General features: G+C 43.5%; 8 protein-coding genes across 25 annotated transcripts in view; 7 read left to right on the top strand and 1 right to left on the bottom strand.

The window, feature by feature from the left end:
* The first annotated feature begins 12181 nt into the window (after window positions 1-12181).
* On the top strand, window positions 12182-25447 carry LOC124014360 (differentially expressed in FDCP 6-like). 4 transcript variants are annotated; one of them, XM_046329255.1, is made up of 13 exons: window positions 12182-12341; window positions 12428-12615; window positions 13775-13918; window positions 14806-14994; window positions 15729-15917; window positions 16053-16199; window positions 22475-22583; window positions 22771-22982; window positions 23078-23185; window positions 23329-23495; window positions 23766-23967; window positions 24262-24352; window positions 24498-25447. In XM_046329255.1, exons 2-13 carry the CDS (start codon window positions 12505-12507, stop codon window positions 24695-24697), a joined length of 1869 nt encoding a protein of 622 aa, XP_046185211.1. In that variant the 5' UTR covers window positions 12182-12341; window positions 12428-12504; the 3' UTR covers window positions 24698-25447. The 4 variants fall into 4 exon arrangements, with proteins under 4 accessions (XP_046185211.1, XP_046185210.1, XP_046185212.1 ...); XM_046329254.1 differs by having other exon boundaries at window positions 15687-15917; XM_046329256.1 differs by lacking the exon at window positions 12428-12615 and having other exon boundaries at window positions 12191-12341; window positions 15687-15917.
* A 265-nt stretch (window positions 25448-25712) lies between these two features.
* On the top strand, window positions 25713-28027 carry mcat (malonyl CoA:ACP acyltransferase (mitochondrial)). Its single transcript, XM_046329074.1, has 5 exons — window positions 25713-26357; window positions 26592-26679; window positions 26775-26992; window positions 27206-27343; window positions 27599-28027. The coding sequence occupies exons 1-5, from the start codon at window positions 25866-25868 to the stop codon at window positions 27869-27871; spliced, it is 1209 nt and encodes a 402-aa protein (XP_046185030.1). The 5' UTR covers window positions 25713-25865; the 3' UTR covers window positions 27872-28027.
* A 4820-nt stretch (window positions 28028-32847) lies between these two features.
* LOC124014052 (polyglutamylase complex subunit TTLL1) lies at window positions 32848-41264 on the top strand. Of its 4 annotated transcripts, XM_046328733.1 has the most exons (11): window positions 32946-32960; window positions 33068-33147; window positions 33625-33758; window positions 33983-34191; window positions 34450-34630; window positions 34993-35130; window positions 35427-35535; window positions 35686-35829; window positions 35991-36077; window positions 37360-37523; window positions 39500-41264. In XM_046328733.1, the coding sequence occupies exons 3-11, from the start codon at window positions 33646-33648 to the stop codon at window positions 39630-39632; spliced, it is 1278 nt and encodes a 425-aa protein (XP_046184689.1). In that variant the 5' UTR covers window positions 32946-32960; window positions 33068-33147; window positions 33625-33645; the 3' UTR covers window positions 39633-41264. The 4 variants fall into 4 exon arrangements, 3 of the variants coding, with proteins under 3 accessions (XP_046184688.1, XP_046184687.1, XP_046184689.1); XR_006834956.1 differs by having other exon boundaries at window positions 32848-33147; window positions 33617-33758; window positions 37389-37523; window positions 39500-39638; XM_046328732.1 differs by having other exon boundaries at window positions 32848-33147; window positions 33621-33758.
* A 169-nt stretch (window positions 41265-41433) lies between these two features.
* On the top strand, window positions 41434-79032 carry LOC124014277 (protein kinase C and casein kinase substrate in neurons protein 2-like). Of its 5 annotated transcripts, XR_006834998.1 has the most exons (13): window positions 41434-41573; window positions 57307-57397; window positions 57581-57737; window positions 57890-58125; window positions 62783-62938; window positions 63366-63541; window positions 63923-64043; window positions 67612-67656; window positions 69702-69826; window positions 74183-74341; window positions 75735-75924; window positions 76299-77859; window positions 77910-79032. XR_006834998.1 is itself a non-coding variant. In XM_046329096.1 (12 exons), the coding sequence occupies exons 2-12, from the start codon at window positions 57341-57343 to the stop codon at window positions 76410-76412; spliced, it is 1536 nt and encodes a 511-aa protein (XP_046185052.1). In that variant the 5' UTR covers window positions 41434-41573; window positions 57307-57340; the 3' UTR covers window positions 76413-79032. The 5 variants fall into 5 exon arrangements, 4 of the variants coding, with proteins under 4 accessions (XP_046185052.1, XP_046185053.1, XP_046185054.1 ...); XM_046329096.1 differs by having other exon boundaries at window positions 76299-79032; XM_046329097.1 differs by lacking the exon at window positions 67612-67656 and having other exon boundaries at window positions 76299-79032.
* Window positions 79033-79206: 174 nt separating this feature from the next.
* Window positions 79207-93472, top strand: LOC124014109 (ADP-ribosylation factor GTPase-activating protein 3-like). Its single transcript, XM_046328822.1, has 16 exons — window positions 79207-79372; window positions 80226-80344; window positions 80530-80602; window positions 80879-81010; window positions 81188-81268; window positions 82839-82956; window positions 83051-83107; window positions 83260-83306; window positions 83511-83662; window positions 83791-83922; window positions 84668-84805; window positions 85010-85162; window positions 85333-85456; window positions 87940-88027; window positions 92072-92196; window positions 92571-93472. The coding sequence occupies exons 1-16, from the start codon at window positions 79304-79306 to the stop codon at window positions 92586-92588; spliced, it is 1626 nt and encodes a 541-aa protein (XP_046184778.1). The 5' UTR covers window positions 79207-79303; the 3' UTR covers window positions 92589-93472.
* Window positions 93473-97177: 3705 nt separating this feature from the next.
* LOC124014305 (inhibitor of nuclear factor kappa-B kinase-interacting protein-like) lies at window positions 97178-102564 on the top strand. Its single transcript, XM_046329139.1, has 4 exons — window positions 97178-97838; window positions 98009-98126; window positions 100025-100246; window positions 100611-102564. The coding sequence occupies exons 1-4, from the start codon at window positions 97627-97629 to the stop codon at window positions 101229-101231; spliced, it is 1173 nt and encodes a 390-aa protein (XP_046185095.1). The 5' UTR covers window positions 97178-97626; the 3' UTR covers window positions 101232-102564.
* Window positions 102565-105986: 3422 nt separating this feature from the next.
* Window positions 105987-109293, bottom strand: LOC124014304 (cytoskeleton-associated protein 4-like). Its single transcript, XM_046329137.1, has 2 exons — window positions 108811-109293; window positions 105987-107487 (listed from the first exon to the last, which is right to left on the bottom strand). The coding sequence occupies exons 1-2, from the start codon at window positions 109117-109119 to the stop codon at window positions 106261-106263; spliced, it is 1536 nt and encodes a 511-aa protein (XP_046185093.1). The 5' UTR covers window positions 109120-109293; the 3' UTR covers window positions 105987-106260.
* The window catches only part of LOC124014303 (UHRF1-binding protein 1-like), a 61714-nt gene continuing 46655 nt past the window's right edge, over window positions 109122-124180 (top strand). The window contains exon 1 of one of the 8 annotated variants that reach the window (XM_046329134.1): window positions 109122-109255. Coding sequence is in view for 5 of the 8 variants with exons in the window: in XM_046329135.1 (XP_046185091.1) it covers window positions 111541-111635 (95 nt within the window). In the remaining 3 variants the exon portion in view is untranslated. Of the gene's footprint in view, window positions 109256-111404; window positions 111898-124180 lie in introns of those variants that run through there. The other 7 variants (XM_046329135.1, XR_006835002.1, XR_006835001.1 and 4 more) reach the window with 7 other exon arrangements.

The following is a 124180-nucleotide window of genomic DNA, read 5'->3' as shown; positions in this document are numbered from 1 at the left end:
AGAGGAGGATGGCACTAGCGGGAGTTCACCAGTAAGGCTGGCATACTTTTACTCTTGCCTTTGTACTCTATACCTCTTTATACTATGCAGAGCCTTTGGAAAGTATTCAGACCCTTTGACTTTTTCCATATTTTGTTAGAAATATGCTAAAACAGGTTTATAATTTTTTGATAATTTATTAAAAATTACAAATTCAATATCACATTTACATAAGTATTCAGACCCTTTACTCAGTACTTTGTTGAAGCACCTTTGGCAGAAATTACAGCCTTGAGTCTTCTTGGATATGACGCTATAAGCTTGGCACACCTGTATTTGGGGAATTTCTCCCATTCTTCTCTGCAGATCCTCTCAAGCTGTCAGGTTGGATGGGGAGCTATTTTTAGGTCTCTCAGAGTGACCATTGGGTTCTTGGTCACCTCCCTGACCAAGGCCCTTCTCCCCCGATTGGTCAGATTTGCTGGGTTCAGGACCTTATATAGTCAGGTGTGTGCCTTTCCAAGTCTTGTCCAATTAATTGAATTTACCACAGGTGGACTCCAATCAAGTTGTAGAAACATCTCAAGGATGATCAATGGAAACAGGATGCACCTTAACTCAATTTTGAGTCTCATAGCAAAAGGTCTTAATACTTATGTAAATATGGTATTTCTGTTTTTATATTTGAATAAATTTGCTAACATTTCTAAAAACCTGTTTTCACTTTGTCATTAATGGGTATTGCGTGCAGATTGCTGACCATTTTTATTTACTTAATCCATGTTAGAATAAGGCTGTAACATAACTAAATGTGAAAAAATTCAAGGGGTCTGAATACTTTCTGAAGGCACTGTATATAACTCAGTTCCAAAGTTCTGTGAGTGTGTGTCAGTCACCAGATGTCAACCCAATTGAACATTTATGGGAGATTCTGGAGCACCACCTGAAACAGTGTTTTCCACCACCATCAACAAAACACCAAATTATAGAATATCTCGTAGAAGAATGGTGTCACATTCTTCCAATATTTCCATACACTTGTAGAATATATGCCAAAGCACATTGAAGGTGTCCTGGCAGCATGTGGTGGCCCAACGCCTCTTACGACTCCCCATCCCGGATCCGCGATTGTGACTACGGCTCAAGCTCATTACCATAACGCACAATGCGAAAAAATATTCCTAAAAATATTTAACCTCCACACATTAACAAGTCCAATAGCTCAAATGAAAGATAAACATCTTGTTAATCTACCCAGCAAGTCAGATTTCTAAAATGTTTTACGGCGAAAACATAGCACATATTTATATTAGATCACCACCGAGACAAAAGGCACGCGGCGGCCATTTTGTCCCAGAAAAAAATCTAATTTAAAAGTAGGATTAAAAAAGAAATAATTCACTAACCTTTTGAAAATCTTCATCAGATGACAGTAATATTACATGTTACACAGTACATTTAATTTTTTTTCAATAATATGCCATTTATATCCATAAATTTCGGTTTACAATGACGACATTTCAAAAAATGCTTCTCAAATGTCCGGAGAAATGATGATAGCTCCGACAGATAACGTCAGATAACAAGCAATAAACATGACTAAATATACATGTTCTACACATATTTACAAAGATACACTTCTTAATGCAACCGCTGTATTACATTTATTTTTAACGTTACAGACATCGTTCACTGGGCTATACTATGAGTCAGCGCTCAGATATTAGCACTATGTCTCCTCTACGTTTGGAGTCCACAGAAACCCCAAATAACCACATAAATATTCCCTTACCTTTGATGTTCTTCCATCAGAAGACGTAGGAGTCATACTTACCCAATACATCGTTTGGTTTCACATTGTGTGTCCCTGTATTAGCATATGCTAACAGCTTCAGTTGAAATGCGTCAAAAATGACTTCTGGTCCAGCACTCTTGCGCATCAAAACTTCCAATTTACATATTATATGTCGATTAAACTGGTCAAACCATGTTTTATGATGTTTTTAGCATGTAGAACAAAGAGCAACGCTAACAGACAATCCGGCTTCAAATGCTGCATCATGGAAAAAGACGTTCTCCAAATCGGCCGCGCGCAAAAGAGTGCATGATTTTCAGAGGGACACGAGCAATTTCGCCCGCCAAACGTGCAGGGCTCGTGGGATTCTCACAATGAACGTGCCACTTGAAAGCTGACATCGCGCTGAAGACATAGAAACTGTTCCTGGATCGGTAGCTGCCTGGGAAGGGTGGGGGCCATGACGTCAAAGTTGACCCAACTTTTCTCTTCACAAGAGAGAGTTTGGGAGAAAGGCTGCCCTGAGAGTTCTGCTTTACATACAGACATAATTTAAACGGTTTTAGAAACTTTAGAGTGTTTTCTATTCAATAATAATTTTTATATGCATATATTAGCAATTTTGGGAAAAAATATTTTCAGTTTACTATGGGTACGCACTTTCTCCAACAGGGGCAGTATAGAGGGGGAGTCTTAAAAACACTTTATCTGGGTGTTTCCTTTATTTTGGCAGTTAGCTGTATATCACCCTCTAGTGGAAAACGTAGTTACCAGGTGAAAGCTAATTCTTAGTGGGCATCGAGCATTGCTTTCCCCTGGGTCATATTCATCAGTGCACACTTTATCAAAGCGTTTTGCAAACGAAAAGAAAAACAAGCATTTTTTTATTGGACAAATTGAATGAATACACCTAGTGAATATATATATATGTTTTACATGAAACATTAACTTAATACGTTAATTCTCCTAAACTGCTGCATAAAAAGAAAATCTGACATTAATTTGTCAAAAGCAGGATCCCTCCTAGCCATGACCGGGGTCCAGGGTTTACTTACACCTGTTTAGTTCTTTAGAAATCATTGCAGTCAGATGAAGGAAAGTTGATAAGGAGAGTGTCATGTTTTGTCATTTATTATCATGTCTTGTCCCTGTGCTTCCCATTCTATTCGTTTTCCTCTGCTGGTCTTATTAGGTTCTTTCCCTCTTTCTATCCCTCTCTCTCCCCCTCCCTCTCTCACTCTCTCGCTCTCTCTTCTCTCTATCGTTCCGTTCCTGCTCCCAGCTGTTCCTATTCCCCTAATCATCATTTAGTCTTCCCACACCTGTTCCCGATCCTTTTCCCTGATTAGAGTCCCTATTTCTCTTCTTGTTTTCCGTTTCTGCCCTGTCGGTTCCTTGTCTAGAATTCACCGTGCTGTGTTTGTGTATCGCCCTGTCGTGTCGTGTTTCCCTCAGATGCTGCGTGGTGAGCAGGTGTCTGAGTCTGTTTGGTTCAAGTGCCTTCCCGAGGCAACCTGCTGTTCACCTGCTGTTCAAGATCGAGTCTCCAGTCGGTCCTCGTCATTTCGAGTGAAAGTTGTGTTTTTTTATTGTATTTTTCGTTACTGGATTAAAGACTCTGTTCTCGCCAAGTCGCTTTTGGGTCCTCTTTCACCTGCATGACAGAGAGACATTCCTTATAGGCGTAAACGTCTTCCGACTATTAAGGAAAAACTCCTCTACAGACAAATCAGTTGAATGGCAGTTGATTTCCATAAGCGGGCACGTTTTTTTCATGGGTCCTCCTATGTGTGCACGCATCATTTTGTTATGGGTGTTATAGTAAAGACGATAGGCAGCTCTTTAGTTTCAAGTTTGGGGAAGCTACAATTTATCCTACCATTTCTACCGATCTGCATGCCAGTTATGATCATTCTTTACATGGGCATTTTCGTGGAACAATTTCCAGCCGGAACAGCAGTTTTTTGTAGAGCGTTTTATCGGGTTATATGGAATGATCAGATCATGATATTTCACACCGAGGCTTGGTGATTATCGAGGCCGGGAGTGTTGGAAATCTATTTCAAATACTGAGGAACTGTCATTCGAAATGGATGTTAAAGAAACAGACTTGGTTGACTTACTGTGTGAGGTCAAGAAAAAATGACTGCGAAGCTCAGATTATTAGTGGTGAACGTGGTGACATATAACAATCACGAAATCTGACATTGCAAAATAGACACTTTCCTACTTTTGCATGGAGCAGCCAGGTACGTCGACTTCTGTGCGTGCTCAGGCGCACGCTCCCTCGACTGTATCAGGACGTGGCTCATTGCTCACGGAGCACTCAAAACAAAAGGCAATTAACAAAGATTTGACAACTTGTAATTGGTATGAAATTAACCAAAACTTGTTTCTCAATAGTGTAGGAGGTTGGACTCAACACTGCAAACATAATGAGAAAGGTAAATGACTATAGTTAATACATGCATTAACAGAAATGAATGTAAATGACACAGGATTAACGGTACATTTACATGGCCTACTGGTGTCGGGTCTCTGGCTATCATTAAATGTGAATACTTATTCTATCAAATCAATTCTTATTATTACGTGATTAAACTAATCATGTAAATGTAATTAACTAGGAAGTTGGGGAATCACAGAATCTTCAGATTAGTTATAATTTTCCAAATATAACTAAATTGGTCTTTTAATGAATTATTCTTTCCAAACGTCGTAAATTGTTGGTTCTGACCAGACCCAGCCTGAACTATGAATCATCCATACACCAATTGGCTTAATCATTTATTTACTAACTAAATAATCACAGAAATGCATAACAAACAAACAGTACATTGGTTACTAACAATGATAGGGAAGATCCCACAGTGGGCTAAACTGATATGACAGCTTGGTATACAAAGAAAAGGGGGTGTGGACTGATAAAGAAGCGGGAAAGACAAAATGAATCACTACACAGTGGATAATTATATTCATTGAAATGATCATTCTTTGCACATGATCGTTCACTCATTCGGGAATAATTGCAGTCAACATATTTACGCCCATATGTCGTTGTTGTCTTCTCTGTTGGAATTGTCGGTCCGTCTGCTGGAGATTCATCAGAGTCTCTGGTTACTTCCCCAGAAGTGGTTGACGCTCCATCCGCAGCTCCTGATAGCGTCTGTTGTAATGGATACGTCAGGCGTCCATTATTCTTAGAGTAGATGTTTTGGCGGTTTTCGCATCCTAGGTTTACATAATTTCTAGCTGCAGTCTAGTAATTAGGATCTAAGATTTGCTCTTATTCTGTAGGTATCGATAGTCTCAGAGTTGAACCATTTCCAGCCGTGTAGCCAATGCTCCAAGTGGTATGGTTAGGAATTCAACAACCATTGCAACCTTAGCATACACATGGGTTTGCGTGGTCTGACGTGAATTGGGTCACAGGGCTCTAAATGTAGAAAAGGGGTTGGTTTATCATTTCCAACCAATGCCTATTCACTTGTGTGGGGCCACTGAGTGAGCATATTTGACTTATGAAAATAATTCTGTCATTTTAAATGTTAACATCATTTCACATATACTTTCATCTTTACTCATGAACTTTATACAATAAGATGCAAACCTCATAACTGAGGCACTTGTATCAACAGAGTTAGGGTAATGTGGCTGTATTGTCTTCCATGAGGTCACAAACATGAAACAAAACGGACCAGGTCGAAGCTGGCTTCTCCACCGACCATTTATACATTCTCCAAAATAGGAATATTGTTCAGTTCCCAAATTCTGGGATGGAGTAGTATTGGACCGGAGGATCCCTTTGTCTTACAGTGAAACTCTCCCTCCATACTGCATGGCCAGGGATAGTCTCTTTACAGAATTTATGAAGTGGGAGATTGTAAGGTTGTAAAACTGCCCCCCTGTTCACATCTCTGCTAGCCAATTCACTGAAAGGGCTAGCTTTATGACATTGGTAAGATATGTAATGGGGACTTGATAAAAAATAAGCAATTGAAGAACAATTCCCACAATGAAACAACGAATGCACAAGAATTAGCGAGAAACAGCTGAGTGCATTCTGGAGAGCTGAGTGCATTCATTCCAGAGAGACAAGCTATATCTGCGCCACACATCCAGTGATTGACTTGGACTAAAATAGATGCCGGGACTCATTTTTGGTGCCGGGGTATATCAGGACAAACATAGAAATAGAAAAACCAGACACACAACATAGAATGCCCACCCAGCTCATGTCCTGACCAACACTAAAACAAGGAAAATGGTGATACTGTCACGATGGTCAGACTGTGACAGTATCAAGCAGAAATGGGCTTGAAAAATAAAAATACATTTGGTGCCCATCAATATTACAAACTTACAGTATAATATTTATGCTTATAAAAACTCAGCAAAAAAAGAAACTGCCCTTTTTCAGGACCCTGTCTTTCAAAGATAATTCATAAAAATCTAAATAACTTCACAGATCTTAAATGTAAAGGGTTTAAACACGGTTTCCCATGATTGTTCAATGAATCATAAACAATTAATGAACATGCACCTGTGGAACGGTCCTTAAGACAATAACAGTGTCATGACGTTGGCCTGGGGGTAGGTTTATGACAGTCATAAATACCTCTTCCCCCCTGTTTCCTCTCTCTACCCTACTGATGTGACATTTGAAAACTCCTTGGTTAACATAGAGATTCTGGGAACATCAGGAGGTGGGGGGGAAATGAACTATATTCTGGTAATCCGACCAATTGAACATATGCGGTGGATGTGAACATATGCGGTGGATATTCATCATAATGAATATGATGTCAGTTCGGTTGTCATCTGAGACATTCTCATCAATGATAAGTTGACATAAACTCTACAGTGGAAAGTCTGCACATTGTAGTTATCGGATTCACATGGAATTGTTGTTCAATTTAAATGTTTGAATATAAAATTATTGGTGAAGAGATCAAATTAAATTTTAGCTTCCAAATGAGAGATTTGGGTTTTCATAAGGTTAGGGCTCTGCTCAATCAGTGGCCCGCCCCTGTTAAGGGACATGGGTTATACAACTTTTCAAACACGCCCTCCTCTCCCTTCCTATATAAAGCCTTGACGACAATATAACCTCCTGTTCCAAGTACGTGAGGTCTGCAGCCTCTGCGTTAAAAGGACTAACATGTCAACTACAGAACTAAGCCAACCTCAGTGTGAGCTTTGGTTGCGAATGGTATGAACTTTGAACTCTTACTCACTACAGAAGTGATACCTCCTAGCCGTTGAGTGAGCAACAGCAGCTGCAAACACAGGCTAGGAAAGAACAGACAGAGTATTCTGTCTACCACACAATGATGTTACTACAACGTATCCAATTGACTAACAGACATTCTTCAAAGGACAAAGGACTCGGTTTGGCAACACGGCCTTCCATCTTCCACCAACCTACTGAAGTGCACCTCAGAGTAAATATTTATTGCATTTTCCTTTTCCAAATGGGAGCTAATTAAGAATGCATAAGATACTGTATTTAAAATAGCACAGCTGCTCCCTTTTGTTCCTCAGTCTTCCCGCTCTTTCACTCAGACCCAGACCCTTTTCTTTTGTGTAAGAAGCTGTCATATCTGTTCCGCCTGCTAGGGACGTTTTCCTTTATGACATACTTTGTAATCAAGGTATAATTCATTCTGTGTATATGTAATTCTGTGTGATTAGTTAGGTATTTAGTAAATAAATAATTAAATCCAATTTTGTATTGCTGATTCAACTTGTTAACCAGGGTTCGGGAAGATGACCAAGAATTTACAACTTTCAGATGAGACTGAATTAAGGTGACAATTAATATTGACTGCTATTGATGTAAAATATTACTAGGTCTTTAAGAGTTTATTCGGAAGATAACAGCTCTATAAATATTATTTTGTGGTGCCCCGACTCTCTAGTTAATTACATTTACATGATTAGCTCAATCAGGGAAAATTAATTATGGATAAAAGATTTTATAGAATAGCATGTCATATCACTTAATCCGGCATAGCCAAAGACACGACAGTAGGCAATTAAGATCACAGTTATGAAAACTTAGGGCACTAAAGAGGCCTTTCTACTGACTCTGAAAAACACCAAAATGAAGATGCCCAGGGTCCCTGCTCATCTGCGTGAACGCTCCTTAGGCATGCTGCAAGGAGCCATGAGGACTGCAGATGTGGGCAATAAATTGCAATGTCCGCACTGTGAGACACCTAAGACAGCGCTACAGGGAGACAGGACAGACAGCTGATCGTCCTCGCTGTGGCAGACCACGTGTAACAACACCTGCACAGGAACGGTACATCCGAACATCACAGCTGCAGGACAGGTATAGGATGGCAACAACAACTGCCCAAGTTACACCAGGAACGCACAATCCCTTCAACAGTGGTCAGACTGTCCACAATAGGCTGAGAGAAGCTGGACTGAGGGCTTGTAGGCCCATTGAAAGGCAGGTCCTCACCAGACATCACCTGCAACAACGTCGCATATGGGCACAAACCCACCGTTGCTGGACCAAACAGGACTGGCAAAAAGTGCTCTTCACTGACGAGTCACGGTTTTGTCTCACCAGACAAAACCGTGATGGTCGGATTTGCGTTTATTGTCGAAGGAATGAGTGTTACACCGAGGCCTGTACTCTGGAGAGGGATCGATTTGGAGGTGGAGGGTCCGTCATGGTCTGGGGCGGTGTGTCACAGCATCTTCGGACTGAGCTTGTTGTCATTGCAGGCAATCTCAATGTTGTGCGTTACAGGGAACATATCCTCCTCCCTCATGTGGTACCCTTCCTGCAGGCTCATCCTGACATGACCCTCCAGCATGACAATGCCACCAGCCATACTGCTTGTTCTGTGCGTGATTTCCTGCAAGACAGGAATGTCAGTTTTCTGCCATTGCCAGCAAAGAGCCCGGATCTCAATCCCATCAAGCACGTCTGGGACCTGTTGGATCGGAGGGTGAGGGCTAGGGCCATTTCCCCCAGAAATGTTCGGGAACTTGCAGGTGCCTTGGTGGAAGAGTGGGGTAACATCTCACAGCAAGAACTGGCCAATCTGGTGCAGTCCATGAGGAGCAGATGCACTGCAGTACTTACACCAGCTGGTGGCCACACCAGATACTGACTGTGATTTTTTTTTTCACCTTCATTTAACCAGGTAGGCAAGTTGAGAACAAGTTCTCATTTACAATTGCGACCTGGTCAAGATAAAGCAAAGCAGTTCGACACATACAACGACACAGAGTTACACGTGGAGTAAAACAAACATACAGTCAATAATACAGTATAAACAAGTCTATATACGATGTGAGCAAATGAGGTGAGATACGGGAGGTAAAGGCAAAAAAAGGCCATGGTGGCAAAGTAAATACAATATAGCAAGTAAAACACTGGAATGGTAGATTTGCAATGGAAGAAAGTGCAAAGTAGAAATAAAAATAATGGGGTGCAAAGGAGCAAAATAAATAAATAAATTAAATACTGTAGGGAAAGAGGTAGTTGTTTGGGCTAACTTATAGGTGGACTATGTACAGGTGCAGTAATCTGTGAGCTGCTCTGACAGTTGGTGCTTAAAGCTAGTGAGGGAGATAAGTGTTTCCAGTTTCAGAGATTTTTGTAGTTCGTTCCAGTCATTGGCAGCAGAGAACTGGAAGGAGAGGCGGCCAAAGAAATAATTGGTTTTGGGGGTAACTGGAGAGATATACCTGCTGGAGCGTGTGCTACAGGTGGGAGATGCTATGGTGACCAGCGAGCTGAGATAAGGGGGGACTTTACCTAGCAGGGTCTTGTAGATGACATGGAGCCAGTGGGTTTGGCGACAAGTATGAAGCGAGGGCCAGCCAACGAGAGCGTACAGGTCGCAATGGTGGGTAGTATATGGGGCTTTGGTGACAAAACTGATTGCACTGTGATAGACTGCATCCTATTTGTTGAGTAGGGTATTGGAGGCTATTTTGTAAATGACATCGCCAAAATTTTGACTCCCCCCCTTCATTCAGGGACACATTATTCAATTTCTATTAGTCACATGTCTGTGGAACTTGTTCAGTTTATGTCTCAGTTGTTGAATCTTGTTATGTTCATACAAATATTTACACATGTTAAGTTTGCTGAAAATATACGCAGTTGACAGTGAGAAGACATTTCTTTTGTTGCTGAGTTTATATTTTGTTAACTAATAGCAAAGAAAAGTTTTGGAATTGGCCTAATCAAGACCAAATTAAGTCTGTGTGACACGATACCCTTTGGATTTATAATTTTAGAATGTCAGTGTACTAGCTAGTACACAGTGCAGGTTTTAATCATGACCAGAGGGACCACCTAAATGCCAAATGATCCTAGGTAGATTTAAAACAACATAATTCTGCAAACTCATCCATGTTGAGGGAGCGTGCCCTCCTTGACTCAACACAGAGAATTCCGAGGTCATCAACCATTGTTGTCCTAAGGTGGGTTTTAATCAAAAGAAATCTTACAGTCGAAATCGCTCATGGAAGACCTCGTTATAAGGTTCTAGAAACACAACAAAGTCAAGGAGAGTAGAAGGTCTGTCCCGAACACTTTTCTCTCTCCTATTTAAGTAACTTTAACAGATTGATAATGGCAATTGTTCGTTTTGAGTTCAAGTACGGAAATCTAACTGAGTTAGTGGATTTGAAATAGCTGAATGTTAACTTGCTGAACACAGACAGCTGTAGCCTAATAGTTATCCCACATTAGCTAAACATTCGTATACTGTAACTCACTGTATATGGGTGAATTACGAGCACAGATGTAAACATAATGTTAGGCTAAATTGGGACCGATCTCTCTTATCTGATTATCTGTTAATGGAGCCAAAGGTTTAACTTTAACTTACACAGCGACTCAACTTTTGTAAAAGTTGTTCAGGAAACCAAAACCCGATGCTAAACCTTAAAATTTACTTAAAATATGATGCTTTCGCCAATCGCGAAAAGAGCTCATGGAGCCGCTGAACATCAAAATAAATGCTCCTTTCAACAAGAGGTGAAAGGAGATGTCAATCAGCATCAAACTGCCAGTAGCGAATAAAATTTTGGGGTGACACCCAGGGTGGCCAATCAGATGTCAGGGGTGTCCAGTGCCACTACGGACACCCCTCTGGCTGCTCCCCTGTCCACAGCTATTACATTTTTTTTAAGGAGAAAAAAAAGAAGAAGGTAATGATCCTCATTCTCCCTGGTGAAATATTTCGAATGGTTTTATTTAGACAGGTATTTTGGTGGAAGCTCAATTTACTTTAGGGGAATTCAGCATCCTAACAGTGACTGTGCACCCGCTAACCCTCCTTTCCATTTCGCAAGAGATCTGTATATAATGACGAGACGCTCCTGTCTCCGCCCTACCAATGGTAGTCTTTGTCCCAACGCGGGGAAGGCAGCCGATTATTATGTCTGCACATTATGCCCATAAAAACGCATTGTCTTACTCTCGCTTCACCCTCTTTGCTATCTTTGCGGAGAAAGCATTCGAGCGAGTGAAACAGTACCCCTCTATGTGTAGCCCATGTATCTGACGATGGCTGGACATAACTAGTATGGCATGTCAATCTCGTAAGGTCCAGACAGCATCAGATACATGGTCTACACATACTGAGAGCTGGCGCTTTTTCGCTCGCGCGGATGCTTTACCTGAGATCGATGCGTATTTCTGTCTGCGTGCGTCGCGGTCAAATAAACTATCAATATTTAAATATTTTATTTGGACTGGCAAGGTGTACGGTAGAGCGGGCCCGCTCATAATTTCCGGTCTACAGTCATCCGCTTACTTTTAAAGGAAACAACTTGTGAGTTTGTGGACGTGTGAGAGTGTGACTCAAACCCAGAGTGGCTGCTGGGGGATGTAAGCAGTTGCAAATGAGAACCTGTTCTCAACTAGCCTACCTGGTTAAATAAAGGTGAAATAAATATTTTTAAAAGCTGGGTGGCCGACTTGCGTCTTTCTTTTTCCCAACGCAGTTAAGCCAAAACCACGCCCAGTTATTCTGAATAACAGGTGTTCTACAAAACCTTGAGCGCTCTCGAAGTCCGGAAGTGAATATCACAAAGCGCGAAATTTCAGTCACTGATTAATAACATTTACCCTTGTATTTCAAGATGGAAAAATATAATAACATGGGGGATGGACCAAACTATTCATTAACATCCCTTAACGCTCAAAGACAGATTCAATGGCTGTAGCATTGCTTGTTCGACTAAATGATTAGCTAATACATATTTGAGAAATTATGAATTGTAAGCATATGATTTTACCTGATAATAGACTACTGATGATAATATAACTTCAAACAACACTAGCTTGCCTGTGGGAGCGTAGTAGAACGCCTCTCTGAATAACGGGGCGTGGTTTTGTCTTAACTGCGTTGGGAAAAAGGCATATCGCTTATGTTTATTGATGACATCAACCAAGAGCTGGGGTTAATTTACCACCACCCACTTGAAAGAGAGGGGTCAATAATTTACAAGGATGCCAGAGTTTTCCAAAGTATTTCCAAGTTTTAACTTCGAGTGACCTAAAACATAATTATAGGTTTATAAGGTAGGTAGTATTTTACTTTGGTTACATAATTTTTCCTCTCTTCTCCACCCCTTTTCTTAACGTGTCCTGTTCGCCTTCTCGTTAAGTGCTTCCACTTCAGTTTGCAATACTGATATCACTGTGCTGTGCACAACTCCGCTCGCTTCGGAATGTAGACGCAAATATGTCTGTCTCCACAATGGAACTACAATCCGAACTGCTCAAGTCCATCTGGTACGCGTTCACATCGCTGGACATGGAGAAATGCGGCAAAGTATCGAAGTCCCAGCTGAAGGTTAGATTTGAAGTGTAATATTTCCAAGTGCTGAGCTTTATAATCAGGAAATGGGTGTTGAATTGCTTCTGTGCCTCTGGCGCCAGCATGTTACTCATAGCCTACAGTTCACATAATAATATACACATAATCGTTTGTTTAGATAGCCTAAAAAGTACATTGTTAGCCTCTTACAAGTTATTATATTAGCCTATATACATTATTCAGCTTGAATCTAGGGATATATACTATTTATAAAGTTAACAGTCCACCAGTAAAAATAATAATTAGCATGGATTATGCAGGAATACTGCTCAGTATGAGAAACATGCAGATGAAAACATTCTCACTCACAACAATTTGGATACATTGGTGACTTTAACACATGGATACACCCTCATGAGTGTGTATCCATGAAACGCTCTCAGCCTACACACAGAAATGGGAGCATTAAAGTCAGCCGATAATCACCTATGCCCTCTTTTCAAAGTCCAGGACTGGCCCTCTCCCTTTACTGCAGTCAACTTGTACACATGACAACATATCCGAGTTTACTGTACAACAGAAACAGACGGTGCTGTGTGTTCAGTCATCTCCCCCTTCACACAGTCCCTGGCCTGTCGAGTTCAAACAAGTTGTGTTCTCCCTTTGGTGAGAATCCCAGGAAAGAGCAGGAAGGTGTTCAGACATGCTCACACCGAGGGGGCTGTGTGTGTGTGTCAGTCAGTCAGAGGCCTGTAATGTTGTTGACACTGCTTGCTTTGGTTTTTCTTATTGACTGCTTTGTTTTTTCACATGTTTTGAGATGATTAGAAGTTGTGAACTCATTCAGTAACCACTTACATACTGTATACAAATATAGGAATCGCAGATGTAATATTGTCAGTAACATTATACATTTAAAGGGTCATTTTGGGAGATTCTCAGTTGGCCAAAAGTCCATCCTCTCCTCGAATCCTCCGCCCTCTATCCTTGGTGACCCGGAAATCACTAAGTTGTAGAGTGCTCGAGGATCACTTAGTTGTGTCAATTAGTTTAAAACAGAGGAGTGTTCTCGCTTTTTCAAAAGGAGGAGAGGAGAGGACAACTGAGGACAGAGGAGTTGTGTGAACCAATTGAGAATCTCCCTTTGACACAGGCATTTTCTTCATTTCTCTGTGTGTGTGCGTACATGTCGCAGGTTCTCTCACATAACCTGTACACGGTGTTGAATATCCCTCACGACCCCGTAGCACTGGAGGAGCACTTCCAAGACGATGACGATGGACCGGTGTCAAAACATGGCTACATGCAACCCTACCTCAACAAATACATACTGGCCAAGGTAAACTACCTCAACAAATACATACTGGCCAAGGTAAACTACCTCAACAAATACATACTGGCCAAGGTAAACTACCTCAACAAATACATACTGGCCAAGGTAAACTACCTCGACAAATACATACTGGCCAAGGTAAACTACCTCAACAAATACATACTGGCCAAGGTAAACTACCTCAACAAATACATACTGGCCAAGGTAAACTACCTCAACAAATACATACTGGCCAAGGTAAACTACCTCAACAAATACATACTGGCCGAGGTAAACTACCTCAACAAATACATAAACTACCTCAACAAATAACTGGGTAAACTACCTCAACAAATACATACTGGCCGAGGTAAACTACCTCAACAAATACATACTGGCCAAGGTAAACTACCTCAACAAATACATACTGGCCAAGGTAAACTACCTCAACAAATACATACTGGCCAAGGTAAACTACTGGCCAAGGTAAACTCAACAAATACATACTGGCCAAGGTACTGGCCAAGGTAAACTACCTCAACAAATACATACTGGCCAAGGTAAACTACCTCAACAAATACGTACTGGCCAAGGTAAACTACCTCAACAAATACATACTGGCCAAGGTAACCATCCCATCATACTCAATTGAGGATTTTCACATTGAGATGAGTGAATTCCATTCCATTCAGGAGATGAATTGCACTTGATCTTGATTTTAGTTCACCCAAAATTACATATTGGTTTCCTTAACCTGTGAGCAAAACCAAAACATGCATTGCTGTCTTACCTTGTCCATAGACTGCTTACAGGGTATTGAAACCAATATGGCATTTGTGTGAACTATCCGTTTAACATCTAAAACTCTTTACCAGTACTAATGAACAAATTAAACCCTGGTGTGCTGCACCCAGGTCAAAGAGGGTGCATATGACAAGGAGACGTTTGACGACCTGTGCTGGATGATGACCATGAAGAAAAACTACAGACTTACCAGTGGCCAGGGGGGGCTGCTGTGCTCCCTGAGAGACTGCTTCAAACTTTTCTGTCTCTTCAACCTGCTGTCAGAGGACCACTACCCACTCATCATGATTCCACAGGAGGTGAGGGGGGTGGGGGCAGGGAGAGACTGACCTCCATTGGCACATTTAAATATAAAGCCAGATAGTATCTTTCAGAGAGAAAAGAGATGTACAGGTAGGGAGGAAATAGTTCATCTGAAAAAGAGGGAGAGAGCGGTGGGAAAGGGGAGAGCTGAAGAGGGAGGGAGAATAGAGGGTTAATAGACACACATACAGTACTGTATATAAACAGTAAGAGAATAGGTGTAGTTATGCAGTCCAGTGGTCATTTTGACTACACTGTGTGCTTTGATGCTTGCAATATACAAACGGTATGTTTATCGATTAGCCCCTTGCTCAGTGGAGGCTGATGCACCATCCTCCGGTGCATTGCTAAAATATCTCTACTCTAGGTCCTTACTTCCTGTTCTCCTCCCCCTAAGCAGGAGGTCAGAGTAGAATAAACCAATATGAGGGAGGTTTGGTTTCCTGTTGATAACATCTGCATGCTTTATGAAGATGTGTTGCAACTTGCTGACCACAGCATTATCCCTTTACTAGATCACTTTCTGAGTATGGGTCTCAGCAAATTCACCCATAGAAGGATAAAGATCTTTTCTGACTTGTATACACACACACACACACACACACACACACACACACACACACACACACAACACACACACACACACACACACACACACACACACACACACACACACACACACACGCAGGTGGAGTACCTAATGAAGAAAATTTCCACTGCGATGAACCAGGAGTGGGACGGCAAGCCCCTGGAGGACCTGCTATCCCAAAATGCCTCTGTCCAGGAGGAGGGCATGTCGGTGTGGGTGTTCCTGGATCACATGGGTGCCGGGAGGCTGCTGAGGGTCAGCAATGCGGGTGCCTTCAGTCTGGCTCTGGACCAGGTCTTCTTTGAGATGTACCACAACGTCCTCAAGAGGGTGAGTTGGTGGGGCTGTGTGTGTGGGCTGTTTTTATGTGTGTGTAGATGTGTTTGCGCTGAATGAAATTCACATTACAGGGACAATGATCGATCCCTCTCTCTCTCTGTCTGTCTGTCTCTCTCTCTCTCGCAGGGTTACATGTGGAAAAAGGGACATGTGCGCAGGAACTGGATGGAGCGTTGGTTTGTACTCAGGCCATCCTTCATGGCCTACTACGCCAGCGAGGACCTGAAAGACAAGAAGGGAGAGATTCCATTGGACCAGTATTGTGTTGTGGAGGTAATCTTGTTATTCTGGTTTATCTTTCAATCCACAAAACCGATAGAAAAAATCTTGGCTAGGGTAATTCAATTTGTTTGTTAATGGCTGAGTGAATTGCTACTGTGTACCTGAGACTGAGAAGTACACTATATATACAAAAGTATGTGGACGTAAAAGTAAATTGAGCACACAGCCATGCAATTTCCATAGACAAACATATTGGCAATGGAATGGCCTTACTGAAGTGCTCAGTGACATTCAACTTGGCACAAGTCAGTTTGTCATATTTTTGCCCTGCTAGAGCTACCCCGGTCAACTGTAAGTGCTGTTATTGTGAAGTGGAAACGTCTAGGAGCAGCAAAAGCCCAGCTGGAAAAAGTTCACAGAACGGGACCGCCAGCTGCAAAAAATCCTCTGTCCTCAGTTGCAACACTCACTACCGAGTTCTAAACTGCCTCTGGAAGCAACGTCAGCACAAGAACTGTTCGTCAGGAGCTTCATGAAATGGGTTTCCATGCCCGGGCAGCCGCACACAAGCCTAAGATCACCATGCTCAATGTCAAGCATCTGCTGGAGTGGTGTAAAGCTCGCTGCAATTGGACTATGGAGCAGTGGAAACGTGTTCTCTGGAGTGATTAATTATACTTTACCATCTGGCAGTCCGACAGACATATGGGTTTGGCAGATGCTAGGAGAGCGCTACCTACCCAAATGCATAGTGCCCACTGTAAAGTTTGGTGGAGGAGGAATAATGGTCTGGGGCTGTTTTTCACGGTTTGGCCAAGGCCCTTTAGTTCCAGTGAAGGGAAATCTTAACGCTACAGTATACAATGACATTCTAGATGATTCTGTGCTTCAAAATTTGTGGCAAGAGTTTGGGGAAGGCCCTTCTCATGTTTCAGCATGACAATGCCGCCGTGCACAAAGCCAGGTCCATACAGAAATGGTTTGTCAAAATCAATGTGGAAGAACTTAACTGGCCTATACAGAGCCCTGATTCCAACCCCATCGAACCCCTTTGTGATTAATTGGGATGCAGACTCCGAGCCAGACCTAATCGCCCAACATCAGTGCCCACCTGACAAATGCTCTTGTGGCTGAATGGAAGCAAGTCCCTGCAGCAATGTTCCAACATCTAGTGGAAATCCTTCCCAAAAGAGTGAAGGCTGTTATAGTAGCAAATGGGGGACCAACTCCATGTTAATGCCCATGATTTTGGAATGAGATGTTCGACGAGCAGATGTCCACATACTTCTGGTCATCTTTTGTATTTTTTAAATTTAACTTTTTATTTCTACAGGGTGGGTCACCATTTTGATCAGGGTCTAATTTGAAAGGAATCCCTGTGAACATTAACATAAAATAAATATCAATACAAGAAATAAAACAGGATTAATCAAAACAAACACAACTCTCACATCACCTCCCTTAAACTCCATCTAAACTGTCCAGTGGAGAGCAGTGAGTGTAATTTCAAGGTGACCTGAAGGCTATTCCATGAGCTGGACCTCCAGAAGCAGTCGGTCCAGAGAGCGGGTCTGAAAATGGCTGGATCTTCAGTTAATACGTGAGCTGATGTAGTTGGGGGTCCCTGAAGAACCGCTTTATGTACAAAAAGTAGCCAGTGCTGGACCCTTCTGGTAGTTAGACTCCCAGCCAATGGGACTATACAACATTTGGCGATGTGTACGGAACATTGTCCCCGGTGATAAGACGAAGTGCTGAATGCTAGTTTGAATCTAACGTTTTTAAAGCAGAGGCTGCCACATGCATGTAGATTACATCACCATAATCAGGTCCTGGGAGAAGTGTTCCTTGAACAGTCTTCCTTCTACTTTTCAAAGTGAGGCTGGTTTCTTTTATATAAAAATCAATCCTATCTTAATTCTCAACTTTCGTGTCAGTTTGTCAATGTGTGTTTTTTTTAAAGACAGCTTATCAATCCAAACACCCAAGTACTTATAATGGAGGTCTTGTTCAATTTGGGCTCCCTTCAATCAAATCAGAGTTTATTTGTCACGTGTGCCGAATTCAACAGGTGTAGACCTTACAGTGAAATGCTTGCTTACAGGCTCTAGCCAATAGTGCAAAAAAAGGTATTAGGTGAACAATAGGTAGGTAAAGAAATAAAACAACAGTAAAAAGACAGGCTACATACAGACACTGGTTAGTCAGGCTTGAGGTAGTATGTACATGTAGTTATGGTTAAAGTGACTGCATATATGATAAACAGAGAGTAGCAGCAGTGTAAAAACAGGTTGGGGGGGGGCTCACAATGCAATTACCTATTCAGGGGTCTTATGGCTTCGATAAAAACTGTTGAAGCCTTTTTGTCCTAGACTTGGCACTCAGGTACCGCTTGCCATGTGGTAATAGAGAGAACAGTCTACGACTGGGGTGGCTGGGGTCTTTGACAATTTTTAGTTTCCTGATGGGGAATAGGCTTTGTCGTGCCCTCTTCACGACTGTCTTGGTGTGTTTGGACCATTCTAGTTTATTGTTGATGTGGACACCAAGGAACTTGAAGCTCTCAACCTGCTCCACTACAGCCCTGTAGATGAGAATGGGGGTGTGCTCGGTCCTCTTTTTCCTGTAGTCAATGTGCAAATATGTAGGTCCTCAAAGTTAATATTACGAAACCTGGAGACCAACATAACCAAGTTTTTTTATTTTTTTATTAGCATTTAGCACTAGTTTTAAGATCAGTAAGCAATTTTTGAATGGAGTCAAAACCATGCTAAAGGTTATGAATGGCCTGCTGTTAAGATGGGAACAGGAGTAAATCACTATCATCCGCATAGAGATGAATGTTACAGGTTTTAACGGATAGACCAATATTATGTATAGAAATAGTGAAGAGAACAGGGCCAAAAATCGACCCCTGCGGCAAACCGTTCATAATATTGAGGAAGCTAGATTTGATAACGTCAGTACAAGTTGTGTCCTCACCATTTAGATGGTTATTGAACCAACTGCAAGATGCCTGATCTAACATATTTCACACAACCTTTGTACAAGTAAGAAATGGTCAGCAAATACTTTTGACGGGTCAATAAATAAGGCAGCACAATGATTCTTGTGGTGTAAACAATATAGCACATCATCTAGACAAGTGTAGCTGCTGAAACAGCACTATGTCTGTTAATCTGTCTGCATATTTCAAGACATGGCATATGGGGGTGTAGTTAGATACCCAAAGGGCTGGATGATTCTCTTGTCATCACTCATCTTGAAAAAAGGTATACCATACTGAACAAAAATATCCACCTGACTGGTGTGGCATATCAAGAAGCTGATTAAACAGTATGATTATTACACAGGTGTACCTTGTGCTGAGGACAATAAAAGGCCACTCTAAAATGTGCAGTTTTGTCACACCGCACAATGCCACAGATGTCTCAAGTTAAGGGAGCATGCAATTGGCATGCTGACTGCAGGAATGTCCACTAGAGCTGTTGCTAGATAATGTAATGCTTATTTCTCTACCATAAGCTGCCTCCAACGTTTTAGAGAATTTGGCAATACGTCCAACCGGCCTCACAACCGCAGACTACATGTAACCACGCCAGCCCAGGACCTCCACATCCAGGGACCTTGACCTGCGGAATCGTCTGAGACCAGCCACCCAGACACTTGATGAAACTGTGGGATTACACAACTGAAGAATTTCTGCACAAACTATCAGAAACGGTCTCTGGGATGCTCATCTGTGTGCTCGTCATCCTTACCAGGGTCTTGACCTGACTGTAGTTCAGGGTTCTAGGCACTGAAGTTGGTTACAAGGCCAGCATCCCGGAGTCTCCTCTTCACTGTTGATGTTGAGACTGGTGTTTTGCGGGTACTGTTTATTGAAGCTGCCAGTTGCAGACTTGTGAGGCATCTGTTTCTCAAACTAGACACACTACTGTACTTGTCTCCTTGCTCAGTTGTGCACCGGGCCTCCCACTCCTCTTTCTATTCTGATTAGGACTATAAATTCTAACTAGCATAAATTGGGCATTATCACCAAGGGCCACATGTAGGACTAGACGTTTAAATTGCTTAGGGACAGCGGTAGTGAGAGATACAGAAACATTTAAGTTGTCCTTTGTAAATATGGTGACATCTCCACCTCTGTCAGATCCAAAACATTATAACCAGCTAGAGATGCATCAGTATCCGGCACAGTCTTATTTAGCCAAGTGTCCCTCAACCCCTCCCATCTATCTCTGAACACCATCCAGTTTTGATTTCTATTTGCCATATATCTTTCAACTGTGCTATGTTTCACAAAAGTTCTGAACCTTTCTATTCTCATAGTTTCTACAGATCGTAAATTCAAATCACCCAGCAGTGCTATTTGCAGAGTTAGCTCCAAGTAAATGTTGCAATTCTTCAGTCATTCCTGAACTGGTGACCAAAAACAAGCCACATATGGACAGTACCAAAATAAATGATCTAATGATTGCGCTGGGATGGTTTTATCCCCTATATATGTGTGTGTACATGTTATTTATTTATATATATAATTGGTTGCAAGAATTTTGTATAATTTAAATGGAACAATTTTACGTGTGGTATCAGATGTGGTATCAGTTCATAAACCATGTGCCATGGAGTTGGTGTATTAAATCTCTTCCCATCTACAGTGGGGCAAAAAAGTATTTAGTCAGTCACCAATTGTGCAAGTTCTCCCACTTAAAAAGATGAGAGGCCTGTAATTTTCATCATAGGTACACTTCAACTATGACAGACAAAATGAGAAGGAAAAAAATCCAGAAAATCCTTGCAAATTATGGTGGAAAATAAGTATTTGGTCAATAACAAAAGTTTCTCTACTTTGTTATATACCCTTTGTTGGCAAATGTTTTCTGTAAGTTTTCACACACTGTTGCAGGTATTTTGGCCCATTCCTCCATGCAGATCTCCTCTAGAGCAGTGATGTTTTGGGGCTGTTGCTGGGCAACACGGACTTTCAACTCCCTCCAAAGATTTTCTATGGGGTTGAGATCTGGAGACTGGCAAGGCCACTCCAGGACCTTAATTCTTCTTACGAAGCCACTCCTTCGTTGCCCGGGCGGTGTGTTTGGGATCATTGTCACGTTTCATCTTCAATACCCTTGCTGATGGTAGGCTTTGTTACTTTGGTCCCAGCTCTCTGCAGGTCATTCACACGAACCACACGGTCCCCCCGTGTGGTTCTGGGATTTTTGCTCACCATTCTTGTGATCATTTTGACCCCACGGAGATCTTACGTGGAGCCCCAGATCAAGGGAGATTATCAGTGGTCTTGTATGTCTTCCATTTCCTAATAATTGCTCTCACAGTTGATTTCTTCAAACCAAGCTGCTTACCTATTGCAGATTCAGTCTTCCCAGCCTGGTGCAGGTCTACAATTTTGTTTCTGGTGTCCTTTGACAGCTCTTTGGTCTTGGCCATAGTGGAGTTTGGAGTGTGACTGTTTGAGGTTGTGGACAGGTGTCTTTTATACTGATAACAAGTTCAAACAGGTGCCATTTAATACAGGTAACGAGTGGAGGACAGAGGAGTCTCTAAAAGAAGAAGTTACAGGTCTGTGAGAGCCAGAAATCTTGCTTGTTTGTAGGTGACCAAATACTTATTTTCCACCATAATTTGCAAATAAATTCATTTAAAAAATCCTACAGTATGATTTTCTGGATTTTATTTTCTCATTTTTTCTGAATTACAGGCCTCATCTTTTCAAGTGGGAGAACTTGCACAATTTGATGGCTGACTAAATACTTTTTTGCCCCACTGTATATGGCACAGCTGTCCATTTTTGGTCCTTAAATGAAACTGGTATACTTTTTTTATTTATCATAATTTTCTTTAACCACTTTTGGTCTTTTAATGCAGGGCTGACCATGGTCTTTACTCTTTCCCTCTTCCATTTTTGCAGTTTCAGATATTACCAGAATGTCCACATTAGTTTGAGAGGTCAGAGTTCAAGATCAAACTTCTGGCATTTACATGAATCAGTCCAACACCACAGCTGCAGGATTTCATATCAGACTCTAATATCAGCACATATGCTCAGTTGGTAACCCCTGATTTGAAAATACCATAGGGTTACCTTGAATTGGTATAGATACAAGCTTGTCTAGAAATGTACCATCGGGCCTATATTTTGAACTAGGATGTGGATTACAACAAGAGTCAATGAGGGTTACCTATTGCGAGCCTGATGCTAATACTGATCATTTATGGTCGGGATTAGTTGAGCGGAACTTGGGGTCTTGATAAGTCAATGACACCCTGGTAGTCAACCACCAGTTGTCCTCTCTTTGTCTTAGGCTATTCCAGACAGGGATGGGAAGCGTTGTCTCTTTTGTGTGAAGACCACCAGCAAGACCTATGAGATGAGTGCCGCTGACCAGAGACAGAAGGTGGAATGGACCCAAGGTGAGGGGATGTGAACAAGTGTAACGCCCTGCCTGAGACACAAGCCTAATTGTCGTCCTCGGACCAAGAGGATATCCTGTTAACATAATGGTTAAAACATTTGGGAGAACCCTAGGTTGAAAAGCACTAGGGAAGGAACATCACTTTTTTTTATTCTCCTGTGTGTGTCTGTCCTCTCTCTCCCCAGCCTTGCAGACTGCCATCCGTCTCCAGGGTGAGCGCAAGTCCTCCCTCCACCAGGAACTAAAGCTGAAGAGGCAGGTCCAGCGCGAGCAGAGTCTACGGGAGCGCAGCCTGAGCGCCAGCAGCAGCCGCGGCAACCAATCAGAAGAGCTTACCATTCAAGACCTGGAGAAGGAAAAGGAACGGCAAGGACGGGAGATAGAGAGTATTATTCAGGTGAGCAGGAGGGAGAGCGAGTGAGACATTAAAGAGGAGAGATAGGAAAGCGGGGGTAATGCATACAGTACCTAACATGTATTTGTGTCCCACAGCACCAGCGAGAGGTGGAGGCACGGCGCAGGGAGGAGGAGGAGAAAGAGAGGGAGCAACAGAAGGAGGTCCAGAGAGAGTTGGAGAGACAGCTAGAGGAGGCAGAGAAGGTGAGCTCATGTACTGAAAAATGAGGTTAATTAGTGCACCTGTGTAGGTTCCCCAGATAAATGATTAGTGTGTGTGAGAGAGAATGCAGCCGGTGTACATCTATACGTATGTGCCTGATTGCCTGCCTGCGTGTGTTCCCCAGTTGCGGGAGAGCATGCAGGCTGAGATGGCAGAGAAGGAAAAGGAGGCCGAGCAGCAGAGGAAGCGGATCCAGGAGCTGGAGCTGACCCAGCAGAAACTGGAGGCTGCTCTCAACACAGAGATACAGGCCCACATGGAGGAGGAGAGAGTCAGGCTGGAGCTAGAAGGGTAACACGCCTACACAAACGTATCTCAACACGGAGATACAGGCCCACATGGAGGAGAAAGTCAGGCACACACATACCATTTTACACACACACACATGGACACACACACACATGGCTGCAAGACTAAAGACACAGATCAGATCACCAAACGTCCCGGTCTATTGCAGTAGAATTGTCTTCTGTGTCCTTAGGAGAGGATGAGGGATCTATCTATCCTTGTCTCCCTTTCTACTGTCTCTCTACCGTTGTCCTCCTTCCTCTCCTTTACCAGGGTACTGCAGGCAGAGGAGGAGAAGAGCAGGCAGTGTCTGCTCCTCCAGGAGCAGCAGGAGGCATCCCGCCACTTCAGCCCCAGGGAGGAGGCCCCAAACAGAGCTAAGGAAGAGCGGCCGGCCCCCTCTGCCCTTCACTACGCCTCCCAGGAGCTCCAGAGCCTCCGAGAGACCCGAGAGAGGAGTCACCAACACCTAGAGGTGAGGGAGAGGAGATGAGAGGTAGAGGAGAAGAGGTGGCAGGAGGTGAGGGGAGAGCAGGATAAGGCTATTGTTCAGGATCTTTTTAGGTGGGTATCTTGCTCCTGTGGACTTTAGGTAGACATCATTTCCACAGTGAAAAAGCTTTATATAATTATTTGCAGGTGGAATTGTTGCATAGGGCACCTATAAGTCAATAACAGCTTGTAAATGATATATGGTAAAACAAAGTGCAACTGACATCAGATTTAACTGTGTTCTCATGTCCTTGTTTCCTTCTCTCTGGGTCTGTAGGAAGTTCAGGAGAAGCTTCGTAAAGCTAGCAACCATGTCCGACACTGGAACGTTCAGCTCAACCGCCTAATGAAACCCATCGCACCTGGGGGTAATGCTCTGCCATGTCTCTCTCTCTCTGTTGTAATAAATCAAGAAAATACTACAATAAGAAATCAGATTTGATGGACAGTCAATAAAATATAAAAAATAAAATAAAATATACTAAATATGGTATGCCACATCTTTTGCTACAGACAAGTTATCATCGTTGCCAGTGAAAATCACCTGCTCGAAACAGGAGGGGGCGTTAGCCAGCAGTGAGTTTATCGCTAAACTCCAACCAAGAGCCAATCAAGAAACTCAGCAAATACTTGAGAGCCAATCGGCTACAGAAGAGAAAGGACTACAGGAACAGGTGGAGGCTTTCACCCTGTCAGAGCCTGGGGGATCGTGATGTGTCATGGGTAAATTGTATCAATCAATGGTTGGGTGCCACTTTGTCGACTGTGCAGTCGGGCATCAGATTTCTACATCAATTGAGGTGCTTAGCTGATGTGTTAAATACCAATCCAGGCTTTGAAGATCTGGAATGTAGTCGGGGAGGAACCTGACCTTTACCAATGGTAGTGCTGACTAGGAGATGAGTAGGATCTGTAAAAAAATACATTTTAAGGGAATTTGTCTTCCTTTATAAAGTGCTTTGATCGAGGAGATACTACCTGTGCAATAAGAATGCACTTTTTTTTGTTTCTTCCTTCACAAATAATCTGCCGTTCTGTACGAACATGTCCCATGAGGACTATGATTCTTGGCAGGTGGACCCAGTAGCCTATACACTACTTCAAGAACTGAGAAACACCTCATTAACCAACTGACTGTTCAGATTTCCATCTTGCTAGGGGACAACAGTCATTGTAAATGATACAATACAGAGAATAAACGACAGGTTTGAATTTCTGTACAAAAGAAGTGTGCGTACTAGTATGTAGTGTGTGAACAACGTGATTGCTCTCTTCTCTATTTGATACAAGGCAGTCTAACAAACCCATGTATGCCATTTTTTTGTCAGGAAAGGAAAACTGAAATGCAATCTATTTGAAGTAACGTCTTAAATCTGTGGCTCACATATGCCTAATATATTGACATATATTTCAAATGCATATGTAATATGTACTAGTATTTCAAATAAATATATCCAAATACATGTCTTAATAATGTCCATATTTCACATATAGTATTATACAGTATATCGAGGTTGATGTTTTTTCGAAGTTGAACTTGAACAGAAGTTGAACATGTTTGTGTAGGTAAGTAGGCCTACCAAGCAATGAAAAAATATTCAAACAATCACGTGCAATATTTCTAACTAAAGATCGCTATTTCAATGTGAGTATTTTTGGCGTGTTGTGATGTATTTGTGTGATATCTTGTGAATCTGCAACGCGCCCAAACACTGACCGTCGTTCTACGTCATTTGAAAGCGACTTTTCTCTCCGAAACAATATGGCTGCGCCCTGCGTCGATTGATAGTCTCAGGGACTGTATAATATGAGTACCGTAAACTTATAACTTACGAACCGCTTCAGTGGACACCAAATTTAGGGATTGCATGTGGCAATATTATGCACATTAAGGTTGTCGTCCTGCGAAAAGGTGTATCAGTCAACATGAGAGGCGCTACTCTCCTCAATATGAGGACATCTTCAATAACGGAGCTTAGGTCATTTCCCTTCTTGTGCAGGAAAGTGTCAAACAACTCCCATCAGCATGGCTCACAGAACGGGGCACAAACATCACCTGAGACCAAAGACCAACTCATTGAGAATGAGCCCACGGAGGAAGAGCAACGGAGACCCAAAAGAAAACCGAGCGAGAGTTCTGTGCTTCTCTTCCCCGGGCAGGGGAGTCAGTTCGTGGGTATGGGTCGCGGGCTTCTGAAATACAGAAACGTCAAGGACATGTTTGCCGTCGCGCAGAAGATACTGGGCTACGACTTGCTGTCTATGTGCCTAGATGGACCAGAGGAGGAATTGATGAAGACAGTCCACTGTCAGCCCGCCGTGTTTGTCACATCACTGGCGGCTGTGGAGAGGCTGAACCACGAAAACCCAGCGGTAAGCCACATAGTAGTTGCCATGTCTGTAGCTGCTTATGCGCCGATGCTGTGTGAGTTGCATCTTATTTAAATAGTTACAAGTGTGCATTTCATGGCAAAGTATACATTAAATATGTTTAACTATACAGCCTAAGACACCCTGATGTTTTATACTAATGATATTTTATTTCTCCACAAACAAAACTCATCGCACATCTTGTCATCCATCATATGCGACCTCATCCATCTCAAGGCCATTGAGAATTGTGTGGCTGCTGCAGGATTTAGTGTGGGAGAGTTTGCAGCCCTGGTGTTTTCTGGTGCCATGGATTTCGCAGAAGGTGAACCTCAACAGTCTATACAATGCTGTGCTATACTTAATTATGAACGGATGGTAAACAATTCTAAGTCGCCATAGTTTTCTTTCATCCTACAGCCCTGTATGCGGTGAAGGTGCGAGCAGAGGCCATGCAGAAAGCGTCAGAGCTGATCCCTAGTGGCATGCTGTCGGTAATGGGACGGCCCCAGGCTAAGTACAAATATGCCTGTTTGCAAGCCAGAGAGCACTGCCTTAGCCTGGGCATCAAGGAGCCCGTCTGCAGCGTGGCCAACTACCTTTTCCCCGACGGGAGAGTAATCGCTGGCCACAAAGAGGTAGTGGATGGATGGGGAGTCATTATTCTTTGAAGTTGGGTCACTCTCTTGGGCCACAACATCCTGGATTTCCGTACCTCACATTTATTTGAGATCAGAGTCAAGCAGGCACTAGGCCTACTTGTCAGATATACCTAAATGGGTTAGGGGAAGGAGCGAGGGGTGGAATTGGGAATGAGTAACAGACACTTCCTCCTGTCCTCCCTCCCTCAGGCACTGGACTTCCTACAACAGAACTCGAGGAAACTTCACTTCCTGCGTGCGCGGCCGCTCCCGGTGAGTGGGGCCTTCCACACAGCATTGATGGAATCTGCCAGCGAGCCCCTGAGAGATGTCCTCAGACAGGTGGAGGTACCGAACTTCATCAATCAGTCAATAATATATTTTCAATTTCCAGTTGGTCAATGTACTGTGCAGCCAGGATGTAACAAAACACAGCATACGTGAAGTATAGAATTTCTCCAGTCCTGTTGGTTGAAGTATGGTGGAGTTTACAAAATTTGATTCCTAACATGGGCCACAGACAGATTGTCAATTGTATAAGTTTGTTTAAAAACATTTACAGTTTCCTTTACCAAACCAGTCTCTCTGCCCATCCCAACTTAGGTACGTCGGCCCGAGATCAACGTGTACTCCAACGTGGACGCCAAGCGCTACATGCATGAGGGCCACGTGCGCAGGCAGCTGGCCAAGCAGCTGGTGTCACCAGTGAAGTGGGAGCAGACCCTCCACGAGGTGTTCGAGAGGACCCAGGGTCAGAGCTTCCCCCACACCTACGAGGTGGGCCCCGGGAAGCAGCTGGGGGCCACGCTGCAGAAGTGCAACATGAAGGCCTACAAGAGCTACACACACGTGGACGTCACCACCCACGATGACTGAGAGGATTATGGTCTGAGGAGTAAGACCGGACACATGGATTTGTGGAGAGACTCGTATCAATACAGTACAGTCTACATACTGTACAGTATACACCCATTGACAATCACCCATGTCGTGTCTTTGGCATCATTAAAGTGAAGACTAATTTTATCAAATCAATTCTCTGTAATTATTATTATGTGATTTAGTTTAATCATGTAAATGTAATTAACTAGGAATTCGGGGCACCAAGGAAAATCTACAGATTAGTTATAATTTTCCTAATAACTTTTCAGATATTTTAATATCTGATCAATTCGTTTTCTAATGAATTAATCATTCTTTACCTCACGTTAGTCTCATTCCGAACGTCGTAAATCGTTGGTTATCTGCACAAACCCAGCCTTTACTATGAATCATCCATACATCAATTGTCTTAATCATTTATTTACGAACTAAATAATCACAGAAATGCATAAAACAGATACGGTTAAGGAAATTATAGATGTGCCCTAGTGGGCTAAACCGGTATGACGGCTTGGTGGACAAATGAGGAAGTGGGTGTGGCTGAGAAGGCTGGGAAAGACAGACACTGCACAGTTGATAATTATAATAATTGAAATGCTAATCCTTTGCACACGAACGCTCACTCAACACTCACTTAATTGCAATCAATATATATATTTACGGTCAGTGTGTCATGATCTCTGTTGGAATCGTCTGTCTCAAAGCTTAGCCCTCTAAGGTAATCGAGGTACGCTTGGTCTGAAGTGGGCTTCTCTAGGTGGGGGTTTTATTCGGAACAGCAGAAAAGGCTGTCCCATGACGCAAGAAGTCTGTGCTCATGGGGCGGGCCATTGACTTAACTTTAAAGGGAATTGGATTCTCTTTCATGAAACATTTTAAAATCACATTACATAATTTCACAGTTTCATCTTTACTCATTCATTTTATACAATAATTAGATGCAAATCATAACAGAGACTCTTGTATAAACAGAGTTATGGTAATGTGGCTGTATTCATCTCTCAATGAGATCACAAACTAACAAAATGGACCGGTCGTAGCTGGATTCTCCACCGACCGGTTACACATTCTCCAAAACATGGATATTGTTTAGTTCTCAAGTTCTGTGAGGTAGAAGAAGTTCTACTGTGAACCTTTCTCTCTCTATACTGCATGAGGGAGAGAGGCTCCTCCAGGAATATACGATCTGAGATAACAGCCTGGGTGTAGGGGGAAGAGAGAGAGTTGGTGCTTGCTATATCTGAAGAGGGCCACGTCATGACACCCAAAATGAGTAAATCAGTACTAAAGACAGATACACATACATTACCTACAGTATACTTCCTTCAATGTGACAGAAATGACTTTGTCCATATGAACTCATTCAAGTGACCTTGCACCAATAAATAAATATCTGGTATTTATGAGAGTCAAGTCAGTTTGGTTTCCTCAAGTCATTAAAAAATATTTTTACAGCTTCCATTTAATGGTGTGATAAGATAGTTGTGGCAATTAAATGTCTAACCAGTAACAGGCCCAATCTTTATAGAAAATACTGCAGACCAGCAACAGTCTTTAAAACATGCATAAGTTGATAAGACTATAAAAACCGTGATCCAGCACAATCAAACAACACACACTGCATTTATTTTTTCTTAAATTAAAGTCTATAGTAATTTTTTTAAAAATCTCACTCAATTAGGAAATTGTCCAACATAGAACATTGTAGCTAGAAGTCCAGCTCAAGGCCCCCTCAGTGCAACGGTTAGCCTTTCTACTCCTTCCACAATGCAGTGCAAATGGTTGCCGTGGCCACCAGTGCCACCGTGGCAAGCGTCGCTTTGGCCCAACCAGGGTAGTTAGGAGGTTCAATACTGGAAACCTGTGTAGGGGCAAGGGACAACACACGAGTAGTAGTAAGAGACTTATCCCCAATCCCAAATCTACCCTTAGCCCCTACCCCCAATGCATATGAGGAAAAGTATATATTGTAGGTATAGGAAGTGTGCTAGTGGCTCTTACCCAGGCTACCCAAGCCTCTGCTCTCTGTGTAGCCTGCCTGTGGACAGCGGAGGCCAACCAGGCTTTGACCACGCCTGGCAAACTCTTCACTCCCCAAAGCTGTCCTTGTATCCCCCTGATAATGAGTTACATGAGATCTTTGTTAACCATATTATCTTCATTAATTGCGTGTTAAATATTTCTTATGTGCAAAATAAGCACTGATTTACTAGTTGTTTGGCACAATACATCCTGGTCTTTGAGCCCTCTCACCTGTAGATGCTTCTAGTCAGGGCATGGGCAGGACTTGTCACATGGAGAGTTTGTGGCACAGGCCACTGATTAGGGAGTCTCTCTGCCCATTCACGGTCCAGTCTGTCACCCATCTCTGCCAGCTGACGACCTGTAGCCCGGGCAGCCCTGGCATGGATCCTAAAGGAGGGACGGACAGAAATGATGTTCACAAAACATTAGAAATGCGTTCTTTATTCCTTGAGGTAATCAGTGATTGGGTAGCAACAAAGTGTCCAGTTTCAACCATTTTGCTTTCACCCATCTCAAATTAGTGACTACTTCAATGGAGGAAAAAACGAGGGTTGGAATACCTCCTTTGAATGTCATAAGAGAACATCAGCTAAATGTGTATGTGACCAATAAAATTGGATTTGACAGAGTTTGAGTGAAATGTAACAATTTCTTATCTCGTATCGTCTGTGTAAACTGATCAAGAGGTCAGGACTGGGGTGACGTAGCCTCTACCTGAGATTCACATCAGACAGGGTGACGTTGTCCACCTCACTAGGTCCAGCCCTGAGGGAAATGGCACGGCGTCGCTCTCTTCTGTGCTCCACCATTTTGTTTTCTGATAAAGAAAATAGTTTGCCACACACATGTTATGAGTTTCAGGGTGTCACACATAAATCATGTGGAAGCCATGTCAGGAAAACAGTTGTGTGTGTGTGTGTGTGTGTGTGTGTGTGTGTGTGTGTGTGTGTGTGTGTGTGTGTGTGTGTGTGTGTGTGTGTGTGCTAACAGGTGAGTCAGTGCACCTAGCTGTGTGTGTGACTATGGTCATAATAAATGTAACGCCCATAATTATCTACCTGTGTAAATATTGAGTCATGTGATCAGAAGTGTGTTGCCGGGGAGATTATTCAGGTCAGTGGACACAAACTTTCCTCATCCTGAAAAGATGTCATCTTCAGGATTCACTGCACAGGATGGGCTCAGTGAGGTTTCAAGATACAGTGTGTGTGATACAGAAAATAAACACACGTATGTGTGTGTCCCAAAGCTGTTCTGTCCCTCTGCCCACCTGTCCCTAAGCTGTTCTGTCCCTCTGCTCTCCTGTCCCAAAGCTGTTCTGTCCCTCTGCCCACCTGTCCCTAAGCTGTTCTGTCCCTCTGCTCTCCTGTCCCTAAGCTGTTCTGTCCCTCTGCTCGCCTGTCCCTAAGCTGTTCTGTCCCTCTGTTCACCTGTCCCTCTGCTCTCCTGTCCCTAAGCTGTTCTGTCCCTCTGCTCTCCTGTCCCGAAGCTGTTCTGTCCCTCTGCTCTCCTGTCCCTAAGCTGTTCTGTCCCTCTGCTCTCCTGTCCCTAAGCTGTTCTGTCCCTCTGCTCTCCTGTCCCGAAGCTGTTCTGTCCCTCTGCTCTCCTGTCCCTAAGCTGTTCTGTCCCTCTGCTCACGTGCTGTTGGAGAGATAGTCACAATGCAAATGGTGGATTTACATTACTCAAATCAACCAAACGGCTACCATCGCAAAACAATTGCTTCCTTGTTTTGTCATCTTAAAATATACATTTGATTTGTAATGTTACATAATGTCCTTACAAATGTAATGTCTCAAGCCAATCCAATGAAAGGATGGATTTGTCATTAGTCTTGAGTTTATGGAGTTTGAGTTTATTTTATTTTTTATAGGGACAGTACACATTAATCAACGTTTCAGTAAAAGTTTCGATTTTAGCCAGCCGGCTAATTTTCAACCGCAGTCCCTGGGCAGGTTATTTAAAAACAATTACAATATAGACAACCATTGAACAATGAGCACAGGCAGAGCAACATAGGACAAGCAAGACATAGCATACAGACAGAGCAACATAGAACAAAAAGCAGCAAGACAAAATTCATAAAAGCAACAAAGTGTTTCCATACCTCACAAGCTACAGACAACCGACAACATGGAAAGCGGCAAAATGATAGGCAAATAAAAATAAATACAATATAAAATATAGGTAATAAAGATGCTATGAATTATTAAATGAATAAGTATTAATGCTAATAACATATATTCCTTAGCTCTACAGCATGATCAAATCATAACAATTGGGGGAAAATATTATTTGTGGATAGTAATGTTTGATAGGGGTTTGTCAAGACAAGGTGATGTCATCCTCTTCACCAAACAAACCGAAGGTCGATTTGAAGATCACACAAAGCAAGAAAGACAGTATAATTTTCCCCATTTGAATGTAAAATATTTAAACAATGATAATGATCATATCATTATTCATATTTTGTCATCGAGTTACACATCTATGGAAGAGCAGTACTGCAGTCAATATGTGTCGACACAATGTTCCTTGTCTGACGACGAAGGAACAGGTGCATTGTAGAATAACAAAAATGTCAAACTTACCTATTTTGTAGATTAAAGTAGACGCCGCCCTGTAACGCAAATGATATGGCCATTATAGAACAATATCCTAAATATAAAAATATTTTGAACATTTCACAGTTGTTTATAATGTTCCAACTTACAGCAGCGTCCTTTAATCTTGTTGTTTTCAGGTAACTTCCACAATTATCATTTCAACAGCCACGCCTATGGCAGTTACACCAGGAAGATCCTTGAGGAGTGTTTCTCTCAACAACCACTAGAGGGAATCATGAGGCGCAAAATGTCCCTGCACTAAAAATTGGACCATGTGCATTTAGCGCCACCCTGTGGTGGAACGAGCCGGGAATATTTGACAGTTCGACGCGTCGTCGGTTGCTAGGTTATTCACCCGGAAGAGCACGGTATTCATCTTCCAGCTGACTGGGATGGATCGATAAATCAAGATAAGAGATAACTAGCATCCACCCTTTTAGCAGATTACATGGGTGAAGTCAATAAATTGAGGATTTCTCCTTTATAATTTGCATTAAATTCCCCTTGAAGGCGATTGAACCAGACATCACGATTGGATGAAAATCATTATCCTTTGCAGGTGTCTCAGGCAGGGTGGATCCAGCTAGCTGGGGCTGATGACCGGAGGTCTGACAAGAAGATTAGAAGATCGATTTCCAGGTAGCTAGCTAAAACTGTTATTTGGTGTGGAAGGATACATAGATACTTAGCTAGCTGACATAACGCGATTGTGTCCAATGCTTTACAGGACACCAAAATGCTACCAAAAGATAGTTGTGAATATAGCACATGAATTCAGTGGTTTTGCGAGATAGCTAACTGCAGTGGCTCATCATGGGCAAAACAATAGACTATGAACGTTAGTTATACCTATGTTTATTACACGTGCTAAGCTCATCTGTGCGTGTGTGTTTGTGCTTGCATTGGTGTGTGTTTCTCTCTTTCTCTCTCTCTCTCTCTCTCTCTCTCTCTCTCTCTCTCTCTCTCTCTCTCTCTCTCTCTGTGTGTGTGTGTGTGTGTGTGTGTGTGTGTGTGTGTGTGTGTGTGTGTGTGTGTGTGTGTGTGTGTGTGTGTGTGTGTGTGTGTGTGTGTGTGTGTGTGTGTGTGTGTGTGTGTGTGTGTGTGTGAGAGAGAGAGAGAGAGAGACTAGGAGGAACCATGGCTAATAAGGTGAAATGGGTGACCGACATTGAGAAATCCGTACTCATCAACAACTTTGAGAAGAGAGGATGGACTCAGGTCACAGAGAACGAGGACTGGAACTTCTACTGGTAGGCTGTCATTGGAGCTATGGAGCTTTCTCTGAGTGACAATACACAGTGGGTGCTTATGAATGCCAGTGTAGCACATACAGAGATCAGGGTCGTGTTCAGTGGGCACAAAACGGGAGAGAAGAATGCTTTGAAACAGGCGATTCTACTTGGTCTTGTCAAATAAAAACACTCCATCAGCCTTGGGGAAACCCTGTTTATGATCCGTCTATGCCTCCCTATAGGATGAGCGTCCAGACCATCCGGAACGTGTTCAGTGTGGACACGGGTTACCGTCTCTCGGATGAGCAGATGGTCAACCACTTCCCCAACCACTACGAGCTGACCAGGAAGGACCTGATGATCAAGAACATCAAACGCTACCGCAAAGATATGGAGAAGGAGGGAAGCCCGCTGGCCGAGAAAGACGAAAACGGGAAATACCTTTATTTAGGTGGCAGTTATGAGCTTTCCCGTACACGCACACTGCTTACTTACAATATATGTAAATAAATATGGACGTAAGATACATTTAAATTTCAGTTGCACCTGCTACAAGGGGCTCTGACTAGAAGTGGCCCTTTTTTGGGGGTTTTGGGCAATAACAGAGCTAAACTCACTCATTATTTTATGTCGACAAATGTCATCAATACTGTCCTTTCATATTTCTCTGTTTTTACACTCCCTCTCTCCCTGTCTGGTTGTGACCCAGACTTTGTGCCGGTGACGTTCATGCTGCCGGCGGATTATAATCTGTTTGTGGAGGAGTTCCGTAAGAGTCCTTCCAGCACGTGGATAATGAAGCCGTGTGGGAAGGCTCAGGGAAAAGGCATTTTCCTCATCAACAAACTTTCCCAGATCAAGAAGTGGTCTCGAGACAGCCGTACATCCACGTGAGTGCTGACACACACACACACACACACACACACACACACACACACACACACACACACACACACACACACACACACACACACACACACACACACACACACACACACACACACACACACACACACACACACACACACACACACACACACACACACACTTCTACTAACTACTGATAAACATGTCCTGTGTGTGGCTGCCAAAGGTGAGTCTTTGCTTGCATTTGCATTGTTCACAGTCAGTCTTATGTCATACAGGTAGTATTACCCCACTACTCTGGAATCTGCTGTTCTCAACACTGTTGTCCGTAGATGAGATGTCCATAGATAAATGACTGATGCTCCGTTTCCTTTGTGTTTGCTAGGTTTGTAGCGGCCTCAAGTGGCAAGGAGGCCTATGTCATCTCTCTGTACATCGACAACCCACTGCTGATCGGAGGCAAGAAGTTTGACCTGCGTCTCTACGTGTTGGTTACCACCTATCGACCTCTCAAGTGTTACATGTAGGTTTATGATTAACCTAAAGCCTACAGCCCGGGTTCATTTCCCTCAAGTCCTACCGCCCTGAAATGACTGGATAGGTAATAGATAGATAATAACTTAATTGTCCCTTTACTAACAGAAACATAGACAGTATTTGACATATAATGCAAATACATGATTATAAACAGTGCAGTATGCATATATACGTTTTCATAATTCTGTAAAACATTAAAGGATATTGCCACTCGGATGAATTATAACTTCAGCATTTGATCAGATCAGTATTTGACCATTTGGACCTTTGTGTTGCTTCCAGGTATAAACTGGGTTTCTGCCGGTTTTGCACAGTGAAGTACACCCCCAGCACTAGTGAACTGGACAACATGTTTGTGCACCTGACCAATGTGGCCATTCAGAGACATGGGGTAAGTGTGTATGTGTGTTTTCAAGACAGATAACACATACACAACCCACTAAATGGGCCTACAACAGGCAGAAATGTCTCCTACATAAATATATGAGTTTCTATGCGTATATATTTCTACGTGTGTACAATACATCTATACACGTTGCAGGATGACTATAACCATGTCCACGGTGGGAAGTGGACGGTCAGTAACCTGCGTCTGTACCTGGAGAGCACCAGGGGGAAGGAGGTGACCAGCCGACTGTTTGACCAGATCCACTGGATCATGGTGCAGTCCCTAAAGGCTGTCGCTGTGAGTGGTCACACACACATACGGAAACAAAAACGTGTTCCCCATTTTATCCCTGCTGTGTTGCAGCTGCTCTTCCCTTTTTCACTCCTGTCCCACACACTCAACGCACTAACTTCCCTTTCCCCTCTAAACACTCCCTCTCTCTCTCTCTCTCTTCACAGCCCGTCATGAACAATGATAAACATTGCTTTGAGTGTTATGGATATGACATCATCATCGATGACAAGCTGAAGCCATGGCTCATTGAGGTGAGGCGCCCACCCACACACACAAACACAGTGTAATTACATGACATAGGCAAAAATAACGTGAAGTAAAAAAGTCTCTCTTATTGTGAACACACTATAGTTTTGCTCACTAATTCTTGTTCCTACGAAGATGACCTCGTGTCAAAAGGTTTTCTTTGTTCTGCATTGTTTGTGAAGGGAAACCAGTGCTGCGTACCTTTCTCTGTCTATCAAGTTTAATGTCCTTAGGGTTGACTTTTCTCTCTCTCTCTGTGTGTGAGTGTTTGTATATGTGTGTGTGTGTGTTTGTGTCTGAGGTGTTTGACTAAAACCTGCTCAAGGCAATGTACAGGAAACAAACCGTACTCTGGTTCACCAGCAGTTATGTATGTTTTTAGGATTTAGGAATGTCACAATGAAACAATTGTCTGTTGTTATGACTCTGTAAACTCCTTCAATCTTCTCTATCTGCCATTGTTTGCATACTGAGTCGTTTACTTTCTATTGGTTTCTCACTGTGAATGTCTGGCTGAGTACATGAAGTCAAACATTCTCGGAGGGTACTAGCAATTACACATTTGACTTCAACAGGAATAAAAACGGATCTATTTTGGTAGATTGTTTAAGTTTGCCTGGTCCAGTATTCACTAAGCGTCCCTGTGTGTAGGAGTGCTGATTCACTGTGAGATCCTCTGGTACAGCCACCCGGGGCAGAATAGCCGGCATGCCAAAGCCAAGCCCTCATTAGTGTGTATTGTCGAAGAACAGCTGGGGAACCAACCTGCAGCAGTCTCAGTCTGCAAAGGCTGGGAAACAAGGAAGTGATTCCAACCAAGCTGTGTGTGTGTGTGTCTTTCTGGGATTGATCTCTATTTTTCTCTCTCTTAGTTGTCCATGTGGGTGTCTGTGTGCCAGTATATTTACAACCCACATCCACCTCTGCTGCTATTACATTGTCCGTGTGGTACATTTCCTGCCTGATAAGCAGCTCCCAGTTCCTATGGGGACCGATAGGAAATGAAAACAGTGAAATAGTGAGGTCATTCCTGCCTGTTACTAGTCTCCAGTACTTTGTACTCTACTCATACTCAGGACAGAACTTTCCATGCTGCCCCGTGTGTACATAATGACTAATGCTTATCCTGACCTGTGCTCTCTGCTGTGTGTGTGTGTGTGTGTGTGTGTGTGTGTGTGTGTGTGTGTGTGTGTGTGTGTGTGTGTGTGTGTGTGTGTGTGTGTGTGTGTGTGTGTGTGTGTGTGTGTGTGTGTGTGTGTGTGTGTGTGTGTCGCGTCTATCCTCCAGGTTAACGCTTCTCCGTCGCTCACTTCCAGCACAGCCAACGACCGGATCCTGAAGTACAATCTGATCAATGACACTCTCAACATCGTCACACCCAACGGGGACATTCCCGACTGCCGCTGGAACCGCAGCCCACCCCGAGAGGCCCTGGGCAACTACCAAGTCCTGTGAGTGACAGCCCCCTCCTCCTATCACAGCGCTCAAGGGAGAAAACAGGCCTGGGGCGTGTTCAGCAGGACGCAGCGTTTTGGAATATTTAGATAGAAATATGCTATGCTTCTCTGGCATGTAGAATAAGGAATCAAGTTGGATCTAATCATGGCATTTCTATCTGCAGCGTTTGACTACGGAATGTGTGTAACGTCGTTCGTCTGTTGAATGAAGAGAGTCAGACCGAAATGCAGCGTGTAGGTTATTCATGACTTTAATGAAGGAATTGCGGTACATGAAATAACTGAAATATTAAAACAACAAACGGAACGTGAAACCTATTACAGCCTATCTGGTAAACACTACACAGAGACAGGAACAAACACCCACAAAATACAACGCGAACTCAGGCTACCTAAATACGGTTCCCAATCCGAGACAACGAGAATCACCTGACTCCAATTGAGAATCGCCTCAGGCAGCCAAGCCTAACTAGACACACCCCTAATCATACACAATCCCAATTAATACAAACCCCAATACGAAACACAACATATAAACCCATGTCACACCCTGGCCTACCCAAACATATACCAAAAATACAAAATACAGTGACCAAGGCGTGACAATGTGGCCCAGGGTAAAAAGAAACACACTATTTGTTTAAAAAATCTAATTCTGGAGTGCCAGATGGACAGGGTTTGACGTTTTGAAACTACTGGTCCATCAAGCCAGGATTAACGGTTAGAGAAAATACCTCTAACCGTGAACTGATTTAGGATCAGATGAACTGAAACAAGCCATCTACGATTCACCGCATAGCAGCTTCTAGTCATTGTTGCTAGCTATCTGACCGATCAGAATGACAACACACAGCCTTTTACCTCAGAGTTACATTTTTGTTGTGATGTTATTACTATATTCTCTTCATACTTCCTATATCTAGCATCCATACTTATTTTATGAGATGGAGAACACTTTGTGAGGGATCTTAGACCATTCCTACATACAGAATCCACAGCAGATTGGTGGCACTATAATTGGGGAGAACAGGCTCTTGCTAATGGCTGGAGCAGAATGAGTGAAATGGTATCAAAACCATCAAACACATGGTTTCCATTTATTCTGTTCCAGGTGTTATTATGAGCCATCCTCCCCTCAGCAGCCTCCACTGACAGAATCCTTCCAGATCCTTGATATACTTCGTCTGCGCCTTATAGACTGCCCTCTTCAATTCAAACCACAGCTTTTCAATAGGTTTCTACTTTTGATTTTGGGGCCAATGAACCATTTCTTTGTGGATTTTGATGTGTGCTTGGGGTTATTGTCTTGCTTGAAGATCCACTTGCGGCCAAGTTTCGGGCCTCCTGGCAGAGGCAACCATGTTTTTGTCAATAATATCCTGATACTGGGTAAAGTTCATGATGCCGTTGACATTAACAAGGACCCCACGACCAGTGGAAGCAAAATAGCCCCATAAGATACACCACCAAACTTTACAGTAGGTACTGGGTTCTTTTCTGCTCATGCATTCTCATGTCGACGCCAAACCCACCACTAGTGTGCGTGGCCAAATATCTCTATTTTTGGATCATCTTTATCGAGGGTGTCACTCATTTCGTACCCCACTGTAGCTCCTACCAATACTCTGTCTTAGAAAAAAAGGTCATAGCTAGGACCTAAAACTGTTCTTTGGCTATCCACATAGTAGAACCCTTTGAAGAACCCTTGGAACACAAAAGAGTTCTACCTAGAACCAAAAAAAGGTTCTCCTATGGGGGCAGCCGAAGAACCCTTTTGGAAGCCTTTTTTCTAAGAGTGTACTCTCTCTCTCTATCCTCTGTCTCTCTCTATCCTCTGTCTCTTCCCCTCCCTTCCTGCCTCCGTCTCTCTCTCACTCACCACTCTCTCCCTCCCTGCCTCTCTGTCTTCCCCTCCGTCCCTGCCTCTCTCACTCTCCCTGCTGCCCTCCCTCTATCTCTCCCTTCCTCAGGTACGACGAGGAGCAGGCGCTGAGCGAGAATGCAGAACGCGACCTACGGAGTCGCTCAGGCCAATCGCTGGGGTCTAAGGGAACGGCGAAGGGGGGCACCGGGCCTCGCCCAGCTGCCGCCACCTGGAAGTGAGGTGGCAATGTCCAACGCCTCACTGTCCCTTCACTGATCTCTCAGTGACCTCTCGTTGCTCTTCCTGTGTCATTCATGGGGTAAAGGGGGTCGGGGGCAAGGGACGACCCAGACAGAGGGATGGAAGGATGACAGGGAGGGAGAGGACCCAGTAAGCTCTGAGGACCCTGCCATGCATCACAAGTAAGGACACATGTGTGTCAGTACAGAAAGGGTCACACACTCACGTTTATCAGAAGCTCTGTATAATACACTAAATAATAGCATTTATCAACCTTTTATATAACAATGGGAAGGGGACGTTCTCAGATGACTGTTAGAGGATTTCAATCAATGCACCTGTTTGAATAATGTTTACATATATTGTCTTGGAATTGTTTTAATTGAAGATTTTTTTATGTTTTCAAGCAGAATATTTGCTAGGTTAAGACACATTGACGTGTGTAATTATTCTGTTCATGTCTGAAAACTGACAGGTTTCACCTCTTTATTCTGAAATGCATGACCCGAAAAGCATTTGCTATATGTTGACTGTATAAAACATAGTGTAATGGACAATGCTTTGAAGCATTTGCTTTTCAAGCCACTGGAGTAGGCTATAAGGCTACAGTATGCACAGTATGCATAGGACAGTCAACGTTTTGAAATTACTTTTATAAAACTGAGAGACTTGTTCAATGTTTGGTTATACAACTTTACTTTTGAGTTGTTACTCATAAGTTCAACTTTGGGATAAAGAAATGCTTTCACAGTTAAATATCTGGATATAAAGTGAAGAGGTGAGCTCTTCAAACGTTGAAGTACCTTCCATTTTGTGTTGTGGATGACATTGCCATGCCAACAAATATTTTCCTGTGGTGTGACCTTGGAGGGGTGACCTCGAAACCAGGGTTGCGTCCCAAAGGGCACCCTATTACCTATGGGCCCTGGTTAAAAGTAGTGCACTATATAGGGAATAGGGTGCCATTTGAGACATTGACCAGCACACCCTTGGTCTGCCTGTGTGTTTAAGATAATCCCATTCTGGTCACAGTGTGTGGTCACCTCGAGCGGTTGGCATACAAGAGACTAAAGCTGAAGCTGACTAAAGCTGAAGTGGCTACTGAGCTACAACAGACTGAACCATCTGATTGTGTGAAAGTGAACATGATGTAATAACCCATAGAGTATCTTTATTCATTTCTTATATACAGTACCATACATCCCACCCCACTGTGGTCCCCAGAGTTGTTAAAGGGATAGTTCACCCAAAGGAAACCAATATGTCATTTGGGTGAATGATTACTTTAACAGTCACCATTAGATTTAGCCTTTAATGATGTGGACTTTTTTGTATAGAAGACTGTACCATGTTTTATATATACTAATATGGTGCTGCTGCCTTTGTCTTACAGATGGATTTAGTACACAATGAAATATACACTGTTACATTAAAATAACATATGTACTTTTGACACTATTTGGTTATGCATTTCATGTCATCCTTTTACCCTCATTCTTTGTTGCAATTATATATTTTTTATATACATGTACTGAATATAGGAATTATAAACATGCAATGTTTTTGGTTTTTAAATGTATTAATAATTCCTGGTGCCTCAAATGTCTGCATGTAATAAATCCAATTAAACAATGGGGGATTTGTGTAAATCTCTATTTTTAGGGGTCACCTGTGTGCATTAGACAGACTCCCACACCTAACACGGACTGTGTCAGAGGCCATATATTCATTTTGTTTGCGGTTCTTGAAATTTCTTGAAATGAGAACTATTATTTTGAAGTTTTTTTTATTTTGCATACCGGAAGAGATGGTGGGTGCGTTCATGCTGCGGCTCCTGTTACTGGTAAGAAGAAGAAAAAAACTGGTAAAAGTTTAGCCAGCTAAATACAGCTAATTTATTCATTGATTCGCGTCTCTGAAGAGGAGCGGAACTCTTCAAGGTAAAGTGATAGCATGTCTAGCTATATCTAATACCTATTTTGTTCATTTGGAACTTTGGTTTTTAAACTTTAAAGCAACTGTACGAACGTTTTTCTATGTAACATTACCAGAAGCAAGCTATTTAACCAACGTTAGCCACTACTATCCAACCAGCTGGAAGGTGGGGTATGAAACAGCTAAGTTAACGTTAGCTAGCTAACGAACTATGGTTGACATAGCAGTACAGTCGGTAGCTAGTTAACGTTAGATCTAATTAGTTAACGTTACTTGTTATGGGTCCTGGTAGAAGGCTGCCTAGTTAGGTAGCTAACTAACGTTAACGTCAGCTAATGATTTAGTTAACTAACAATGTTTAAGATAGCCCGCTACCTAGTCCTAGTAAACTATTACTAGCATAATAGCCAATTGCTTACTAACGAGCTAGCTCCCTAACTAGGGAACTAATATATTGGATCGGGAGTATTTTGTTGTATATTTTTAGTTGGCTCAAGATCTGTCTGACTACAGCCCTTGCTTCGGTGACTGATGAAAGAAGGGCGGGGCAGGTTTCAGAAGTAAAGATAACCCCGCTGTCATCTCCTGTAGTCTAAATTCAGAGTCAACTAATCTCCACAAATGTTCTGTGTCTAGCGATCTTCTGTCACCGGGTAAACGTTTCTAGCTAAAAAGCTAGTTAGTTTTCACTTTAAAACTGACTTATGAATTCAATCACTTAATTTTTTTTTTTTTTAACATAACCGTGGTTTGCACCTAATATAAATCATTGGTTCACACTAAATGGCCAAGTGGCACTGTCAAATGTGTGACTTAGGTTTAAAATCTGATTTTAAGAAGATTCGTTTTAGAAATAGGAGTTTGACTTTATCATTTGGCCAAATACTGATGACCCTAAACCTTCCCTTGAGAGAAGTGGAATGGGAGTGACTTTTTGGACCTGAATGCCAAAACATTCAGGAGATGGAGATTCTCAAAGTTGACTGGACCCGTTTTGCATATCTGACCCGTTTTGATATCATTTCAAAGTTTAAAAAACAGTGTTGTCAAACTATAGGATTTAAAGTACCATCCATCATCATCGTTATCATTCGTCACCTGGAAGTTGGAGTGGCATTGTACTCATTTTGTTTCTATGGTGACCGGGCCCTTAACATCATGCCAGCACAGCACATGGGCTTCCACAGGAAAGTGACTAGAAAGCTGCTCATATCTGTGATGTCACTTAATCCAGTATTTCTCCCCATTATGTGTCTCCCTCGGTTGGCACTTTAACATGGAAAATGCCTGTAAGAGTGGAACAAATGCCATTGTTTAAGCATGCCCCTTGGTCTAAGGTTTTTGGGTAGGGTTGACTGCTGGTGGTGTCAGTGACTCAAAGTAGAGAGAATCTAGGCTACACACATTCATTGAGCACAGTTTTGAGCCTCTCAACATTAAGTTCTTGACTCTGATCCCCACTGAGGACAGGGTTTGCCATACAGAGAGGGTCCACTATAGGCCCCATTCTGTCATTGTGAGATCAACAGCAGCAATGCACAGCTTCATCACCAAGGAGGACAAGGTTGACTGACTGACACAGAGGAAAAAAACAATCCAAGTTTACAAACTATAGTTACTATGGAAACACTTCGCTCCTCTAAAGTCGATTGTGTTCAAGTCAGAAGTTTACCCAATCTTTTAAAACACCCCCATAGGGATTTATAAATATGGTGTCCCACTGTGAACTAACAGAAGATGGTAGGGATGGCAGCCATAATTGCAAAATACATCTCGACATCTCGACACATGTTTATTTTAGGAAACAAAAGAAGGAAATGGAAACGGATATATTTTTCTTATGAAAAAAACTACCTCAGGACTACAGTAGAAGGACATTTGCTAATAGGTTGATGACCTAGTAGCAAAATTGTACCCTAGTCTTTACATTCTGTTGCCATGATAAGACTCTGAAGAAACAGTGGTAACATTCACCCTATGCAGGCCTGTGTCTATACTAAGGCCAGAGAGTAGAACCATAGAGATTACAAGTTTGGCCATTTCCATTTCAGCAAAATGACAGAATTCCATGGCAGCCATGTTATCACCTCCTGGAAGATAGCAAATGATAATCCTGAATTGTCACAATGATCCACTAAAACCCTACATCTGAACACTCCTTAAGAACCGATCATGCAACGAGTAGGTGTAGGAGTGCTGATTTGCACAGGTAGCCTTGCACGAGTCTTGGTACACCCCCTGGACAGGATGCCAGTCTATCGCAGTGCCTTACCCCCAATCCATCTCCTTAATGCTGAGTGCCAAGCGTAGACTCATTGGGTCCCATTTTACAGTCTTTGGTATAACTCGATCAAACTACCAACCTTCCCATCTCAGGGCGAACACGCTTACCACAAAGCCACTGAGTTGGTTGGGGAGCGCTGATTTAAGGATCAGTTTAATTCTTAATAATAAATCATACATGGACAGGGGAACCTGATCCTAGATCAGCAGCACTCGGACCTGGACCTCACTCTGGCGTCTGTGTTCTTCTTTCTTCTCTTTTAACTTTACACCCAAAAGAGAGGAAGTGTTATTTTCCTGGTCAGGCCAAACTGTGTAACATCTGTGATTGGGGCCTCCCCTGCTCACATAGTCAGTGAGTCACTGGCAGACAACAAGGAAGTGTCTCCTTTTGTAACAGGGAGACTAATCAGACACGACACCCCTCCAAGGTAACTTGTTGCCATTGTGTGTTGAGGTAGACTACCCTGGATCAGTGTAGGGCTGTGACGATATCAGTATTGTGACATTGTTTCCATGGAAAACATGAAGCAGCCCAAACGCTTTGGTCTGTTAAAGTTGATGTAACATATTGTGTTCTATAACTTGGAAAATAAATGTGACTCTGGATGACAACAATAATGATGTTTGTTTCAAACAATAGGGATGTTTTCCTAAAGAAGTAAAAATCTGCCTTGTGTTTTGTTTCCTTGCCACAATAGCAACGAGTATCTCGATACTGGTATTGTCCTGACCCTATATCTGTGTTTGTTTTTCATCTTATAATGGGTTAGGTTAGCGCAAACTAGGGTGACTGATCAGAAATCTGATTTTTTTAATGGCAGAATGGGCAGGGAGATGTGATTGTCAAATTCTTATCTCATGCGATGCCCTGCATTGTGGTGTTGCTGTCTGGTGTGTATGTGTGTGAACTCCGTTTCAGGGACAGGAGCAGAGAACAGAGTGGTGAACACACACCCCCGTCTCTAAATACACACCACTCTCATTGTGTGAGAGGTGCTTATTTATAAGGGCATGATTGTGAGATCTGTCTGGGGCTGTGTTTGAGAACTCACTCACCTTGCTCAAGGACAGACATGCTTGGGCATGACATGCTTGTGAGCTTCGCTTTATTGCCCTGCAGTGGTGTTATGAACAGATCAGCATCCTAACATGTGTACCCCACTGTCCCTGTCTCCTGTCTCTTTTATACATCTCTATTAGAGCACTGTTTGTCTCTCTGGGGCTGCTAAAGAGTACAGACCTGAAGCTATGAATAGTGGAATGGACAGGGTCTGTTTGCCAGGATTGTGTGGCTGAGTTCAGACCAGTAACCAGTAGTACAATGCCCTGAGCCCAGAGTTGCCTAAGAGCATTCCAGAGAGTAGTCAACTTCAGAAATAGAATAGAAAATAATTGAAGCCCACTGATAGACGGTAGGCTATGTTTAGCCCTCCACCCATGTCATTTAGCCAACACTGAGGATCCTCTCTATTTAGACTTAGAAGAGCCTACCAGTCATCTCCCACATCACCTTGTTACTAACTCTCTCATTCATCTTATTATGCTCTTGTTCTCTTTTGTTATTTTTTCCACGTTCTCTCTTTTTATAGTCATTCAGTTTCACTCGATTTCCCACATTCTCTCTCTCAATCATCCCCCTCTCTCACTGTCTCTGTCTCTCACTGTCTCTCTGTCTCTGTGGTAAAGGTCAGTGGAGTCTCATGTCTGTCCTGGGTGCAGCAGGGCTGTAGTGTGTCATGACTCAGGCCCCTCCAGTCTCAGGCTCCTCAGTGCTGCTGTTCACTGGTCATGTGTATTCAGTTACTCCCTGGGTGACCCATCTCTGTCTCTCTGTCTCACTGACTCTGGAAACCTGCATTTCTATGTGCAGCTGACAGCTGTCCAATCCGAGGGGGCCCCTGTATCCCTTGATGTTGGTTCATATAACCCCAGCCGGTCCAGTTCTGGAGCTAGTGGGTGTCTGTGTTTTCTCAACACGCCAGGAGACACACACACAGCATACTATGCCTATACCCCATGTAGCCTAATGCATTTGCTGCCTATACCCCACGTAGCCTAACGCATTGCTGCCTATACCCCACGTAGCCTAACGCATTGCTGCCTATACCCCACGTAGCCTAACGCATTGCTGCCTATACCCCACGTAGCCTAACGCATTGCTGCCTATACCCCACGTAGCCTAACGCATTTGCTGCCTATACCCCACGTAGCCTAATGCATTGCTGCCTATACCCCACGTAGCCTAATGCATTGCTGCCTATACCCCATGTAGCCTAACGCATTGCTGCCTATACCCCATGTAGCCTAACGCATTGCTGCCTATACCCCATGTAGCCTAACGCATTGCTGCCTATACCCCACGTAGCCTAACGCATTGCTGCCTATACCCCACGTAGCCTAACGCATTGCTGCCTATACCCCACGTAGCCTAACGCATTGCTGCCTATACCCCACGTAGCCTAACGCATTGTCCACTGTAGACAGTATGCAGTGTATGTCTATGCTGTATGCAGACCTAGATTTGTTCAGTTTATCAGAGGCTATTGGACAATGTTGGAACTTGATCTCTCTGCTGCTGGCATTAACAGAATTGCACCATGCTTGGTACACCTGGTCTATAATTGTAGTAATATCTGAACATGAAATGACTGTTTGATCACATGTAAGCCAGGTTCCCTATTTCCTTCATCAAGAATTGAAACTTGAGCAGTTGGCCGTTTGGCGCGACGTCTTATCTGTGGCCTCGTTTGCAGGTGTTTGAAGACCACCACTCCTAATTCTATTCTCAGGAGGACACACACAGAGCGAGAGACGCACACAAATCCTATACCCTTTACAGACAGACTTTACAGTATGTTGCATGTAAACTTTTTTTTTTTAAATAGACATGTTTTTTAGAGCCTAATACATTATTGCCGGAACAAACCTTTTTATATCTCCTGTGCACATGCCGGCAAGTTTAGGAGTGGCAGTAGACATGTGCCGATGTGGGTGGTCGTCTATTTGAATAAAGCCATTGAATATACACCATTACAAAGCCTACACTGGATTTAGACTACATTGCACTAGCCTATTTTATTCCAATACTTTTATCATTCAATGATCTTTATTCCCACAGTAATTCTTTATGGATCCATCCGGTTGTGGTTAAGAAAACGGTGCATGCGGTGGGCTATGCGACGAGATGGGTGGAGTGACATGCCTCAAAGTTTAGAACTGGCAGGAGGATAGCAGTAACGGGCGCTGCCTAGCAACCATCAAGAGCTTAGGAGCGTAGTGTGTGCCAATGCTTCCTCGGCATTACAGCTACATTTCATACTAGGCCGTAGACAGACCTTTACCTTAATCATGACACTGTCGGTTGGCAGAAATAAAAGTAGAGGCTTTGTCGCCGGCAATGACTTTCATATATAAAGAAAAGTCGGCGGGAAAACGTCTTGGTTTGAAAGGTGAACTTTCTGTTCCTCTTTCTCCCCTCCCTCTGTTTTGTATTTTGTGGCCGGTGTGTGTGTGCCTAGTTGCCTAGAGAAGCTGAGGGGACTTCAGACTCTGCGCAGTCTGCCAGGAACAACACCAGGGGCTTAATTCCATTTTTGCTCCTCTCTGAAGTGTGCTCTCTACCCCTGAAGGATTCAAATGAATGAATTGCTTCCATGGTCATGCAATAGCTTTTAAAGTTCTTCAGTTTAAAAAAAAAACATTTCAATTTGGCTCAATCCATGTAGGCCAATTTCCGTGAGTGTAAGGGGTCTTTCATAACAGAGGATAAAACAGAAAAAATGCCTGCTCAAACTGCAGTTCCTCACAATAAAACTACAGCTCTTAATAAAGTTTAAAAGATGTCCTCTAGCCCACACAATGAAACAATTCATTGTTTTCCATTCCTTCGGTCCGTAAAAGTAATGGGGTGTGAAAACTTGTACATGATTAGGATCCCCATTAGCTGTTGCACATGCAGCAGCTACTATTCCTGGGGTCCACATAAAACATGCATGACAGAGTGCAGAAAGAACTGTTATAGACAAGAACATAACTTATTACATTAATCTAAAAAGTAATATTGTCAAGGCAGCAAGAGACACAAATAAATAAATATATTTCTTACTACAGTGCATTTGGAAAGTATTCAGATCCTTTTCCACATTTTGTTACGTTAGACTTTTAAAATTGATTGAATTCTTTTTTTTAAACAATACCCCATAATGACAAAGCGAAAAAAGCGTTCAATTTTTTTTTTCTGTGCTAAATTATTCAAAATAAAAGGACACCTTATTTACATAAGTATTCAGACCCTTTGCTATGAGACTCGGAATTGAGCTCAGGTGCATCCTGCTTCCATTGATTATCATGGAGATGTTTCTACAACTTGATGGAAGTCCACCTGTGGTAAAATCTATTGATCGGATATGATTTGGAAAGGCTCACACCTGTCTATATAAGGTCCCACAGTTGACAGTGCATGTCAGAGCAAAAACCAAGCCATGAGGTCGAAGGAATTGTCCGTAGAGCTCTGAGACAGGATTGTGTCGAGGCACAGATCTGGGGAAGGATACCAAAAAATGTCTGCAGCATTGAATGTCCCCAAGAACACAGTGGCCTCCGTCCTTCTTAAATGGAAGAACTTTGGAACCACCAAGACTCTTCCTAGATCTGGCCACCCGGCCAAACTGAGCAATCGGGGGAGAAGGGCCTTGGTCAGGCAGGTGACCAATAACCCAATGGTCACTCGGACAGAACTTTGGAGTTCCTCTGTGGAGATGGGAGAACCTTCCAGAAGGACAACCATCTCTGCAACATGCAACCAATCAGTCCATTAGTCGTAAAGAAATCTCAGACCATGACAAACAATATTTTTTTGGTTTGATGAAACCAAGATGGAACTCTTTGGCCTGAATGCCATGCGTCACATCTGGAGGAAACCAGACACTTATCACATGGCCAATACCATCCCTATGGGGAAACGTCATGCTGTGGAGATGTTTTTCAGCGGCAGGGACTGGGAGACTAGTCAGGATCGAGGGAAAGATGAATGGAGCAAAGTACAGAGAGATCCTTGATGAAAACTTGCTCCAGACTAGGCCAAAGGTTCACCTTCCTACAGGACAACAACCCTCAGCACAAAGCCAAGACAATGCAGCAGTGGCTTTGGGACAAGTCTCTGAATGTCCTTGAATGGACCAGCCAGAGCCTGGACCTGAACCCTATCGAACATCTCTGGAGAGACCTGAAAATACATTTGCAGCGACACTCTCCTTAAACGCAACATGCAACATTTTCAAAGATTTAGCATCGGGTGTGACCACCCTGCATCTCAACCATGCTCAATGGGTGAGCATGTCTGGTGAGTATACAGGTCATGGAAGAACTGGGACATTTTCAGCTTCCAGGATTGTGTACAGATCGTTGCGACATGGGCCCATGCATTATCATGCTGAAACATGAGGTGATGGCGGTGGATGAATGGCACGACAATGGGCCTCAGGATATCGTCACGGTACCAACATTTTGGAGAAATACGCTTTTTTTGTGCAAATGGAACATTTCTGGGATTTTTTATTTCAGCTTGTTAAACATGGGATCAACACTTTACATGTAGCGTTTTATATTTTTGTTCAGGCTCTGGTCTTGTCTGTCTTGATTACTGTCCAGTGATATGGTCAGGTTGCAGCAAAGAACAGGCCTAGCAAAGCTGCAACTGGCTCAAAACAGAGCAGCATGCCTTGGCCTTAAATAAAAACAGAACAAATATCAACAACATGCATGATGATTTTTCCTGGTTGAGGCTTAAAGAGAGATTGACTACTTCTCTCCTAGTCTTTTTTAAAGAAATATTTGTTTAGAAAATTTCTAACCACTTGTATGATCTATTTGCCTACACTTCAGATAGTGGTGGTTTCTAGTGGGATATGTCTATGGGTTTCTTCACGGCACCCAAACCAAAAACGTATTTAATGCTTCGATCAGTCATGCAATGTCATCATGGAATGCTCTGCCACCAGGAGATAGTTCAGGCAAATAGCAACTTTAATAATAATACATCTCTCCAAAGCGCATTTCCAAAACAAACAAACTGAAATGGAGATTGAATGTCTCTTTCAGGGATCACCAACTTTTTTTTTTTTTCTTGAGTTGTAACATAATTACAAATAATTTGTAGACTGCAAATTGAATGTAAAAAGCCCAAACTGATCTAACATTTCACTAAAACATCATTTTCAAACCTTTCTTACATTTGTATATGATCACAGGTGTTTCTCTCTTATGCGTAGGAATAGTTGGAAACAGATTTCCAAAATTAAAATCACTTGGAGATTTCCTGCTGTTTTTATTATTTTATGTCCAACAATGAAAATGGATATTTATTTGTTTTTGCTCAAAAATGTTTGGGGCAAATAAAACCACCCCTTGTGCCAAATTCAGTCCGTGGGCCGCAAGTTGGGGAACCCTACTCCGTTTAGTGAATTTAGTTTAGTAAAGAGAATATATATTTGATTGTTTCTCAGCACCTCTCCTCTTTCTAAAGATCTCATTTAACCCCTTACACTTGTGGAAATTGGCCTATGTGGATCAGGATGAATTGAAACGTTTTTAGCAGAGGAACTCTAAATAATACACATGACCATAGAAGCAATTGAAAGAACTCTTTAGAGATTATGGGGACTTTATCAGACCGACAACAGTTCACCTGACACAAGACTGAATCCAAACTTTACACTGTTAATTTTATGTGCATTTTACATTTTATGCTACTTCTCACAGTATTTGTTGTTAACAAAATATGAAAATACTCCGGATTCATTCAGTAACAAGAATATTCATTGACATTTTGGAGTAGGTGCAAGATCAGAAAGAAACATTAAGGGTTGAGTTAAGAGGTTTAACTGGTGTCGCTAAGTTGCCACACACCTCTCCAAGCTATGTACAGTTACTATGTCATTTCAGTGCACTTTTACTGAAAGATCCTTCAACTATAAGGTGCTTTTTTGAGCTCTCCCAGCTTTGAGATTGAGGAACTGAAGCAAGTGCTGTTGCAGTTGTTTGTTTGGAACACAGCCATGCGTCCCCAACGTCACACAATCCAGAAACATTCCATTATAAATCGCAATCTGGGTCAGGTTGGCATCATTTGAAAGCTTATTCTACTGCCAACATGGTTAGCTAAGTTATAAAATATGATCTTACAGTGTTAGGCTTTCAAAAGGCACTATAGTGTCATTTTGGAGTCATGAGTGCATTCATGTGTGTGTGCTCCACACCTAATTTTCAAACACAGGCATGTTGTGTTCAGGACAACCCAGGGTATAACGCATGTCACCCTGTAACTGTGGATCAAACACAGGCTCGTTGTGTTCAGGACAACCCAGGGTATAACGCATGTCACCCTGTTACTGTGGATCAAACACAGGCTCGTTGTGTTCAGGACAACCCAGGGTATAACGCATGTCACCCTGTTACTGTGGATCAAACACAGGCTCGTTGTGTTCAGGACAACCCAGGGTATAACGCATGTCACCCTGTTACTGTGGATCAAACACAGGCCCAGGACAACCCAGGGTATAACGCATGTCACCCTGTTACTGTGGATCAAACACAGGCTCGTTGTGTTCAGGACAACCCAGGGTATAACGCATGTCACCCTGTAACTGTGGATCAAACACAGGCATGTCACCCTGTAACTGTGGATCAAACACAGGCTCAGGACAACCCAGGGTATAACGCATGTCACCCTGTAACTGTGGATCAAACACAGGCTCGTTGTGTTCAGGACAACCCAGGGTATAACGCATGTCACCCTGTTACTGTGGATCAAACACAGGCTCGTTGTGTTCAGGACAACCCAGGGTATAACGCATGTCACCCTGTAACTGTGGATCAAATATAGCGATCATAAACGTTGACACTGTAAATTCCATGAGTTTGTGCACATTTGGACAGTTAAAAAAAAAAAAATCCTCAATGTATCATCTTCCAGAACACATCGACTCCTCTCGTTTTACCACATTTCCTTTACTCAGACAACAACAAATGTGCAAATGTAGCCCAATTAGCAGGAGGGATGGGGTCATATTCTTGTCGCGAGCAGTGCTCAAGTTTGTATCGGCTATCAGTCAAACACCCATCCAACGCTGTGAACCTGAGCTATGACATGTTACTGTAACAGTCACTGGGTTCCAATGTAGGTGCTTAATGAAAACATCGGCCAATTTAAACTCTGTGTGTGTGTGTGTGTGTGTGTGTGTGTGTGTGTGTGTGTGTGTGTGTGTGTGTGTGTGTGTGTGTGTGTGTGTGTGTGTGTGTGTGTGTGTGTGTGTGTGTGTGTGTGCGCGCATCTTGTCAGTGTACATAGTCAGTGTAGATAGTCAGGGTAACCATTAATTATTTAGCACTCTTATGGCTTGGGGGGTAGAAGCTGTCTTGGAACCTGTTGGTCCGTCCGATAACCGATGCTCTGGTACTGTTTTCTGGACGGTAGGAGAGTGAACAGTCTGGCTTGGGTGGCTGAACTCTTTGTCCATTTTTCGGGCCTTCCTCTGCCTGATATATAGAGGTCCTGGATGGCAGGGAGCTCAGCCTCAGTGATTTACTGGTCTGTCCACACCACTCTCTAGCGCTTTACGGTCAAGGGTGATTCAGCCAGTCAAGATGCTCTCTATGGTGCAGCTGTAGAACATCTGAGGGCCCATGTCAAGTCTTTTCAGCCTCCTGAGGTGGAAGAGGTGCTGTCGTGACCTCTTCACGACTGGGGGTGTGTGTGGACCATGTTAAGTTCTTAGTGATCTGGATGCCATGAATACATCTGACCATGATAACTGACTATCCAGTATTACCCCTATAGTTCAGCTTCCTCAACTTGCTCAATCGTCACACCCTTTATACACAACTCCAGTTGAGGTTTAGGTCTTGAAGAATGTTATGAACCAAATGTTGATAGTTAATCACCCATTCTGATACGGACACTCCTTGTAATAAGAGTCTGTGAGCTCACTGGCATTGGGTGCTGACATGTAGAGTGTGGAATCATCAGCATACATAGTAATTCTAGCTTCTTGTAAGACAAGTTGCAACTCATTTGTAGAAATAAAGAGTAACGGCCCAAGGCAACTGCCCTGCGGGACACTGTGCTGATGTTAGAGAAGCTTCCAAGTGAAATGAAATCAGTAACATTCCAACCATGTGATGGCAGGTGATGTAAAGCCATAACAAGTTACTTTTTTCAATAACAAATTATGATCAATAACATCAGACTGCACTGAAATCTAACAATACAGCTCCAACTATCATCTTATTATCCATTTATTTGAACCAATCAGTCATCTGAGTCAGTGCAGTACAAGTTGAGTGTCCTTCTCTATATGCATGCTGAATCAGCAGTTAACTTGTTCTCTGAAAAATAGCCTTGTATTTGTTCAAACACAATTATCTCCCATCAGTTTACTAAGAACAGGCTGTTAACTGATTGCTGGCTCTAACAACCACCCAAAGGGTGCTTTAATATTTTAGGCAGTGGAATTACTTTAGCGTCCTTCCATGGCTGTGGACACACTTCTTTTAGGGTTTGGTTAAACATATAGCAACCAAGTGCAGGCTTTGGCGAGAATGGGGAAAGACTGAATTAGGCCTCTTGTGTCTAAACCTTAACCACTAGGCTACCTGGCACCCTATTTAGAGGAGTTCTCTTCCGTTAGGAAGTCTGTTGTTGTAGCCACTAGCCAGCTCTTAGTTTCTGTTAGGTTAGTTAGCGGTATAGTAGCAGTATAGAAATGTAGGCTGTTTACTCAATGAAATGATTTGCTCCATTTGTATGTTCCATGAAAGGTGTTGAATCGATACAATAATATGCTTTATAGAAGCCACTGAACAGGCACTGATCAGACATTGTGTGAATGGATCCAGCAGGCCCACAAACGGTCCTCTGTTTATTTTTTATAAAGTTACAAATGGGATTAGCTCAGCTGGAGAATGTTGTGGTCCATTCCATGCCCTGCTGTGTTCCATAGTTGTCATGGCAGCGATTGGTGAGTGATGGACAGCAGCAGCTGAGAGAGGGCAGGAGGGAGAGCGAGCACAGGAAGATCTATGATTCCTCTGGTGGCCATTTTTCTGATGTGTATTCAATTCAAACAACTTTTATTTCCTGGGAGGGAGTTTCATATGTGGTAATGAATGTCACGTACAAGACACATAACAACATACCACAAATATGTAGGGTACAGTATAAAGGATTAGCAGCATTCTGCAATCCCTGTGTGTCTGCACACATCAAAACTTCACATTTAAGGAGTTTGATGGATTTGAATGGGAGAGATCAAAATGAGTTGCCTGCTTAGTCCATAATTACTGTCATCCAAGTACTTAATGAACATCATCTCTGGGTCAGCTCCTACAGCCCTCTGTGTACAGGGTGAATAAAACAGGTCAGATGACACAGCCTTGCGGTGATCCTGTACAGATGGTTCTGGAAGAGCTGCAGTGACCATTGAATCTGACCCTGCCTTTTTCTATTTGTCAGGAAGGAGAGGACCCAGAAAATCAAATGTGGAATGACATTTATGTTCTGGAACTTTTGAACCATTAAGTGAAGCTGGACTGTATCAGCGGCACTAGAGAAATGCACAAATACCATCCTGATGTATGTCTTAGGCTTCTCTAGGTGGTTCTGGGCACGTTGCAGTAGCGACAGAACTGCATCATCAACACCCCTGTGCTGCTTGTAAGCAAACTGGAGAGGGTCTGTATAACAGCATACCTCCTTTTGTAGAATCAGCCTTTCAAAGCTCTTCATCACTAGATGTTGAAGCTACAGGGCTGTAGTCATTGTTGCAGGAGCGATTGCTCTTTTTAGTTACTGGGCATATGGTGGACGATATTCCATATTGCTGGGATAGAGTGTTCTGCTAGAGAGCGAGGAAAAGCTCACAGAAAACACCTGACAGTTGATATGGTAACCCTTTAGTAGGAGACCACTAATGTTGTCTGGCCCAGGGGCTTATGGTAACCCTTTAGTAGGAGACCACTAATGTTGTCTGGCCCAGGGGCTTATGGTAACCCTTTAGTAGGAGACTAATGTTGTCTGGCCCAGGGGCTTATGGTAACCCTTTAGTAGGAGACCACTAATGTTGTCTGGCCCAGGGGCTTATGGTAACCCTTTAGTAGGAGACCACTAATGTTGTCTGGCCCAGGGACTTATGGTAACCCTTTAGTAGGAGACCAATAATGTTGTCTGGCCCAGGGGCTTATGGTAACCCTTTAGTAGGAGACCACTAATGTTGTCTGGCCCAGGGGCTTATGGTAACCCTTTAGTAGGAGACCACTAATGTTGTCTGGCCCAGGGGCTTATGGTAACCCTTTAGTAGGAGACCACTAATGTTGTCTGGCCCAGGGGCTTATGGTAACCCTTTAGTAGGAGACCACTAATGTTGTCTGGCCCAGGGGCTTATGGTAACCCTTTAGTAGGAGACCACTAATGTTGTCTGGCCCAGGGGCTTGTTGTAACCCTTTAGTAGGAGACCACTAATGTTGTCTGGCCCAGGGGCTTGTTGTAACCCTTTAGTAGGAGACCACTAATGTTGTCTGGCCCAGGGACTTATGGTAACACTTTAGTAGGAGACAACTAATGTTGTCTGGCCCAGGGACTATGGTAACCCTTTAGTAGGAGACCACTAATGTTGTCTGGCCCAGGGACTTATGGTAACCCTTTAGTAGGAGACCTCTAATGTTGTCTGGCCCAGGGGCTTATGGTAACCCTTTAGTAGGAGACCTCTAATGTTGTCTGGCCCAGGGAATTATGGTAACCCTTTAGTAGGAGACCACTAATGTTGTCTGGCCCAGGGACTATGGTAACCCTTTAGTAGGAGACCACTAATGTTGTCTGGCCCAGGGGCTTATGGTAACCCTTTAGTAGGAGACCACTAATGTTGTCTCGCCCAGGGAATTATGGTAACCCTTTAGTAGGAGACTACTAATGTTGTCTGGCCCAGGGACTTATGGTAACCCTTTAGTAGGAGACCACTAATGTTGTCTGGCCCAGGGACTTATGGTAACCCTTTAGTAGGAGACCTCTAATGTTGTCTGACAGCACTTGAATATGAGCAGCATTGAAATCAGTGTGTGTGTGTGTGTGTGTGTGTGTGTGTGTGTGTGTGTGTGTGTGTGTGTGTGTGTGTGTGTGTGTGTGTGTGTGTGTGTGTGTGTGTGTGTGTGTGTGTGTGTGTGCTAGAAAAGCACAACAGAGAGCATGTGTTGGTCAAGTGTTGTGAAAGCCACTCTTGTCTGTGGCCCTCCCTCCAGCCACAACAACCCTCTCTCTGTCCTCCAGCCCTAGCTGTGGTTTGGAGAACATGGGCCACTGACCGCCAGGAAACGCACACTATCTTACACACAATCATGAAGTGATGGCGAGAGGATGAAAGGCCTACTTTGAAGCTGAAGATAGACCAGAGGATGGAGAGAGAAATCAGACAGAGGGGGGTAGAGCAAGAGAGGAGGATGGAGAGGAACAGAGGTCTTTCTGTCAGTGGAGTTCCGCTCCCTTGTCACTCAGCAAACGGAAGCTCCCCACAGTGTGTGCTAAAACGACAGATAAGTCACACACACACACTAGGCCCTCTGTGCCACTGCACAGAGCTGTGTGTTGTTGTTTTTCAGTCTGTAAGGTTTTTTTAAATGGGTGAACACACTCACCTACTGTTTAGATTCACACCAGATTACAGATTGCACACACTCCTATATGTCTCGCTCCGTTGCCCCTCTTGTTAATTCTTTCTCTCTCGGATCACATCTTTGGCCGTGGCCCCAGCTCAGCATTTCTCAGGAGTGTCACAGTGACGGCGTGATAATTACGTTGCCTGGGTGTTGTTTGGAGCCTTTTATGATAACGGGCTTTTACTAGTTGTCTGAGAAAACACAGCAACAGAATGATGCTCTGCTCCCAGCTGCCACTTTGTGTCATATGGTTGTAGTGAAACTAAAGTGTGTGTGTGTGTGACGGACTGATTTTAAAGTCAGCCTGTGAAATCTCTTTCTGTCTTCGGGTTTCCTTTCTCACTGTCATAACCTTCATTTACAGGCTTCGTTTCCTACTCATGGAGAGAAATGTGTAGGCTAGTTGTCTGTCTCTTGTGTGTGTTCGTTCATATGCTACGTAGGCTAGTAAGTAGCCCCACTAGGCCATGCTGAAGCCAGGGGGTCAGAGTATTAAGTCTGCCCCACACAGGGCTCTCTACACGTGGTAGAACACCAGACGCTGTCAGCACATCACAGTGCCCTTGGAAAGACTGGACAGACAGACAGGACCTAAGGAAAGACCCAGCTAGGATAGAAAGTAAAACTTTTATTTAATGCAATAAAAATAGCACTTTTTTTGAAGACTTCAGTGCTGTCCTGTCCCCTGCAGCCAGTCTGTAGAACAGCCAGTCTGCTGTGTGTTATGGTGGTGTTGACTGTGTGTTTCAGCCCCTGAGGACTGTGGGTACGGAGGGCAGCAGCCATGTCCGGCTCCTACGATGACTCCATGGTCGACGTCTCCAGTGACAGCTTCTGGGAGGTGAGACGGTAGACAACATACAGTATAACTCATACAATTAACAAACATACGTCATTATATGATATGCACGTACCTGCACACTCAACTCCCACCCTGCCACACACACACACACCCTCTCACCTGCCCCCCCCCCCATAACTCCAAGTATCTCGCCCTCTCTCTCTCTCCCTTCCTCTCTCCCAGGTGGGGAACTACAAGCGGGCAGTGAGGCGGGTGGACGATGGCAGTCGCCTGTGTAACGACCTGATGAACTGTCTCCATGAGCGGGCGCGCATCGAGAAGTCCTACGCACAGCAGCTCACAGAGTGGTCCAAACGCTGGAGACAGCTTATAGAGAAGGGTAGGCACACACACACACACACACACTTCAGTGGTCCAAGCACTGGAGACAGGTGTGTGTGTGTTCCACTCCTTCACCCCTCTGGACTCTCAGTTCTGAACTCTCCATCACCGTAAGCATGTGTGTTATTATCTAATCATGTGCATCCCCAGGCCCTCAGTACGGGACCCTGGAGCGGGCGTGGGGTGCCCTGTGCACGGAGGCGGAGAAGGTGAGCGAGCTCCACATGGAGGTGAAGGCAGTGCTGATGGGGGAGGACTTTGAGAAGCTCAAGGTGTGGCAGAGGGACTACTACCACAAACAGATGATCGGAGGCTTCAAGGAGACCAAGGAGGCTGACGATGGCTTCCGCAAGGCCCAGAAACCCTGGGCCAAGAAACTGAAAGAGGTTGGGGAGTCGTGTACACACAGACGATACACACGCAGACAATACACACATACGCGCAGACAATACACACGCAGACAATACACACACACACACGCAGACAATACACACGCAGACAATACACACACACACACGCAGACAATACACACGCAGACAATACACACACAGACAATACACACACGCAGACAATACACACACGCACGCAGACAATACACGCACGCGCAGACAATACACGCACACACGCGCAGACAATACACGCACACACGCGCAGACAATACACGCACACACGCGCAGACAATACACGCACACACGCGCAGACAATACACGCACACACGCGCAGACAATACACGCACACACGCGCAGACAATACACGCACACACGCGCAGACAGACAATACACGCACACACGCGCAGACAGACAATACACGCACACACGCGCACAGACACGCACACACGCGCAGACAATACACGCACACACGCGCAGACAGACAATACACGCACACACGCGCAGACAGACAATACACGCACACACGCGCAGACAGACAATACACGCACACACGCGCAGACAGACAATACACGCACACACGCGCAGACAGACAATACACGCACACACGCGCAGACAGACAATACACGCACACACGCGCAGACAGACAATACACGCACACACGCAGGCAGACAGACAATACACGCACACACGCAGGCAGACAGACAATACACGCACACACGCAGGCAGACAGACAATACACGCACACACGCAGGCAGACAGACAATACACGCACACACGCAGGCAGACAGACAATACACGCACACACGCAGGCAGACAGACAATACACGCACACACGCAGGCAGACAGACAATACACGCACACACGCAGGCAGACAGACAATACACGCACACACGCAGGCAGACAGACAATACACGCACACACGCAGGCAGACAGACAATACACGCACACACGCAGGCAGACAGACAATACACGCACACACGCAGGCAGACAGACAATACACGCACACACGCAGGCAGACAGACAATACACGCACACACGCAGGCAGACAGACAATACACGCACACACGCAGGCAGACAGACAATACACGCACACACGCAGGCAGACAGACAATACACGCACACACGCAGGCAGACAGACAATACACGCACACACGCAGGCAGACAGACAATACACGCACACACGCAGGCAGACAGACAATACACGCACACACGCAGGCAGGCAGACAATACACGCACACACGCAGGCAGGCAGACAATACACACACGCAGGCAGACAATACACACAGACCATGCACACGCACGCAGACCATGCACACGCACGCAGACCATGCACACGCACGCAGACCATGCACACGCACGCAGACCATGCACACGCACGCAGACCATGCACACACATGCATGCAGACCATGCACACACATGCATGCAGACCATGCACACACATGCATGCAGACCATGCACACACGCATGCAGACCATGCACACACATGCATGCAGACCATGCACACACATGCATGCAGACCATGCACACACGCATGCAGACCATGCATGCAGACCATGCACACACGCATGCAGACCATGCACGCAGACCATGCACGCACGCATGCAGACCATGCGCGCACGCATGCAGACAATGCGCGCACGCATGCAGACAATGCGCACACGCATGCAGACAATGCGCACACGCATGCAGACAATGCGCACACGCATGCAGACAATGCGCACACGCATGCAGACAATGCGCACACGCATGCAGACAATGCGCACACGCATGCAGACAATGCGCACACGCATGCAGACAATGCGCACACGCATGCAGACAATGCGCACACGCATGCAGACAATGCGCACACGCATGCAGACAATGCGCACACGCATGCAGACAATGCGCACACGCATGCAGACAATGCGCACACGCATGCAGACAATGCGCACACGCATGCAGACAATGCGCACACACACACGCATGCAGACAATGCGCACACACACACGCATGCAGACAATGCGCACACACACACACATGCAGACAATGCGCACACACACACACATGCAGGCAATACACACACACGCAGACGATACACTCAGCATGAAGAGAGAATATATATATATACGCAGACAATACATGCACGCATGCAGACAGTACATACATGAGCGGGCAATATACACACGCACGCGCGCAGGCAATACACACACCAGCTTTACCCTGCATTTATCAGTCCGTTGATTTCTGCAATAACCACCACAATTATTCCCATTACCCCTCAGTTCACTTGGACACATATCACTGACTCACTGCTTTCACTGTTTGCAGCTCCTTCTCTCCTGTAGTAGCTGCTATGCTGTACAACAAACAGGCCATTAGTGCTATTTATACAATGGTGGGTGTAATCCTGAATGCTGATTCGTTGAAACCACATTACAGCCGGTGTATTTCTAAGTAATAAGGCCAGAGGAGGTGTGGTATATGACCAATATGCCACGGCTAAGGGCTGTTCTTATACACAACGCAACGCAGAGTACCTGGACACAGCCCTTAGCCGTGGTATATTGGCCATATATCACAAACCCCCAAGGTGCCTTATTGCTATTATAAACTGGTTACTAATGTAATTAGAGCAGTAAAAATACATGTTTTGTCATACACATAGTATATGGTCTGATATGCCATGGCTTTCAGCCAATCAGCATTCAGGGCTCGAACCACCCAGTTTATAATCCACAAGTTACCACCGGCTAAATCTATGATGTTAGATTGCCTGTTTACTATTTTCCATCTGACTGCGCAATCCACTGTCTCATCAGCCCAACCTGGCAGTTTATCAACTAGATCTCCACTTTAAAAAGCATTTTATTTTCTATATGAACTGGCTATTTCATTAGTGTTGGCCATTCATAGGAAGCAGTGGCGTGTAACTTTACACTGGCCACACGGGCAGCTGCTACGAAAGGGAAGGCCATTGTGTGTCGAACCGGCTCTCAGTTTCTCTGTGGCGCCTTGATTGGTTATGGTGTGGGAAATACACTGGGCTGCTCTGCTGTGCTTTTGGCTAGTAGTAGTGCAGATGAACACATACTCCTACTTGCACAAACCAACACACACACACACACACACACTCAAATGATGTCTGATGTCACTCCTCTGACCTGGGAGTTCTGGAACAGTCTGCAGTTTGTAGTGTACCAGTTTCACAATCTGAGTCTTCCTGGCTGGCTGGCTGGCTGGCTGGCTGGCTGGCGGGCTAACTGTCTTGTCTTAAAAGAAGCGGGTGGAATGGCCTTGTCTACCGCGTGTGCGCACACACACACGTTTCAATCTCGTCATACACACACACACAATAACACTGATAGAACACATTCCATATTTAAAATCTCATACTCCAACTTGCTCTATCTTTCTCACGCACACACACAGATAGTGGGAGAAGAACATTGCTGGCACTCTGGTCCTGTCCCAAACAACAGGAACTAATGTCCTTGTCCACTTCTCTCATTCCCCACTTCTCTCATTCCCTCTTTCCATTTGATGTAGATTGAATCAAACCCCAGCTGTTAGGTGGACGGGTTTTGCCAATCGCCAGAGTTTTTCCCTAAGTCTATTTTAGTTTCCACCTCTTTGTTTACCAGAGTCTGAATTGGGTGCTTAGTCTTTAAGACTTTCATTATTGTATTATTTTGTTACCTTGACTTAATCATTCTCTTGCCTTCCAAAGACCCCCGCCACCATTCCTCTCACCTTTTATTCTTTTGAAAAAGCATTGTTCCTTAGCAGTGTCAGCCCAGCCAATAAGCGAGATTATTCCCGCCCCATGGCAAAATGTGTAGAATGGCAACGAATCCCTTTGAAAACTGTCTCGATATGAGTCAGAAACAGTTATTCTAGAATTCAAAAAGTGTAAATACTACAAAGTGTAGATATGATAATAGTCTAATCTAAAACCAAGTTTGTAAGATCTGTATGTCACAACGGGTAAATGAAGGTTGGGTTTTGAGTTGACGATGTCCGTTTGGCCACTAACATGGGGTGAACAGCTGCGGTGACAGCATACAGTGAGACACACCTGCCCAGCGGCTCCGATTTTGTTTACATGAGACAACACGTCGCATATCTCTTTTACTTGACAAATACTTAACCAAACACCTTAGATGTAAAATTGCGCAACTAAGACATCCTCTGCAAAAACGTCAAAATTAATTACAGATTTCTTAAGTTGTCTTAGATTGATTCTGGGTGTTTTAAGGAAGTGAAATAGGCTTCCGTGTCTACAGTGTCTCATGGGGGACAAACATTAACCAATTGCAGAATGAGTCAGGAAACATGCCTCCAAGACTGAAATCTTGTTTTACTAATGAGCAACAGAAAAACACGAGCCAATTGGCGTGTTCAGTGGCTCTTTTAAAACTGCACATTTCTCTCCACAGCCAAGAGGTGGGCCACTAAATGTTTTGCCTGCGAGGTGGGGGGGCTCCCAGACAAATCTTGCTTATGGCCCCCAAAAGGCTAGAGCTGGTCTTGTTCCTAAGCTTGTGTCTACCACTGAAAGGGTGGAATCATATTGAATAGTCACTTAGCTACTGCGCCATGCTAACTTGGTTATCCATTAGCTACATAAGCATGATGTTAACCGCTGTACCTTACCTTCTCTGTGCCATATGGCAGATGGAGACGATGAAGAAGGCGTACCACGGGGCCTGTAAGGAAGAGAAGCTGGCCACCAGCCGGGAGAACAACAGCAAGCTGGAGAACAACAGCAACCCTGAGGCCCAGAAGAAAATGCAGGACAAGGTGGAGAAGTGCCAGCAGGAGATGGAGAAGGTAGGGATGGGGTGGGAGTGGGGGGTTACACTGGTGTTAAATCATCTCTGTGTGGACACGTGTTTTATGTCTATGTAGTGTGTCATGGCTGGAATGTGACTCTGTGACCATTTGAGTATCCTGACAATATGGAGCAAATGTTTCAGCTCCGTGTGTCCGTGTGTATGTCTTACCTTACCTGTGTGTGCTTACCTGTGTGTATGTCTCCTTACGTGTGTGTGTGCTTACCTGTGTGCTTACCTGTGTGTATGTCTCCTTACGTGTGTCTCCTTACGTGTGTGTGTGCTTAAGTGTGTGTGTGCTTACCTGTGTGTGTGTGCTTACCTGTGTGTATGTCTCCTTACGTGTGTGTGTGTGTGCTTACCTGTGTGTATGTCTCCTTACGTGTGTGTGTGTGTGCTTACCTGTATGATCCTCTGGGTCCCAGACTAAGGAGCGCTATGAGAAGTCTCTGGAGGAGCTGGACAAGGTGACTCCCCAGTACATGGAGAACATGGAGCAGGTGTTTGAGCAATGGCAGCAGTTTGAGGACAAACGCATCACCTTCTTCAAAGAACTTCTGCTGGAAGTCAAGCATCACCTCGACCTCTCCACTAATCACAAGTAGGCTATGATACCTCTCCACCAATCACAAGTAGGCTGTGACACCTCCATCAATCACAAGTAGGCTGTGACACCTCCACAAATAACGAGGAAGACCCCTCCACCTCTCCATATCAATTCCAAATGTACCCCTAGCCTCTGCATCCTAACCTTCATAGCTTTATTTGCCTTCTGATTGGCTGCTATTCAATCCTCTTGTATCTACAGGAGTGGTTAGGGCGTAGGGGATATGGGTCCATTTGGATTTCTACAACCCAGATCTACCTAGAGGGGGGGATTTGGGATTGGACATGGTTCACCATCCATCATTAGGGAAATGCTGATGTACCCTCTCGCTCTCTTTCTCTCGCTCTCCTGTCTTCCTCTTCTCTCCCTCTCTAGATTCCAGACAGTCTACCACACGTTGGAGGACACTATCTCTGCTGCTGACGCTGTGGAGGACCTCAAGTGGTTCCGCTCCAACCACGGTCCTGGCATGCCCATGAACTGGCCCCAGTTTGAGGTACGGGATGAGTGAGAAGGATGGGAGAGGAATGGGAGAGAGAGGGATTTAGCTCCAATGAACTGGCCCCGGTTTGAGTTACGGGGAGAGAGAGAGTGGGGTTTAGCTCCAATGAACTGACCCCGGTTTGAGGTATGGGGAGAGGGGAGATGAGGGAGAAGAATGGGAGAGAGAGAGAGTGTGGTTTAGCTCCAATGAACTGACCCCGGTTTGAGGTACACGTATTGGGAGAGTATTGAGGAAATGGGAGAGAGTGATTTGCTCAGTGTCAGTGAACGGTTCTGAGTTTGAGGTACATGGTGAGGCAGAGAAGTTATTACATTGGTATTAATAACTCAACAAGATTTATGGCTCTGTGGAAAAATTCCATTGGAACAACTCTTCCCACTCCGCCGTTTCTCCCTCTAGGTCAGGGGTGTCTGTCATTTTGCCTCGGGGGCTGCATTCTGTCTTCGAGGTCCTAAGGGTCGTGCTGAATATGCTATTTCCATGTCGTCAGAATTTTCCAAAAATAGTCCCTAATTAGATCTGTTGCGGTGACCGTATTTCCGCCACAACAGCAGTCACAAGTCATGAAGGCAGTCAAATTCCATGTGATCGTTTAATCACGGTAATAAGGATCTCCAAGCTCTGATGCTGCTGATGGTCATTAGTAGCCTACCAAACTTGCTAGCTGCCTGGTAATCAGCACTCTATTGTCCCTCTAATCACTCTGACATCAATGCAAATGGAATAACAAATCGAATCAAACACTTAATGAGAGCTCATGTTGCGCAACATTTCAATAGGCGATGCAATTGTGAGAACAGTGATGACCTCTACTAAAAAGAGGAGACTTACCTTTCTATAGGCTAGGCCTACTATTTTTATTTTTAAACTTTCCTAATATTAAGCACATTGCTTATATTAACAACAGGAGTATAGCTAACCTGTCTGGCAGGAAAATAAACCTCGGGGAAAGTGTCCTCCGTGCAATATTTAAGTACATAGATGACATGTATTTGTTTCAGCTGCCCCTGTTTCGATACAGGTGGATGATAATGGTCCCATTCTAAATCAAAACAAATTTCACACATATGTTATTTAATATATGTGAAGACTAGATTAAATCAAGAATAGTCTGATGGGTGACAATATTAGCTCGTGAATTATATATTATCACTTGTGAATGATGCCCAGCATAAGAAACAATGCCTTTTTTTGTGACTTTTTCGAATCATAGTCACACACCTCATGTAGCCTAACCCATAGGCTGATATGTTTTAATAAGGTTTGTATCACAACTAAAGTGGCCAAATAACTTCTTTAAAATGTAGCACATTAATCAGCTTTACAAAGAGTGTAGAGCCTAAATGGCATTCATAAGCAGTGAGTGAGTTTCAAGTTTTGTAAAGATAATTTTCACCATAATACTGCACCTTTATAATAAAGCATTACATGTGTAATTGCATTTGCTGTCACTTTTGATAATGGTGTTTTCCCGCTAATGGAACATTTGCGTTTATTGCTTACTACCTAATGTGCACATTTTTTGCGCTTATAATGTGACAAAATAGCTAATAGTTTATCAATATTTTAAGCTAAACGTTCTGATCTGTTGTGTCAATTACATTGTGTAATAAAATAAAATATTTTTAATGCTAGTAGTTGTATTAATTTGGGATCTAGCGCATCCCACAACTGTCCCAGACTATGTTTGGAATATTTATTTCTCGCACAGAATAGAATAGGTCAAAATGTGTACTATGGGGGATAGTAGATTGACATAGGCTAGTGCTTTTGCTGTTCGTTAGGCCTACTCATCTTGTTGGCTGACGAAAAGTAAATGTGGACAGTTCCAATGTCTTCAATATGCACTTCGGAATTGGATAAGGATGCACACTGTTGCGTCCCCCATGTGTCTTTCTTCACTTGTAGCCTCTGACCGATGACGTGATTCAGCACTCCGGGAGAAGGGCGCAGCGCAAAAGGCATGGATTTTTTGGGGGGTGCATTACGGCCAGGGGATGCCGCCAGGACATTCTATGGATTAACAAGTGCTTGTCAAATTGTGAATGAGTGGCTGATGTAGTGTGTACAGCCTGCGCTAAAATCAAAGCAGCACTCATGCCTTTCGAGCGACTTATTTTCAAATGCTCATTAGTCGCGTCATGCGACCTTACAATGTATTTAAAAATCAAAACGTATAGACCAACGTTTGTAGAACAACTAAAGCTACATTAATAATAACTCTAAATTAAGCATATAGGAATACCTGTTTCTTTGTTAATCATTCAACACAGAATAGCCACGTGTGCACTCCCTCATCGCTTGGAGAAAATATGCTTCCTATTTTATTCTGCTTTGTTCAATTGTATTCTTCACACTATTAAATAATGCCATGGAATTCTAAGCAAATCTTGTCTGCTAATGAACTAGTGTAGCCATCAGCCATTTGGCATAGCCAGATCAGGACATACCACACGGACAACTCAGAGTATGCTATTCGGTTAAACATTTTCTTCATATCATGCTTCTTCAGACCGGTCTAAAATAAATAATGGTTTAATTGTGATGGTGTAGGGCTATATTGCATGGGTTTATTAGACTTTTAAAAATGTAGATGTTCTGAAGGTCTGCATCAATGGCTTGGAGGCTGTGTGTGGAAGCCAGGAGATGCTAAACGTGTTTATGTTAATTAACAGTCAATTACCGTGAGACCGATAGTTATTTGCTTGACAATCACGGCTGATGAAATGTCATGACAGCCGCATCTACCCGTTGTTATTTAATTTATTTTTTATGCTCCCTGAATGTCTAGTGATTATTAGCGAGCTGGAAGGTCAAGAAACTATAAATATAGATCCATTATATTTTCTACACTGTTTCAATTTGGATTTAGTCATTTTAAGGTGCATTGAGTTCGTCAAGGCATTCGTCGAGTTGTACTTCAAGCTATAGTAAGGACATACTGTGACGCGTCGTACCACACAAAAGCCCATTGTGACCGTGTGTGATCTCCCCAGCATTTTTCTGTCATTTGATAGGACACACACACACACACACACAGACAGACACCAATCCTGTCTGTCAGGTTGTACCGAATACTGACTTGTCTTCAATGTGCAGATCGTAACCAAGCTCTATCCAAGAGGAACTGATGGCGCTGTCACAACATAAGGGCATGGAGTTGGTGTCAAACCATGTTACAAAACAGAAGATAGAAAAGCTAAATATGGAAATAAGTGCCCCCTGGTATGGATTGAGGAACACTGATTTTGCACCTGCTCTTATCCAGTTTCTTTACATAGGTTCATTCAGTAATTAAAAACAAGCATTTGAGTGAGGTAGAATCTCTTCAGAAATCGATGTTCGTAGTGCTAGAAGAAGAGCGTTTTAAAAAGACCATAACACAAACTCCACATCAACATAACACTAAATGAAGAGCAACATTTATCACAAGACACCTCTTCATGATCACAGACTAACTGATACTGTGCTTAGATGTTAAAGCATTGTTCTTTAAATGGCTGTTCTTTACTTGGAAATAATGTACCTGTCTTGTCCAACCCCCCCCTCCATTTGACAGAATGTGGACTGGTCCCGCTCCTCTAGGTCCAGAAGGTCCATTGTAGTGAGTTCTGCCTGGGAAGGACTATTCTATCACCGTGGTTCCTGGGGGGAGGGTTATTTACCTCACTCTCCTTCCTCTGTTTGCATTTTCTCTTTGTGTGTGTGTGTGTTCGGTTTATGTGCCCATTCTGGCCCTCCTAATGCTTTACGAGGAGCACCTGAAAACACACAAGGAAGTGCGCACACACACACACACACACGCCTGTCTGATGAATGGCCTCGTCACCACGTCTGTCATGTATGTCCCTGTGGGGATGTGCGTGACTCCTCCCCCTGCCTCATCCTATGGATGTTTGTCTTCCTGGATGTCTGTATTCCAGAAGACTCCTTCTCTCATCTTTCCCTCATTCAGAGTTCCTCTCTTTAACCTTTCACCCCGTGGTGACCTCTGACCTCGTGTCAGCCCCTGTGAACCCTGCAGGGGGTCACATGGTGCCTGCCAGGTCATGTGATGTAATTTGGCCCTCTGGGTTCACCAGTCAGGCCCTCAAACTGACCTTTGAACTTCGAGAACAACCCACTTGTTATATCTGTGGGAACAGGGAGTGACTTGGGAAAACGTAGAGTTATACGGGAAATGTAATCTCTAGAGCTGTAGTAAGTCTAGGGCCCTCCTAAACACAGCCCCTATGTAACTTCCATAGAACCTGTAGTAAGTCTAGGGCCCTCCTGAACACAGCCCCTATGTAACCTCCATAGAACCTGTAATAAGTCTAGGGCCCTCCTGAACACAGTCCCTATGTAACCTCCATAGAACTGTAGTAAGTCTAGGACCCTCCTGAACACAGCCCCTATGTAACCTCCATAGAACCTGTAATAAGTCTAGGGCCCTCCTGAACACAGCCCCTATGTAACCTCCATAGAACCTGTAATAAGTCTAGGGCCCTCCTGAACACAGCCCCTATGTAACCTCCATAGAACCTGTAATAAGTCTAGGGCCCTCCTGAACACAGCCCCTATGTAACCTCCATAGAACCTGTAATAAGTCTAGGGCCCTCCTGAACACAGCCCCTATGTAACCTCCATAGAACCTGTAATAAGTCTAGGGCCCTCCTGAACACAGCCCCTATGTAACCTCCATAGAGCTGTAGTAAGTCTAGGACCCTCCTGAACACAGCCCCTATGTAACCTCCATAGAACCTGTAATAAGTCTAGGGCCCTCCTGAACACAGCCCCTATGTAACCTCCATAGAGCTGTAGTAAGTCTAGGGCCCTCCTGAACACAGCCCCTATGTAACCTCCATAGAGCTGTAGTAAGTCTAGGACCCTCCTGAACACAGCCCCTATGTAACCTCTAGAACTGTAGTAAGTCTAGGACCCTCCTGAACACAGCCCCTATGTAACCTCTAGAACTGTAGTAAGTCTAGGACCCTCCTAAACACAGCCCCTATGTAACCTCCATAGAGCTGTAGTAAGTCTAGGACCCTCCTGAACACAGCCCCTGTCCTTCTGTGGCTAGAGACGCAGTATTGGACTATGTTAAAGTGTGTGTGTGTCTCTGTGGGCCTGAATTGGGCCAATGTTCTCCTAACGTTGGGATGAGGTTCTGTTGGCGTTGGTTGGGGATGATGTTTTGATTCAAGCCTGCTCCTTAGCTTCTGGTGGAGGTTTGTGATGGCTCAGTGCCATGTCTGTCTTTATGGTGGAGGATGTGTTTACCTTAACTATACACACACTGTTTCAGTACTCCACAGCCCTGGTCTTCAGTGTTTAGTCACAGCCTGAGAAACGTTTGCCTAATGTTACCTAGTGATTGTGCTAGTTAGCGCATTGGAACTTCCAATGAGTGTGCACTTGGGTGTAAGTGTGTGCATTATTTCAATGCTTGTCCTTTGTGTAGTATTGTTGCTCAGACAAGCAGTTTTAGTTACTAATGTTTGAACATTCATGCTGAATCCGTTTTGAGCTGAGCATGTGACTCATGTTCATCTGTGTCCGAGGGTGCATGACTAATTGTGTGTGTGTGTGTGTGTGTGTGTGTGTGTGTGTGTGTGTGTGTGTGTGTGTGTGTGTGTGTGTGTGTGTGTGTGTGTGTGTGTGTTTCAGGACTGGTCCATAGATTTGAACCGTACACTGAGTCGGCGAGAGACTAAGAAGAAGCCCTCCGAGGGAATCACCCTGACGGGCATCAGCCAAATGGAAGAGCAGCAGGCAGCCAAGAGCAGCAGCAGGTAACCACACACACACACACACTGTCAGGAAGTGGGAAGACATTTATCAAGTTGCAGTAGATAAATGTGTCGGAAGGCCAGTGAAAGAATGTAGCTTCCAATCCTCTCTTACCACTGCTGCACACATTCCACACCACTTTCACATGTAAACATCATAGCTACTGTTACCTCCACAACAAGGCTCTCTGCACACATTCCACACCACTTTCTCATGTAAACATCATAGCTACTGTTACCTCCACAACAAGGCTCTCTGCACACATTCCACACCACTTTCACATGTAAACATCATAGCCACTGTTACCTCCACAACAAGGCTCTCTGCAGACATTCCACACCACTTTCACATGTAAACATCATAGCTACTGTTACCTCCACAACAAGGCTCTCTGCACACATTCCACACCACTTTCACATGTAAACATCATAGCCACTGTTACCTCCACAACAAGGCTCTTTGCACACATTCCACACCACTTTCACATGTAAACATCATAGCCACTGTTACCTCTACAACAAGGCTCTCTGCACACATTCCACACCACTTTCACATGTAAACATCATAGCTACTGTTACCTCCACAACAAGGCTCTCTGCACACATTCCACACCACTTTCACATGTAAACATCATAGCCACTGTTCCCTCCACAACAAGGCTCTCTGCACACATTCCACACCACTTTCACATGTAAACATCATAGCCACTGTTCCCCCACAACAAGGCTCTCTGCACACATTCCACACCACTTGCACATGTAAACATCATAGCCACTGTTCCCCCACAACAAGGCTCTCTGCACACATTCCACACCACTTTCACATGTAAACATCATAGCCACTGTTCCCTCCACAACAAGGCTCTCTGCACACATTCCACACCACTTTCACATGTAAACATCATAGCCACTGTTCCCCCACAACAAGGCTCTCTGCACACATTCCACACCACTTGCACATGTAAACATCATAGCCACTGTTCCCCCACAACAAGGCTCTCTGCACACATTCCACACCACTTTCACATGTAAACATCATAGCCACTGTTCCCTCCACAACAAGGCTCTCTGCACACATTCCACACCACTTTCACATGTAAACATCATAGCCACTGTTCCCTCCACAACAAGGCTCTCTGCACACATTCCACACCACTTTCACATGTAAACATCATAGCCACTGTTCCCTCCACAACAAGGCTCTCTGCACACATGTAAACATCATAGTTACTGTTCCTCCACAACAAGGCTCTCTGCACACATGTAAACATCATAGTTACTGTTCCTCCACAACAAGGCTCTCTGCACACATGTAAACATCATAGTTACTGTTCCTCCACAACAAGGCTCTCTGCACACATGTAAACATCATAGTTACTGTTCCTCCACAACAAGGCTCTCTGCACACATGTAAACATCATAGTTACTGTTCCTCCACAACAAGGCTCTCTGCACACATGTAAACATCATAGCTACTGTTACCTCCACAACAAGGCTCTCTGCACACATGTAAACATAATAGTTACTGTTCCCCCACAACAAGGCTCTCTGCCGCTGATCGGGAACGCTGGTAAAGCATTCCGGAGAAAAGCCTTTGGAATGACGTCTTCCACCACTGAGTGGTTGCCATGGTCACGGTAAACATTCCTGTAACAAGCCCTGAGAAAACAGAAGTGCCCCACTGGCTGTAAAGGTTGCAGACTGGTTAATTTACGCCAAACATGACCCATGGTGTGTGTAGGGTGGGTACTGGGGGAGTGTGTGTGTGTGTGTGTGTGTAGGGTGGGTACTGGGGGAGTGTGTCAGTGGGCGTTGGAGGAGTGTGAGTGGAGTTAATGAGAGGAATGTGAGGCACGCAAGGCATTTGACCTTTTGGTATCCATCAGATGTGCATATTGCCAAACATGGGTCTGCATCGCCCTACCAGCATAAGAGACACGTATTGTATACACTACTGTATATCTGTGTCTACAGGGGTGAAGGTGAGTGTGTGTTGATCAAGATTAGTTGTACTTACAGTGGAAATTCATTTTCACAGCTCACGAAAGCACAAGCAATAGACTGAACAAACATTGGCCATATAAGGAAAAGGGGGTCAGAGTGAAATTCTTGTCTGGACCGAGGTACAACTTCACTCCTTCCTTATCATGTTCACACATGTCTGCGCTATAGCAAAATCAGAGATAGATGTACTATCCCTTGTAGTGTTTCTATCTGGTTATCCCCCTTAAAGGGATAGTACATCTATCTGGTTATCCCCCTTAAAGGGATAGTACATCTATCTGGTTATCCCCCTTAAAGGGATAGTACATCTATCTGGCTATCCCCCTTAAAGGGATAGTACATCTATCTGGTTATCCCCTTAAATTGATAGTTTACTGCTATATGGGCATTTTATAATTTGCTCACTTTAAAAGTTGTTTATGGGCAACTAATACTATTGAGTACTACGCTCTTTATATATCTCTGTCTCTGTCTATCTACAAAGAACACTTGTGCCTATCACCGAAAAGCAGGCTGATATTGGTGTGAGACCTAATATAACATCATTAAGGATGTGTGAACGTCTTGTCTTCTCAGTCTTTTTTTATCTGACTTCTGTCAACCAAAGTTACATTGTTGCCACCGTTCAGTGTTTGTTTGGTGTTTGAACTTGTCTGAGAGAGATTTGGTTATCTCAGAGAGCGTGGTGCCGTGACTGTCAATAAAGGTGTCCACAGTGCAGTGACGTTGTGATTGGACAGATGGCTACTACGTGCCATGGTCCAACTGCACTGTAAGCATACGATGTACATACAACACTACAGTAGGTTCCTGGTTGAAGTTGTCTCTAAGCACAGGTCTAGGATCAGCTGACCTTCCCCAAATCCTAACCTTAACCTTTGGGGGGAAATACAAAGCTGACCGTAGATCAATGTCTAGGGTAACTTTATCATAATTTGTTCTCACAACAGAATAGTGTGGATTTCCAAATCTACCCCCAGCCTCTAACCCAAGGTACTTCTCTAGATAATATATATTTTTTAAAGATAGGTGTCACTAATATGGTAATGCTTTGACCTAGCCAATCAGAGGGAGAAATGGCGCTATTACCATATTGCTTAAACCAATCTGACCCTCTCAGATCTACCTGAAATGTCTAGGGAAATGGGCTATTATATGGGTCAAATTGGAATTCAGAATGAATTCCTGGTGAAGTGAAGAGTGTGACCGTTTTCTCAACCCCAGAGCGTATCCGCTGGGGAAAACACTGATAAAATGCTAGTAAAAGCATCACACATGTTGTGTGAATGGAAAACTGACCATTTCTTATTTGTTATCTGAACATGTTTATTTTGTGACTGTGTCCTAGTGTCATGATGGATGTCTAAAAACCATATGTACCCAGCGTTGCTGACTGTGTCCTAGTGTCATGATGGATGTCTAAAAACCATATGTACCCAGCGTTGCTGACTGTGTCCTAGTGTCATGATGGATGTCTAAAAACCATATGTACCCAGCGTTGCTGACTGTGTCCTAGTGTCATGATGGATGTCTAAAAACCATATGTACCCAGCGTTGCTGACTGTGTCCTAGTGTCATGATGGATGTCTAAAAACCATATGTACCCAGCGTTGCTGACTGTGTCCTAGTGTCATGATGGATGTCTAAAAACCATATGTACCCAGCGTTGCTGACTGTGTCCTAGTGTCATGATGGATGTCTAAAAACCATATGTACCCAGCGTTGCTGACTGTGTCCTAGTGTCATGATGGATGTCTAAAAACCATATGTACCCAGCGTTGCTGACTGTGTCCTAGTGTCATGATGGATGTCTAAAAACCATATGTACCCAGCGTTGCTGACTGTGTCCTAGTGTCATGATGGATGTCTAAAAACCATATGTACCCAGCGTTGCTGACTGTGTCCTAGTGTCATGATGGATGTCTAAAAACCATATGTACCCAGCGTTGCTGACTGTGTCCTAGTGTCATGATGGATGTCTAAAAACCATATGTACCCAGCGTTGCTGACTGTGTCCTAGTGTCATGATGGATGTCTAAAAACCATATGTACCCAGCGTTGCTGACTGTGTCCTAGTGTCATGATGGATGTCTAAAAACCATATGTACCCAGCGTTGCCTCGTCAGTGTCCTCAGACTGGTCATGTGTTTTTTCTCACATGGCTCATATAGTCTATTTGATTGGTTATGGTTGGAAGTGTCACTTGTGTACAAGTTGTGTGTCCATTATGTCTTAAACCCTCATATCCAAAGGTTTTCTGGATGTCTGGATTCAGGGTGTGTATGTGTACAAGTATGTGTTTTGGGGGGTGTGTGTGTGTGTCACATGCCTCTCTCCGTGTCTCCGTGTCGTCAGCCTGACTGTGCCCACTAGCACAGAGCCGGTGGGTTCGAACCCCTTCGAGGATGACGACGACGAGGATCTCCAGGGGACCGAGAAGGAACAGCCCGCTGTCGTCAACAACAACAACAGCAGCAGTCCGCTCAATGTCAAAAAAGTGGAGGAAGTGAAAACGTTGGTGAAAGAGAGACCTTCTTCCCCCTCTTCTTTTTTTTCTCCTCTCCCTCAGTCTTTGGGTGAATTTAGTATTTTCGTGTCACACACGTGTTTCTCAGGGTTGCACGCATTTGTTCCAGCCAAGCACGAGCACACAGGGCTTGTTGATTAGTTGAGTAGTAGAACCAGGTGAGCGAGTGCTGGGCTAAGGCAAAAAATGTGCACCCCTGAGAAACACTTCAATAACACACTATTGAGGCACACCCTTTCTGTCCTCTCATCTTTATTTTTCCCTTCACTCTTTCCTGTTATTCTTCCTCTCTTTTCCATTACTTGTCTCTTTTATTCCTCTCCTCATCTATCCTTGTCCCCTTCCTCTCCTCCCTTTGCCTTCACTCCCTCTGTCACCCCTCCTTTTTTTCTCTCTCCCCTCCTTTCTCCTTCCCTCTCCCTGGCTAGCGGCAGGCTGTGTTACGGTGCATGGGCTCTCAGTGAGCGATCACACCAAACCTACATTAGTCATCACTCCTAACAGTGCCAAGTCCAGAGCATTCTTTCTGCGTGTTTGTGTGTATTTTTCCTGTCTGTGTTTACTTTACAGTCAGATCTGTTGCAAGTTGGAACTTAAAAATACCATTTCTATAGAATTTATACTTTTAAACAAAAGCCTGTCTACAACTTGGTGAGGAAACTTATATTGGGTCCTGTTTTACATTAGAGCTGATATTGACTCAAGGCAGGACAGAGAAACTAGCACTCATAAAGCCAACGGTGTGTGTCGGTCTCTCTGGCGTAAAGCAGGAACTATGAGATGCCATTGGTGTTTGAGTGTACCAACTGCAAGAGTCTGACTGTAACCTGGCTTCAGAGAGCGTGTGTGCGTGAGGATGTGTGTGTGTGTGTTTCATGGGTTTTCTGACTGGGGAAGAAGGGTGCTTGTTCACCTGGGTACTGTACATCTACCTCCCTCTAGTGGTGGATGGGGTGAACTCCAACCATGCTTTTGTACTGTACTCGTGTCATTGTGTTGCCTTGCCTTACCTCAGCACTCTGTCTGTGTCCATTCCAAGTTGTGTCAAAGCAAACTCACAAATCCATTCGCCAACAAAACCTCACAGCATTGGTTTCCTAAAAAGGCATGTCCCCCGCCCCCCCATTGGCTGATATGAGAGAGGAAGGGAGAAACCTATAGTCTTTCAGTCTTTGTATCCGGGCGGATTCGGAGATGCATTTGCTGGGCCTTCTACATGTTGTGCTGTACTCTACATTGGTGTCGTTGTTTTTATGCCCAATAACTCTTTTTGTTCCCGCTTCTCTCATCTGGCATGCTGGATTGTCCAATCGGTGTGTGAGCAGGGCAAGTAACATTTTCAAATTTCCCTTATGTTGATTGCTGCCTCTGTCTGTTCAGCGCCAGTAGTGTGGAGAAGTCGCGAGAGTGGTCGGATGAGGAGACTGGGGTAAACCCGTTTTCCATTGAGGATGCCAACGGCGATGGGAACCCGTTTGAGGTGGAGCCGGCGTCCTCGGGGGTGTCTGTGGCCGTGCGTGCCCTCTACGACTACGAAGGACAGGAGCAGGATGAACTCAGCTTCAAAGCAGTGTGTGTGTGTGTGTGTGTGTGTGTGTGTGTGTGTGTGTGTGTGTGTGTGTGTGTGTGTGTGTGTGTGTGTGAGAATTCACTAAAGACTATGTGAGTTAAGAGACCCCTGCCCGGTCCCCCTATTCTCTAGTCTGCTGTCCTGTATGACCACCGCTAAGTGAAAGGACTGGATGTCTCCACCAGTCTTATTTTACTTAACTGATCTGACAGGACATGGCATCTATGACAATTAAAACACAGAGAAAAGTGAGTGAGGCTGAGTTGAGTCACAAATCCTTTTTGAAGCTGCTCAACAGAAAGACATGCTCATCTACCAACATCTTTCCACATAATCATCTGTCCATTCCTCCCTGTTTTCCTTTTTGTCCTGAAGGTGAGGAGTTCACCAAGATAGGAAACGAGGACGACCAGGGCTGGTGCAGAGGGCGCCTGAAAGACGGCGTGGTGGGCCTCTACCCCGCCAACTACGTAGAAGACATCCAATAATGACCGAGCGAGGGACGAGGAGGAAAACGAGAGAGAGGATGGGGTGAAGAGGAAAAAGAAAGTGGAGGAGATGGGGCAGGAGGGTGGGCATGGTAGGCCTCGCATTTGCCCCTCTCCCCCTACGTGAGTGAGTGAGTGAGTGAGTGAGTGAGTGAGTGAGTGAGTGAGTGAGTGAGTGAGTGAGTGAGTGAGTGAGTGAGTGAGTGAGTGAGTGAGTGAGTGAAAGGGGTGGCAGAAGGAAGGGGTTTGCCCATCGAAGAGGATGATGTTGTAGCTCTCTGTTGTATCTTCCTGGATCCCATGTCGTTAAGCACAGATCTTCCTACAACTACAGCCTGCCCTCATTGTCAGCCTTTATGATGGGACACCCAGTACAGAGTCTAAAGCCTGCTGCAAAAGCAAATGTTACTTAAAGCCATTACTGTTACAGAAGAAAATATATAAAAAGCTATTTTGAAACATGTTACCTTCCAATTGTAGCTTGAAGTTATGAAGACGTTGAAAGAATTAACCGATTTAAAAGATGTGAACAGACATGGGAGAGGATATACATGTGTCTCATTCACGAGGTCTAGCACATTTTAGATTTGATTTGAAACTGATTGGAGACCTAAAAGTAATCTCAGTTGAATCTTTTAATTCATTTTTGTCATAGACAATTGGTGATACACACACCAACTTGCAGTCCAGGATCTGATTTGGTAGTCTTATGTTGAAATAAGGGGAATTCCTAATTGTATGTTATTTCTTGCTCTGTTTTGAGCGTCCTTCACCCCATCCTTTTGACAGTAATCAAGGTTTTATTTTTTTCCCACACGAAAGCCATTTGTCTGAAATATCAGAACCTACAACCCCGTTTTCTTATTTGACTTTTCAAATCTTTTGAGAAAAGGGTTTGGAATTCATGGCAGTGCCGGTTCAGAACAATTGTCTTTCTTATCTGATGCTTATAGTTCAGATTTGTCTTGTTATGCCTTTTTTTGTATTTTAAATCTGATTTGTGTTTGGCTCAGCGAATAGTTGATGAATGAGAGAAACCGAGATGATGAATTATATCCAGTTCTTCCACCGTCACCAACCAGCCTGGTCTCAGAGCATTTCATATTATTCTGTAAATGCTCTGATACCATGTTGCGCCAATCCACATTTTAACAATAAGTGACGCATTCAGAAGTTCTCCTGTAACCTTTACCCCTCAACTTTAATTGATTGTATATTCTTTAATTGTTTCATTGTATCGGCTCACCTATTGATTGTACACGTTTGCTGGTCATTCTAGTATCAGGGACATTCACCAGGGCACATAGGGCTCTGGCCAAACGTAGCACACTATGTAGGGCATAGGGTGCCATTTGTGACAGCCTCTATTCACTCAATTGACTTCACATTCTGTTGGTAGATTCTTACATGTTGTTTTGTTTTTCCACACTGAATGCTTGGCAATAAGGTGTGTCACTTGAAGCTAGGAGCTTTAGCTGTAGCTTGCTTGGCAATAAGGTGTGTCACTTGAAGCTAGGAGCTTTAGCTGTAGCTTGCTTGGCAATAAGGTGTGTCACTTGAAGCTAGGAGCTTTAGCTGTAGCTTGCTTGGCAATAAGGTGTGTCACTTGAAGCTAGGAGCTTTAGCTGTAGCTTGCTTGGCAATAAGGTGTGTCACTTGAAGCTAGGAGCTTTAGCTGTAGCTTTCTTGGCAATAAGGTGTGTCACTTGAAGCTAGGAGCTTTAGCTGTAGCTTGCACTGGATGTCCATTCAAAGCTTTGGGAGAAAATACTTTTTTTGTGGCAGCAAAACAGTGTTGCACGTTCAGCAATAAAAAACACAGCTTTTACTGTTTTTCACAAACTAGAGGGTCCGATTTAATAAAAGTATGTTTGCATGTAAATAGCGAGGAACCTATGAACAAATTTAAGCAGTTATAGATTAGGGAGTTGTGATTTAAATTTCTATTTGGAAATCAAAGACTGTTAATTTATAAGATGCCTAAAGTGCTTTTGTTCTCTGTCAGATGAAATGCTGTGATTCGGAAACAAATCCATTTGTACAATAATTGAATGTTTTATGGCGAATGTCTCGTGAATTTGCTGTCTTGTTGCGTTTGTAAATATAATGTAGTATCTCCAGAGGGGCCAGAGCCTACTTATGATTAGTAATTGACAAATAGCTGTGAGATTATATTTCTCATTTTCTTTTAAAAGTTAATGATTGACAAACACACCCTTAACGCCACCACATGTGCATTACCAGTATTGGCAAACTATCTGTTATTTAGGACCTATCCCAATTCCCATCTCGAGTATAGGTTTCTCCTATTGGGAGGTGACGTTATGGCTCTTACATTGTTGTGAGTACATTATTTAGCAAACACTGTTTACGCATGATGCTCCTGGAAATATCCCCTACATTTTATGCCTACAACCGCATATCAAAAGAAGGAAGATTGATTTTGTTTGATATTAGTTTTCTGTCAATGTGAGAGGTTATGCTGTGCGTTTCAGGTCATGAGATGTATATCATTGGTTTCAGGTCATGCCATCAACAGAACACTGCAGCAGCTTTACTTGCACAACTCAGTTTGCCAATGTTATCCCACAGCATACATTATAAATGAATTGAACAAAAAGAGAAGTTATACTGTCGTCATTCCTTTTTTTCAATTAAACATACAGTATCAAAGATAATAGAAATTGATTTTTTTCTACCCAGGCCTCCCATGTTACAATAATGCCCACGTGTTCCTGCTGACCAATCAGAGCACAGGCAAAAAAAAATGTTATCTTTCTGACGTGTGCCTTTACCCATGACGAGCGCGGAAGTATTTTTGATTTACAGGGAAACAAATTTGCTAAACGCTGCGCTTTACCTACCAGGTGAAATTAACAACAGGTGGAAAGATGTCAGAGCCCAGCAAGCAAGATATTGCTGCCATTTTCAAACGGCTACGTTCCCTTTCTACGAATAAGGTGAGAGTTGATAAGCTTTCGGCCTTTAACGAGGAAATAGCTAATGTTAGCGAGCTAGCTTCAGAAGGTAAAAAATGACACGTAGCACTGTTTTGCTGGGTAGGGGTAGATGCGTCGTAACAAACGCACATGGAAAAGCTTTGATCCACGAATGCTTCTTGCACATCCTCCTGACAAAATATGTTTTTTCAGTGTTGAAAGAATTGGCATGAGCAGTTTAAATGGAACGATAGGACATCCTAGCATGATGACAGTTGGGTCAAAGATGGTACTTTTAAGAAACTGGTTGGACAGTCCACTTCGTTAGCATGTTTATTGTAAATTATAGATGTCTGGTAAATGTTGACTCATGGACACCACAAAGATGAAAGACGTCACACAGACATAAACAATACCTTTTGGCTCATCCAGCTGTTTCCGTCTGCTGTTTAGGCCTGGCTACATAGAACGCGACAATGTTGCAACCGCAAGCATCGAAAAGCTGTTTTGGAAACATTGTTTCCACTAAATTGCAACATTTGTAACTAGCTAGTTTAGAAATACTTTTGTTAAATGTCGCGTTCTCTTAATGTGTGGACAAGTAGAGACAATTAAAATAAGTTTATACTAGAAAAGAATAGGAATATAAAAAAATAATATACAGTATGAAGTCAATATTTTGTACTTCAGACCTCCACGCTACTGGGTTGCTTCATTATTTGTTAGTGTTTTGCTATCTATTTGTCATGCGCTCATATTAACTTGCTTATCAATGTCCCCATAGACTTATCACTGCATAAAGGAGACAGCGAACACATTGTCTGTATCCAAGTTGCATGTTTTCCAAAGCTGCTGAACTTCTTTCCTATTACAGGCGTGCTTTGACTGTTCGGCTAAGAATCCTAGTTGGGCCAGTATCACCTATGGAGTGTTTCTCTGTATAGACTGCTCAGGAACACACAGGTCATTAGGAGTGCACCTGTCATTCATCAGGTAAGGAACAATGAATGAAAAACACATGTGTTGCCTACTCCATCCTGTTCTTTCAGATCTACACTAGTGGGTAGGGGCTAGGGATTGTTTCTGGGCAGGACCATTGGCTTCGCACAACTCACAGTTTGACACATTTATGGCCCAATGGAGTGTTCAGAATTAGAACTGTGTATTGTTTGTTTCAGGTCTACTGAGCTGGACTCTAACTGGTCCTGGTACCAGCTGCGATGCATGCAGGTGGGCGGCAATGCCAGTGCGGTGAGTAAAGCCATCCAGGGTGGGCATTGACTTGTGGGCAGCCACGTCCCAACCTGCTGTGTAAAGCGCTGAGAGGGTGGTGCTAGTAGTTATGTTTCTGACTGTATGAGTGGGCATTATCTCTAGAATGTATATGGTACTGTATGGTGTCACAAAAGGGCCCTGTATAATACCTGTATGATTAATGCAATATTTTGATAACTATTAACAATACATTTTTTGTATTACAGAGTCAATGTGTAATTCAAACCATTGTTTTCCCCCTGTGTCTCTCAGAATGCCTTCTTTGCCCAGCAAGGCTGCACGTCCAATGCCGCCAACACCAAGTACAACAGCCGAGCCGCTGCGCTCTACCGCGAGAAGATCAAGACCTCTGCCACGCAGGCCACAAGGCGCTTAGGCACTGAGGTGCCAAACACATCCATCCAGACATTCCACTGGGCAAAAATGGATTTAGTCAATATTGGTTACTTGTTATACTGTCTTTAACAACAGAATCATGTCGCATCAACATGGCTGATTTAAAGGAGTGTATACTTAGGTCCTTATAGATGCCAATGAATCCGCTGTTTTGTTTCCCTGCAGTTGTGGCTTGACAGCCAGGCCCCCCTCTCTCCAACATCTCCAGTCAATAAGGAGGAGGATTTCTTCAGTATGCACACGCAGGTGTGTGTGTGTGCTCACCCCTGAGTGTGTGTGTGTGCTCACCCCTGAGTGTGTGTGTGTGCTCACCCCTGAGTGTGTGTGTGTGTGCTCACCCCTGAGTGTGTGTGTGTGTGCTCACCCCTGAGTGTGTGTGTGTGCTCACCCCTGAGTGTGTGTGTGTGCTCACCCCTGAGTGTGTGTGTGTGTGCTCACCCCTGAGTGTGTGTGTGTGTGCTCACCCCTGAGTGTGTGTGTGTGCTCACCCCTGAGTGTGTGTGTGTGCTCACCCCTGAGTGTGTGTGTGTGTGCTCACTCTGACCCCTGAGTGTGTGTGTGTCACCCTCACCCCTGAGTGTGTGTGTGTGTGCTCACCCCTGAGTGTGTGTGTGTGCTCACCCCACACCCCTGAGTGTGTGTGTGTGCTCACCCCTGAGTGTGTGTGTGTGTGTGTGTGCTCACCCCTGAGTGTGTGTGTGTGTGTGCGCTCACCCCTGAGTGTGTGTGTGTGTGCTGCTCACCCCTGAGTGTGTGTGTGTGTGTGTGCTCACCCCTGTGTGTGTGTGTGTGCTCACCCCTGAGTGTGTGTGTGTGTGTGTGCTCACCCCCTGTGTGTGTGTGTGTGTGTGTGTGTGTGCTCACCCCTGAGTGTGTGTGTGTGTGTGCTCACCCCTGAGTGTGTGTGTGTGTGCGCTCACCCCTGAGTGTGTGTGTGTGTGCGCTCACCCCTGAGTGTGTGTGTGTGTGTGCTCACCCCTGAGTGTGTGTGTGTGTGCGTGTGTGTGTGTGTGCTCACCCCTGAGTGTGTGTGTGTGTGTGCTCACCCCTGAGTGTGTGTGTGTGTGTGTGCTCACCCCTGAGTGTGTGTGTGTGTGTGTGCTCACCCCTGAGTGTGTGTGTGTGTGTGTGCTCACCCCTGAGTGTGTGTGTGTGTGTGTGCTCACCCCTGAGTGTGTGTGTGTGTGTGCTCACCCCTGAGTGTGTGTGTGTGTGTGTGCTCACCCCTGTGTGTGTGTGTGTGTGTGCGCTCACCCCTGAGTGTGTGTGTGTGTGCGCTCACCCCTGAGTGTGTGTGTGTGTGTGCTCACCCCTGTGTGTGTGTGTGTGTGTGTGTGCTGTGTGTGTGTGTGTGTGTGTGTGTGTGTGTGTGTGTGTGTGCGCTCACCCCTGTGTGTGTGTGTGTGCGCTCACCCCTGAGTGTGTGTGTGTGTGTGTGTGTGTGCTCACCCCTGAGTGTGTGTGTGTGTGCGCTCTGAGTGTGTGTGTGTGCTCACCCCTGAGTGTGTGTGCTCACCCCTGTGTGTGTGTGCTGAGTGAGTGTGTGCTCACCCCACCCCTGAGTGTGTGTGTGTGTGCGCTCACCCCTGAGTGTGTGTGTGTGTGTGTGCGCTCACCCCTGAGTGTGTGTGTGTGTGTGTGCGCTCACCCCTGAGTGTGTGTGTGTGTGCGCGCTCACCCCTGAGTGTGTGTGTGTGTGCTCACCCCTGAGTGTGTGTGTGTGACTGTTAGTACTTATTTGTTTGAAATTGTAGAAGATTATGGATGTGTGCATGTTGTTTACATGGTCTTGTCCTTACCTTGAGTATTTTGGCAGGCAATCCCTGATGATCGTAGCTCCACCCAACCTAATATAACAAGCTCTGCCCAGATGAATCTAAGCCCCACCCCAGTAGAGGAACCCTCTACAAAAGAAACCGAGAGAGACAATAATGGTACACCTCTACTTCAATATTTACACTTCAGAAACACATACACTTGCATCTGTTTGTCCATGTCGTCTATGCCCTCAACTCTTTCTGTCTTCAGGTAATACAGAGGGTCCCAGTGTTGACGTGCTAAGTATGTCTCCTAAAGAAGCCTTAGGTAAGAGGACCAAGAGATTATACCCTAGAGACTAAAGATACTCAACTAGAACCTTAAGCATTAGCAGTACATAAATTATCTGAGCCTGGAACAGTAGCTCTTAGCAGCTTCTATAAACTGTATTCTAATGCCCACTGTCACTTCTCCCTTAGAATCCTCTTCTCTTCTCAAGAAGAAACCAGCTGGGTCCAAGAAAACAGTATGTACTCTATGGTAGTGGATTTAAGGAGGTAATGTTCCTCCCCTGTACCTATGCGTGTTGTGCTTATGAATAAGAGTGAATTTGGTGATTGTTGTGGGTGAGACATTTAGTGTGAATGGACTGTGTACATCACTCATGGATCTTGTGTCTACTAATCTACTGACCTACGTGTTCACGTCTGTGTCCTGTGTTTTGTCTCAGTTGGGCGCTAAGAAAGGTGGTCTTGGGGGTAAGAAGGTGAGCAAACAGAGTTTCTGTGACCTGGAGAAGAAAGCACAGGCGGTAGACAAACTCAATGAGAGAGATACAGCACCCACCATCAAGAACAGCCCCCAACCAGCAGAGGAATCCATGTGAGTCTCTCTCCAATTTAAATGGGCTTTAATTGGCCTCTCGCTCTCTCATCCACATTGTCAATTATTCTCTCATCTTCACTGCTTATCCATTTCTCTCTCTCCACTTTCTCTCTTCCTCCCTCTAGTGGGGCCTCCATGAGACTGGCCTATAAGGATCTGGAAGCACAGCAGAGGAGTAATACAGAGAAGATGAAGGGGATGGGGGAGAAGAAGAAGGAGCAGGCTGAGAGACTGGGCATGGGCTTTGGCAGCAGGAGGTGGGAGGATAAAAGGATTTGTTTATTTCTTAACACACTTTTTACAGATGTTCCATGTAGAATAGTTTTAAAGGGTTACTTTACATTGCAGGGGATAAGTCACTCATCTTCTAAAACATGGATTCGCTAACTTTTTGCCGTGCGATCCCATTTTGATATTAAAACATTTTGGCGAACCCACCATGTAAAAAATGTATGTTATCAACGGCCAATGTTTACTTACTTAATTTGAGTTATGACGTTATTAGAAATCTGTCAGACAGTATTTTGACACTTTCATTCTGACAGCTAAGGTTTGAAGTGACTGAAATGCATCAGAAAGGTATTGGGAAGTTCAGAAGATCATCAGGCAATAATGTTGTATGGTCTTCTGTGTAAAAAATAATATAATTGATTATGTTCTTTTTCTCCCAGTCTGATTTAGTGTCTGGTCTTGTCCACTCGGTTCTAACGGCTAGTAAAGGGAAACAGTACGTGTTCCTGAGAGTTATCTTTCAGTGATGGGGTCATAGTATTTTGTAGCTTAAACGGTACTGACCTAACCCCGGTTCTACGAACCAAGTTCAAATGTTCTCTCGCGACCCGATTTTTAAAATCATTTGATCCCTAGTTTGGGAAACCCTGATCTCAAATACTTATATTATTGTTGGGACTGAAACATTTTGTAACCATTGGAGATATTGTGGTAACAAACACTTTGATTATTTGACTCCATTGTGTCTCCCCCCTCTCAATCTCCCTCTAGTGGAGTGTCTCACTCTGTGCTGTCAGACATGCACACTATCCAGCAGGAGAGCCCAGTGGGGTCCAAGCAGCCCACTAAGAGCCGGAGGTACACAGAGAAGGAGGAAGAGGAGACTGACGAAGGCTCCTTTACATCCAGGTCACCACACTCCGCCAACGTTCCAATACTTTAGCGATGGATCATTCCTTCTGTCATTCCTTCTTGGAAGTAATCACTGACATGGCTAGCCTGGTCTCAGATCTCTTTGTGTTGTCTTGTAATTGTAGTTGGAAAGACATCACAAAAAGATCTGGGAACGAAATCCATTAAATTGAGTTCTCTTTTCCATATGAAACCCATCAGGATGTCAATGACCAAGTTTGATGACCCGACAGAATCCTCTGACAAGTTCTTCTCCAATTGGAGCGAGACGGGGGAGTCTGGCTGGAGGAAAGAGAGCAGGAAGCCAGAGCCAGACTTCTACCTGAGCACCAAGAGTTCCTCACAGGACGACAGGTACTATATGACTGTTTGATTTCCAGGGATGAAAATACAGAGATGCATGTGAAAAAGTAACTTTTTATTTTAGCCGTATAAGTCCCCTGAGCCACTTATTTTTTAATTTATATTTTAAGTATCTCACTGTAGTTGTCACTGAATGCAGCCTCCCTCTCTCTCACACACAGGACCGCAGCCCGGCGGAAAGCAGACCCAGTCCCTGTCTCAGACTCAGGCGACGCCCGCAAGAAGTTTGGGGACGTCAAGGCCATCTCCTCTGACATGTACTTTGGCAAGCAGGATGACTCTGAGGTAGGCACACTGTCATGGGACACACACATACAGTACCAGTCAAAGGTTTGGACACATCTACTCATTCAAAGGTTTTTCCTTTATTTTTACAATTTTCTACATTGTAGAATAATAGTGAAGAGATCAACACTATGAAATAACACATGTAATCATGTAGTAACCAAAAAAAGTGAAGAACCTCAAATATAAAATATTTAGATTTAAGGTAGCCACCCTTTGCCTTGATGACAGCTTTGCACATGCTTGGCATTCTCTCAACCAGCTTCATGAGGTAGTTACCTGGAATGTGTTTGAATTAACCAATGTGCCTTGTTAAAATGTCGTTTGTGTAATTTTTTTCCTTAATGCCTTTGAGCCAACCAGTTGTGTTGTGACAAGGTAGGGGTGGTATACAGAAGATATCCCTATTTGGTCAAAGACCAAGTCCATTTTATGGCAAGAACAGCTCAAACAAGCAAAGAGAAACGACAGTCCATTACTTTAAGACATGAAGGTCAGTCAATGTGGAACATTTTAAGAACTTTGAACGTTTCTTCAAGTGCAGTCGCAAAAACCATCAAGCGTTATGATGAAACTGACTCTCGTGAGGACCGCCATAGGAAAGGAATGCCCAGTTACCTCTGCTGCAGAGGATAGGTTTATAAGCCCCTGTGATATGCAACTTTTCAAGGAAGCATGAAACCAATATACATAGGCAGTTAGAAAAGCCAAGGCTAGCTTTTTCAAGCAGAAATTTGCTTCCTGCAACAAACTCAAAAAAGTTCTGGGACACTGAAGTCCATGGAGAATAAGAACACCTCCTCGCAGCTGCCCACTGCACTGAGGATAGGAAACACTGTCACCACCGATAAATCCACTATAATTGAGAATTTCAATGAGCATTTTTCTACGGCTGGCCATGCTTTCCACCTGGCTACCCCATAGCAGCACCCACCTGTAGCGTGCGCTCCAGCAGGTATTTCTCTCTGGTCACCCCCAAAACCAATTCTTCCTTTGGCCGCCTCTCCTTCCATTTCTCTGCTGCCAATGACTGAAATGAACTACAAAAATCTCTGAAACTGGAGACGCTTATCTCCCCCACTAGCATTAAAGCACCAACTGTCAGAGCAGCTCACAAATTACTGCACCTGTACATAGTCAATCTATAATTTAGCCCAAACAACTACCTCTCGCCCTACTCTTATTTATTTATTTATTTTGCTCCTTTGCACCCCATTATTTCTCTCTACCTTGCACATTCTTCCACTGCAAATCTACCATTCTAGTTTTTTACTTGCTATATTGTATTTACTTCGCCACCATGGCGTTTTTCTTTTGCCTTTACCTCCCTTATCTCACCTCATTTGCTCACATTGTATATAGACTTATTTTTCTTCTGTATTGACTGTATGTTTGTTTTACTCCATGTGTAACTCTGTCTCGTTGTATGTGTCGAACTGCTTTGCTTTATCTTGGCCAGGTCACAATTGTAAATGAGAACTTGTTTTCAACTTGCCTACCTGGTTAAATAAAGGTGAAATATATATGTTTTTTATATTTGAGTTAACGGCCTCAGATTGCAGCCCAAATAAATGCTTCAGAGTTCAAGTAACAAACACATCTCAACGTCAGCTGTTCAGAGGAGACTGCGTGAATCAGGCCTTCATGGTCGAATTGCTGCAAAGAAACCACTGCTGAAGGACACCAATAAGAAGAGACCTGCTTGGGCCAAGAAACACGAGCAATGTACATTAGATCAGTGGAAATCTGTCCTGATTTTATTTACAATTCAAGGTACACTTAGCCAGCATGGCTACCACAGCATTCTGCAGCGATACACCATCCCATCTGGTTTGTGCTTAGTGGGATTATCATTTGACACCCGACCTCAACCCAATTGAGATGGTTTGGGATGAGTTGGACCGCAGAGTGAAGGAAAAACAGCCAACAAGTGCTCAGCATATGTGGTAACTCCTTCAAGACTGTTGGAAAAGCATTCCCGGTGAAGCTGGTTGAATGCCAAGCGTGTGTAAATCTGTCAAGGCAAAGGGTGGCTACTTAGAAGAATCTCAAATCTAAAGTATCCTTTAATTTGTTTAACACTTTTTTGGTTACTACATGATTCCATATGTGTTATTTCATAGTTTTGGTGTCATCACTATTATTCTACAATATAGAAAATGACTAGAAACAAAGAAACCATTGAATGAGTAGGTGTTCTATAACTTTTGACTGGTAGTGAATCTACTAAAAATGGTGTTTACAGTTCATTTGGTGCTATGGAATTCATTTATGTCTTTCTCAGAGAAGGCTGTTAGACATTTCTCTGCTTCTGTTCTGGCTGTTTCCCCCTGTTGCAACATTGCTTTTTGATTGATTATTATCTACAACTGCTGTGCTTTTTTTTTTTTTTTATCTACCTGAAAATCCCTGTTACAGTAGTATGTTCATTGTTTAGTATCAAGTATGTCATTTGAAGTATTCATGTGGTTGTTTACATGCAGTATGAGGCGAAGACTCGCCTGGAGAGGTTCTCTGAAAGCAACTCCATCAGCTCAGCTGACCTGTTTGATGACCCAAAGAAACAGACTGGTAGGGAAGCCTACAAGTGTGTACTTAAACATTCATACAGTCCATTCAGGAAAGTATTCAGACCCCTTGTATTTTTCCACATTTTGTTACGTTACAGCTTTATTCTAAAATGGATTCAATAGTTTTTCCTCTTCAATCTATGCACAGTACCCCATAATGACAAAGCAAAAACAGGTTTTTAGAAATTTTTGTAAATTGTATTAATCTAAAAACGGAAATATCACATTTACATAAGTATTCACACCCTTTATTCAGTACTTTGTTGAAGCACCTTTGGCAGCGATTACAGCCTCAAGTCTTCTTTGGTATGACACTACAAGCTTGGCACACCTGTATTTGGGGAGTTTCTCCCATTCTTCTCTGCAGATCCTCTCAAGCTCTATCAGGTTGGATGAGGAGCGTAGCTGCACAGCTATTTTCAAGTCTCTCCAGAGATGTTAGATTGGATTCAAGTCCAGGCTCTGGCTGGGCCACTCAAGGACGTTCAGAGACTTGTCCCGAAGCCACTCCTGTATTGTCTTGGCTTTGTGCTTAGGGCCGTTGTCCTGTTGGAAGGTGAACATTCACATCAGTCTGAGATACTGAGCTCTCTGGAGCAGGTTTTCATCAAGGATCTCTGTGCTTTGCGCCGCTCATCCTAACTAGTCTCCCAGTCCCTGCCGCTGAAAACATTCCCACAGCTTCACCGTAGGGATGGTGCCAGGTTTCCTCCAGACGTGACGATTGGCAGTCAGGCCAAAGAGTTCGATCTTGTTTTCATCAGACCGTAGAATCTTGTTTCTCGTGGTCTGAGTCCTTTAAGTGCCTTTTGTCAAAGTGAGCTGTCATGTACCTTTTTTACTGAGGAGTGGCTTCTGTCTGGCCACTACCAGGAACTCTATCTTTGTTAGAGTGAACATTGGACGAGTCTTGGTGGTTCTAAAATTGTTACATTTTTTAGAATGCTGGAGGCCACTGTGTTTTTGGGGACCTTCAATACTGCAGAAATGTTTGGGTACCCTTTCCCAGATCTGTGCCTCAACACAATCCTGTCTTGGAGATTTATGGACAATTCATTTGACCTCATGACTTGGTTATTGCTCTGACATGCACTGTCAACTGTGGGACCTTACGTATGTATGCATATGTGTGTAAGGTCCCAAAGTTGACAGTGCATGTCAGAGCAAAAACCAAGTCCTCAACTGGCAGCTTCATTGAATAGTACCTGCAAAACTCCAGTCTCAACAGTGAAGAGGCAACTCCGGCATGTTGGCCTTCTAGGCAGAGTTCCTCTGTCCAGTGTCTGTGTTCTTTTGCCCATCTTAATCTTTTATTTTTATTGGCCAGTCTGAGATATGGCTTTTTCTTTGCAACTCTGCCTAGAAGTCCAGCATCCCGGAGTCGCCTCTTCACTGTTGACTTTGAGACTGGTGTTTTGTGAGTACTATTTCATGAAGCTGCCAGTTGAGGACTTGTGAGGCATCTGTTTCTCAAACTAGACACACTAATGTACTTGTCCTCTTGCTTAGTTGTGTACTGGGGCCTCCCTCTCCTCTTTCTATTCTAGTTAGAGACAGTTTGCGCTATTCTGTGAAGGCAGTAGTACACAGCATTGTATGAGATCTTCAGTTTCTAGGCAATTTCTCGCATGGAATAGCCTTCATTTCTCAGAACAAGAATAGACTGACGCGTTTCAGAAGAAAGTACGTTGTTTCTGTGCTTCTACACCTGCATTGCTTGCTGTTTGGGGTTTTTGGCTGGGTTTCTGTACAGCACTTTAATATATCAGCTGATGTAAGAAGGGCTATGTAAATACATTTGATTTGTTTCTGGCCATTTTGAGCCTGTAATCAAACCCACAAATTCTGATGCTCCAGATACTCAACTAATCTAAAGAAGGCAAGATTTATTGCATCTTTAATCAGAACAACAGTTTTAAGCTGTGCTGCCATAATTGCAAAAGGGTTTTCTAACGATCAGTTAGCTAATCCAAGTTTATAATTTTAAAAAGGCTAACACAGTGTGCCATTGGAACACAGGAGTGATGGTTGCTGTAAATGGGCCTCTCTACACCTACGTAGATATTTAATTTAAAAATCTGCCGTTTCCAGCAACAAGTCATTAACAATGTCTACACTATTTCTGATCAATTTGATATTTTAATAGACAAAAAATGTGATTTTCTTTCAAAAAGGGAATTTCTAAGTGATCCCAAACTTTTGAACGGTAGTGTGCGTGTATGTCTTAGGGTGTGCAGTTGAACAAAACAAAATCTTAGCAAATTCCACAAAGAAATTCTAAAATAGTCCTGACAATATTATTGGCACCTTCTAGAAGTAGTTAGAAATCATTAGATTTCAAGCAGGTGATTATCATTTACTTTGGAATTGAACTCGCCTGTGGTGAGTTGGAAGATGCCTGCAGTATAAAAACCATGTATTCAACCAGTTTGAATAGGGAAAAGGACTCGTTCTCCTCTTTTGTGGCACTTTGTTTACCGCAATGAGCGTGGACAAAAAGGAAACCAGTGAGTTATGTCAAACACAAGATGGTAGCCAAGCATGGACAATCTCAAGGCTACAAGTCCATCTCCAGAGACCGTGATGTTCCTGTCTCCACCGTACGTAATGTTATCAAGACGTTTAAGGCCCGTGCCGCTGTAGCCAACCTCACTGGAGGAGAACTTGATGGAAGATTGCAACGAAGGATTGTTTGAATGGCGAAGAAGGACCTCTGTCAACTGCCACACAGATTCAAGCTGACCTTCAGACGGAAGGTACGACAGTTTCAACGAGCACCATCCTTCGCTAACTCATTGAAAGGGGGTTATATGGTAGGAGACCCAGGAGGACCCCACTGCTGATAAAGACCTGAACATGCCAAAATCCTTCTGGGAGAATGTCCTGTGGACCGATGAGACCAAATTAGAGCTTTTTGGTAAAGCGCACCATCTCTATGTTTACAGAAAACAAAATGAAGCATTCAAAGAAAACACCTTCCCTTCAGTCAAACGTGGAGGTTCAGTGATGTTTTGGGGTTGCTTTGCTGCCTCTGGCACAGGGTGCCTTGAACATGTGCATGGCGTCATGAAATCAGGTGAATGCCGAGGTATTTTGGAGCGTAGTGTCAGAAGGTGGGTCTCCGTTGAAGATCATGGGTCGTCCAGCAGGACAATGACCCCAAACACACTTCAAAAAGAATGGTTCAAGACTAAACGCTGGACTGTTCTGAAGTGGCCAGCAATTAGTCCAGATCTAAATCCCATTAACTTGTGAAGAGATCTGAAGGCAGTTATTTTGACCAAAGGTTGTGCTACCAAATATTAAGTCTAGGGTGTCAATGTAATTTCTTACATTTTAAATGGATATATTAAGTTCTGAAACAAATGTTCTGTAATATTAACAGTGAAATAAAGAATTGTGGAGACGGTGTTCAATTTCTTGAGTTACTTGAAAAAAGTACACGGGTGCCAATATTTTTGGCCATGACTGTCGACAGGTGTGACTTTCCAAATCATGGCCAATCAATAGAATTTACCTCCGGTGGACTCCCAAGTTGTAGAAACATCTCAAGGATGATACATGAAAATAACAGGATGCACCTGAGCTCAATTTTGTGTTTCCAATAGTTATGTAAATCAGGTATTTTTGTTTTTAATACATTTGCAAACCTTTTGAAAAACCTGTAGATTGAGGATCCATTTTAGAATAAGGCTGTAACGTTACAAAATGTGGAAAAAGTCAAGGTGTCTGAATACTAGTGTACTGTATATCACACTTTCAAGTATATCATTTAACCATTTCATATCACTAAATCAAGAGAACACCAGAGCCCATATTCACAAAGCATCTGAGTCGGATCAGTTTTGCCTTTCAGATCATATTGAATTAGATGGGGGATCTATCTGATCCTAGATCAGCACTCCTAGTCAGTGAGGCTTTATTAATCCAGGCACTGCATGTGTACGCCTCCACAATTTAAACATCAGAAGAAGGATCATTCTAAAGCAACTGCCACCACTGATGTTACTAACCATCTCTCCCTCTCTCTCCGGTCCCCATGCAGCCAGCTCATATCGTCTGACCAACATGCTGCCCAGTGCTCCAGACATGTCCCAGCTGAAGCTGGGGGTCCGCTCTGCGGCCGGGAGGCTGTCCGTCATGGCCAGCGGAGTAGTCACGTCCCTTCAGGTTTGTGGTTCAGATGGCCCTGTTGGTTGGAGCTTGGTGCTAGCAGCAGATTGACTCCCACATGGGCCACATACTGAAGTGAATGTGTCATGGGGACTGTAAGCCATAAGGCAATTTCAACACAATAAGAACTTGCCCTTTTTTATATCATTATTCCAATTTGGAAATCCTGTTTCTTGATTTAATTACTATGTAAGTGCACAGTAACAATGATATCAGTGACTATTTGGTCAAAGGCATGCTAGATACCAAAGTACATTGTGTATAAGGGCAACTTTATTTAAAGGTTACCTAATTATGCAGCGTCAACACTCAGACAACTGGTACGGTGTAAGCAGTAGGTTCTTACGTGTTGTGTATCTTTTTTGTTTCAGGACCACTACAGTGCGTGAGTCCAGTGTGTTTACCTGTGTTATGACACACACACAACCTGTTAGGTCCCCTGGGTATTGGAGGTGGTGAACATCCTTACGAGCAATGGACAAGTTCAGCCGTTCAGAAGAGGGAGAGCGAATTAGTGACATTGTGTAGGCCAGAACATAGGCTATAGCTATATATGTGTGTGTGTGTGTGTGTGTATATATAGCAGCTATTTGAATAAAGGATGTATTATCTACATTGGAGTTATGTCGAAACAACATCCTCTATGAGGTAGATGTATGAAGAACACTTATTTCCGCAGCATATTATTTAATCTGTCCAGGCCTTTGGTTTTGATATTTACAAATGTTTATATCAATGGTATTAAAAATACATTTTTGTAATCATCCATTATGGTTCTAATTGAGGGTGACTTAGGTTTTGGGTTCCTTCTCCCCTGTGCAATTGTTATTGAATCATGTCATCTAGGTCACCTTGGTTTTTATGTAACTATTTGCGATGAAGACATCATCTGGTAGCTTGATAACATGGATTTTTCTACATGCGATATGTAAATAATTTAGTTAATTAATCTGATGGGCGTTGTTTTAATTACATGTCAAATGCAGGGAGATGTTGCAAGGTAGGACACATGTCTTAAATTTTAGGGTGCCTTCAAACCAAAATGCCTGTGACGCGTTGTGCGTGTGCAGATTCACTGAATGTGTGTTTGGAGGTATGGTGAAGTGGAGAACATTTGAGGTGGGAGAAACATTATTTTACATTGGTTGACAGACCTCTAGTCAGGAATGGGTGCAGCAAAATGTCCCCATCTCATCTGTTGGACAGTAAGTCACTTTTCATTCACTTCTATCCACCTGTACACTGTTCTCTGAAATAAAAGGTGTCTGCTGTGCTTTTGAAGCATTGTTTGCATTGGTTTGAAAGTGCCCTTAGTCTTGCAAGTGTACTTATGTCTGTCACTCACTTATGTCACTTGACTGAAGGACCGAATACTCAGTTATTTCTTTGTGTGTGTGTGTGTGTGTGTGTATAGACACTGGTAGGATATTGTCCTGTACAGTGTAGTGTGATCTGGTCTGCCTCTCAGCAGCCAAACATATAATCCATATTACTATTGGCTATCAGTTCAGATGAATGAAGGGAGTAGTATCTTAATATTTTGTCCCAGTACTCTCAAAAGGCTGTATTTTAGACAGGCAGCACAATTCTGATATATTTGTCCTTCTCACTAATAGGTTAAAAAGATCTCAACAAAACAGAATTGTGCTGCCTGTCTAAACGCAGGCAAATAACCTATTCTATTTTCTGTGACTGCATTAATCTGTGAGAGGAACACAGGACACCCATCCAATTATTTTACCCTTCTGTAGCTATGAAGGAAAAGAGACAAGGAAAGGAACTCATGCAAAAAAATGGGACGTGGCCCTCTGATCAAGGACCCATTGGCTGCCCCTCCTAGGGCCTGACACATTTCAACAACGGTTCTATGTGTTTAGTGAAGGGTAACCTCTAACCATTTGCTGAACAGATTCATTGTATATTACCTCTGAACTGTGTACCTTGCAGAGAATATTTAGGGTGTTTAGAGTTTTTATTTTCACACTGGGTATATGTGGGTTATATTTTGGGAGTTTATGCATAATGTGGTTTTGTTATGTTGAGGGGAATGGCTAGAAGTCTAACTGGATGTTGCTAGAGGTATTTCTGGCTACCTAGTATCACCTAACTTCCTCACCATTTTATGCACCATATTTTGATCCTTACTAATTCAAATTATTGAGTTGATTTAACACAGAAGAGAAATATATATTTAAGATGCAATGTTACCCATTTGAATCTGGATTTTTGTATCGTGTGTAACTCCGTGACCAACCAGGGCTTTTGTTCAATCTCTTTCTACTGTAATCCAAAGAATTAGGATACATGTGCACATGCCCAAAAAAATGTAAATTATGGAAAGATTTAGTTACTTTTTGTGTATTTTTATTCGAACCTGCAAGTATAAAAAAAAGTGTTGCTTGAATGTACATCTATAGAACAGCACCTGAAGCGAATGTCATTGTTTACCAACAAATACATCTATGGACATGAGTTCTTTAGAGATTCATTACATTTGTGTAATCAAGTGTGTATCATTGTTAGCTGCTGTGTATAAGAAACGTTGCTTTAGAATAAAAAATATACTGCACTTGCATGTCCCCAGTGGCAGACTTACCATTAGGCAACTCAGGCTTTTGCCTGGGGCCTCACAACATCCGGGGCCTTGTAAACTTGTCATAATTCTGTTTAAGAATACATCATTTCTCATATCTTGTTTTTCTGCGCATGAGAAACCTCTGTGTGCAATTTAGAGGTAGTGACAACTTGAGTGTTTTCAGTTTTTATCCTGCAAATTTGGCTCTAGCTTTTGAACAGTTGGGGCTACAATGAAAGCCTACTCTGGCCAAACCCAGACGACACTGGGCCAATTGTGCACAGCCCTATGGGACTCCCAAACACGGCTGGATGTGATACAGCCTGGATTCTAACCAGGGACTGTAGTGGTGCCTCTTGCACTGAGATGCAGTGCCTTAGACTGCTGTGCCACTCGGGAATCTATATTAAATACGTATTCAACCCCTCAATACATGTTAGAATCACCATTAGCAGCAATAACAGCTGTGAGTCTTTATGGGTACGTCTCTTAAGAGCTTCCCACACCTGTATTGTGTGACATTTGCCCATTATTATTTTTAAAATTCTTCAAGCGCTGTTAAATTGGTTGTTGATCATTGCTAGGCAACCATTTTTAGCCATAGATTTTCAGGCAGTTTTAAGTCACAACTGTAACTTGGCCACTCAGGAACATTCACTGTCTTCTTGGTAAGCAACTCCTCTCCTGATTAACGATTAAAAGCATAAACATAACATGATGCAGCCGTCACTATGCTTGACAGAGTGGTACTCAGGAATGTGTTGTATTGGATTTGCCCCAAACATAACACTTTGTATTCATGACAAAAAGCTACTTTGCCACATTTTTAGCATTATTACGTTTGTGCTTTGTTGCAAACAGGATGCATGTTTTGGAATATGTTTTATACTGTACAGGTTTCCTTCTCACTGTTTCAATTAGGTTAGTATTGTGGAATAACTGCAATGTTGTTGATCCATCCTCAGTTTTATCCTATCACAGCCATTAAACTCTGTAACTGTTTTAAGGTCACCATTGGCCTAATGATGAAATCACTAAGCAGTTTCCTTCCTGTCAACTGAGTTAGGAAGGATGCCTGGATCTTTGTAGTGACTGGGTATATTGATACACCATCCAAAGTGTAATTAATAACTTCACCATGCTCAAAGGCATATTCAATGTCTGCTTTAAAAAACTTTTTTACCCATCCACCAATAGGTGCCCTTCTTTGCGAGGCATTGGAAAACCTCCCTGGTCTTTGGTTGAATCTGTGCTCGACTGAGGGACCTTCCAGATAATAGTATGTGTGGGGTACAGAGATGAGGTAATCATTCAAACATCATGGTAACCACTATTATTGCACACAGAGGGAGTCAATGCAACTTATTATGTGACTTGTTAAGCAAATGTTTACTCTGCAAAAACAAAGGGGTTGAATACTTATTGACTCAATACTTTTCAGCTTTTCATTTTTTATTAATTTAAAACATTTCCAAAAACATAATTCCACTTTGACATGATGGTGTATTGTGTGTCAGCCAGTAACACAAATATTAGTTGAATCAATTTTAAGGCACTGTATGTAAATTGTGAAATGTAATTTGCTCAAGGCCAAATAAACTAAATGTTTGGCTACCCCCCTTTTTTGTGGGTATTTTTTTTTTGCAGTGGTGTAAAGTACTTAAGTAAAAAATACTTTAAAGTATTACTTAAGTCGTTTTTAAAAATATATGTACTTTACTATTTATATTTTTGACAACTTTTACTTCACTACTTAAGAAAACGGTGTACTCTTTACTCCATACATTTTCCCTGACACCCAAAAGTACTCGTCACATTTTCAATGCTAAGCAGCACAGGGAAATGGTCCAATTCACACACTTATCAAGAGAACATCCCTTGTCATCCCCATTGCCTCTGATCTGACAGACTCACTAAACACAAATGCTTTATTTTTTAAAGATGTCTGAGTGTTGGAGTGTGCCCCTGGCTATCCATAAATAAATAAAAACAAGAGAATTGTGCCTTCTGGTTGGCTTGAGATAAGGAATAAGAAATTATTCATACTTTTACTTTTAACATATTTCAGCAATTATATTTACTTTTGTGTTCCTTTGCATGAATGAAGTGCGCTCATAACTGTGCTCTTTCATTTTCTGTAAGTATATATAAAAACAAATCCCTTTAGACTTTTACTCAAGTAGTATTTTACTGGGTGACTTTCACTTTTACTTGATTCATTTTCTATTAAGGCATCTTTACTTTTACTCAAGTTTGATATTTGAGTACTTTTTCCACCACAGATGTTGTGTTCCTTTGCATGAATGAAGTGCGCTCATAACTGTGCTTCTACTCTATTTGAGATTTTTCTGTGTCATCATTTATTCGCATTAATACCAATTAGCTTTTACAAACTTGAAATATCACCGTTTTTCATGTTTCCTCAAACGGTCTATTGGGGAACTTTGCCTAGGCCTACTCATCATATAGCGGGCGGCACGTTGTAATATTTTCAGGCGTCAGCGGTCGACGTGGCTGGCTGACGCATTTTGCTCTTTTCCCCCAAATTCCAAGATTCGTTTAAGAGGTCGATTTCTTTACGGGATATGTAGACTTGTTTCTATGCTTGGGCAAGTAGAATGCTTGTAAGGTTTATTTGATTATCTGAAATACCTAAATATTCTAAATTATATTCACATTTGAACTAATACATTTAACTTGAATTTGGATGGAGTTTCTTGCTCTAGTCTGCTGCGAAACTTCTAGAGCTGTGGGCCATTGTCGCTTGCAGTCGCATTTGCTACTTTGAATCAATTCCTTTTCAAGTAGGCAAAAGGAAGCTGCAAGCCGAAACTTTGCTGCAGGCTACAAAAATGCCAAGTAATGAAGTGAAGCAAAGGAAGAAGACCACGGCTCAGAAACTAAATGACGAACCGGTTGAAACTTCAAAGTACACTTCCGAAAATGAAGCAAAATCTACGGAAGGAAATAGCTTGGCTGAACGTAAAAGCTCCTCGCCGTCCTCCCTGGATGTGAAAACGATAACTTGTCTACTGTCACTGATAGTTTGCATAGTGCTTACATGGTAAGTAAAAGTAAGCCTATTCATTTGCATAAGGCAAATATTTACTTATAAAGGCCCGTGTGCTTATGGATAATTCCTATTTACTTTCATCTCGGCCAAACAAGAGGAAATTAATAATTTTATGTTTGAGGTGGCCTATTCATGACTTTATTTTCCCCCATACATTACAGGTTTGTATTGCAGCAGAATGCAAGATTCTTCGACGTGGAAGAAAAGTACAAACTACTGTCTGGGAAGACTGCAAGTCTCCTTGAAATGGAGGAGGAAGTCATCAAGGTGTCCAAGAAGGTATGTTTTGTTTCTGTCTACCCATCTCTCTCATGTGAAGAACAGGACACAAAAACATTATGCAGAGAAGTCTATGCTTTGTTATGTGTTTATGTCATTGTGTGGATTGGTACTGTCATTGTCTTGCTTGTCACAATGTAGGCCCCTCCCCCTTATTATTTAGCCCCTGCAGACATGTCTGCATTATTCATGTATTTATTGCTGCAGTTATTCTTGCGTCTTGGATTGTATAGCCTATCCAGTTGAATTGAATTCTGTGATTAAATCACATTAGAATTGTAATACACATCTTTTAACTGAATGTGTGCATGGATTTGTACTTGTATGATTGTATTGAGTGTGAGGGAGAGTACTGAGGATCCCAGAGCCCCCCAGAAACAGCGATCCCTGTTTTGTGTTGCGGCTGCAGCTCGCCGCCTCCGAGGACGACCTGCAGGGGGCTCTCTCCACCTTCTCCCTGGCGACGCGCCTCGAAGGTGACCTCTCCTCGCTTCATGCCGTCGTCATGGCGATGCAGGACGACGAGAACTCCGCCTCTCGCGATCTCCAAAGAGTCAACGCCCGCTTCTTTAATGTGACTGAGACGTGGCAGACGGGCCTGGCCTCGGTGACCTCTGACCTGGCCTCTCTGAAGATAGTCACGTGAGGAGCACGCTGGAGCCACGGACCGGGTGAACGGGGCCGTGCAGAGGGCCCGGGCGCTGAACGAGAGGCTGGAGGACAGCACCCGGCGGAACACACGCACCATGGGCCACACCGAGGACGAGGATGCCAAGCGCACATCCCCCGGGCCCAGCAGTGCGAGGCTCACCTCCCGGCTGTGGAGGAGGCAGTGCGATCCATTCTGAGGCTGGGGGGGGGACCTGGGGACGGCGGAGCGAAGGCTGGAGGAGCTCACCCTGCATGTGTTTGGGACAGAGGACAGCATGCTTAAAGCCCTGACGGCCCACAACAGCATCCTCAAGATGAGGAATGAGTTGGCCGTTGTCAAGGAGACGCTGGGACAGCTCAGCAGGGGGGAGGAACAACAGGACAACCAGGACAATTCTGGGACGCCAGAGAGGGAGGGGTGAAAGGTCAAGGACCCAGAGCAGGATGAGCCACCCTAAGGGGTGCATAATGATGACCTCCGTGTGTAAACCATGGGAAGGAGTGGTCCTGTCATTCCATTTGTTTTAAAACTGCTGTTAAATCCTCACATAGTTAAACCATTGCTACGTTGTGTGATTTGTGCATTTTAACTTGCTATTGCTAAAGTTTAGCGATACGTTTCATCAATAGGTTTTAAGTTCTTGTTTCACAAACATGCTACTATCTCATATGGGAACCAATCAATGTTATCTGCACTGGCTGCTGAAAGTCAGCAACTGAATGTAGCGTTTGCACCCAAACACTGCTCCTGTAATCTGTAAAGGATATTATTGTTGCCTTGTTGGTGTCTGAAAGGAGAACAATTGTGACCGGTACTCCAATATACTCAAATGTTGAGTTTGTATACATTTTTTAATACACATTTTATATTTGAATGAGTTTGACAGTTATGCCAGTATTGCATTTCTAATAAATGCGCCTTATTAGTGTTTCTCTGAATCTTTTACATTTTCAAATTTGGTTAAATCTATTGCAAAAAAAAATGTCTTCTCTCTCCTATCTTGCATATCTAATAAATTAAAACCCATCTCAAATATCTTAGTGTTGTTACCCATTTATGTGCTCTATTTATTTTCACCAAACATCAGCTTTGTGTGTAACTTATAGAGAGTCTCCCTGCATGTTTTTCAATGCATCCTATCTACCGGCCTATGACTGCATGGTCTAGCTGCTCAGTCTTTTCCTATGTAAAGCTCTTTTCTAAAATGGCCGCCCTGTTCTGTCTGTCCACCTGTTTCCTGGCGTAGTGTGAGGGTGTCCAGAGACTGTTGGAGCATCTAGAGAGGCAGCCTGGTGGTCTCCTGCCCCACTTGGAGGCCCTGGAGCGGGATGTAAGCCAGCTGAAGGACTGGGCGTCCGGCCTAACGGAGAAACGTGGCCTGCTCCAGGACAGCGTGGCAGCACTGACCGAGGCTGTGGGACAAATCGAGGGACGGACCTCTGCCATCACTAAGGATGTCAACACTAAGGTTTGGCAGCAACCTATGCTTTACTGTGCTTTTTTATTTTAAATGATTTAAGCCATTTAATGCCCTCAACTACTTTGGTAATAACTCAGGCAATTACACAGGAACTGCAGATAAGATTCCTGGAACAATCACTGTATTGTAATAAGCTGGAAATAGTATGTTTTAAAGTAGTTACATAGTACTGTACTATGTAGTTACATGTAATAATACCAATAACTTTATATTCCAAGTATGTAAAGGTTGAAGTCTCTCAAAACCAGAGGCAACTTGTTGAACAGAACTGTGGCATTAGAATAGAAAGACCGTTAATGTAAGGCTTTGCCCATTAATCATCTTCCTCCTCTCCTCTTCCTCCATCTCCTAGGTGGCGTCGGTGAGGACAGACGTGCGTCGGATGGATGGGCTCCAGTCGGAGGTGGAGTCTCTCCTGGAGAAGGTACGGGAGCTGGAGGAGCGGGCCGCCCAGGCCGAACGCAGCATGGTCAAACGTATCGGCGACCTGCTGGCCGGCAGCATCGACCGCATCCAGGACCTCAAGGGTGCCACGGAGCGCAACGCCCAAGCCCTGGAGCAGCTCAAACGCCGCCTACCTGAACTGTTCGCCAACGACCGGCAGATCTCGGAGCGCCTGAGGGAGCTGGAAAGCGGCCGCGCCCGATTGGTCCGCACGGTGACCTTCGCCGGGGACCTCAAGCCCAAGGTGGCGGCCATCAAGCGGGACTTCGGGGCGCTGGCTCCGCAGGTGGATGAGCTGACCCTGAGGATCGGCCGTCTGGCCGAGGATCTGACCAGGAGGGAGGAGGACATCGCAGAGCTACGGCAGACGTTCTCTAACCTCAGCGCTGTGGAGGAGGACCTAGGAGTTGTGACACAGCAGTTGAGTCAGATAGTTGAGCCTGAGATGCCCGTAGTGGGAGGAGAGATGCTTCTGCAGAAAGTCAACATGATTGAAGCCCTCCCTCAGACACTGGAAGGAGAGCTGTGAATGAGTGCTTTTCTATATGCTATAGATCTACAGAGTAAATGGCAAACTTTCAGCTTGTCACCAATCATTCCCTTACAATAAATGGCATTTTTGAGAATCTGAAATCCGAGTTTGCTGATCTTACTGTACACCCATGGTCGACCCCACCTAGCCCTTGCAACAGGTACTTCTGGATCCCCTCCCCCCAGAGATCTTGATTAATGTGAGCAATATGGTGGAACCCACAGAGGAACACTAGAAAGGCCAGTGGCAAAGTCAATTTCTCTATATAGCGTCAAAATTCAGGAAAACAAAAATGTGCTTGTTGGAATTCATTTAAGTTTAGGGTTAGGGATAAGGTTAGTAGTGTGGTTTAGGTTAGGGATAATGTTAGCAGTGTGGTTTAGGTTAGGTTTAAAATCAGATGTTATGGCTGTGCCAGCTAGTGACAACCCTGCAGAGCTGCCTCCAGTACATGAGTCATCCCAATAAATGCCAACCTGTGTCCTAGGAGACTGGAATGTTATTTTTTGAGAGAACTGGCATCAATCATGGCGAATGGGAGGTCTTGCTGGTCCACAGTTTTGGAATGTGAGCAGTCTCTTGAACAGTTTCCCCCTCAGTTGTCAGTCTGGCCAGTGGGCGGGTTGTAACAACACTGCTTGACCCCTGTGTGACCTGCACAAGTGTATGTATTCTCAGGCTAAGGGGCCTGTTCAGGAGGAATGTTATGCTACAATATGATTCTGTTCTGTCCAATAAGGAATGATGTCAGCGCTATACATTCTACCTGCAATGTTCTCAATATTTCACAGTGCTGAATACATGCCCTGGGGTTTCACATGGCTAGCTAGTCCTGCTAGTTTTTACATCTCTCTGCCATGAATCAAAATGAGTCTGGTTTAAAGGTATAGGGACCTAAAATAGAATACTGAATGCTGCAGCCGCAAGGCAATGTAGCTTTGCCTGTGTTTACACCAGGGTGTGCAGTCTGTCACCAGGAGTTTATTGCAGCTGGTTGCAGCTGGTCTTTGGGTAAAGAGTGTGGACACCATACCACTGTTTTAACTAGAGCTAATTACATGTACAGATCACACCACATGCATTTACTGTCTCCATTCCTTGAAACTGTCACAACCCCATTGTAGTGGTGTTAGGACACTGCAGAGATCGTGTTTTAACTAGAGCTAATTACATGTACAGATCACACCACATGCATTTACTGTCTCCATTCCTTCAAACTGTCACAACCCCATTGTAGTGGTGTTAGGACACTGCAGAGATGGTGTTTTAAGGACTTGGATATATTGTTCTTCGTGTGAGAGGGATGTGCTTAATAAATTGTCAATTTGAAGTTTGTGTGTACTCTGTATTCCATATACATGTTTTTGTGTTTCCTTGTTCATGTTGAGGAAATGGCACCTGTTGAATGGAAGGTTTGTGTGTGTGTGAGGGCTCAAATCAGGTTATAAGTGGCCTATCAGGAAATGATTGAATTAGCCTCAAGCAATCTCCTTCCCTCTTCAGATGAAAAGTAATTACTTTCAATAAATGCTCACTTGACTGTCCCAGCAGTGTTTCCTAATTAACTATTCCAATAAGCATCACAGACTGTTAAGTCCACTTATATAGTCAGTCTGAAGCGCCAGGTTATATGTCAAATGGCATCCCATTCCCTATATACGGTGAGCTCCATTAGTATTGGGACAGTGGCATTGTTGTTGTTTTGGCTCTGTACCCCTGCACTTTGGATTTGAAATGGTATAACGTGCAGACTGTCAGCTTTAATTTGAGGGTGTTTTCATCAAAATTGGGTGAACCGTTTAGACATTACAACACTTTTTGTTCATATACACCCCCCCCCCATTTTAGGGGACCAAAAGTATTGGGACAAATTCACTTATGTGTATTCAAGTAGTAAAAAGTTTAGTATTTGATCCCATATTCATAGCACACATTGACTACATCAATTAAGTGACTACATATTTGTTGGATGCATTTGCTGTTTGTTTTGCTTGTCAGATTATTTTGTCCACAATAAAAATGAATGGATGCTTCCATGATTACGGATAGTCCTGAATGAATCGTGAATAATGATGAGTGAGAAAGAGGCACAAATATCATACTCCCCAAACATCCCTACCTCTCACCATTACAATAATGGTACTATGTCAAGCAGTGCTGTAATTTCCAAACTGTTCACTCAATATGGGTGAAAATACCCTCATATTAATGCTGACAGTCTGCACTTTAACCTCAGTCACTGTATCATTTCAAATCCAAAGTGCAGGAGTACAGAGCCAAAACAACAACAAGAGTTGATGTCCCAAAACTTTTGGAGCTCACTGTAGTACACTACTTTTACTAGAGCCATATGGTCCCTGGGCAAAAGTAGTGCACTATATAGGGGATAGAGAGCCATTTGGAGCACAGACCTAGAGTGAGCCTTTAAATGAACTGGGAGTGCTTTAACCTTGTAGCCTGTATCATTTACATTTACATTTAAGTCATTTAGCAGACGCTCTTATCCAGAGCGACTTACAAATTGGTGCATTCACCTTATGACATCCAGTGGAACAGCCACTTTACAATAGTGCATCTACATATTTTAAGGGGGGGGGTGAGAAGGATTACTTTATCCTATCCTAGGTATTCCTTAAAGAGGTGGGGTTTCAGGTGTCTCCGGAAGGTGGTGATTGACTCCGCTGTCCTGGCGTCGTGAGGGAGTTTGTTCCACCATTGGGGAGCCAGAGCAGCGAACAGTTTTGACTGGGCTGAGCGGGAACTGTACTTCCTCAGTGGTAGGGAGGCGAGCAGGCCAGAGGTGGATGAACGCAGTGCCCTTATTTGGGTGTAGGGCCTGATCAGAGCCTGGAGGTACTGAGGTGCCGTTCCCCTCACAGCTCCGTAGGCAAGCACCATGGTCTTGTAGCGGATGCGAGCTTCAACTGGAAGCCAGTGGAGAGAGCGGAGGAGCGGGGTGATGTGAGAGAACTTGGGAAGGTTGAACACCAGACGGGCTGCGGCGTTCTGGATGAGTTGTAGGGGTTTAATGGCACAGGCAGGGAGCCCAGCCAACAGCGAGTTGCAGTAATCCAGACGGGAGATGACAAGTGCCTGGATTAGGACCTGTGCCGCTTCCTGTGTGAGGCAGGGTCGTACTCTGCGGATGTTGTAGAGCATGAACCTACAGGAACGGGCCACCGCCTTGATGTTAGTTGAGAACGACAGGGTGTTGTCCAGGATCACGCCAAGGTTCTTAGCGCTCTGGGAGGAGGACACAATGGAGTTGTCAACCGTGATGGCGAGATCATGGAACGGGCAGTCCTTCCCCGGGAGGAAGAGCAGCTCCGTCTTGCCGAAGTTCAGCTTGAGGTGGTGATCCGTCATCCACACTGATATGCCTGCCAGACATGCAGAGATGCGATTCGCCACCTGGTCATCAGAAGGGGGAAAGGAGAAGATTAATTGTGTGTCGTCTGCATAGCAATGATAGGAGAGACCATGTGAGGTTATGACAGAGCCAAGTGACTTGGTGTATAGCGAGAATAGGAGAGGGCCTAGAACAGAGCCCTGGGGGACACCAGTGGTGAGAGCGCATGGTGAGGAGACAGTTTCTCGCCACGCCACCTGGTAGGAGCGACCTGTCAGGTAGGACGCAATCCAAGCGTGGGCCACGCCGGAGATGCCCAACTCGGAGAGGGTGGAGAGGAGTATCTGATGGTTCACAGTATCGAAGGCAGCCGATAGGTCTAGAAGGATGAGAGCAGAGGAGAGAGAGTTAGCTTTAGCGGTGCGGAGCGCCTCCGTGATACAGAGAAGAGCAGTCTCAGTTGAATGACTAGTCTTGAAACCTGACTGATTTGGATCAAGAAGGTCATTCTGAGAGAGATAGCGGGAGAGCTGACCAAGGACGGCACGTTCAAGAGTTTTGGAGAGAAAAGAAAGAAGGGATACTGGTCTGTAGTTGTTGACATCGGAGGGATCGAGTGTAGGTTTTTTCAGAAGGGGTGCAACTCTCGCTCTCTTGAAGACGGAAGGGACGTAGCCAGCGGTCAGGGATAAGTTGATGAGCGAGGTGAGGTAAGGGAGAAGGTCTCCGGAAATGGTCTGGAGAAGAGAGGAGGGGATAGGGTCAAGCGGGCAGGTTGTTGGGCGGCCGGCAGTCACAAGACGCGAGATTTCATCTGGAGAGAGAGGGGAGAAAGAGGTCAGAGCACAGGGTAGGGCACTGTGAGCAGAACCAGCGGTGTCGTTTGACTTAGCAAACGAGGATCGGATGTCGTCGACCTTCTTTTCAAAATGGTTGACGAAGTCATCTGCAGAGAGGGAGGAGGGGGGGGGAGGGGGAGGAGGATTCAGGAGGGAGGAGAAGGTGGCAAAGAGCTTCCTAGGGTTAGAGGCAGATGCTTGGAATTTAGAGTGGTAGAAAGTGGCTTTAGCAGCAGAGACAGAGGAGGAAAATGTAGAGAGGAGGGAGTGAAAGGATGCCAGGTCCGCAGGGAGGCGAGTTTTCCTCCATTTCCGCTCGGCTGCCCGGAGCAGGAAGGATTTTCTATGATCTTTATCCAATGATCTTCCAAGAAACAGACCGACCCACTCTCACCTTTCACCTCAATACTCACCTCCAGTGAGATTGATGAAGTGTGGTGGTGTACAAAATGGCTACCTTGCATCTGTCACGGAGACGGTTGGAGTGAGTTAGCAACATACAATGTACGATGAAGATTTTATAATATACATGTAAATCAATTCAAAGCCTTGTCTACACAGAAATGTGGTGGCCCAATTTAATTTTTGTAACAAAACACAAATCAGTAAACCATAACACGCTCCTGAACAAGAGCTTATATTGCAAGTTGGGTTTGTGAAACCACCCGTAACATAATCTGACTAAATGAAAAACTCAAATGAGAAAAAAATTCAAAAAAAATAACAAAAAACTACAGTGCAGTGTTGTGTTAAAATTCACAGCAGTCCACGTTCCCCATTTCTCATTGACCCAACCCAGTCTACCCCTCCTGAACACTACCCCCTCCTTCTCTTCTTCCTACGCTCCCCTTACACCTTCTTGCTCTTCGGCTGAGGCTTTGGTCATGGCCTCCAATGAGCTAATGGTCTTCTGTAGTGACCCCTGTAAGGCTTCGATGGCCTTCTCATGGCTCTCCAGCTTGGCAGCTTTCCCCACCAGGCCATCCACGGTGCTCTTCAGCTTCTCCAGCTCTGGTGGGGGATGGCTGGTTGACTTGGAGACTTCCAGCTTCTGCTCCAGCCCCTCTATTTGCTGGCCCAGGCTAGAGTCCTTGGAAGCCAGATTGGTCTGAGCGCCACTCAGTGCAACCACGTTGGACTGGAGCTCCCCTAGGCTGCCCTTCAGCTCCTCTAGCTCTCCCTGTAGAGTGGCCCGGGCCTTCTCGGCTGCCGTGCCCTGAGCGGTGAGCGTGCTCTCATGGGAATCGTACTTGGCAAGAAGAACCTCAAACTTGGAAGTCAGGTCTGTTAGCGACGCGGCCACGGAGTCTCCGCCCTCCTCCGACACTTTTAGTCTGACCTCCAGACCGTCGGACCTCTGCTCAGCCCTGGCCGATTCCCCCCGCAGTTCCTTCTCCAGACTGTGTAGAGCTTCGGTGGCCAGCTCCAGGCTGCTCTGCAGGCTCTGGTCCTGATCTGTCAACGCCTGGATGCCTGCCTCTGCCCCCGAAACCTGCTGCCGCAGGCTCCCCGCCGTCTCCTGCACCAGCAACCTTACCACCTCCACTTCCTGTGACATCGAGGCTATTTCCTGGTTACGGGTCTGGAGCTCCACCCCCACCGCGGCGATCTGCTCCCTCAGCGAATAGGCAGACTCATCGGTGGCCTGCTTAGTGGCGCTGAGCCCGGCGACGGTGTCGACAATGGTGGACAGTTCCTGCCTGATCAGCTCCGGGTCCTCCATGTCATCCAGACGGGCTTTGAGGTCAGCCAGCTGACTTTGAGTCTCACCCTGGGCCTCGGTGAACTCAGTCACGCTGGCCGCGATGGAGGCACTCAACTCAGCCAGGCGCTCCTGCACCGTCTTCTCCAGGGAAGAGAAGTCCCGCTCTCTGGCCTCCTTCACCTCCTTGATGCCTTCTGACAGGTCAACCAGCAGTTCGTTCTGGAGCCTCTGAAGAGCCTCCTCCACCCGCCGTGTCTCCACCTCGCTCTTCCTCACCGCCCGGCTCCCCACCTCCTGCTCTGCCCGCATGGTGCCCAGTGCCGACTCCAACCCGTCTACAGCACGCCTCACGTTGTCCACCTACACAACCACAGGGGGGCAACTCAATATTAGGGAGGTGTTCTTAATGTTGTGTACACTCAGTGTAGGTCAACCTTTGGTCATCAATACAAATTAGGGCCTTAATGATTATTTGATTAGTCTTTAATTATTAATCGGTCACATTCTTACAATCGGTCACATCCATACTATAAATACTGTATGTATGCATAAATAATATAACAGCCACATTATCTAACACTATTACTACTATTAAATTGTATAACACAGGTTTAAATCTGTACATCTGTATAGTCACACCTGTGTACTGGATGTACTGGAAACACAGGTACAATACATTCCAAGAAAGTTGGAAGAGGGTGGAAGAGCCTATCCCTGACCAGTCATTTGCCTGACAAAATCGTTTTTTGCCTTGGTAGTTATTGAAATAGACTTTATAGCTTGCAGTGGAAGACACAGTTAATCACATACTGTAGCTTTATACAACAATAGTTGACACAGCCTCACATAGGAAGTTTACATATAGGAGACTGCAATGCATGTTTCAGGATTTACTTGTTGAATGTGTGTTCTTAGAAAATGTTTTTCCCTGAGGGGTTTCTTTACCACGTTTACCTAGTTACAGTAACTCATGAGTAGGTTATGTTGCTTTATTACATAACTCAGCTATTTCTCAGCCTGTGGGATAGATCTACATATGCAGCTTTAAAACCATGTTTACCTAGTTACAGTAACTCATGAGTAGGTTACGTTGCTTTATTACATAACTCAGCTATTTCTCAGCCTGTGGGATAGATCTACATATGCAGCTTTAATAAACAACTGTAAGCATCCAGTTCAAACTGGTTTAGTTCAAACTGGTCTGGGAGATCTCAATTTATGCATGACAAGGTAAGTGAAGTTACATGAAGGCTTGAAAAGAAGTGAATGGATGAAGGAAGGAATAGCCGATTTACCGAATTAATTAATGCAGTAACATAGCTAGCTGGATACAAATGTAAGGATGCAATGTGCATACATTATATCAATGCATTCCTCAATTCTATAGAAATATAACATCCCTTTTTATTATAAAGAATGCAGTATTTCCATTAACCTGGATTCGTTTTTGTTGCAATGTCAGTACTCTCTCTCTAGGAAAGAATAGCATCGATTGCATCTGTACTTTTCTTGTGCCAGCTCATCAATCTTTTGGAGGAGGGGGAGATGGCCCTCTTCTAGCCATTTCTTCTCTGTAGTCTATATGTTCATCCTATCTACTTTTGGTGTGCGGTCTTCAACAGCCTGCCTTATCTCGTGACCTTGTCATTAAATGGCTAGTCCTAAATCGATTGAATTGCTTACCTGTTGAAGAACATTCTCTACTTTGTGCGTAACCTCTGCATTTTCCCGTACGGTCTCTTCATTTCTGCTGCTGATTTGATGGACTTCTTTCAACACTTGTTGTAGATAAATAGCAGCAAAGCCCGCAGCGGCTACTAATGCGATATAACATAAAGCAGCTATAACTTTGACCCAACTCCCTGACCCCGACCCCTGGATTGAGGAGCTACCATTATTACTAGGTTTCGGACTTTTCTTCGCCACGTCATCTTGCGTGGGTGAAGCAGTCTTTTCGCTTAAATTGTTCTTGTTTCTGTGTCTCGCAGTCATGTCTGATGTGGCTTTCTAACAGTGGGTCCGAGGAAGTGTGAGGCTGGTCTCTACAGATGCTGTGTACTGTCTTCACTGTACATTTAGCGTATCAGTGAGCGCGATGTGGCTTTCCTAGAACTCCGTTCGCGTCGAGGTATGCAAAAAAGGGGCGTCTCTCTTGTTGTGGGACCTGACTTTCTGACTGAAGAATTGGTGGCTGTACTTGCCTTATATCTCCAATGCCTATGGAATTATGTAATCAAGAGTTCAGAAACACAGTAACTAGTTCTGATAAAGTTGTGGAAATAACTAGGCCTATTTATTTGGAATAATAGAATTAGGCCCATTGATGTTTCATGTCTTTCAAACCCTGCTTATTTTAGCCAAAATCCTGTTTATAGGATAGCCTAAACATGTCTAGAAAAATAATGATCTCAGAAATCAACTGATATAATTTGTTTCACCTCTGTACCAACAGTAAAGAGGTGGGGTTGTTGGGTAGTTTTTTTCCCTCTCATTTGCTCCTCCCTTCATACGTGGCAACTAGAGTAGCCTTATTGTGTATGCCTCGACATCCTTTCCTAGAGTTCCCTCAAGCCAAGGCATGTTGCTATACCAGATCAGGAAGTGTTTCGAACAACTAATCGTGTAAAAAAAAAAAAGTTTTCCATTAACAATGTATGTTAACAAATAGGCCTATATTCAATTTCTTCCATTGTGCCGAAGTCATTAGGCTATTGGCATACTATTTCCTAATCAGCGTAAACTAATCATTAGCCAATGCTATGTAGCTATGTTCCCTCCAAATCATGATGGGATTGCTGTCACCGATTGCAAACTGAAAACCTATAGAGTTGGACATTTGAATAGTTTCAATAACATGTAGCTAGCACGCAATAAAAAAAAAAATGCATATTTTACATAAAATGGATAACAAAACGCTCTGTTTTCTATTAATCTGCCACAAAATAAATGTTTTCACGTGTGTTTTTAAAGGTTTGATCAAAGTTGCAGGATGATTTAGTTATCTGATGTTTGGACACTCCAAGCACTTTGGCCGTTGTCCAATAGAGTCGAACTGTAGACTCTCAGGCCCATCATCTCTCAGGCCCCTCTGTATACTGCCACCTACTGGTGGAACATAATATCTCAGGCCCTTCGTCTCACAGGCTCCCCTCCAACGCCAGGATGCACACAATAAAGCGATTATTGTGGCTAGTCATATTAATATAATAGTTAAATTAAAACGTTTACTTGCTTTGCAAGAATAACAATTTCCCCAATAATCCTATGTATATGGACACATCTGAAATCACCTGATGGAGCTCTGATAAATGCAGAAAATCAGCAATCACATAGATGTTATTTTTGAGAAGCATATTTGAATCTTAGTTCGGACATAGAAACGTTATATGTGAAAACTACTTCTAAGACGCATACATTCAGTTGTTCCGAACTCACTTCACTCACGCCATAGAGAGAGCCTTGCTCGGCTGGTGCTAGCACATGCGCAGATCAAATACATTACTGGAACGTCGATTAAGGTGTTTACATGTCCTAATAATTTGAAAGATTGCTCAGAAAACCGGGTGTTTTAATCGGTATATGCTTACTTCAATTTTGACCTTACCTGATTAAGATACAGTAAGCAGAGTAAGGTGTTTACATTACATTTTCATAATCTGCCTATTGCTATAGTAAGTTTAATATCTAATTATTGCCATGCATGTAAACGTACTCACTGATATGACTATACTGCCAAAATGGCTGAATGAATGTTAGCATATCATTACAGCTTGTACACTTTGTTGCGGGGATCTTGATGTTTGTGTTTAACTGATACTTTGATATATTGGATTTCCCCTGACAGTCTATACAATAAAAATGTGGGTCAAAAGGGAAATAAAAGTATTATCAGAGTTTTTAATTTAGGCTATGCCATAATTTTAGTATAATCATTGTGCAATGTTTTAGCTTAAACTTGGTGTGTGAAGTGTTGTGTTATAGATAGCAGATGTACGTGGGGGCGAAGGACACTGCGTACCGTTCATTGTGTATTAGTTTGACCTAAAAATGAATTGTCAGTCGTTTGGACGCTATCCTCTCTGTGGTAAACAAGAAAAGATTCTGCTTAATGTGTCAGACCAGGAAGGGATGGTCCTGGCATTGGAGAGGGGCCTGAGAGGTGATGGGCTTGATAGATGACAGCTGACACAGGACCCCTCTCCCTGCCTTTGTCCACCAGAGGTCACTGAATGACAGTCTTTCGAGAGGAGACTGGAACTGGACTCACAGGTAGACCGTAGCCCCGTCGGCGAAAAAATCGCAGCTGCCCCACCGCCAAATATCTCCACGTGCGGATGTACTCTGCCACAGTAACAACAGGCAATTACGGTTTCACTTCTAAAATAAAACAATACATGGGACAATGCTGACGTAATGCTGAGTCATCCATGCTCCGCCCGCAAGTCTTGTATCTTTGACTTTGGTCGCCGCCCGCCCATCAGACGTGACAGCACAGGCCGTGTTTCCAGGTGCTGTTACAGTAAAGATGGACTTTAGCATTAGTTGTAATGGCTTATTTGCCTTCTGAAGCAAGCTAGCTGTGTCTCGGAGGTTTGTTTTTCCCTGTCAAATCTCCGTGGGAAGGGAGCGAGAACTGGGCTAGTCTCACAAAGACCACAAAAAAATGCACCCTGACTCGGAATTGAGAATTTGAACTGCATCGCTGGGATAAATCATTTATGTGGTCATGGCTGGGCTGATCAAGAAACAGATCCTCAAACATCTCTCCAGGTCAGTGTCAATCGATATGAACCAGGCGGAGAGACAAAACACAACTAACTCCCAAAGGGGTTTTATTTGGGAACCAAGCTAGCGCGTTAGCAGCGCTGTACCTTAGCGCGCGGGAGGCCACTGACGGGGCACTCACTATGCTTGCGCAGCTGAACTTGGTTAGCGTAACAAACCGGTGTCTGTCGTGTTTAGTTAGCTAGCTAGCTGGCTTGTTTGATAACTGGTTATGGTTAACCTTGCGTATTGTTAACGCAACTAATCTTCCTAGCCTAGGCTCCACCAGTACGTTAATATTAGCTGGCTAGCTATCTCCCGTTAATCATTGTTTAGCCAGATATAGCAAGTTTTCTATTTGCTAGGTTACAATAGTAATTGATTGTCATTAGCCGCCCAGCTAGCCAGTTAGCCAGGTAAACTACACTGGTTAGCTAGCTAGCAGCATATGCTTCTGGCAGAGACAAACACGCCACGTACTGACAGCTAGTACTACACCCAACCACGTCTCAGAACATTCTGTATTATTCTGTAATTTACTGTACGTTTCGTATGGTATGTAATCATTTTTGGTTATTCATCACCCATTTCGTATGTTAAATTACAATTCGTATTATGTTACGCATTCCCAAAACACTATTTTACGAATTTGCAAAACGTATAAAAAGTAGTTGGTAAAATGCAAAAGTTGTCCATGATGATATTCAAACTCACAACCTTTGGGTTGCTAGACGTTCACGATATACGCCCACACGGAGCAACCAACCACCCCACTTAGTTTTTGCCTTAACTAACCATCTGTCTTAAGTTACATTTGGTATGGTTACATATCATACTAATTGTTGTGTCTCGGGTTTCTGTGCAAAATAATACGAAATGCTCTGAGACCAGGTTGCCACATCGTGTAAAGTGAAGTCATTTTGGCCAATTTAATTACATTTTATTTAACTAGGCAAGTCGGTTAACAAATTCTTATTTACAATGACAGCCTACACCGGCCAAACCCGGATGACGCTGGGCTAATTGTGCGCAGCCCTATGGGGCTCCTAATCACAGCAGGTTGTGATACAGCCTGGATTCTAATTAGGGTGTCTGTAGTGACTTAGACAGCTGCACCACTCGGTAGCCATTCTGAGTGGAACACACAAACTTTACTCTTTACTGCATGATTTCCCAAACTCGGTCCTAATCAATGCTTGATGATTAGTTGATTATTTGAATGGCAGTGTAGTGCTAGGGCAAAAAACAAAATGTGCACCTGGAGAGGCCCCAGGACCGATATTGGAGAACTCTGCTCTATTGCACATTTGCCAAACTCAATCAACTGCGGGGTGAGTGTCTGCAGGTTTTTGCTTCTCCCCTGTACTTGATTGATTAATTAAGATCACTAATTAGTAAGGAACTCCTCATTTGGTTGTCTCGTTCTTAACCAAAAATCAGCAGACACTCGGCCCTCCATGGAATGAGTTTGACACCCCTGCTCTACTGTATTTACTTGCACCTTGGCTGTATGTATGTCTGCTCTTGCTTGCATTAGCAGCTTGGGATAATAAGGCACCTTCCACAGCATAGAGATGACTAAGCACCTGTACACATCATACACACACATGCTTTGTTTGTTTGCCAGTACCATGGAGACTGAGCAGGGAAGATGGAGGCCTTGTTTGTTGTAGTAGACAAAGTTTTGTGCCACCTTTTCCTCTCACAAGTATTTGATAAAGGATTAATAGACACATTTAATCAGCTAGTGAAGTGTAAAATATTTTTCACGGGTCATGGAGAGAAAAGACTACACCTGAGACTGAGTCTACACAATATAGTCCCTATGTTTGCAACACAGTAATCAGTTGTCCTTACCCATTGTTATCGACAGCTTTCAGCTAGGCACATGCATTATTTATTGTTCCAGGTTGGTGCCTCGAGGGAAGTTCATCGAAATCCTTAACCATTATATTCTAAGGGGAGAACTTCTCTGTAATAACAAATTGCACCATCACATTCAGTTGAACCTACCTACAACTGACTAATGATCAAATAGCATTCACGTCCTTCCACCTGTCGTTCCAAGAAAACTGGCTTTAAACAACACATAATAACTCCTATAAAAATAAATGCTTAGATAAGACGTTGAACCGCCAATGTTACCGGCTGGATAAGAAGGGATGACTTGCAAACTGTTTTGGATTGACCTAGAACAGTAAGCTTTGTTATAGTCACACACAATGCAGTTAAACAAGTGTTGTAGCTTTAGAAAGAGGAAAGTACATTGGGCTTTTTAATGCATTGCTTCCTGCCAGCAATGCATTGTGAACAAAAGCCCTTGACTTTCAGTATTGCCAGTGGAGCCCTTGGTATTTATGCGGCAAGGCAGGGGCTTTGATGGCTAGTGGTTGCTGTGCCCTTCATGGTCCCACAAACAATTGCCACAGCCAAGTTTTACATACACAGCCCATGACTGCCATTTCATTTTAAGCCTTGTTCACACTGTAGGCTTTAATGCTCAAGTCAGTTTTGTTTTTCAAATCCATTTTGGAATACTGACTGTCCAAACAGAAAGTTAAAAATGACCAAATCTGATGTGTGTGTTCAGACAAGACATTTGCTGACATGGGTAAGCTAGTATTCATAGTAATGACGGGTCTGTGCAGTGGAGGAGACTGATTGGTGGTGTTCGTGCTTCTTATCAGTTAGAAGTTATGTATCAATCTAAAGTGACAACAATGCCTGCCATGGACATGTCCCAGTTGATTTGAATGTTTAAAATCATAGTGGAAGAACACTTTTAATGATCCAACTTGAGAAATGAGTCATTTTTGGCTAGCCACAGCAGTCAACTAGCTAGCTAGGTAACAGTAGCTGTTTGGCTTTCAAGCACATTCACTCGTTTGTAAACAATTAACAAGCTAGTGAGCTACCACTTTAAAAAAAATAAAAATATATATATATATCTCTGTCAACATATTAGGCATATCTTGTTCCTAGACAGTAGCTTGTTCCTAGACAGTAGCTAAGTTTGAAAACCACTTGAAGGCAAATAAATCGTATTTGACCATTCAGACACAAGTTGCATGGCCAGGAATCAGATTTGTATCTGATTTCAAACCGCCTATGAAGGTGGTTTGAAATGTGGCCTGAAATAACCAATTTTATGTGCTTTTGGCTATTCAGACTGCAGGAAAAAGAACAGATTTGAATCAGATATTCAACAACAGATATTCAACAAAATAGGATCTGACTCACTTCAAACTGGCAATGTGAACAAAGCTTTAGTGTCCTACAACATTAGACTGTGTGTGTGTGTGCGCACATTACTGTTAGCGTCAGCAGGACCGGGGGAATTATGTCATTATCAGTTCGTTACGTGGGTCGTTACGTGATTGGTTGTGCATTCGAAGCAGACCTGCTTGAAATAAGCAAAACCCACTGCTCATTATAGTGATGTCAAGCAACGTCAATGCTTGGGGCATATTCACCAGGGTTCCACTCAATGAGGTGCAACATATCAATGTTCAGATATAAATATATAATGTAGAACAGCCATGCTTCTCTGTCATGTAGATATAAATATGTAATGTAGAACAGCCATGCTTCTCTGTCATGTAGATATAAATATGTAATGTAGAACAGCCATGCTTCTCTGTCATGTAGATATAAATATGTAATGTAGAACAGCCATGCTTCTCTGTCATGTAGATATAAATATGTAATGTAGAACAGCCATGCTTCTCTGTCATGTAGATATAAATATGTAATGTAGAACAGCCATGCTTCTCTGTCATGTAGATATAAATATGTAATGTAGAACAGCCATGCTTCTCTGTCATGTAGATATAAATATGTAATGTAGAACAGCCATGCTTCTCTGTCATGTAGATATAAATATGTAATGTAGAACAGCCATGCTTCTCTGTCATGTAGATATAAATATGTAATGTAGAACAGCCATGCTTCTCTGTCATGTAGATATAAATATGTAATGTAGAACAGCCATGCTTCTCTGTCATGTAGATATAAATATGTAATGTAGAACAGCCATGCTTCTCTGTCATGTAGATATAAATATATAATGTAGAACAGCCATGCTTCTCTGTCATGTAGATATAAATATGTAATGTAGAACAGCCATGCTTCTCTGTCATGTAGATATAAATATGTAATGTAGAACAGCCATGCTTCTCTGTCATGTAGATATAAATATGTAATGTAGAACAGCCATGCTTCTCTGTCATGTAGATATAAATATGTAATGTAGAACAGCCATGCTTCTCTGTCATGTAGATATAAATATGTAATGTAGAACAGCCATGCTTCTCTGTCATGTAGATATAAATATATAATGTAGAACAGCCATGCTTCTCTGTCATGTAGATATAAATATATAATGTAGAACAGCCATGCTTCTCTGTCATGTAGATATAAATATATAATGTAGAACAGCCATGCTTCTGTCATGTAGATATACATATAAAATGTAGAACAGCCATGCTTCTCTGTCATGTAGATATAAATATATAATGTAGAACAGCCATGCTTCTCTGTCATGTAGATATAAATATATAATGTAGAACAGCCATGCTTCTCTGTCATGTAGATATAAATATATAATGTAGAACAGCCATGCTTCTCTGTCATGTAGATATAAATATATAATGTAGAACAGCCATGCTTCTCTGTCATGTAGATATAAATATAAAATGTAGAACAGCCATGCTTCTCTGTCATGTAGATATAAATATATAATGTAGAACAGCCATGCTTCTGTCATGTAGATATAAATATATAATGTAGAACAGCCATGCTTCTCTGTCATGTAGATATAAATATATAATGTAGAACAGCCATGCTTCTCTGTCATGTAGATATAAATATATATTGTAGAACAGCCTGAAGGCAGGAGAGAAAGGCCGACTCTTGCCTTCGAGGACTTGTATGTCAAAACATTGGCCTTTGGGAACACACACACACACACACACACAATGAGAGTGTGGCTGGTGTGAGGTGTTTCCACCAACAGTGTGCTGCTCTCAGGTGGTCCCAAGGGTGAGTTGATAAAGATGTCCCTCTCCCCATTTAAACCAATAGGCTCAGGTATCGACATGGCCCTGGATCAGGGCCAAACACAGCAGGGTCTGGGGTTACACACACACACACACACACACACACACACACACACACACACACACACACACACAGAGACTCTTAAATGTGCACGCAGAAACAACACACACACTGATGTGACCTTAAAGAAAACCCACACATAGAGGTGTGTGTGTGGTCCAGTCACTATTGAGTGCATCTGGGAGCCCTGGCCTGTGCTGTTAAATATTAATTATATGATCAGGTGTCAATGTTGTATCTGTCCATCTCTTTCTCTCTATATCTTAGCCTGCCAGACAGAGGAGAAGGTATGTCAGTGTTACTCCTCAACATTTCATTCCTAGGGGACCCTAACTGTTGGTGAACATTTTTGTTCTAGCCCAGCACTAACACATTTTGATTCAACTAGTGGTCTCTGTGGCACGGCTTGATGATGCGTGCAGGAATGTGACTGGACTGATGGGTGGAAGATAGATGGAGGGATACCTACACACACTGACACACAGCCGCTAAATACAAATACTAACCACGGGGTCAGAGTCGGAGAGAGATGACGGAAAGGGGCTGGCTAGGAAGATTCTATTTTAATCTAAGACATTTCAAAAATGACAGTGAGAAACATGCTTTGGGAAAAAGTTTTAGAATTCATTTTTTTCCTTAATTCACAAACCTACTTGTGCTAACCAGATTTACTGGCTCTGTCAAAAGCATCACAAGAATCAAAAGTGACCAATGGGATGAGTTGCTTCTCGAAGGGATACTGTTTTACACACTGCTTTTGTGGAGTTAGGTCTACTTTACTAGCTTAAATACTTGAGCGTCATTTGCAATAAAGAAATGAGGCCTATTTTCTCCACAATAACTCATAGAAAATATTGTATCCAAAATGGATGCTAGTGTACTTGATAGTGAACAAGAAACCAATTGGAACACATGATATAAGGAATTAACTAGAAGACTTAAGACAGTGTTTTCAAAATGGATGCTCCATTATCAAATCAGTTTGTGTGTCACGTGCGCCGAATACAACAGGTGTACTAGACCTTACAGTGAAATGCTTACTTACAGGCTCTAACCAATAGTGCTAAAAAGGTAATAGATACAAGTTCACTTCATGGAATAGACTCTGAAACAATAGGAAAACACTAACAGAAGGCAGTGTTGTGATTAGAGGTCTACCGATTATGATTTTTCAACGCCGATACCGATTATTGGATGACCAAAAAAGCCGATACTGATTAATCGGCCAATTTTTTTTGTTTTTTTTGTTGTTGTAATAATGACAATTACAACAATACTGAATGAACACTTATTTTAATTTAATATAATACATCAATAAAATCAATTTAGCCTCAAATAAATAATGAAACATGTTCAATTTGGTTTAAATAATGCAAAAACAAAGTGTTGGAGAAGAAAGTAAAAGTGCAATATGTGCTATGTAAGAAAGGTGACGTTTCATTTCCTTGCTCAGAACATGAGAACAAGCTGGTGGTTCCTTTTAACATGAGTCTTCAATATTCCCAGGTAAGAAATTTTAGGTTGTAGTTATTATAGGACTATTTCTCTCTCTACCATTTTGTATTTCATATACCTTTGACTATTGGATGTTCTTATAGGCACTTCAGTATTGCCAGTGTAACCGTATAGCTTCCGTCCCTCTCCTCGCTCTTACTTTGGCTCGAACCAGCAACACAACGGCAACAGCCACCATCGAAGCAGCGTTACCCATGCAGAGCAAGGGGAACAACTACAAGAAGGCTTAGAGCGAGTGACGTTTGAAACGCTATTAGCGCGCGCTAACTAGCTAGCCATTTCACTTCGATTACACCAGCCTCATCTCGGGAGTTGATAGGCTTGAAGTCATAAACAGCGCAATGCTTGACGCACAGCAAAGAGCTGCTGGCAAAATGCAAAGAAAGTGCTGTTTGAATTAATGTTTACGAGCCTGCTTCTGCCTACCACCGCTCAGTCAGATACTTAGATTTGTTTGTATGCTCAGTCAGATTATATGCAACGCAGGACACGCTAGATAATATCTAGTAATATCATCAACCATGTGTCGTTAACTAGTGATTATGTTTTTTTCATAAGATAAGTTTAATGCTAGCTAGCAACTTACATCGGCTTCTTACTGCATTCGCGTAACAACAGGCAGTCTTCTTGTGGAGTGCAGCGAGAGAGAGGCAGGTCGTTATTGCGTTGGACTAGTTAACTGTAAGGTTGCAAGATTGGATCCCCCGAGCTGACAAGGTGAAAATCTGTCCTTCTGCCCCTAAACGAGGCAGTTAACCCTCCGTTCCTATGCCGTCATTGAAAATAAGAATGTGTTTTTAACTGACTTGACTAGTTAAATAAAGGTATAAAATAAAATAAAAATGTAATCGGCGCCCAAAAATACAGATTTCCGATTGTTATGGACTTGAAATCGGCCCTAATTAGTCGGCCATTCCGATTAATCGGTCGGCCTCTAGTTGTGATAATGGACACATGTTTAATAGAATAAACACATTGTTTGGAGCACACACGCCAACTCAATGAAGACTGTGTTGTCAGATTGAACACAAGTGTTGTACTTAGAGCGCATAAAATAAAGGCCATTACTCCAGCACCAGAGCAGGTTTCAGTGGTTTATTTCCAGTGAGAACAGAAACAGATCATCTGCAGTTAGATCATAGGTTCATCTAATCAAGTTGATTTTCTAATTTAATCTGAAGAAAGAAAGTGCCTGTGCGTCCAATCTTTGTAGAGACTACTGAATTGAATACATTCTGCCAGGCGACTGGTTTATCCCTCAAAGAATAACCCAAATGTGTGTCTGTGTATCCTGAGGAAGGTTGCTCCAGACAAAAGGGACCCTGTCGTCCCTTGTTTAGATCGAGTCAGTCAAAGGTGGATCTCCTGTGGGTCCGATGACAATATACACATCAGCAACGAACAGTGTGGTCAACCGAATGACGCGCACACACAGGGCCCCGGAGCAATGTAATATTTATGGCTCTGATGGAGGCAGGGAGAAGGTAAGCCTTACAGGCCCCAATTACAAAACCTGTGGAGACCATGGCCAAAAGTTGTGTGTGTAATACAAACACACAGCAATACCAGCTATGACGGTGACGAGTGGGTGAATCATGCTAATATAAATTAGGAGTATCGTTGTTAACCCTGGTGCCGTGGCTTAATTTAACCTGGCCTCGCCTAATACCTCAGCCACCTAATCATCCACTTCAATCCAGTTAGTCTCCTTCAACTTCTGTTGTAAAATAATTATTTAATACCTCTACTCTAGGGCAGATTCTAACAATGTTTTAGGGTATTTTTACTGTCTTCTAATATTTTTTTTGTCCCATTTGAGACTGAACAACACATCCAACAAAGATCAGCACACCATTTAGTCATGGAACATCTACAGTCGTGGCCAAAAGTTTTGAGAATGACACAAATATTAATTTCCACAAAGTTTGCTGCATCAGTGTCTTGAGATTTTTGCCATATGATACTATGGAATACTGAAGTATAATTACAAGCATTTTACAAGTGTAAAGTCTTTTATTGACAATAACATGAAGTTGATGCAAGAGTCAATATTTGCAGTGTTGACCCTTATTTTTCAAGACCTCCGCAATCCGCCCTGGCATGCTGTCAATTAACTTCTGGGCCACATCCTGACTGATGGCAGCACATTCTTGCATAATCAATGCCTGGAGTTTGTCAGAATTTGAGTGGTTTTGTTTGTCTACCCGCCTCTTGAGGATTGACCACATTCTCAATGGGATTAAGGTCTGGGGAGTTTCCTGGCCATGGACCAAAAATGTCAATGTTTTGTTCCCCGAGCCACTTAGTTATGACTTTTGCCTTATGGCAAGGTGCTGCATCATGCTGGAAAAGGCTTTGTTCATCACCAAACTGTTCCTGGATGGTTGGGAGAAGTTGCTCTCAGAGGATGACTTGGTACCATTCTTTATTCATGGCTGTGTTCTTAGGCAAAATTGTGAGTGACCTCACTCCCTTGGCTGAGAAGCAACCCCACACATGAATGGTCTCAGGATGCTTTACTGTTGACATGACACAGGACTGATGGTAGCGCTCACCTTGTCTTCTCCGGGCAAGCTTTTTTTCCGGATGCCCCAAACAATCGGAAAGGGGATTAATCAGAGAAAATGACTTTTCCCCAGTCCTCAGCAGTCCAATCCCTGTACCTTCTGCAGAATATCAGTCTGTCCCTGATGTTTTTCCTGGAGAGAAGTGGCTTCTTTGCTGCCCTTGACACCAGGCGATCCTCCAAAAGTCATCGCCTCACTGTGCGTGCAGATGCACTCACACCTGCCTGCTGCCATTCCTGAGCAAACTCTGTACTGGTGGTGCCCCGATCTCGCAGCTGAATCAACTTTAGGAAACGGTCCTGGCGCTTGCTGGAATTTCTTGGGCGCCATGAAGCCTTCTTCACAACAATTGAACCGCTCTCCTTGAAGTTCTTGATGATCCGATAAATGGTTGAATTAGGTGCAATCTTACTGACATCAATATCCTTGCCTGTAAAGCACTTTTTGTGCAAAGCAATGATGACGGCACGTGTATCCTTGCAGGTAACCATGATTGACAGGGGAAGAATAATGATTCCAAGCATCACCCTCCTTTTAAAGCTTCCAGTCTGTTACTTGAACTCAATCAGCATGACCGAGTGATCTCCAGCCCTGTCCTCATCAACACTCACACCTGTGTTAATGAGAGAATCACTATGTCAGCTGGTCCTTTTGTGGCAGGTCTGAAATGCAGAGGAAATATTTTTGGGGGATTCAGTTAATTTGCATGGAAAAGAAGGAATTTGCAATTAATCTGATCACTCTTCATAACATTCTGGAGTATATGCAAATTGCCATCATACAAACTGAGGCAGCAGAATGACACGCATTAATATTTGTGTCATTCTCAAGATTTGTGTCATTCTCAACTTTTGGCCACGACTGTAGATCCCAGTCGGCAGAAAAGTAACCTACATTAGAAAAAGCTAAAAAAGATATCCTAGAAAGGTTAGCCCATATAAGGGAACTAACTAAACAAAAGCTTGATCAGGAATGAGGTAGGTACAGGGGAAGTTTAATGAGCTGTTTCCAGTCATTCTGTGTGTGAGTGCGACAGGCCAGAGAAGCTGATCGGATCTTGCTACTTCCTTATGGCCACAGTCGGCAACACAAGTGACCGAAGTATAAGAGTTCACTGTACCAATGCTCTCTCTGTGTGTGTGTGTGTGTGTGTGTGTGTGTGTGTGTGTGGCCCGTTCACACTGCCCCTCTGCTCCTCATGCTGTGCTGAGAGTCTTGACCACATGAATAATTTATTAGAAAGGGAGTTGCTGCCCCAAATCACAGATCTAGGATCAGCTTACCCTCCCCAATCCTAACCTCAACAGTTGGATGAAGCGTGAAAACTGACCTCAGATCAGCATGTAAGGGTTAATTAATCTTATTGTCTTCAATATGGTATAGCCTATGGGTTGTGATGTGGGACAAATGAATCATGCTATATATGTTACCAAGCCATTGGTTGTATCAGTTGTGAATCTGTCTAGCAGTTATTAAAATATTGGTTAAAGGATGTTATTTAAATGTTGGCTGAATGTTGCAGCACAGTTGGGAGCTATTGATCTGGTCCTAATTAAGAGCATGGTACTTCTATCTGTGTCAGATTAGCTGCCTGCCAACCAGGTAGCTAACAAGATTACAGCAGTCAAACTGTGGCAGTCTGCTTCATTAACATTTGTCTGTGTGTGTTGTCGTGCTTAGTTGTGGTGTAATGTTGATCGATAAAATGAGTTAACGTAGTCAAACAGGCTGTATATGGACACACACACTTGTGGTGAACAAACACACACCGCTTGAATGAGTTACTGGGAATTCTTTATCTGTAAACCGTAATTAAGACAATTACCTTTTGCCTGGTATGTGGGTGTTTGGCTAACTACTAACCACAAACTGTATTAGGGAGTCTAGGGACTTTGGCACAAGGTCATGGGCACAGTGTGTGTTGGAGCTTTGAGCGGGGCCTAGCGATGGAACCTAGGACACACACACCCATTGGCTGTGCTACCTCCTGATGAAAGATACGATTTGGGAATCCCCTTACAGTTGACAGTGTGACACTAAAGTTCTCACATCCTTGAGTACGGTTTTAAGAAGCAGCAGACATGTCACTGTCTCCCTCTTTTCCAAGTCTGTAATATGACTTTCAGCAGAACTCTATAATGTTCCATAACAGGCCTATAGGCCTACCTCTCTGTTTCACTATCTGGTCTCTCCTTGGTACTGGTATTTATTAGGATCCTCATTAGCTGCTGCAAAAGCATCATCTACTCTTCATGGGGTCCACATGAAACATTACCTAGTACAGAACATTATTAGTCAAGGACTGAAATACATACATTTAAAACATCACACCTAACCTACATATCCGTACATACACAATATCTAGGTCTAATACATAGTACAGTGCAAATTACAATAGAAGGGATGTATATAAAATGGTTGTCTCTCTCCACAGTCCTCTTTGTGCAGTAAGGTGTTCTTTTTATCTGGTTTTAATCCTAGCTTGAGTTACCTGGGGTGGCAGAGTTCCATGTAGTCATGACTATTTAACACTGCGTTTCCCAGCCTCTTCTGGACCTGGGGACTGTGAAGAGACCTCCGATTGCATGTCTTGGGCTGTACCGATGAGTGTCCAAACTGTGCCAACTGTATGAACGGACCGTTCGGTACCATCAATACCTCACACAAAGACCAATAGTGATGCAGTCAATCTATCCTCAACTTTGAGGCAGGAGAGATTGACATGCATACTGACATTCACCTCCGTGTACATCTAAGTGCGATACGTGCTGCTTTGATCTGAATCAACTGCAATTTACCGATGTCCTTCTTTGCTGCACATGACCACACCGTTGGGCAGTAGTCAAGGTGGAACAAAACTAGGGCCGGTTGGATCTGTCTGGACAGACCTCTTCCCATTTTAGCAACTATTGAGTCTATTTTCTGACCATGAAAGCATGCTATCTAGGGTTACACCCAGCAGTTTAGTCTCCTCAACTTGCTCAATAGCCACATGATTAAATAATAGATTTAAACAAGGTTTAGCGTTGAGAGTAATTTCTCCCAAAAATTATGCTTTTAGTTTTGATATTTAGCACCAGCCTATTGCT

The sequence above is a fragment of the Oncorhynchus gorbuscha genome, linkage group LG25 (assembly GCF_021184085.1).
Source record: "Oncorhynchus gorbuscha isolate QuinsamMale2020 ecotype Even-year linkage group LG25, OgorEven_v1.0, whole genome shotgun sequence".
Taxonomy (NCBI): domain Eukaryota; kingdom Metazoa; phylum Chordata; class Actinopteri; order Salmoniformes; family Salmonidae; genus Oncorhynchus; species Oncorhynchus gorbuscha.
The sequence above is the reverse complement of the archived record's forward strand: the minus strand, read 5'-3'. Positions and strand labels throughout refer to the sequence as shown.

Excerpts from the sequence above, each read along its gene's own strand:
- LOC124014360 (XM_046329254.1), top strand. The coding sequence starts at position 12,505 with ATGTCTGTCTCCACAATGGAACTACAATCCGAACTGCTCAAGTCCATC. Across the intron at positions 13,919-14,805 it reads ACAAATACATACTGGCCAAG|GTCAAAGAGGGTGCATATGA; the intron begins GTAAACTACCTC and ends TGCTGCACCCAG. Across the intron at positions 23,968-24,261 it reads GGAGTCACCAACACCTAGAG|GAAGTTCAGGAGAAGCTTCG; the intron begins GTGAGGGAGAGG and ends CTGGGTCTGTAG.
- mcat (XM_046329074.1), top strand. The coding sequence starts at position 25,866 with ATGCACATTAAGGTTGTCGTCCTGCGAAAAGGTGTATCAGTCAACATG. Across the intron at positions 26,680-26,774 it reads TGCCATGGATTTCGCAGAAG|CCCTGTATGCGGTGAAGGTG; the intron begins GTGAACCTCAAC and ends TTCATCCTACAG. Across the intron at positions 26,993-27,205 it reads TAATCGCTGGCCACAAAGAG|GCACTGGACTTCCTACAACA; the intron begins GTAGTGGATGGA and ends TCCCTCCCTCAG.
- LOC124014052 (XM_046328731.1), top strand. The coding sequence starts at position 33,105 with ATGACCGGAGGTCTGACAAGAAGATTAGAAGATCGATTTCCAG. Across the intron at positions 35,131-35,426 it reads CGACCTCTCAAGTGTTACAT|GTATAAACTGGGTTTCTGCC; the intron begins GTAGGTTTATGA and ends TGTTGCTTCCAG. Across the intron at positions 36,078-37,359 it reads TGAAGCCATGGCTCATTGAG|GTTAACGCTTCTCCGTCGCT; the intron begins GTGAGGCGCCCA and ends TCTATCCTCCAG.
- LOC124014277 (XM_046329096.1), top strand. The coding sequence starts at position 57,341 with ATGTCCGGCTCCTACGATGACTCCATGGTCGACGTCTCCAGTGACAGC. Across the intron at positions 63,542-63,922 it reads GACCTCTCCACTAATCACAA|ATTCCAGACAGTCTACCACA; the intron begins GTAGGCTATGAT and ends CTCCCTCTCTAG. Across the intron at positions 69,827-74,182 it reads GCAGCCAAGAGCAGCAGCAG|CCTGACTGTGCCCACTAGCA; the intron begins GTAACCACACAC and ends CCGTGTCGTCAG.
- LOC124014109 (XM_046328822.1), top strand. The coding sequence starts at position 79,304 with ATGTCAGAGCCCAGCAAGCAAGATATTGCTGCCATTTTCAAACGGCTA. Across the intron at positions 83,923-84,667 it reads ATGGGCTTTGGCAGCAGGAG|TGGAGTGTCTCACTCTGTGC; the intron begins GTGGGAGGATAA and ends ATCTCCCTCTAG. Across the intron at positions 85,457-87,939 it reads GCAAGCAGGATGACTCTGAG|TATGAGGCGAAGACTCGCCT; the intron begins GTAGGCACACTG and ends GTTTACATGCAG.
- LOC124014305 (XM_046329139.1), top strand. The coding sequence starts at position 97,627 with ATGCCAAGTAATGAAGTGAAGCAAAGGAAGAAGACCACGGCTCAGAAA. Across the intron at positions 97,839-98,008 it reads GTTTGCATAGTGCTTACATG|GTTTGTATTGCAGCAGAATG; the intron begins GTAAGTAAAAGT and ends CATACATTACAG. Across the intron at positions 100,247-100,610 it reads CTAAGGATGTCAACACTAAG|GTGGCGTCGGTGAGGACAGA; the intron begins GTTTGGCAGCAA and ends TCCATCTCCTAG.
- LOC124014304 (XM_046329137.1), bottom strand. The coding sequence starts at position 109,119 with ATGACTGCGAGACACAGAAACAAGAACAATTTAAGCGAAAAGACTGCT. Across the intron at positions 107,488-108,810 it reads TAGAGAATGTTCTTCAACAG|GTGGACAACGTGAGGCGTGC; the intron begins GTAAGCAATTCA and ends GTGGTTGTGTAG.